This window comes from Lygodium microphyllum, chromosome 24 (genome assembly GCF_053477565.2).
Source record: "Lygodium microphyllum isolate KBCC chromosome 24, Lygodium_microphyllum_v1.1.10, whole genome shotgun sequence".
NCBI lineage: Eukaryota > Viridiplantae > Streptophyta > Polypodiopsida > Schizaeales > Lygodiaceae > Lygodium > Lygodium microphyllum.
The window spans coordinates 4,334,801-4,478,979 of NC_141158.1; the positions used below are offsets into that span (position 1 = coordinate 4,334,801).

Genomic DNA, 144,179 nt, shown 5'->3' on the forward strand with positions numbered 1-144,179 from the left:
ATTGCCTATGTTCATGTGCCAGATGAGTTGAGATCCAAGTTGGATCCAAAAGCTGAGAAGTGCATCTTTATTGGTTACTCTTTACAGCAGAAAGGGTATAGATGCTATAACCCTTCTACTCGTAAGTTTACAGTGAGCAGAGATGTTGTTTTTGATGAGATGAGTAGCTGGTATAAACCAGTAAATGTGATTGATAATGTAGATGTAATATTTCCGCACACTGCGTACCGTAAATATTGACTTCCCGCACGTCGTGTAAATCTCGTGCAAAGATTATCACTAGTGCCAGCAGCTAATCTATAACCACACGCGGGAAATGGAGACACTCCACCTTAGGAAAATAAGGCCGGGGATTCAAACCTGCATAGCCGCGGGAAAACAGCCTCTTGGGAAGAGGTCAAGAGGATAAGGTAATTGCAAATTTTTTTATTATCTTCCCCAGCCGATGTGTGGCTAGGGGAAAGGGATGGGCCAGTATGGGCAGCATGAGGAGGTGGGAGGAGAGAGCCATGCAAAAGGCCACGTGGGGAGGTCCCCTCTCCCCCCTTGGACTATAAGAACCCCCTCTTGGGGGGGGGGGGGGGGTGAAAAGGAGGAGATGGCGGCAGAAGGCTGTCGTGTGAGGGAGGTGCCGGACGTGAAGGTGCCGGACGTGCTGGAGGTGCTGGAAGAAGCTGCCGTCGCCGTGCTGGAGGAGGTCGCCAGGCGGTCGTATGAGGGAGGTGGTCGTGTGAAGGAAGGGAAGGCGGCAGAAGGCTGTCGTGTGGAAGGTGGCCGTGGAGAAGGGGTCGCCGTGCAGAGGAAAGCCACCGTGCAATCCGCCCAATCCGCCATAGCCGTCGTGAAGCCACCCGGCCACTTCAATCCACCGCTGGATCACGAACCCTCCCCTCTCCCGACGTGGACGTGCTGCCAGAAGCTCTTAGAAGCTTCTCTAGGAAGCTTCTAAGGGGGCTTCTCAAAGCCCCCTTCCCGTGGAGTTCCTTTATAAGCCCATTTTTACCCCGGGATTCAATTCCCCTTTCCCATTGCATTCCCACACAGCCCATATTAGCCCGGTGTAAGTCCCCCCTTCTCGTGGATTCCCAACACAAGTCCCTTCCCACCGATCACCCATAAGCCTTCTAGACTCGGATTTAAAGCCCCGTCCCACTAGATCCTCCAAAAGCCCAATTTTTCCCCTCGGGTTTCGAAGAGGAAGCCTATAAGGCCTTCCCACCAATCACCCATAAGGCCGGTCCTAGGATTTTAGGGAAGGAGAAGAAGAACCCTAAAGCCTCCATTCTTGCAAGGTCCATTTCCACAAACCAAGCTCCAACCCCGCAAGGCCTTCCATAAGGCCAAATTCCGCAAGCTGGTATTCCCAAGGATCCACAATTCGAAAGGGATCTCCTGCGTACCAGGGAGAAAAGAACAAGATCTTGAGGCTGCGTACCAGGGCGAGCAAATTCACCGATTGCGTAAGGGAAAAGGCAACCTAGAAGTCCGTAATTATGTCATGATGGGCCCTAAAAAGTCACAAGACGCGCCTGCGGAAGGATCTTCTCCTGGTATTTACGAGGATATTTCCCGGAGCCCACAAGTCCAGGTTTGATCTATTTGGATTCCACACAGAAGTATTGAATTAATCACGATAACTTCATGGATTAGGAAGCACTCATGCATGTCAAATGCAACTAGTCAAGTTAAATGCAATTGGAAAATGAATTGGCTATTTGAACATTTATTAGAAATAGCTTAAGATATGAAAAATTGATCATTGGTACGTTCAATGGAGTTAATGAAAAGAGCATAAGGTGTCTATGCATTTGCAGGACCTTATTAGTAAGTTTCCTTTTGTGCATTCAAAAGTGACGAGCCTAGGACAACTGTTGCCTCATTACAAGGTTGAAATTATTGAGGTACACCTTTTTACTAGGCATGGAAAGATTAATGGCATGTCCCATTTTTAGATAAATCTTCCTTGTAATGATTCATGAGGAAAAGTTAACACCCATAAGATGTCATTCGAAAAGGAATAGAAGGGCACGAAAATGATCTATGGACTTGCAAGTGGCATGATTATTTGATGTAAGTCCTAGTAGGACCTAGGAAAGTTAGTGTCCAGATTATCAGGCATTTTTACCTTACCAAGGAAAGATAGGGTTATTGTGAACCATGTGATGCGTAGAAGCAGTAAATCGCATGTTTACGCGTATTGGTGTAGTTGTAACTATTGTTCTCCATTAGATTTATTTTATTACCTTTAGAAGGTTCATCCTTGTCACAATACAAGTATATTGAGTTGTCTAAGTAACCTAAAACACAAGGGATTCATATGGGCATGGCTCAGTCGATATGATAGGTATCCCAAGTGCCAAGTGCAATAAGACTTCGACCTAGCTTTACACTTGTTACCAAGTCTAAACCCGCAAACCCAAAGATCTTACACACGTTCACGAAATGTCGAATCAATCGGATGTTCATGCATAAAATGATCTAAGGTTTTATCCTAAGGATCATTCGTTCTAATGATGAAACTCCGACGGAGTTGCAAATTTCTAAGACCATGGCCCAATATAATGAGCTGGGTAAGAAGACGCCCTAAACCCTGCTACTCGGCTAGAGGTAATTCCGTGGCCGGAGAACGCCATTCAATGAGTGGAATGATCCCGTGGAATGATGCAACACATGTGCAAAAAAAGTTGCAACATCGCATAGACTTGAGATTTGTCCACGGGAGAGTTTTGTCATTTCTTGGAAATGATGTTGGCAAGTTTATTGCGCTAAGTTAACCTACAAAAGGATGAGTAATCATCCTGTTACATCACCTTTCCTGGGAAATAGTTGCTAAGGAAAAGGAAAGTTAGGTATTTGCCTGGAAGCAATTGACCAATCAACAGATTGAAGCGACATGGTCGCTGGAATCTACCATAACAAAACCTAAAGTATTGGTAGGGTATGACCCTAACCCAAGAATGATAGGAATCTTGCCAAATTGCAATTGATTCCGGATCGAATGCGGGTTGCATTCGTAGAAAAGGAGTCACTCCTTAACAGTTTGCCAGCTAAACGACCATTGGAAATTGATTGTGCTTGTAACAGTTTGGAAAGCACTGTTTGCATTGTTTGCTCAATGAACTAAAGGACGAAAATATATCTAAATACTTCAGGTTGAAGCCTGAAGGGAGAGGCAGCTTCAGTTACCCCCGACTGCCTGCCTGACCCTAACCAAGGGGGTTGTTAGCCGCGCCGGGAACGTGGACCGAACCCGCCGCGAGAGGTCTCTCCGTTGAGTTCTACTTGGAGCAGGAGGACGCTTGGGTGCCAGAGGGGGCTCTGGCCGTAAATCCCTCGCCTTCCGGGCCCTGCACAAGAGGCTAACGTGACTCAGGATTGGATCTCGAGGCCCGCATACTAGTCTACGGGCGGAAACTTGGATTAGTGATCCCTGGTGGATTACTGGATAGCCTTCGGGCGGATTATGAATACGCCTACGGGCGGGAACTCCTTGTATTTCAAAGATAAAAGGATAAAATGATAATAAAGAAGTCGTTTGGCATTGTTTTCTTTATGTCCTGTGATAAGATTACGTGAAGGAACCAGTGCATAACAGGGTTAATCAAAGAAGCTGTTTGTATATGTCAAACTAATGTGGTAGATAATTACATAACTAAAACAAACCGAGGAAAGTGCGGAGGATGGACCATGGGTCCGTTCTATGGATGGGTGGTCCCGGTTAGCCGGGAACTTTTCTCAAAGTCTTCGACGAACAGAGGATGATCGTCATCTCCGAAACAAGTAACGAGAACGATGACTTAGAATTAACTATTACCCGATTCACGCTGTTTTAGGGGAACGGAATGGGACTATGCCTTATGGCAGAGAGGTCGAGCCTTGCATCCCTCTCGTTTCCCATTCTCCTTGAACCAAGTGCAGCGTGAATCCGCTTCGGACCTGGCGTTTCTGCGTAAAGTAGTTCGCTCGGGTCTGACGCTAGTTGTTGCTAGCTAATGACCAAACAGGAAAACCCAAATTCAGGTCGATCCTAAGTGGGAACGGCCAGGATACTTCCGCTACGTGGCAGACGCGGGAAGACCTAGATCGCAAGTCCCGTAACATTCCATGGGAGTGCCGAGCGGAGCTTTCTAGACATTCTTCCCGATGGACTGCTAAGACGTGTCCGGGATGATTCTAGTGGACACGTTACAGTTGGTATCAGAGCGAACCAACAAAGGATTTGTTTTTAGGAAATTTTAATAAGAAGAAGTAAAGCAAATGTTGTGTCCCAAACATTTCCTTACTTTGATTACTGTCTTCCAGAATTATGAAGCATGGAACAGGTTCTTAGTGTTCCGAGTCATGTTTATGACCGCGATGCATTCCACAAATTATCGACAAAGGGTTGAGATGATGAACATCTTAGACCGCATTTACAATCCATCGCCTGTGTACGTGGAATGGAGATGGATGGGTGTTTTAGGGATCTATTACATAACTGCCTATCAACCTACGTACCTTCAAATTAACTTGAAGAGAATCAAGTGGATGGAGGATTTGAAGATCGTAAAGCTGTTCATCTTTGTTGAGGCTCACGCAAACGCGACTCTACAGGTTGGAGGTTGAAGGGTTAACCAGAATAAGTATGTGTACGGAGAAGTAATTCAAAGAATCCCTGCCGACCGAATCAAGGTTTTGGGACGTCATGAGAAGAATGGATATCAAAGGAAAAGATACCCTAATCTTCCAATGAACTACCGATTCCTGAAGATCGATGACCCCAATCCGTACTACTACTCAGTTCCTGTAGCTGAATGCAACAACATCTTATTCTCCTCGAATTAATGTATTAACTTGTTCCATCGGCCCAAGAAATAATTATACCATGAAAGGGCTATGCTGATATGAATGGAATAAAACTTTTTCCCGATTGTCTTGACTGTGAATATTGATAAAAGTAGTAAAGTGAATTGGTCACTTGGCTGAAGGAATACGTGGACGTAGTTCTGAAGAGTTAACAAAAACGCCCACTTCAAAGAGAAGTAGATCATGAGATCAAGCCAGTAATAGGAGCTGTGCCAATTGTGAAGAGAACCTATAGAATGTCTATATCGGAAGCAATTGAGTTGAAGGAACAACTCAAGCAACTACTAGATTAGGGCTACATCCGTCCTAACAGTTCACCATGGGAAGCACCAGTACTGTTCCAGAAAAGAAAGATGGAACACTTCACCATGTATTGATTACAGTGGGGTGAATCAATCAACAGTCAAGAACAAGTATCCTATCCCTAGAATAGATGAGCTTCTTGACTGCCTTCAAGGTGCAAAGATCTTCTCCAAAATTGATCTCAGGTCAGGCTACTATCAAAACAGGATCAAGGATGAGGATGTTCCAAAAACGGCCTTTAATACAAGATATGGGCACTTTGAATTCTTGGTTATGTCATTCGGGCTTACAAATGCACCTGCCACCTTCAATAGATTAATGCAGGATATTTTTAGACCATATCTTGATGACTTCGTGCTTGTCTTCTTCGATGACATTTTAGTCTATTCTAAACAGGAAGAAGATCATGAACCTCAACTACGGATTGTGTTGGAGACAATGAGGTCTCATAAGCTGTATGCAAAAATGAAGAAGTGTGCATTCTTCAAACGTCAGATTGAATATCTAGGATTCATAGTATCATCAGAAGGAAAATCAGTAGACCCAGCCAAAGTCAGAGATGTGCTTGAATGGCCAATACCAGTATCTGTCAAAAAGATACGTAGTTTTCTTGGCTTGACAGGATGGTATAGGATCTTTATCAAGAACTATGCCTCGATTGCAGCACCTTTGACAAAATTATTGAGGAAGCAAACGCCCATTGCATGGTCAACTGCCGAACAAAACAGCTTCGACCAATTGAAGCAATGTTTGGTATCAGCACCTATTCTGAAACTTCCTGATCTCAATAAGGAGTTCGAGGTTGTAACTGATGCCAGCATTCTTGCCTTGGGGTGTGTTCTTATGCAGGAAGGTCATCCAGTAGCATATTCTTCAAGGAAATTGAAGAGTCACGAAAAGAATTATGCCACTCATGATCTGGAGTTATTAGCTGTCATCCATGCTCTAAAGCTTTGGAGACACTACCTGTTGGGTAACAAGTTTACTCTAGTACAGATCATAAGAGTCTCAAATGGATTTTTACCCAGAACGAGCTCAACATGAGGCAACGTCGACGGATTGAAGTATTAGAGGAATATGATTTTGAAATCAAGTACCGACCTGGAAAGAAGAATGTAGTTGTTGATGCACTCATTCGCAAGGCATTCCTTAATTCATTAATCTTGCAAAATCTATCAATAGCTAGATCTCTAGCTACAGAGGTGTCCATGCCAAACGACCTAATACTTGAGCTAGCTAGAGAGGAAGGATGCCATGATCTAGCCTATCAAAGGATGCTAAGGGAAGTCTCTATCAAGGACCAGGAACAAAAGTTAGAGGCTAAGTATCGTGAATTCTCTGTCAGTTGTGGACTTGTCTACTATAGGACGAGAGTATGTATACGAGCAAGCCAGTTATTTAAATAGAAGATATTGTGCGAAGCTCATGATTTCACTTTCTCGGGACATCAAAGCTGCGAAGGATAGACAGAAGGCATACACGGATTTGAAGTGTCAAGATAGAATATTTGAGGAAGGAGGCATGGTCTTCATTCATGTATGCCCAAAGAAGAGTTCTCTATCCTTAGGAGATTGCAGGAAGCTAAGTCCAAGGTATTGTGGACGATACAAGATCCTCAAGTGCTTAAGACCTAATGTTTATAGACTGCAATTCCCTGAGAACCTAAAGGTTCATAATGTATTCCATAACAGTCTATTGAAGAATGAAGTATGTACCTAGCCCAAATCATGTACTTGATGACCAACAAATTGTAATGCCTAGTCAAGGAGTCCTTGAACTAAGGCCGGACAAGATTTTAGATGCTAGGGTGAGACAACTAAGATCCAGAACCTTGAGAGAATGCCTCGTCCAGTGGAAAGATTATCCCGAAGAGGATGCTACCTGGATGGATGAAAGCTCTCTCAGTCTTCAATATCCCCAGTTTTTCTCGAGATGAGGACATCTCGATTCTTCTAAGGGGGAGAGAATGTAATATTTCCGCACACTGCGTACCGTAAATATTGACTTCCCGCACGTCGTGTAAATCTCGTGCAAAGATTATCACTAGTGCCAGCAGCTAATCTATAACCACACGCGGGAAATGGAGACACTCCACCTTAGGAAAATAAGGCCGGGGATTCAAACCTGCATAGCCGCGGGAAAACAGCCTCTTGGGAAGAGGTCAAGAGGATAAGGTAATTGCAAATTTTTTTATTATCTTCCCCAGCCGATGTGTGGCTGGGGGAAAGGGATGGGCCAGTATGGGCAGCATGAGGAGGTGGGAGGAGAGAGCCATGCAAAAGGCCACGTGGGGAGGTCCCCTCTCCCCCCTTGGACTATAAGAACCCCCTCTTGGGGGGGGGGTGAAAAGGAGGAGATGGCGGCAGAAGGCTGTCGTGTGAGGGAGGTGCCGGACGTGAAGGTGCCGGACGTGCTGGAGGTGCTGGAAGAAGCCGTCGTCGCCGTGTTGGAGGAGGTCGCCAGGCGGTCGTATGAGGGAGGTGGTCGTGTGAAGGAAGGGAAGGCGGCAGAAGGCTGTCGTGTGGAAGGTGGCCGTGGAGAAGGGGTCGCCGTGCAGAGGAAAGCCGCCGTGCAATCCGCCCAGTCTGCCATAGCCGTCGTGAAGCCGCCCGGCCACTTCAGTCCACCGCTGGATCACGAACCCTCCCCTCTCCCGACGTGGACGTGCTGCCAGAAGCTCTTAGAAGCTTCTCTAGGAAGCTTCTAAGGGGGCTTCTCAAAGCCCCCTTCCCGTGGAGTTCCTTTATAAGCCCATTTTTACCCCGGGATTCAATTCCCCTTTCCCATTGCATTCCCACACAGCCCATATTAGCCCGGTGTAAGTCCCCCCTTCTCGTGGATTCCCAACACAAGTCCCTTCCCACCGATCACCCATAAGCCTTCTAGACTCGGATTTAAAGCCCCGTCCCACTAGATCCTCCAAAAGCCCAATTTTTCCCCTCGGGTTTCGAAGAGGAAGCCTATAAGGCCTTCCCACCAATCACCCATAAGGCCGGTCCTAGGATTTTAGGGAAGGAGAAGAAGAACCCTAAAGCCTCCATTCTTGCAAGGTCCATTTCCACAAACCAAGCTCCAACCCCGCAAGGCCTTCCATAAGGCCAAATTCCGCAAGCTGGTATTCCCAAGGATCCACAATTCGAAAGGGATCTCTTGCGTACCAGGGAGAAAAGAACAAGATCTTGAGGCTGCGTACCAGGGCGAGCAAATTCACCGATTGCGTAAGGGAAAAGGCAACCTGGAAGTCCGTAATTATGTCATGATGGGCCCTAAAAAGTCACAAGACGCGCCTGCGGAAGGATCTTCTCCTGGTATTTACGAGGATATTTCCCGGAGCCCACAAGTCCAGGTTTGATCTATTTGGATTCCACACAGAAGTATTGAATTAATCACGATAAGTTCATGGATTAGGAAGCACTCATGCATGTCAAATGCAACTAGTCAAGTTAAATGCAATTGGAAAATGAATTGGCTATTTGAACATTTATTAGAAATAGCTTAAGATATGAAAAATTGATCATTGGTACGTTCAATGGAGTTAATGAAAAGAGCATAAGGTGTCTATGCATTTGCAGGACCTTATTAGTAAGTTTCCTTTTGTGCATTCAAAAGTGACGAGCCTAGGACAACTGTTGCCTCATTACAAGGTTGAAATTATTGAGGTACACCTTTTTACTAGGCATGGAAAGATTAATGGCATGTCCCATTTTTAGATAAATCTTCCTTGTAATGATTCATGAGGAAAAGTTAACACCCATAAGATGTCATTCGAAAAGGAATAGAAGGGCACGAAAATGATCTATGGACTTGCAAGTGGCATGATTATTTGATGTAAGTCCTAGTAGGACCTAGGAAAGTTAGTGTCCAGATTATCAGGCATTTTTACCTTACCAAGGAACGATAGGGTTATTGTGAACCATGTGATGCGTAGAAGCAGTAAATCGCATGTTTATGCGTATTGGTGTAGTTGTAACTATTGTTCTCCATTAGATTTAGTTTATTACCTTTAGAAGGTTCATCCTTGTCACAATACAAGTATATTGAGTTGTCTAAGTAACCTAAAACACAAGGGATTCATATGGGCATGGCTCAGTCGATATGATAGGTATCCCAAGTGCCAAGTGCAATAAGACTTCGACCTAGCTTTACACTTGTTACCAAGTCTAAACCCGCAAACCCAAAGATCTTACACACGTTCACGAAATGTCGAATCAATCGGATGTTCATGCATAAAATGATCTAAGGTTTTATCCTAAGGATCATTCGTTCTAATGATGAAACTCCGACGGAGTTGCAAATTTCTAAGACCATGGCCCAATATAATGAGCTGGGTAAGAAGACGCCCTAAACCCTGCTACTCGGCTAGAGGTAATTCCGTGGCCGGAGAACGCCATTCAATGAGTGGAATGATCCCGTGGAATGATGCAACACATGTGCAAAAAAAGTTGCAACATCGCATAGACTTGAGATTTGTCCACGGGAGAGTTTTGTCATTTCTTGGAAATGATGTTGGCAAGTTTATTGCGCTAAGTTAACCTACAAAAGGATGAGTAATCATCCTGTTACATCACCTTTCCTGGGAAATAGTTGCTAAGGAAAAGGAAAGTTAGGTATTTGCCTGGAAGCAATTGACCAATCAACAGATTGAAGCGACATGGTCGCTGGAATCTACCATAACAAAACCTAAAGTATTGGTAGGGTATGACCCTAACCCAAGAATGATAGGAATCTTGCCAAATTGCAATTGATTCCGGATCGAATGCGGGTTGCATTCGGAGAAAAGGAGTCACTCCTTAACAGTTTGCCAGCTAAACGACCATTGGAAATTGATTGTACTTGTAACAGTTTGGAAAGCACTGTTTGCATTGTTTGCTCAATGAACTAAAGGACGAAAATATATCTAAATACTTCAGGTTGAAGCCTGAAGGGAGAGGCAGCTTCAGTTACCCCCGACTGCCTGCCTGACCCTAACCAAGGGGGTTGTTAGCCGCGCCGGGAACGTGGACCGAACCCGCCGCGAGAGGTCTCTCCGTTGAGTTCTACTTGGAGCAGGAGGACGCTTGGGTGCCAGAGGGGGCTCTGGCCGTAAATCCCTCGCCTTCCGGGCCCTGCACAAGAGGCTAACGTGACTCAGGATTGGATCTCGAGGCCCGCATACTAGTCTACGGGCGGAAACTTGGATTAGTGATCCCTGGTGGATTACTGGATAGCCTTCGGGCGGATTATGAATACGCCTACGGGCGGGAACTCCTTGTATTTCAAAGATAAAAGGATAAAATGATAATAAAGAAGTCGTTTGGCATTGTTTTCTTTATGTCCTGTGATAAGATTACGTGAAGGAACCAGTGCATAACAGGGTTAATCAAAGAAGCTGTTTGTATATGTCAAACTAATGTGGTAGATAATTACATAACTAAAACAAACCGAGGAAAGTGCGGAGGATGGACCATGGGTCCGTTCTATGGATGGGTGGTCCCGGTTAGCCGGGAACTTTTCTCAAAGTCTTCGACGAACAGAGGATGATCGTCATCTCCGAAACAAGTAACGAGAACGATGACTTAGAATTAACTATTACCCGATTCACGCTGTTTTAGGGGAACGGAATGGGACTATGCCTTATGGCAGAGAGGTCGAGCCTTGCATCCCTCTCGTTTCCCATTCTCCTTGAACCAAGTGCAGCGTGAATCCGCTTCGGACCTGGCGTTTCTGCGTAAAGTAGTTCGCTCGGGTCTGACGCTAGTTGTTGCTAGCTAATGACCAAACAGGAAAACCCAAATTCAGGTCGATCCTAAGTGGGAACGGCCAGGATACTTCCGCTACGTGGCAGACGCGGGAAGACCTAGATCGCAAGTCCCGTAACATTCCATGGGAGTGCCGAGCGGAGCTTTCTAGACATTCTTCCCGATGGACTGCTAAGACGTGTCCGGGATGATTCTAGTGGACACGTTACAGTTGGTATCAGAGCGAACCAACAAAGGATTTGTTTTTAGGAAATTTTAATAAGAAGAAGTAAAGCAAATGTTGTGTCCCAAACATTTCCTTACTTTGATTACTGTCTTCCAGAATTATGAAGCATGGAACAGGTTCTTAGTGTTCCGAGTCATGTTTATGACCGCGATGCATTCCACAAATTATCGACAAAGGGTTGAGATGATGAACATCTTAGACCGCATTTACAATCCATCGCCTGTGTACGTGGAATGGAGATGGATGGGTGTTTTAGGGATCTATTACATAACTGCCTATCAACCTACGTACCTTCAAATTAACTTGAAGAGAATCAAGTGGATGGAGGATTTGAAGATCGTAAAGCTGTTCATCTTTGTTGAGGCTCACGCAAACGCGACTCTACAGGTTGGAGGTCGAAGGGTTAACCAGAATAAGTATGTGTACGGAGAAGTAATTCAAAGAATCCCTGCCGACCGAATCAAGGTTTTGGGACGTCATGAGAAGAATGGATATCAAAGGAAAAGATACCCTAATCTTCCAATGAACTACCGATTCCTGAAGATCGATGACCCCAATCCGTACTACTACTCAGTTCCTGTAGCTGAATGCAACAACATCTTATTCTCCTCGAATTAATGTATTAACTTGTTCCATCGGCCCAAGAAATAATTATACCATGAAAGGGCTATGCTGATATGAATGGAATAAAACTTTTTCCCGATTGTCTTGACTGTGAATATTGATAAAAGTAGTAAAGTGAATTGGTCACTTGGCTGAAGGAATACGTGGACGTAGTTCTGAAGAGTTAACAAAAACGCCCACTTCAAAGAGAAGTAGATCATGAGATCAAGCCAGTAATAGGAGCTGTGCCAATTGTGAAGAGAACCTATAGAATGTCTATATCGGAAGCAATTGAGTTGAAGGAACAACTCAAGCAACTACTAGATTAGGGCTACATCCGTCCTAACAGTTCACCATGGGAAGCACCAGTACTGTTCCAGAAAAGAAAGATGGAGCACTTCACCATGTATTGATTACAGTGGGGTGAATCAATCAACAGTCAAGAACAAGTATCCTATCCCTAGAATAGATGAGCTTCTTGACTGCCTTCAAGGTGCAAAGATCTTCTCCAAAATTGATCTCAGGTCAGGCTACTATCAAAACAGGATCAAGGATGAGGATATTCCAAAAACGGCCTTTAATACAAGATATGGGCACTTTGAATTCTTGGTTATGTCATTCGGGCTTACAAATGCACCTGCCACCTTCAATAGATTAATGCAGGATATTTTTAGACCATATCTTGATGACTTCGTGCTTGTCTTCTTCGATGACATTTTAGTCTATTCTAAACAGGAAGAAGATCATGAACCTCAACTACGGATTGTGTTGGAGACAATGAGGTCTCATAAGCTGTATGCAAAAATGAAGAAGTGTGCATTCTTCAAACGTCAGATTGAATATCTAGGATTCATAGTATCATCAGAAGGAAAATCAGTAGACCCAGCCAAAGTCAGAGATGTGCTTGAATGGCCAATACCAGTATCTGTCAAAAAGATACGTAGTTTTCTTGGCTTGACAGGATGGTATAGGATCTTTATCAAGAACTATGCCTCGATTGCAGCACCTTTGACAAAATTATTGAGGAAGCAAACGCCCATTGCATGGTCAACTGCCGAACAAAACAGCTTCGACCAATTGAAGCAATGTTTGGTATCAGCACCTATTCTGAAACTTCCTGATCTCAATAAGGAGTTCGAGGTTGTAACTGATGCCAGCATTCTTGCCTTGGGGTGTGTTCTTATGCAGGAAGGTCATCAGTAGCATATTCTTCAAGGAAATTGAAGAGTCACGAAAAGAATTATGCCACTCATGATCTGGAGTTATTAGCTGTCATCCATGCTCTAAAGCTTTGGAGACACTACCTGTTGGGTAACAAGTTTACTCTAGTACAGATCATAAGAGTCTCAAATGGATTTTTACCCAGAACGAGCTCAACATGAGGCAACGTCGACGGATTGAAGTATTAGAGGAATATGATTTTGAAATCAAGTACCGACCTGGAAAGAAGAATGTAGTTGTTGATGCACTCATTCGCAAGGCATTCCTTAATTCATTAATCTTGCAAAATCTATCAATAGCTAGATCTCTAGCTACAGAGGTGTCCATGCCAAATGACCTAATACTTGAGCTAGCTAGAGAGGAAGGATGCCATGATCTAGCCTATCAAAGGATGCTAAGGGAAGTCTCTATCAAGGACCAGGAACAAAAGTTAGAGGCTAAGTATCGTGAATTCTCTGTCAGTTGTGGACTTGTCTACTATAGGACGAGAGTATGTATACGAGCAAGCCAGTTATTTAAATAGAAGATATTGTGCGAAGCTCATGATTTCACTTTCTCGGGACATCAAAGCTGCGAAGGATAGACAGAAGGCATACACGGATTTGAAGTGTCAAGATAGAATATTTGAGGAAGGAGGCATGGTCTTCATTCATGTATGCCCAAAGAAGAGTTCTCTATCCTTAGGAGATTGCAGGAAGCTAAGTCCAAGGTATTGTGGACGATACAAGATCCTCAAGTGCTTAAGACCTAATGTTTATAGACTGCAATTCCCTGAGAACCTAAAGGTTCATAATGTATTCCATAACAGTCTATTGAAGAATGAAGTATGTACCTAGCCCAAATCATGTACTTGATGACCAACAAATTGTAATGCCTAGTCAAGGAGTCCTTGAACTAAGGCCGGACAAGATTTTAGATGCTAGGGTGAGACAACTAAGATCCAGAACCTTGAGAGAATGCCTCGTCCAGTGGAAAGATTATCCCGAAGAGGATGCTACCTGGATGGATGAAAGCTCTCTCAGTCTTCAATATCCCCAGTTTTTCTCGAGATGAGGACATCTCGATTCTTCTAAGGGGGAGAGAATGTAATATTTCCGCACACTGCGTACCGTAAATATTGACTTCCCGCACGTCGTGTAAATCTCGTGCAAAGATTATCACTAGTGCCAGCAGCTAATCTATAACCACACGCGGGAAATGGAGACACTCCACCTTAGGAAAATAAGGCCGGGGATTCAAACCTGCATAGCCGCGGGAAAACAGCCTCTTGGGAAGAGGTCAAGAGGATAAGGTAATTGCAAATTTTTTTATTATCTTCCCCAGCCGATGTGTGGCTGGGGGAAAGGGATGGGCCAGTATGGGCAGCATGAGGAGGTGGGAGGAGAGAGCCATGCAAAAGGCCACGTGGGGAGGTCCCCTCTCCCCCCTTGGACTATAAGAACCCCCTCTTGGGGGGGGTGAAAAGGAGGAGATGGCGGCAGAAGGCTGTCGTGTGAGGGAGGTGCCGGACGTGCTGGAGGTGCTGGAAGAAGCCGCCGTCGCCGTGCTGGAGGAGGTCGCCAGGCGGTCGTATGAGGGAGGTGGTCGTGTGAAGGAAGGGAAGGCGGCAGAAGGCTGTCGTGTGGAAGGTGGCCGTGGAGAAGGGGTCGCCGTGCAGAGGAAAGCCGCCGTGCAATCCGCCCAGTCTGCCATAGCCGTCGTGAAGCCGCCCGGCCACTTCAGTCCACCGCTGGATCACGAACCCTCCCCTCTCCCGACGTGGACGTGCTGCCAGAAGCTCTTAGAAGCTTCTCTAGGAAGCTTCTAAGGGGGCTTCTCAAAGCCCCCTTCCCGTGGAGTTCCTTTATAAGCCCATTTTTACCCCGGGATTCAATTCCCCTTTCCCATTGCATTCCCACACAGCCCATATTAGCCCGGTGTAAGTCCCCCCTTCTCGTGGATTCCCAACACAAGTCCCTTCCCACCGATCACCCATAAGCCTTCTAGACTCGGATTTAAAGCCCCATCCCACTAGATCCTCCAAAAGCCCAATTTTTCCCCTCGGGTTTCGAAGAGGAAGCCTATAAGGCCTTCCCACCAATCACCCATAAGGCCGGTCCTAGGATTTTAGGGAAGGAGAAAAAGAACCCTAAAGCCTCCATTCTTGCAAGGTTCATTTCCACAAACCAAGCTCCAACCCCGCAAGGCCTTCCATAAGGCCAAATTCCGCAAGCTGGTATTCCCAAGGATCCACAATTCGAAAGGGATCTCTTGCGTACCAGGGAGAAAAGAACAAGATCTTGAGGCTGCGTACCAGGGCGAGCAAATTCACCGATTGCGTAAGGGAAAAGGCAACCTGGAAGTCCGTAATTATGTCATGATGGGCCCTAAAAAGTCACAAGACGCGCCTGCGGAAGGATCTTCTCCTGGTATTTACGAGGATATTTCCCGGAGCCCACAAGTCCAGGTTTGATCTATTTGGATTCCACACAGAAGTATTGAATTAATCACGATAACTTCATGGATTAGGAAGCACTCATGCATGTCAAATGCAACTAGTCAAGTTAAATGCAATTGGAAAATGAATTGGCTATTTGAACATTTATTAGAAATAGCTTAAGATATGAAAAATTGATCATTGGTACGTTCAATGGAGTTAATGAAAAGAGCATAAGGTGTCTATGCATTTGCAGGACCTTATTAGTAAGTTTCCTTTTGTGCATTCAAAAGTGACGAGCCTAGGACAACTGTTGCCTCATTACAAGGTTGAAATTATTGAGGTACACCTTTTTACTAGGCATGGAAAGATTAATGGCATGTCCCATTTTTAGATAAATCTTCCTTGTAATGATTCATGAGGAAAAGTTAACACCCATAAGATGTCATTCGAAAAGGAATAGAAGGGCACGAAAATGATCTATGGACTTGCAAGTGGCATGATTATTTGATGTAAGTCCTAGTAGGACCTAGGAAAGTTAGTGTCCAGATTATCAGGCATTTTTACCTTACCAAGGAAAGATAGGGTTATTGTGAACCATGTGATGCGTAGAAGCAGTAAATCGCATGTTTACGCGTATTGGTGTAGTTGTAACTATTGTTCTCCATTAGATTTAGTTTATTACCTTTAGAAGGTTCATCCTTGTCACAATACAAGTATATTGAGTTGTCTAAGTAACCTAAAACACAAGGGATTCATATGGGCATGGCTCAGTCGATATGATAGGTACCCCAAGTGCCAAGTGCAATAAGACTTCGACCTAGCTTTACACTTGTTACCAAGTCTAAACCCGCAAACCCAAAGATCTTACACACGTTCACGAAATGTCGAATCAATCGGATGTTCATGCATAAAATGATCTAAGGTTTTATCCTAAGGATCATTCGTTCTAATGATGAAACTCCGACGGAGTTGCAAATTTCTAAGACCATGGCCCAATATAATGAGCTGGGTAAGAAGACGCCCTAAACCCTGCTACTCGGCTAGAGGTAATTCCGTGGCCGGAGAACGCCATTCAATGAGTGGAATGATCCCGTGGAATGATGCAACACATGTGCAAAAAAAGTTGCAACATCGCATAGACTTGAGATTTGTCCACGGGAGAGTTTTGTCATTTCTTGGAAATGATGTTGGCAAGTTTATTGCGCTAAGTTAACCTACAAAAGGATGAGTAATCATCCTGTTACATCACCTTTCCTGGGAAATAGTTGCTAAGGAAAAGGAAAGTTAGGTATTTGCCTGGAAGCAATTGACCAATCAACAGATTGAAGCGACATGGTCGCTGGAATCTACCATAACAAAACCTAAAGTATTGGTAGGGTATGACCCTAACCCAAGAATGATAGGAATCTTGCCAAATTGCAATTGATTCCGGATCGAATGCGGGTTGCATTCGGAGAAAAGGAGTCACTCCTTAACAGTTTGCCAGCTAAACGACCATTGGAAATTGATTGTGCTTGTAACAGTTTGGAAAGCACTGTTTGCATTGTTTGCTCAATGAACTAAAGGACGAAAATATATCTAAATACTTCAGGTTGAAGCCTGAAGGGAGAGGCAGCTTCAGTTACCCCCGACTGCCTGCCTGACCCTAACCAAGGGGGTTGTTAGCCGCGCCGGGAACGTGGACCGAACCCGCCGCGAGAGGTCTCTCCGTTGAGTTCTACTTGGAGCAGGAGGACGCTTGGGTGCCAGAGGGGGCTCTGGCCGTAAATCTCTCGCCTTCCGGGCCCTGCACAAGAGGCTAACGTGACTCGGGATTGGATCTCGAGGCCCGCATACTAGTCTACGGGCGGAAACTTGGATTAGTGATCCCTGGTGGATTACTGGATAGCCTTCGGGCGGATTATGAATACGCCTACGGGCGGGAACTCCTTGTATTTCAAAGATAAAAGGATAAAATGATAATAAAGAAGTCGTTTGGCATTGTTTTCTTTATGTCCTGTGATAAGATTACGTGAAGGAACCAGTGCATAACAGGGTTAATCAAAGAACCTGTTTGTATATGTCAAACTAATGTGGTAGATAATTACATAACTAAAACAAACCGAGGAAAGTGCGGAGGATGGACCATGGGTCCGTTCTATGGATGGGTGGTCCCGGTTAGCCGGGAACTTTTCTCAAAGTCTTCGACGAACAGAGGATGATCGTCATCTCCGAAACAAGTAACGAGAACGATGACTTAGAATTAACTATTACCCGATTCACGCTGTTTTAGGGGAACGGAATGGGACTATGCCTTATGGCAGAGAGGTCGAGCCTTGCATCCCTCTCGTTTCCCATTCTCCTTGAACCAAGTGCAGCGTGAATCCGCTTCGGACCTGGCGTTTCTGCGTAAAGTAGTTCGCTCGGGTCTGACGCTAGTTGTTGCTAGCTAATGACCAAACAGGAAAACCCAAATTCAGGTCGATCCTAAGTGGGAACGGCCAGGATACTTCCGCTACGTGGCAGACGCGGGAAGACCTAGATCGCAAGTCCCGTAACATTCCATGGGAGTGCCGGGCGGAGCTTTCTAGACATTCTTCCCGATGGACTGCTAAGACGTGTCCGGGATGATTCTAGTGGACACGTTACAGTTGGTATCAGAGCGAACCAACAAAGGATTTGTTTTTAGGAAATTTTAATAAGAAGAAGTAAAGCAAATGTTGTGTCCCAAACATTTCCTTACTTTGATTACTGTCTTCCAGAATTATGAAGCATGGAACAGGTTCTTAGTGTTCCGAGTCATGTTTATGACCGCGATGCATTCCACAAATTATCGACAAAGGGTTGAGATGATGAACATCTTAGACCGCATTTACAATCCATCGCCTGTGTACGTGGAATGGAGATGGATGGGTGTTTTAGGGATCTATTACATAACTGCCTATCAACCTGCGTACCTTCAAATTAACTTGAAGAGAATCAAGTGGATGGAGGATTTGAAGATCGTAAAGCTGTTTATCTTTGTTGAGGCTCACGCAAACGCGACTCTACAGGTTGGAGGTCGAAGGGTTAACCAGAATAAGTATGTGTACGGAGAAGTAATTCAAAGAATCCCTGCTGACCGAATCAAGGTTTTGGGACGTCATGAGAAGAATGGATATCAAAGGAAAAGATACCCTAATCTTCCAATGAACTACCGATTCCTGAAGATCGATGACCCCAATCCGTACTACTACTCAGTTCCTGTAGCTGAATGCAACAACATCTTATTCTCCTCGAATTAATGTATTAACTTGTTCCATCGGCCCAAGAAATAATTATACCATGAAAGGGCTATGCTGATATGAATGGAATAAAACTTTTTCCCGATTGTCTTGACTGTGAATATTGATAAAAGTAGTAAAGTGAATTGGTCACTTGGCTCAAGGAATACGTGGACGTAGTTCTGAAGAGTTAACAAAAACGCCCACTTCAAAGAGAAGTAGATCATGAGATCAAGCCAGTAATAGGAGCTGTGCCAATTGTGAAGAGAACCTATAGAATGTCTATATCGGAAGCAATTGAGTTGAAGGAACAACTCAAGCAACTACTAGATTAGGGCTACATCCGTCCTAACAGTTCACCATGGGAAGCACCAGTACTGTTCCAGAAAAGAAAGATGGAACACTTCACCATGTATTGATTACAGTGGGGTGAATCAATCAACAGTCAAGAACAAGTATCCTATCCCTAGAATAGATGAGCTTCTTGACTGCCTTCAAGGTGCAAAGATCTTCTCCAAAATTGATCTTAGGTCAGGCTACTATCAAAACAGGATCAAGGATGAGGATATTCCAAAAACGGCCTTTAATACAAGATATGGGCACTTTGAATTCTTGGTTATGTCATTCGGGCTTACAAATGCACCTGCCACCTTCAATAGATTAATGCAGGATATTTTTAGACCATATCTTGATGACTTCGTGCTTGTCTTCTTCGATGACATTTTAGTCTATTCTAAACAGGAAGAAGATCATGAACCTCAACTACGGATTGTGTTGGAGACAATGAGGTCTCATAAGCTGTATGCAAAAATGAAGAAGTGTGCATTCTTCAAACGTCAGATTGAATATCTAGGATTCATAGTATCATCAGAAGGAAAATCAGTAGACCCAGCCAAAGTCAGAGATGTGCTTGAATGGCCAATACCAGTATCTGTCAAAAAGATACGTAGTTTTCTTGGCTTGACAGGATGGTATAGGATCTTTATCAAGAACTATGCCTCGATTGCAGCACCTTTGACAAAATTATTGAGGAAGCAAACGCCCATTGCATGGTCAACTGCCGAACAAAACAGCTTCGACCAATTGAAGCAATGTTTGGTATCAGCACCTATTCTGAAACTTCCTGATCTCAATAAGGAGTTCGAGGTTGTAACTGATGCCAGCATTCTTGCCTTGGGGTGTGTTCTTATGCAGGAAGGTCATCAGTAGCATATTCTTCAAGGAAATTGAAGAGTCACGAAAAGAATTATGCCACTCATGATCTGGAGTTATTAGCTGTCATCCATGCTCTAAAGCTTTGGAGACACTACCTGTTGGGTAACAAGTTTACTCTAGTACAGATCATAAGAGTCTCAAATGGATTTTTACCCAGAACGAGCTCAACATGAGGCAACGTCGACGGATTGAAGTATTAGAGGAATATGATTTTGAAATCAAGTACCGACCTGGAAAGAAGAATGTAGTTGTTGATGCACTCATTCGCAAGGCATTCCTTAATTCATTAATCTTGCAAAATCTATCAATAGCTAGATCTCTAGCTACAGAGGTGTCCATGCCAAACGACCTAATACTTGAGCTAGCTAGAGAGGAAGGATGCCATGATCTAGCCTATCAAAGGATGCTAAGGGAAGTCTCTATCAAGGACCAGGAACAAAAGTTAGAGGCTAAGTATCGTGAATTCTCTGTCAGTTGTGGACTTGTCTACTATAGGACGAGAGTATGTATACGAGCAAGCTAGTTATTTAAATAGAAGATATTGTGCGAAGCTCATGATTTCACTTTCTCGGGACATCAAAGCTGCGAAGGATAGACAGAAGGCATACACGGATTTGAAGTGTCAAGATAGAATATTTGAGGAAGGAGGCATGGTCTTCATTCATGTATGCCCAAAGAAGAGTTCTCTATCCTTAGGAGATTGCAGGAAGCTAAGTCCAAGGTATTGTGGACGATACAAGATCCTCAAGTGCTTAAGACCTAATGTTTATAGACTGCAATTCCCTGAGAACCTAAAGGTTCATAATGTATTCCATAACAGTCTATTGAAGAATGAAGTATGTACCTAGCCCAAATCATGTACTTGATGACCAACAAATTGTAATGCCTAGTCAAGGAGTCCTTGAACTAAGGCCGGACAAGATTTTAGATGCTAGGGTGAGACAACTAAGATCCAGAACCTTGAGAGAATGCCTCGTCCAGTGGAAAGATTATCCCGAAGAGGATGCTACCTGGATGGATGAAAGCTCTCTCAGTCTTCAATATCCCCAGTTTTTCTCGAGATGAGGACATCTCGATTCTTCTAAGGGGGAGAGAATGTAATATTTCCGCACACTGCGTACCGTAAATATTGACTTCCCGCACGTCGTGTAAATCTCGTGCAAAGATTATCACTAGTGCCAGCAGCTAATCTATAACCACACGCGGGAAATGGAGACACTCCACCTTAGGAAAATAAGGCCGGGGATTCAAACCTGCATAGCCGCGGGAAAACAGCCTCTTGGGAAGAGGTCAAGAGGATAAGGTAATTGCAAATTTTTTTATTATCTTCCCCAGCCGATGTGTGGCTGGGGGAAAGGGATGGGCCAGTATGGGCAGCATGAGGAGGTGGGAGGAGAGAGCCATGCAAAAGGCCACGTGGGGAGGTCCCCTCTCCCCCCTTGGACTATAAGAACCCCCTCTTGGGGGGGGGTGAAAAGGAGGAGATGGCGGCAGAAGGCTGTCGTGTGAGGGAGGTGCCGGACGTGCTGGAGGTGCTGGAAGAAGCCGCCGTCGCCGTGCTGGAGGAGGTCGCCAGGCGGTCGTATGAGGGAGGTGGTCGTGTGAAGGAAGGGAAGGCGGCAGAAGGCTGTCGTGTGGAAGGTGGCCGTGGAGAAGGGGTCGCCGTGCAGAGGAAAGCCGCCGTGCAATCCGCCCAGTCTGCCATAGCCGTCGTGAAGCCGCCCGGCCACTTCAGTCCACCGCTGGATCACGAACCCTCCCCTCTCCCGACGTGGACGTGCTGCCAGAAGCTCTTAGAAGCTTCTCTAGGAAGCTTCTAAGGGGGCTTCTCAAAGCCCCCTTCCCGTGGAGTTCCTTTATAAGCCCATTTTTACCCCGGGATTCAATTCCCCTTTCCCATTGCATTCCCACACAGCCCATATTAGCCCGGTGTAAGTCCCCCCTTCTCGTGGATTCCCAACACAAGTCCCTTCCCACCGATCACCCATAAGCCTTCTAGACTCGGATTTAAAGCCCCGTCCCACTAGATCCTCCAAAAGCCCAATTTTTCCCCTCGGGTTTCGAAGAGGAAGCCTATAAGGCCTTCCCACCAATCACCCATAAGGCCGGTCCTAGGATTTTAGGGAAGGAGAAAAAGAACCCTAAAGCCTCCATTCTTGCAAGGTTCATTTCCACAAACCAAGCTCCAACCCCGCAAGGCCTTCCATAAGGCCAAATTCCGCAAGCTGGTATTCCCAAGGATCCACAATTCGAAAGGGATCTCTTGCGTACCAGGGAGAAAAGAACAAGATCTTGAGGCTGCGTACCAGGGCGAGCAAATTCACCGATTGCGTAAGGGAAAAGGCAACCTGGAAGTCCGTAATTATGTCATGATGGGCCCTAAAAAGTCACAAGACGCGCCTGCGGAAGGATCTTCTCCTGGTATTTACGAGGATATTTCCCGGAGCCCACAAGTCCAGGTTTGATCTATTTGGATTCCACACAGAAGTATTGAATTAATCACGATAACTTCATGGATTAGGAAGCACTCATGCATGTCAAATGCAACTAGTCAAGTTAAATGCAATTGGAAAATGAATTGGCTATTTGAACATTTATTAGAAATAGCTTAAGATATGAAAAATTGATCATTGGTACGTTCAATGGAGTTAATGAAAAGAGCATAAGGTGTCTATGCATTTGCAGGACCTTATTAGTAAGTTTCCTTTTGTGCATTCAAAAGTGACGAGCCTAGGACAACTGTTGCCTCATTACAAGGTTGAAATTATTGAGGTACACCTTTTTACTAGGCATGGAAAGATTAATGGCATGTCCCATTTTTAGATAAATCTTCCTTGTAATGATTCATGAGGAAAAGTTAACACCCATAAGATGTCATTCGAAAAGGAATAGAAGGGCACGAAAATGATCTATGGACTTGCAAGTGGCATGATTATTTGATGTAAGTCCTAGTAGGACCTAGGAAAGTTAGTGTCCAGATTATCAGGCATTTTTACCTTACCAAGGAAAGATAGGGTTATTGTGAACCATGTGATGCGTAGAAGCAGTAAATCGCATGTTTACGCGTATTGGTGTAGTTGTAACTATTGTTCTCCATTAGATTTAGTTTATTACCTTTAGAAGGTTCATCCTTGTCACAATACAAGTATATTGAGTTGTCTAAGTAACCTAAAACACAAGGGATTCATATGGGCATGGCTCAGTCGATATGATAGGTACCCCAAGTGCCAAGTGCAATAAGACTTCGACCTAGCTTTACACTTGTTACCAAGTCTAAACCCGCAAACCCAAAGATCTTACACACGTTCACGAAATGTCGAATCAATCGGATGTTCATGCATAAAATGATCTAAGGTTTTATCCTAAGGATCATTCGTTCTAATGATGAAACTCCGACGGAGTTGCAAATTTCTAAGACCATGGCCCAATATAATGAGCTGGGTAAGAAGACGCCCTAAACCCTGCTACTCGGCTAGAGGTAATTCCGTGGCCGGAGAACGCCATTCAATGAGTGGAATGATCCCGTGGAATGATGCAACACATGTGCAAAAAAAGTTGCAACATCGCATAGACTTGAGATTTGTCCACGGGAGAGTTTTGTCATTTCTTGGAAATGATGTTGGCAAGTTTATTGCGCTAAGTTAACCTACAAAAGGATGAGTAATCATCCTGTTACATCACCTTTCCTGGGAAATAGTTGCTAAGGAAAAGGAAAGTTAGGTATTTGCCTGGAAGCAATTGACCAATCAATAGATTGAAGCGACATGGTCGCTGGAATCTACCATAACAAAACCTAAAGTATTGGTAGGGTATGACCCTAACCCAAGAATGATAGGAATCTTGCCAAATTGCAATTGATTCCGGATCGAATGCGGGTTGCATTCGGAGAAAAGGAGTCACTCCTTAACAGTTTGCCAGCTAAACGACCATTGGAAATTGATTGTGCTTGTAACAGTTTGGAAAGCACTGTTTGCATTGTTTGCTCAATGAACTAAAGGACGAAAATATATCTAAATACTTCAGGTTGAAGCCTGAAGGGAGAGGCAGCTTCAGTTACCCCCGACTGCCTGCCTGACCCTAACCAAGGGGGTTGTTAGCCGCGCCGGGAACGTGGACCGAACCCGCCGCGAGAGGTCTCTCCGTTGAGTTCTACTTGGAGCAGGAGGACGCTTGGGTGCCAGAGGGGGCTCTGGCCGTAAATCTCTCGCCTTCCGGGCCCTGCACAAGAGGCTAACGTGACTCGGGATTGGATCTCGAGGCCCGCATACTAGTCTACGGGCGGAAACTTGGATTAGTGATCCCTGGTGGATTACTGGATAGCCTTCGGGCGGATTATGAATACGCCTACGGGCGGGAACTCCTTGTATTTCAAAGATAAAAGGATAAAATGATAATAAAGAAGTCGTTTGGCATTGTTTTCTTTATGTCCTGTGATAAGATTACGTGAAGGAACCAGTGCATAACAGGGTTAATCAAAGAAGCTGTTTGTATATGTCAAACTAATGTGGTAGATAATTACATAACTAAAACAAACCGAGGAAAGTGCGGAGGATGGACCATGGGTCCGTTCTATGGATGGGTGGTCCCGGTTAGCCGGGAACTTTTCTCAAAGTCTTCGACGAACAGAGGATGATCGTCATCTCCGAAACAAGTAACGAGAACGATGACTTAGAATTAACTATTACCCGATTCACGCTGTTTTAGGGGAACTGAATGGGACTATGCCTTATGGCAGAGAGGTCGAGCCTTGCATCCCTCTCGTTTCCCATTCTCCTTGAACCAAGTGCAGCGTGAATCCGCTTCGGACCTGGCGTTTCTGCGTAAAGTAGTTCGCTCGGGTCTGACGCTAGTTGTTGCTAGCTAATGACCAAACAGGAAAACCCAAATTCAGGTCGATCCTAAGTGGGAACGGCCAGGATACTTCCGCTACGTGGCAGACGCGGGAAGACCTAGATCGCAAGTCCCGTAACATTCCATGGGAGTGCCGGGCGGAGCTTTCTAGACATTCTTCCCGATGGACTGCTAAGACGTGTCCGGGATGATTCTAGTGGACACGTTACAGTTGGTATCAGAGCGAACCAACAAAGGATTTGTTTTTAGGAAATTTTAATAAGAAGAAGTAAAGCAAATGTTGTGTCCCAAACATTTCCTTACTTTGATTACTGTCTTCCAGAATTATGAAGCATGGAACAGGTTCTTAGTGTTCCGAGTCATGTTTATGACCGCGATGCATTCCACAAATTATCGACAAAGGGTTGAGATGATGAACATCTTAGACCGCATTTACAATCCATCGCCTGTGTACGTGGAATGGAGATGGATGGGTGTTTTAGGGATCTATTACATAACTGCCTATCAACCTGCGTACCTTCAAATTAACTTGAAGAGAATCAAGTGGATGGAGGATTTGAAGATCGTAAAGCTGTTTATCTTTGTTGAGGCTCACGCAAACGCGACTCTACAGGTTGGAGGTCGAAGGGTTAACCAGAATAAGTATGTGTACGGAGAAGTAATTCAAAGAATCCCTGCTGACCGAATCAAGGTTTTGGGACGTCATGAGAAGAATGGATATCAAAGGAAAAGATACCCTAATCTTCCAATGAACTACCGATTCCTGAAGATCGATGACCCCAATCCGTACTACTACTCAGTTCCTGTAGCTGAATGCAACAACATCTTATTCTCCTCGAATTAATGTATTAACTTGTTCCATCGGCCCAAGAAATAATTATACCATGAAAGGGCTATGCTGATATGAATGGAATAAAACTTTTTCCCGATTGTCTTGACTGTGAATATTGATAAAAGTAGTAAAGTGAATTGGTCACTTGGCTCAAGGAATACGTGGACGTAGTTCTGAAGAGTTAACAAAAACGCCCACTTCAAAGAGAAGTAGATCATGAGATCAAGCCAGTAATAGGAGCTGTGCCAATTGTGAAGAGAACCTATAGAATGTCTATATCGGAAGCAATTGAGTTGAAGGAACAACTCAAGCAACTACTAGATTAGGGCTACATCCGTCCTAACAGTTCACCATGGGAAGCACCAGTACTGTTCCAGAAAAGAAAGATGGAACACTTCACCATGTATTGATTACAGTGGGGTGAATCAATCAACAGTCAAGAACAAGTATCCTATCCCTAGAATAGATGAGCTTCTTGACTGCCTTCAAGGTGCAAAGATCTTCTCCAAAATTGATCTTAGGTCAGGCTACTATCAAAACAGGATCAAGGATGAGGATATTCCAAAAACGGCCTTTAATACAAGATATGGGCACTTTGAATTCTTGGTTATGTCATTCGGGCTTACAAATGCACCTGCCACCTTCAATAGATTAATGCAGGATATTTTTAGACCATATCTTGATGACTTCGTGCTTGTCTTCTTCGATGACATTTTAGTCTATTCTAAACAGGAAGAAGATCATGAACCTCAACTACGGATTGTGTTGGAGACAATGAGGTCTCATAAGCTGTATGCAAAAATGAAGAAGTGTGCATTCTTCAAACGTCAGATTGAATATCTAGGATTCATAGTATCATCAGAAGGAAAATCAGTAGACCCAGCCAAAGTCAGAGATGTGCTTGAATGGCCAATACCAGTATCTGTCAAAAAGATACGTAGTTTTCTTGGCTTGACAGGATGGTATAGGATCTTTATCAAGAACTATGCCTCGATTGCAGCACCTTTGACAAAATTATTGAGGAAGCAAACGCCCATTGCATGGTCAACTGCCGAACAAAACAGCTTCGACCAATTGAAGCAATGTTTGGTATCAGCACCTATTCTGAAACTTCCTGATCTCAATAAGGAGTTCGAGGTTGTAACTGATGCCAGCATTCTTGCCTTGGGGTGTGTTCTTATGCAGGAAGGTCATCAGTAGCATATTCTTCAAGGAAATTGAAGAGTCACGAAAAGAATTATGCCACTCATGATCTGGAGTTATTAGCTGTCATCCATGCTCTAAAGCTTTGGAGACACTACCTGTTGGGTAACAAGTTTACTCTAGTACAGATCATAAGAGTCTCAAATGGATTTTTACCCAGAACGAGCTCAACATGAGGCAACGTCGACGGATTGAAGTATTAGAGGAATATGATTTTGAAATCAAGTACCGACCTGGAAAGAAGAATGTAGTTGTTGATGCACTCATTCGCAAGGCATTCCTTAATTCATTAATCTTGCAAAATCTATCAATAGCTAGATCTCTAGCTACAGAGGTGTCCATGCCAAACGACCTAATACTTGAGCTAGCTAGAGAGGAAGGATGCCATGATCTAGCCTATCAAAGGATGCTAAGGGAAGTCTCTATCAAGGACCAGGAACAAAAGTTAGAGGCTAAGTATCGTGAATTCTCTGTCAGTTGTGGACTTGTCTACTATAGGACGAGAGTATGTATACGAGCAAGCTAGTTATTTAAATAGAAGATATTGTGCGAAGCTCATGATTTCACTTTCTCGGGACATCAAAGCTGCGAAGGATAGACAGAAGGCATACACGGATTTGAAGTGTCAAGATAGAATATTTGAGGAAGGAGGCATGGTCTTCATTCATGTATGCCCAAAGAAGAGTTCTCTATCCTTAGGAGATTGCAGGAAGCTAAGTCCAAGGTATTGTGGACGATACAAGATCCTCAAGTGCTTAAGACCTAATGTTTATAGACTGCAATTCCCTGAGAACCTAAAGGTTCATAATGTATTCCATAACAGTCTATTGAAGAATGAAGTATGTACCTAGCCCAAATCATGTACTTGATGACCAACAAATTGTAATGCCTAGTCAAGGAGTCCTTGAACTAAGGCCGGACAAGATTTTAGATGCTAGGGTGAGACAACTAAGATCCAGAACCTTGAGAGAATGCCTCGTCCAGTGGAAAGATTATCCCGAAGAGGATGCTACCTGGATGGATGAAAGCTCTCTCAGTCTTCAATATCCCCAGTTTTTCTCGAGATGAGGACATCTCGATTCTTCTAAGGGGGAGAGAATGTAATATTTCCGCACACTGCGTACCGTAAATATTGACTTCCCGCACGTCGTGTAAATCTCGTGCAAAGATTATCACTAGTGCCAGCAGCTAATCTATAACCACACGCGGGAAATGGAGACACTCCACCTTAGGAAAATAAGGCCGGGGATTCAAACCTGCATAGCCGCGGGAAAACAGCCTCTTGGGAAGAGGTCAAGAGGATAAGGTAATTGCAAATTTTTTTATTATCTTCCCCAGCCGATGTGTGGCTGGGGGAAAGGGATGGGCCAGTATGGGCAGCATGAGGAGGTGGGAGGAGAGAGCCATGCAAAAGGCCACGTGGGGAGGTCCCCTCTCCCCCCTTGGACTATAAGAACCCCCTCTTGGGGGGGGTGAAAAGGAGGAGATGGCGGCAGAAGGCTGTCGTGTGAGGGAGGTGCCGGACGTGCTGGAGGTGCTGGAAGAAGCCGCCGTCGCCGTGCTGGAGGAGGTCGCCAGGCGGTCGTATGAGGGAGGTGGTCGTGTGAAGGAAGGGAAGGCGGCAGAAGGCTGTCGTGTGGAAGGTGGCCGTGGAGAAGGGGTCGCCGTGCAGAGGAAAGCCGCCGTGCAATCCGCCCAGTCTGCCATAGCCGTCGTGAAGCCGCCCGGCCACTTCAGTCCACCGCTGGATCACGAACCCTCCCCTCTCCCGACGTGGACGTGCTGCCAGAAGCTCTTAGAAGCTTCTCTAGGAAGCTTCTAAGGGGGCTTCTCAAAGCCCCCTTCCCGTGGAGTTCCTTTATAAGCCCATTTTTACCCCGGGATTCAATTCCCCTTTCCCATTGCATTCCCACACAGCCCATATTAGCCCGGTGTAAGTCCCCCCTTCTCGTGGATTCCCAACACAAGTCCCTTCCCACCGATCACCCATAAGCCTTCTAGACTCGGATTTAAAGCCCCGTCCCACTAGATCCTCCAAAAGCCCAATTTTTCCCCTCGGGTTTCGAAGAGGAAGCCTATAAGGCCTTCCCACCAATCACCCATAAGGCCGGTCCTAGGATTTTAGGGAAGGAGAAAAAGAACCCTAAAGCCTCCATTCTTGCAAGGTTCATTTCCACAAACCAAGCTCCAACCCCGCAAGGCCTTCCATAAGGCCAAATTCCGCAAGCTGGTATTCCCAAGGATCCACAATTCGAAAGGGATCTCTTGCGTACCAGGGAGAAAAGAACAAGATCTTGAGGCTGCGTACCAGGGCGAGCAAATTCACCGATTGCGTAAGGGAAAAGGCAACCTGGAAGTCCGTAATTATGTCATGATGGGCCCTAAAAAGTCACAAGACGCGCCTGCGGAAGGATCTTCTCCTGGTATTTACGAGGATATTTCCCGGAGCCCACAAGTCCAGGTTTGATCTATTTGGATTCCACACAGAAGTATTGAATTAATCACGATAACTTCATGGATTAGGAAGCACTCATGCATGTCAAATGCAACTAGTCAAGTTAAATGCAATTGGAAAATGAATTGGCTATTTGAACATTTATTAGAAATAGCTTAAGATATGAAAAATTGATCATTGGTACGTTCAATGGAGTTAATGAAAAGAGCATAAGGTGTCTATGCATTTGCAGGACCTTATTAGTAAGTTTCCTTTTGTGCATTCAAAAGTGACGAGCCTAGGACAACTGTTGCCTCATTACAAGGTTGAAATTATTGAGGTACACCTTTTTACTAGGCATGGAAAGATTAATGGCATGTCCCATTTTTAGATAAATCTTCCTTGTAATGATTCATGAGGAAAAGTTAACACCCATAAGATGTCATTCGAAAAGGAATAGAAGGGCACGAAAATGATCTATGGACTTGCAAGTGGCATGATTATTTGATGTAAGTCCTAGTAGGACCTAGGAAAGTTAGTGTCCAGATTATCAGGCATTTTTACCTTACCAAGGAAAGATAGGGTTATTGTGAACCATGTGATGCGTAGAAGCAGTAAATCGCATGTTTACGCGTATTGGTGTAGTTGTAACTATTGTTCTCCATTAGATTTAGTTTATTACCTTTAGAAGGTTCATCCTTGTCACAATACAAGTATATTGAGTTGTCTAAGTAACCTAAAACACAAGGGATTCATATGGGCATGGCTCAGTCGATATGATAGGTACCCCAAGTGCCAAGTGCAATAAGACTTCGACCTAGCTTTACACTTGTTACCAAGTCTAAACCCGCAAACCCAAAGATCTTACACACGTTCACGAAATGTCGAATCAATCGGATGTTCATGCATAAAATGATCTAAGGTTTTATCCTAAGGATCATTCGTTCTAATGATGAAACTCCGACGGAGTTGCAAATTTCTAAGACCATGGCCCAATATAATGAGCTGGGTAAGAAGACGCCCTAAACCCTGCTACTCGGCTAGAGGTAATTCCGTGGCCGGAGAACGCCATTCAATGAGTGGAATGATCCCGTGGAATGATGCAACACATGTGCAAAAAAAGTTGCAACATCGCATAGACTTGAGATTTGTCCACGGGAGAGTTTTGTCATTTCTTGGAAATGATGTTGGCAAGTTTATTGCGCTAAGTTAACCTACAAAAGGATGAGTAATCATCCTGTTACATCACCTTTCCTGGGAAATAGTTGCTAAGGAAAAGGAAAGTTAGGTATTTGCCTGGAAGCAATTGACCAATCAACAGATTGAAGCGACATGGTCGCTGGAATCTACCATAACAAAACCTAAAGTATTGGTAGGGTATGACCCTAACCCAAGAATGATAGGAATCTTGCCAAATTGCAATTGATTCCGGATCGAATGCGGGTTGCATTCGGAGAAAAGGAGTCACTCCTTAACAGTTTGCCAGCTAAACGACCATTGGAAATTGATTGTGCTTGTAACAGTTTGGAAAGCACTGTTTGCATTGTTTGCTCAATGAACTAAAGGACGAAAATATATCTAAATACTTCAGGTTGAAGCCTGAAGGGAGAGGCAGCTTCAGTTACCCCCGACTGCCTGCCTGACCCTAACCAAGGGGGTTGTTAGCCGCGCCGGGAACGTGGACCGAACCCGCCGCGAGAGGTCTCTCCGTTGAGTTCTACTTGGAGCAGGAGGATGCTTGGGTGCCAGAGGGGGCTCTGGCCGTAAATCTCTCGCCTTCCGGGCCCTGCACAAGAGGCTAACGTGACTCGGGATTGGATCTCGAGGCCCGCATACTAGTCTACGGGCGGAAACTTGGATTAGTGATCCCTGGTGGATTACTGGATAGCCTTCGGGCGGATTATGAATACGCCTACGGGCGGGAACTCCTTGTATTTCAAAGATAAAAGGATAAAATGATAATAAAGAAGTCGTTTGGCATTGTTTTCTTTATGTCCTGTGATAAGATTACGTGAAGGAACCAGTGCATAACAGGGTTAATCAAAGAAGCTGTTTGTATATGTCAAACTAATGTGGTAGATAATTACATAACTAAAACAAACCGAGGAAAGTGCGGAGGATGGACCATGGGTCCGTTCTATGGATGGGTGGTCCCGGTTAGCTGGGAACTTTTCTCAAAGTCTTCGACGAACAGAGGATGATCGTCATCTCCGAAACAAGTAACGAGAACGATGACTTAGAATTAACTATTACCCGATTCACGCTGTTTTAGGGGAACGGAATGGGACTATGCCTTATGGCAGAGAGGTCGAGCCTTGCATCCCTCTCGTTTCCCATTCTCCTTGAACCAAGTGCAGCGTGAATCCGCTTCGGACCTGGCGTTTCTGCGTAAAGTAGTTCGCTCGGGTCTGACGCTAGTTGTTGCTAGCTAATGACCAAACAGGAAAACCCAAATTCAGGTCGATCCTAAGTGGGAACGGCCAGGATACTTCCGCTACGTGGCAGACGCGGGAAGACCTAGATCGCAAGTCCCGTAACATTCCATGGGAGTGCCGGGCGGAGCTTTCTAGACATTCTTCCCGATGGACTGCTAAGACGTGTTCGGGATGATTCCAGTGGACACGTTACAGTAGATGCACAAAATGGTAATGCTGCACAGAATTCACAGCAGTAGTCACAAGATATTAGTGGACCTGGAGGGTCCTCTAGCAGTGGTTCACATTCTTCACCATGGATAGGCAGATTGAGATCAGGAGAATCTTCTCAAAGCAATGCAGATAGTGGTATGCAGGTATCACGAAAAGGAAAAGAGAAGGTAGATCAGCCCATGTTTGATGTGAATGCAGGCCACTCTTATGTGGATGGTGAATCCAGTGGCTCAGAACAGAGCATTGATGATGAGTTGGGTATTCCTTCTATTGTTACACATGGAGTAAGGAAGACCAGGGATGTTTTGACATCATCTGGAAGTGAACCTACTTTGCGCAGGTCTACCAAAGTTAGGTATCCTATGGATAGGCTGAAATATGATGGATTTACAGCCATTCACTATGTATATATAGTCAAAGTGATACATGAACCAGAACCCACTTCTTTTGAGCAAGCCATGGGAAAAGAAAAATGGGAGAAAACCATGGATGAAGAAATGGATGCCTTGGAAGCAAATGCTACATGGGAGTTGGTATCTTTGCCTAAAGATAAGAATGCAATTGGCTGTAAGTGGGTTTATAAGGTGAAGCACAACACAGATGGTTTTGTGAACAGATACAAGGCAAGATTAGTAGTCAAGGGCTATGCACAAACATATGGCATTGACTTTGAAGAAACATTCAGTCCAGTTGCAAGGATGGCAACCGTAAGAGCAGTCATTGCTATGGCTGCATCAAAGGGATGGTCTTTACATCAGATGGATGTAAAGAATGCCTTCTTGCATGGTGATTTGCAAGAAGAGGTCTATATGGAGCAGCCACCAGGTTATGTGCATGCTGTTCATCTTGAGTTTGTTTGCAGGTTGAAGAAAGCCTCGTATGGCTTGAAGCAAGCACCTAGAGCATGGTCTGACAAGATAGGACAGTATCTTGTCACTATTGGCTTTCAGATTTCCAAGGCAGATTTCTCACTTTATGTGAGAAAAACAGAGAAAGGTATTATGCTGCTTGTCATTTATGTTGATGATTTGATTATCACAGGTGATAGTGATGAAGATATCCTTCATGTGAAAATGCTATTGAAGCAAAAGTTTGAGATGAAGGATTTGGGAGAGCTGCATTATTTCTTGGGCATTGAGGTGATTAGATCACCAAGTGGGATATGGCTCTTGCAAAGGCCGTATGGATTGGACATGCTGTCCAAATATGGAATGACAGGCTGTAAGCCTATTTTAGTTCCTTTGGAGCAGAATGTGAAGTTGAGCGCAGATGCAGGTGAGCTTCTCGAAGACCATACTATGTACAGATGCAGGTAAGTCAGTTTATGCAGGCTCCAAGGAAACCGCATTTGGATGCGGCTAGACGCATACTCAGGTATGTGAAGTCCACATTGTAGTATGGACTACTTTATGAGACTGGGGTTCAGATATAGTTGCATGGATACACTGATGCTGATTGGGCTGGTAGTATTTCTGATAGACGATCTACCAGTGGATATGTGTTCTCTTTTGGGAGTGCTGCAGTCACTTGGAGCAACAAGAAATAGCCTACAGTCTCCTTGTCGAGCACAGAGACTGAGTACCGGGGTGCAGCAACAATGGCTACATGTGAGGTAGCTTGGTTGCATAAGGTACTTTATGATATGCATCAGCCTACAAATGGGCCAGTTGTCATTTATTGTGACAACATGAGTAGTATACACTTGGAAAATAACCCAGTCTATCATGCTAAAACAAAGCACATTGAGGTGCAGTATCACTATGTGCGGGAGAGGGTTTTACTAGGTCTTATTGATCTAGTTTATGTTAGCACAGAGGATTAGGTAGCTGACATATTCACGAAGGCATTGGGCGTAAAGAAGCTGCGCAAGTTCAGAGACCTACTTGGTGTGCAGGAATTGGGATTGAGCTCGAGGGGGAGTGTTGAGATATCGAGCTCCACTCGTGATATGCCAGGGTGACCGTTGTGCATTTATGTCACCTTGGCATATCACGAGTGGAGCTATCCTTATCTACTCTAGTTCTTGGCTTAGTTAGTATGCCACCTTAGTTAGTTGAGTTTGGTTTGAGACCCATATATAGGGTTCTTCTATTTCTATATACTAGACTTCTTTTTGGCGTACACAACTAAGAAAAGGAAAACTGTTTTCAGCCTCCACCCTTGTGTGTATTCCCCCATTGTGCAAGCAAGAAAGCTACAAGTGAGACTCCTTCCTTCTCTCCCACAATCTTGAAACTACACCCGCAAACCAAGCCATACTCTCCAAACTTAAGCTTACAGGCGATGCGAGACTTTGGTGGAAACAATGGTGTAGAGACCAAGCAATCTCAAAGGGGATAGTCACTTGGGATAAGCTTAAGGAAGCTGTGCAAGGGAGGTATCTGCCACCTGCCTACCACACACAAAAGATGAATGAACTCTATGACTTGAAGCAGCTAGGATTATCCCTTGAAGCATATTATTCGAAGTTCTTTTCACTCCTAAAGTATGCACCCCCAATGGATATGACACAACAGGTGTCAAAATTCTGTGTTGGGTTGAATCCACCCATAAACACTCGATTGGAATCAATGCGCCCAACGGACCTACAAGACGCACTCATTCGAGCTGCTCCAATAATACAAGAGGTGCAGACCAAACCAAGGTACAACAAGATTTGGCCTTACAAAGATCAGAATAAGGGTATGTCTAAGGCTCAGACCAAGAGAGCGCAGGGTCAGAATCAGGGCCAAAGAAAGAACGCTAGGGCCAATGCTGTCAACAACTTTGTTCCAACACAAAGCAATGATCACAACCCACGTTGCTTCCATTGCAACGAGCCCAAACACTTCAAGAGGGAGTGTCCCAAGCTTGGAAGAGGACATCTCCAGGGGCAATTCCAATGTCCAAATAGAGCCGCTCATGGCCAAGGAACCACCGTTATTGCTAGAGGGAGAACCTCCAGTGTTTCCAACAAGGAGTTGGACAATGAAGAAGATCCATCCATGGATGCTGACATTAAGAGGGCAATGGTTTACACCACTCTTCACAAGAAGGGTCCAAATCACTGTGAAATACACGGGATCTAGAGCATGGCAGATGCGGAAACTATGGAGGTTGAAAGAGGAAAAAGAAACTCATGAAGACATTGACCCTGACTAGGAAAAATTGTTACACAAGTGAATTAGGTTCCAAGATTGAGACTTGGACTCATAAACACAATCTTGTGTATTGACAGTGACATGATACTTTACTGGAAAGAAATAGTACTATCATTGCATTAGAAAAATAGTGCAAGTATAATGCTTTATAGAAATTGAGTGGTGGTACTTTCTCGTACTGTGCATATGGGATTCTAGTCCTGAGCCCTCATTGCTTCTCACAAAGGGACTAAAGTAGGTGTGGTTGCAAATATCTCAACACCCCTCCTCAAACACAACCAAAAGTACAAAGTGTGTAGAGGCTTTAGTGAAAGCAACACCTGCAAAGTGTGGGCACACCATAAACATGGCAAAAACACCAAAGGCTGTCACAGAAAAGGCTAGTGGGTACCACAAACATGATGGACATCTAGAGGCTGTAGCAGGGACCTCACAAAGTGTACAGAGGTTGTAGTACAAGGATAACTGAGGAGTTTACAAGTTTATGTCTGAGGCATTAGGGCTAGGAAATACAAAACTAAAAAAGTCTCTGAATAGAAGGACTAATGAGGTTTTTCCTTCTCCTGGTGGTCTTCTTCTTCTTATTCTTCTTCCTTTGCTCTATTTTCTTCTTCTTCTTTGACTGCAACTAGATAGGCCTTTTGGAACCTCTTTCTAGGATGGCAGAACTTCTCGGTGTGTCCAATCCTTTTGCAGAAGTCACAAAAGAGCTAATCCTTCTTGCCTTTGTACTTGTTTCCAACATATAATGCATGCTCATCTCTAGAGGTACTTGGTTCTTCCTTAGTTTTTAGCTTCTTTTCCTCCTCTAATAGTGATGCCTGGATATCAACAAGTTTAGGATTTGGCATGTTGATTAAAGAAGTTGATACATTATTATATTCAGGAGGCAAACTCTTAAGTAGAACACCAATGCAAACATCTTCTTCCATTTTAATGTTGATTCCTACAAGTTGGGTTAGAAGTCCTTCCATGTAATTTAGATGAGGAAGAAGATGACTTTCTTATGGCTGAAAATAATGTTCAAGAGTGAATTTAGCAATGCAAGGTGTTGCTACATCATTAACAGAAGCTTGGACAACAAAGAGAAGACACTTTAGATGTTTTGCATCTTGTGTAGAAGTGTTTCTGGAAGACAAATATGCAGGAGAGTGGCTAAGAATTGGTCAATATCTCAATACATTAACAAAGAGAGATGAATGGTCAGATGAGGAGTTTAAGAAGATCAAGAGGAAAGCCCCTAGTCTACTCAAAATAGGAAAAAGATCATGAACCCCAGCTTCGCATTGTTCTTGAAACAATGAGAGCACACAGGATTTATGCCAAGAAGAAGAAGTGTGCATTTTTCAAGCGACGGGTTGAATATCTAGGATTCATTGTATCAACAGAAGGAATTTCAGTAGATCCAGCTAAGGTCAGAGACATTCTCGAATGGCCAACACCAACTTCTGTCAAAGAAATACGTAGTTTTCTTGGGTTGACAGGTTGATACAAAATTTTCATCAAAGATTATGCTTTGATTGTAGCACCTCTGACTGATCTACTAAAGAAGCAGGTAGAAATTGTATGGTCACCTACTGAATAGACCAGCTTTGACAAACTAAAGCAAAGCTTAGTATCAACACCCATCCTGAAACTTCCTGATCTTAGTAAGGAGTTTGAAGTGGTAACTGATGCTAGCGCACTTGCTTTAGGATGTGTTCTTATACAAGAAGGTCATCCCGTAGCATATTCGTCAAGAAAATTGAAGAGCCATCTAAGGAATTATGCTACCCATGACCTAGAGCTGCTGCTGTCATCCATGCTCTCAAACTTTGGAGACATTACTTGCTAGGCAATAAATTTTCCTTAATAACGGACCACAAGAGTCTTAAATGGATCTTCACCCAGAATGAGCTTAATATGAGGCAACGTCGATGGATCGAAATACTGGAAGAATATGATTTTGAAATCAAATATAGGCCTAGAAAAGAGAATGTAGTTGCTGATACACTCAGTTGCGCAAGGCATTTCTAAATTCTCTCATTTTGCAAGATCCATCAACAGCAAGGTCTCTAGCCACAAAGGTATCAATGCCAAACAACCCGATTCTTGAGCTAGCAAAAGAAGAGGCATATCATGACCCAATCTATCAGAAAATGCTAAGGGAGATACCCATCAAGGATCAAGACCCGAAGCTAAAGACAAAGTATCAAGAATTCTTTGTCATCAGTAGTGGGCTTGTCTACTTTAGGACAAGATTATGTATCCCTGCAAACCAAACTCTCAATTAGAAGATATTGTGAGAAGCCCATGACTCCCCTTTCTCAGGAAATCCTGGTTATGCCAAGACCCTTAATGCGGTCAGAAAGAGCTATTATTGGGAAAGGCCCAAGGGAGACGTACTCAAATATGCCACGGAATGTTTGTCTTGTCAACGCATTAAGGCAGAATATGTTAAAATGCTTGGGAAATTGCAGCCACTTGACATTTCCCAAATGAAATGGAAATTCATTATTATGGACTTCATTGTTGGCTTACCCCAAGTTCAGGGAGGATATAACTCTATTATGGTTGTAGCAGATATGCTCACCCAGGTCGCACATCTCATCCCTGTCAAGATGAACCATAAAGCTTCAGATATCGCAAGATTATTCATCAAGGAAATATTCAAACTTCATGGGTTACTTAGAAGAAACATTAGTGATCGTGATTCTCTTTTCACATCACACTTCTGGAGGGCTATCTTTGAGGCTATTAGAACTCAACTCTATTTTAGTATAGCTTACCATCCCCAAACTGAGGTCAAACAGAATGAGTCAACCAAGTCATTGAAGATATGCTTAGGGAATACTACTGTCATGAACCCAAAAAGTGGATTCAATACTTACCACTGGTTGAGTTTGCCTACAATGCTTCTTACAAACAAAGTATTCAGATGACCCCTTTCCAAGTATTGTATGGGCATGATTGTTGTATCCCTTTGAACTTCTCAGATCCAGCTTTGAGGGTAGAAGCTTTTAGGCAGATGCTGGAGGACATGGATGATCAAATCAAATCAATAAGACAGGACATTCAAGCTGCGAAGGATAGACAGAAGGCCTACACTGACATGAAATGGAAAGACTGATCCTTCATCGAAGGTGATATGGTCTTCATCCGTGTACACCCTAAAAAGAGTTCACTATCCTTGGGAGAGTACAAGAAGCTAAGTCTGAGGTATTGTGGACCTTATAAGATCACCAAGTACCTAGGGCCTAATGCTTACACACTACAGCTGCCCACAACTCTAAAGATTCATAATGTATTCCATGTTAGCCTATTGAAAAAGTATTTATCTAATCCAAATCATGTACTTGATTATCAGAAAATTGTAATGCCTAGCCAAGGAGTCCTTGAGCTACGACTTGATAGAATCCTAGATATTAGGGAGAGGCATTTGAGATCAAGGACCTTGAGAGAATACCTCATCCAGTTGAAGGATTATCCAAAAGAGGATTCCACCTGGATGGACTAAAATACTCTCAACCAACAATACCCCTAGGTCTTCTTGAGATGAGGACATCTCGATTCCTCTAAGGGGGAGAGGATGTATTATCCCCCGTGCCCCCCATGCCTCCCCCTTAAAATTTTTTAATTTTAATACAATTTTTTTTTACTCTCTCCCTCTTCCGACTGCATGGCGGGGAGAGAGAGAGAGGGAGTAAGGAGTGAGAAGGGGGGCATGCAGCCCCCCTAGGTGGAGGATGGCAGCCGTTAACGGCCATCTCCCCTCCCCTCGTGGAGCCCCCTCCTACCATATAAGGAATCCCTCCCCTCCCCCCTGGTGGTCGTTGGCAAGAGCAGCCCCCTCCCACGTCAGTCCGCAGCGCCTCCCCTCCCTCATGAATAGCACCCCCCCTCGTCGTCTGCAGTGCAGCCCCCCCATCATCATCACGAGAGAGAGAGAGAGAGAGAGAGAGAGAGAGAGAGAGAGAGAGAGAGAGAGAGAGAGAGAGAGAGAGAGAGAGAGAGAGAGAGAGAGAGAGAGAGAGAGAGAGAGAGAGAAGAAGAAGAAGAAGAAGAAGAAGAAGAAGAAGAAGAAGAAGAAGAAGAAGAAGAAGAAGAAGAAGAAGAAGGGAAAGAGAGAAGGAGAAGAAGAGAGAAGAAGAAGAAGAAAAGAAGAAGAAGAGGGAGAGAGGGAAGGAGAAGAAGAGAAGAAGAAGAAGAAGAAGAAGAAGGGAGAGAGAGAAGGAGAAGAAGACAAGAATAAGAGAGAGAGAGAGAGAGGAGAAGAAGAGAAGAAGAAGAAAAAGAAGAAGACGAAGAAGAGAGAAGGAGAAGAAGAGAAGAAGAAGAAGAGAGAGAGAGAGGAGAAGAAGAGAAGAAGAAGAAGGAGAAGAAGAGAAGAAGAAGAAGAAGAAGAAGAAGAAGAGGAAGAAGAAGAGAGAAGGAGAAGAAGAGAAGAAGAGAGAAGAAGAGAGAAGAAGAAGAAGAGAGAAGAAGAAGAAGAGAGCGGAGAAGAAGAAGAAGAAGAAGAAGAAGAAGAAGAAGAAGAAGAAGAAGAAGAAGAAGAAGAAGAAGAAGAAGAGGAGGAAGAAGAAAAAGAAGAAGAAGAAGAAGACGGAGAGAGAGAGGAGAAGAAGAGAAGAAGAAGAAGAAGCATTTCTGAAAAATACACTCCCCTTCATTATCTTTTCTCCACTCAAGGAGAGGCGGCGAGAATCTTGCATAGGAGAGTGGGAGAACTCTATCACTCATACACGCGTCTTCGAGCATGGATCTAAAGCGTAGTTCCACAAAGATGGCTGAAAACCCTGCAAGTGTGGACGGAGGTTCGAAACAAGGTGGCACCGCAACCGCGAATGGTTTATCAAGCATCAATACCACTGGAATCACATCATCACTCCAAACCCAGGTTGCTCTATAATTAAATCATAGGTTATAATTATCACGGTGAAAAATCGTATTCACATGCATCACATTGATTGTGTGTTTGATAATTTCCTAGGTATAAACTTAGTTGTGATGGATGTAACAAGCAAGATAATTTCCATTGTAAGATGTCATCATAATAGGTGGAATTGATTAGAAATTGCATCGTAAATTACCAAAAATTCTTGCATAAAGTGCATTGCTCCTTACACAAGTTCTTGCTTAAAACGCATTTCAGAGGACATTGAAAGAAACAAAGTGCATCTCCATATCGCAAGATGGATTCTAAGGTACATGTAATAATTTGCTGAAAAGATTAAAGTGCAGCTAGGCTCATACAATGATCACATAAAGTTAGATCATTCAAGAAGGTCATACATCGTGTAAATAATTACATAGAGGATAATGTTAAGATTGCATAGAAAGTACATTTGCATGTGTGGCATAAAATAATGCATGGATTATATCAAAATTGTAAGCATTGAAATGAAGGCATGGCATTACGCTACGTGCATTAGTTGTTGGGAAAATTCAACGTTGTTGTAATCTACCAAATGGGACTGAGATCCATGAGTCCCATGTCAAAGTCTTTGGTGACTTCAAGTGGGACAGGTAAAAGCTTAGTACTTGTGAGCATTATTAAGAGGGATTAAGAAGATTATACTTAAGTCAGAGTAGGAACTGTTCTAAACAGAACCATCTTGAACGACCATTGTCACGGGGATAGACAATCTTGATCAATTAAGATCAAAGATAAAGGTACATAGGTACTACAAGGAATCTAGGAGATAACTAGCAAGTTGACCAATTGAGGACGACGGGGTTGTCCATGGGCTATCTTACAAGGAGACCTAAGGTAAGGATAATTAGGGTCGATAGGGTACAAACCCTAACCCAAAGAAAAAGGGGAAACAAGTAACCTAGCTTGCTAAGCCCTTGGAATCTCGCCAAGTTGCGAATGATCCAAGATCGATTGCTCGGAGCATTCGGGAAGAAGGAATCACACCATAGTAGTTGGTCATACAAACGACCTCTGAGATGATCGTGATTGTACACTTAGGTACATTGTTTGAACTTATTTGCTTAAGGAACTAACTCAAGGCAAAACACTTAATGCTTCAAGTTAAAAGCCTGGAGGGAGAGGTTGGTTTAGTTACCTCCAATTGTATGCCTGGCCCTATCCAAGGGGGTTGTTAGCCGCGCCGGGTATATGGACCGAACCTACCATGAGAGGTCTCTCCGTGGGTACTATTTGGAGCAGGAGGACACTTGGGTGGCAGGGGAGGCTCCAGCTGTAAATTCCTTGCCTTCGGATCCAGCACAAGAGGCCGACGTGACTCGAGATGGGATCTCGAGGCTCGTGTACTAGTCTACAGGCGAAACTTGGAGCAGCAATCCTGATGATTCCTGGGATAGCCTTCGGGCATAATACTTGATGTATTCCGGGACTATGATAAATAAAGATCAGATATTTGAAAAAGGAACTTGCTTGACATTGTTTTTGTGTCAGTGTGCCTAGGTTACGTGAAGAAACATGTGTTTAAATTGATTAATTAAGGAAGCTGCTTTTGCATGTCAAACATAATATGCTAGGTAATTAGATAACTAAGCAAACCAAGGAAAGTGCAGTAGACGTGACTTGGGTCCGTCCTACGGAAGGGTGGTCCCGGTTAGCTAGGAACTTTTCTCAAAAGACATGATAATGAGACTATGAAGACCTAGCGTCAGTAGAGTTAGAATCGTGATTTATGTTGTTTTAGGGGAACGGAATGGGACTATGGCTTATGGGCAGAGAGGTTGAGCTTCGCATCTCTCTCATTTCCCATTCTCCATGAACCAAGTGCAGCATAAATCCGCTTTGACTCTATTGTTCCTACGCAAAGTGGATCATCGACGCTAGCTACTTCCCAGAGAGTTTGCTGATAGGAACCCTGACTTCAGGTCGATCCTAAGTGGGAACGGCCGGATACTTCCGCTAGTGGCAGACTCGGGGCGACCTAGATCGCAAACCCTGTGACATTCCTTGCCAGTGCCAGGTGGTGCTTTCTAGACTCTCTTCCCAATGGGCTGCTAAGACGTGTCCCACAGGTGGACGAGCGGACACGTTATACTCACATTAAACGACCACCCTCAACTCATGTACCCACCATGCATGAAGTTAGTGTATCTCCCTTCAGGACCAGTGACAACCAGAAGCCACTCCCCCCTAGCCATTTAAAGAAGAGCTAGCATAACCATTCAATCTACAAAATGGCAAAAGAATTTGCCCAACAAACCAAGCAAACTCCAACCTAATGCTTCCTATAGCTAGACTTCACCTTTGACACCTTTATGAAGCTTCTTGCCATGATAGATTTAGGTCGCGGGCCGATGATGACAAATAGTTTTGATACAAGTGAATAAGAGCGTGATAACGGTTCAAGAGGAGGATAAAAAGATGTGATGAACAAGACAAATATAAGTAGCCTTTGTAGAGAAAAGGAACAAGCCTTCATAAACTCTTGGAATACGTTGCACTTAAAGGTCCTTTGGAACTAATGCTTCTCAATGAAAGCACTGCCACTCATCAGCAACTCCCATTTGAAGTAACAATTGTCAGGGTATCAACTTCAAATGTCTCTTCCACGCCGCAAACAGCATGCTTGCGGATGAACAAATGGACTAGCATGGCAAATGCTGACACACTGTAGGAACTCTGACACACTCTCCAGGTTACTAGTCCTTCATATGTTGCTCTCTTGACAAGCCGTTAACTGCATATAATCATGTATCTCTAGTCTCCGTTATGATAGTTTGTCCTTTTCTTTACAGTGCTGCAGTCGACATCTCGCTTCTCCTTCCATCTAAGTCAAAACAAGAAAGGCAAAACTTTGGAGTGGTGACTTGTGTTACAAGGAGTCATTAAGTTAATAAGGAAGATAAGAGTCCCTTACACTTGTGATGTTACTTCTAGCTTACTCTAAAGTCCATTCATGTTGGAGAAGATTCCTTAGTTATTCATGTTTGAGGTGTTCTCTTATGTTAGCATGAATTGAATCATGAGAAGGAAGCTATGCAGTTAATTGGATTGTATTGCTATATTAGGATCTTTGCTAGATAATTTGATGAGAGTTTTGATAGAGTCAAAGTCTCCTTGAAGGAAAATTCTTGGGAGAGAAATTGAGTTAAAGACTAATTTCCTAAAGTATGCATATGAGTATGAGTTACTTGATTGTAGGATCTAACATGGCTTATATTTGAGATTCTCTCTAGTTTTTCCATTGGTACTAGCTCCTGCCTTCCTTTACCCTCTTCATGAGATTCTCATCTTTTCGACCATTTCATGCACAATGCTTCGACATCTTTAGTAAACCCGATGTGAAACGGTCATAGTGTGAAGATTTAAGTATGATAGGTTTTATGGATGCACCTATGCTTTCTTTACAAGATGCACAACAGGTCTTGGATTATAGTTTACAGATGGTTGAGATTAGGTATGGCAATCTACACTTTGCTAGGATCCTTTTGGATTCATGCAAGAGGTTTGCTGCATTGTATAAGCAACAAGTGGTTAATAGGAAGAGGATGCTAGAAGGTTAGAGGAGGCACATGATATTGCTCAACATTACACTACTTGCTATTGAGGCTAAGATTAGCTATACTAATTTGGTATATAGTTAGTTATAGTGATAGTGGAGGACACTTCGGTAAGTATTGATGCTTTAATAGTGGAATGCTTCTATGTTCAAAGGAAGGGTGGACAACATTAGGATTTTGGGTTATGTAGATTGTAATCAAGTCCGAGCATCATTGCCACAGGGTAGAGTGAAATCATAATTAGAGGCAATAGAGGTGGACACTGACATCCTACTCTATAGTTACTATCAAGTTAGTGTCAAGAGTATTGAAGCTAACATAATAAAAAAAACAATGGAGACAAAGATGAAGTATGCAACAAAAACTCCCAAGTATATATTAATATATGAAGTCAACACAACAATCTCAACATGGATAGAAGTGATAATGATTGGATACATAAAGAAGATCACTGAAGGAATGACATCATCCTATAGACTTAGTGAGAAATAGTAATAGAAAAGAAGATGGAAATACTACTACCAGTACTGGTGTCTTAGGACATACGAAGAAAAACAACTCTGCTACTATTGTAGCACTTAGAATGCCAGGATTGGTCAAAAGGCCCAATAGGCACATGGTGAATACATAGACGAGCCTAGAGAGATAAATGAACTATCAAACCAATGGTCTAATCTCTAGTGTGGGTGGGTCTCTCCTTTATATACCCTACTATTAGTTGTGATATTATCTCCACCCCTTATAGAAATTACATGACACAATGGATAGAATCTAAGCAAGGAGTAGAGAACAAACATCAAATATGAGAAGAATAGAAACTACTTTAATCTCAAAAAAACTGATACAAAGATGGCTTTGTCTACCTATGCACTTCCACTATGAAACTTAGATAGTGATCTAGATAGATAATAGGCGAAAAGCTTAAGAGTATCTAGAAGAAAATTGATTGGGTGAAAGATAGATTGACGATGGCTTTAGAGAGATCTTCCTTTTATAGGATGGGAAGGTAGTCTAATTGGTGTGTCTGACCGTATTATGAACCTTCCCTAGTCATCTAGGGAATATTTCCTTTGCCGTCAGGTTGGGGATGTTGCCCCTAGATCCCCATTAGGGGGGCAGTTGGCCCCCCTGAGACCCTTAGACACTAGGGGCCACTTTTGCGGCCCTCAAATCCCAAAATAGGGATCCCTAATAACTTCCACACCCCACAACTCGATATATTGTGTCTTGAGTTGCTACAAATGGTAAAACTACTCCATCTAACCCAAAGGATAGGTCCACAAAGGTCAACTTTTTACCATTCGATCACATAGACCTCATATGACATACATATCAGGACCCAACCAATCCTTGCTCATATATGGATTCTCCTCATAGTGGAGGACATAAAACTTAGAGCACCATGGATCATTAGTGGCACCTTACACAGGTAGGGCATTGATCATATTTAACACTCCCCCTCAATATCCACCCATAGGTGAACTGCATCCTCGGTCCAATGTCACGGTCCAATGTCAAGTCTCTGAAGATGAATTCAAAGGAGATCCTTTGTAAGAGTTTTGGTGAAGATATCTGCTCCATTCTCCTCCTTTGGATAGTAATAGCTCTACTATCCTATCCTCAATCAAGTCATGCACATAGTGATACTAGATCTCAATGTGTTTGATACATACATGAAAAACTCAATTTTTATCAATGGCAATGTAGCTTTGATTGTCACATCTTAGCATCCTTGGATCTTCATCCTATATTTCTATGTGCCATAAGATCCTTCTTAACCATGTTGCTTCACATGCAACAAAGCAAGGTGCCTTGTACTTTGCCTTAGTAGAAGACAATGCCAGAATTGGCTATTTCTTATTGATCCACGATAAGATTCTTGAATCTAAAGAGAAACAATATCTAGAAACAAAATTCCTAGAATCACAGTCACCTACCCAATCTGAGTGATAGTTCTCCATAAGAGCACTTTTGGAATTGCACATGATACCATAGTTAAGAGTTCCCTTCAAGTATATGAGCACCTGCATTCTAGCTTTCTAATGACTTTCTCGTGGCTTGTTTGAGAACCTGCTTAAAACACCAACAACAAAATTGATATATGGCTTGATGTTACATAAGTAGATGAGGCTTCTAACTAACCTCATGTACCTCCCAATGTCTGCTAGTGCTAATGTATTCTCAATGGATAACTTCACATTGATGTCCATAGGTGTAGCTATCTCCTTACACATGGTCATTCCAAAACCCCAAATAATAGTGCAACAAACCCAAGTCTATCATTTCAAACTTAGAGCTCAAAGCCCTTTGAGTCTAATGGATCATATCTTCACAGTCACCTATAATAAAAAGGTCATCCACATATAATCACTACAGACTTTTTAGCATCCCTGTAAACATACAAGTTAGCATTTGAGGCATATCTTTTGAAATTCAAGCCTAAAAAGAATTTAACTATCCCTGTAAACATACAAGTTAGCATTTGAGGCATATCTTTTGAAATTCAAGCCTAAAAAGAATTTAACTATCTGTTGGTAGCATGCTCTAGGGGATTGTTAATGCCTTCTTTAGCTTACAAACTTTATTCTTAGAATGGGGGGCCTCAAACCATAGTGGCTGAGCCACATATTCTTCCTCCTTGAGGTCTCCATTCAAGAATTTTGTTTTAACATCCATTTGGTAAATTGGCCACTTCTTATGTGAGCGGCCACTACAAGTACAGTGTGAATAGTGGTCATTCTAGCAATTGGAGTAAATTATTCTTGAAAATCAAATCCTTTAACCTGTGAAAATACATGTGTAACTAATCTAGATTTGTACTTTTCTAAGTTGCCATTAGCATTATACTTTACCTTTCAAACCCACTTGGTGCCAATAATCTTCCTTTCTTCTAGCCGATCCACTAGCTTTCAAGTATCATTCTTTATTATGCTGTCATACTCAGGTTGCATAGCTACTCTCCATGCAGGGTCGGTGAATGCTTTTTCTGAGTCTGCTAGCTCTTTTACTTCTCTCATAATCTTAGTCATCAAGGCTATATTGACTATGTGAGCAGAAGTATTTCTTTGCTCCCTTATTCTCATAGACTATGGTCTAATTTTCATTTTCCTAAACTATGGCATGTATAGGATTACTGCAATCATAGAGTTGATTCACTTATTGTGACAATGGCTTTTCCATTGGCTTGATTGCAGGTTGGTGAACTTTTCCCTTATAATCTAAACATGATGCTTCCTCCTCCTTGAGGATAAGGACAACTCTTAGGATAGGTTCATAGTGGACTACTTCTTCACTAAATAATAAAGTGAAAGAACTTAAATTCTCCTCCTCCATTGTGTGTGGTTACTCCTCAAACACAACATCATCAGAACTTGCTATGATATTCTTTGCCTCTTGGTCATATAATTTGTAAGCCTTTTTCTCATCACTATAATCCAAGAAGACACATTTTGTGCTTTTTGGATTTAACACATTTTGTGCTTTTTGGATTTAACTTATTTCTCTTATCCTTTGGAATATGTGCATAGCATTCATATCCAAAAGTTCTAAAATAGATTCGGTATTCAAAAACACCATTTTGGTGAGGTGTATGAGCCATTGTCAATTGACCCTTAAACTCCTTTGAGTTGAACTCACCACCACCATCTATTCTAAACTTCTTTGCACTTTGCCTTGTTTCATTCTCAACAAGTTATAGCCATTCTTTAAACTTACCAAAAGCTTAAGCCTTATAATGAAGGAAGTACAACACATCTTTCTATTGTAATTGCCGACAATTAACATAAAATAAGAAGATCCTCTCAAGGCTTGTGTAGGTATTTTACCGCACAAGTTAGCATGCACCAATGCTAAAGGAGCCTTTGCTTTATTCTTGCTTTCTTGTGATATGTCTTTCTCTATTGCTTGCCCATCATACAAACGTCACATACTTCCTTCATTTTGTTGAGAATAGTAAACAATGATGGCCCATAGAGGCTAAATGTATGCCCTAAAGAGGCTAGAAGATAGACAAATGATGTATGCTCTAGGAAGAGATATTCAAAATCCCATATGCATAGTGAGGTACAATAGTCTTCTTCTCTTCAAGATCTGAATTTTGTGACTCCAATGCCGAGCTCATAGGCTGAGGGCTTCATTGCTTCATGGATCTAATATCATGTCAAAGTCTTAGAGGGAGAGGGAAAGACATAGACAATGAGAGAAACCCACACAGAGAGAGTAGAGTACTCTCATGTTCTTCACCTTCATTATTCAGAACCTATAGACTAAGGTCTAGTCACACACTACATAATATCTAGGTCACTAACTGACTATGTCACTAACTACTGTTGAGTCTCCATCTCATTTATTACAACACACATGGCAAATGATGATAGCTAAGACTATAGCTGTCAAGATAGAGTCAGTGATGGTGATCATGAACTTGAATCTCAACAAGTTAGTAGAGCTCTTGGAAGGTTAAGCTAGCTGAGTTTAGATGGGCTTGTTGCTCCTCCACTCCCAAGTTGGTGCTAGACTTGGGTGGATTGGCATGGAGCCCATGCTGCAATGCTCTTCTTGCCAGTTCTAATTTTCTTTTTACTTCCTCAAGTATATCCTCTTCTCTTGACTTCCTAGCATTCAACATTGTGCTTTGAAAAGATTTTTTTGCTCCAGATGCATGTCTCCATAGCTACGACTTTGCTGTCTACCATGATGCGTTTACTCTCTGAATGGGCCAGCCTATAAGTATATCTTTGATTCTGCCCTCATTCTTGGCTGCCCATTCCTCTGCTTTCTCTTTCATTTGCGCTAGCTCTTGTTTTTGGTACTGGGCTAGAGTAGTGATTACATGTTCTTGTTCCTTTCATAATGCATACATTTGTTGTTGCTTCTAGTTTCTACGTGCTCTACTTGATCCTTTAGTATAGCCTATTTGTGAAGAGTTTCTTGAAGTTGGTTGTGTAGTCTCCTCATCTCTTTGAGTCTTTACCACATGAAACTCTTTCATGGCCTCCTCTCTTTCCCTCTTCAACTCCTCATTTTCCAGCTCTAGGCACCTATTTTCTCTGTAGTTGAAGGTGCACATGTTTTTTAGGGCTATACTATTGTCTCTTTCTTCATTGTGTAGGTCCTTTAAGCTCTTTTCTCCTTGCCTTGCCTTTAAGGCCTCTTTTAGTGCAATCATCTCCCTGTTCAAGATGGTCATTACCCTTGTTCTTTCTACCTTGTAGATTGCAAAGGCATTTTTTTTTCTTCTAGCTCTACAAGCACATACTTTTTTCTCCTCAGTCATCTTTTTAAGTTGGCTCTTAATTTCTTTCACTAACTCATCGTATTCTTAAGTGTTGCACATGGCTAAAGGCACCAAAGTAGTTGACACTTCCTAAAGTGAATTGATTGCAATGGAGTGTGGAGCTTCAATGGATGTAATGATGTAGGGAGAGAGACATAGACACAATTTGTGGGTGCAAAAAAAAAAGATAGTATCACTCAAGTTTTTCCAGATAGGTATATCAATAAAGGTACAACCCTGAAGGGTGCCCAGACATAGTGGCCCGTTATTCCCAACAACCTTCCCCCTAAAGGCAATGTGCTCAAAGGTAGAGGAAAAGAATTAGCTAAGTTTAAGTATGTACAAAGATGAAAACCTATACCTATCCAATCCCCATCATCTTCCACCAATGGGCAAATTGCTCTTCTGGAAGACCCTTCGTGAGAAGGTCTGCGGGGTTATCATCAATATGCACCTTAACTAGCTCAATGATCTTGCTATCAAGTACTTCCATGATGAAATGATACTTCACTTTTATGTGCTTTGTATTTGCATGAAAGATAGGATTCTATGCTAACATGATAGCACTTTATCAGAGTGGAGGATAGGAACCTCTATAATACCAAGCTTTCCAACCAGAACTGAAAGCCATAAGGCCTCTTTGCATGTCTCAGTGGTAGCCACATACTTTGCCTTTGTAGTAGACAAAGCAACACACTTTTGCAGCTTAGATATCCAAGAGACTGATACCCCCGTGAAGATAAATACATACCCTGAAGTAGACTTCCTACAATCTGAATGTCCAACATAGTCTGCATCTGTAAAACCAATGACAGATTCCTTCTGCTTTCCAAAGCAGATGCATAAATCATTTGTGCCCTTGAGGTATCTCATGATACCTTTCACTTCTTTCCAATGCTTCTTGCTAGGATTTTCCATGTACCTGTTAACCACTCCCACTACAAAAGCAATGTCAGGTAGTGCAGCAATCATAGCATACATCAAGCTACCAATAGTAGTTGAAGCATACAGAATCTTGGCCATTTTAGCCTTCTCATCATCAGATATAGGGCTTTCCTCTGCATTGAGTTTCACATATGGAGGCAATGGAATCCCAATTGCTTTCCCCCCTCCTTGTTGAAACGCTATAAAACCTTGGATACATAATCCTGTTGGGACATATAGAGAAGCCCTTTTGGTCTATCCCTAAATATCCACATCCTAAGAATATGATTTGCATCACCAAGATCCTTCATGTCAAAGCTGCCATGTAGATTTTGTTTTAGAGAGTCCAAGGCATGAACATCCCTGCCTGCAATCAGCATGTCATCTACATATAAGACCAAGATAATCAGGCTGCCATCTACTGCCTTCTTGGTGTATAAGCAGTGATCTAGTTCACTCTGTGAAAGCCCTAAGATTGCATGAATGTATCAAACTTGTGATACCATTCTTGAGGTGCCTATTTCAACCTATACAAACTCCTCTTGAGTTTACATATTATCTTTTCTTTTCCATTTGCTACAAAAACCTTAGGCTACTACATATATATGTCCTCATGCAGATCGCCATGTAAGAAAGCCATCTTTACATCCATCTATATGAGTTCCATATCTTCAGTTGCAACCAAGCCCAAGATGGTTTCCAAAGTAATCCTGACTACATGAGAGAAGATTTCATCAAAATTAATCCCATATTCCTACTTATACCCCTTTGCAACTAGCCATGCTTTGTACTTTGGTGAGGAACGTACACAACGAGGTCAAGTTTTATAGATTTAGATGTCACAGAGCCAATCGTCTAGTCAAAATCCAATTTCAAGTCCATTTTCCCCTCCAAACAGGTCAAAAACCCTCATGGAGTAGTGTGAAAGTGGTTTTTTCAAAGTGGACATTTAGTAAATGACATGAAATGAAACATAAATGAAAAAAAACATGCAAATTCTTACTTGATAGGAGGAGGGAGTGCAAAAATTACACGACGCAGTGAATAGAATCTAAGAAAGAGATAGTAGATAAGAGGAGAATATATAAATTCATAAGCTTCAAACAACTGATACAAAAATGGCTTTGTCCACTTGTGCGTTTCCATTGTGAAGCTTAGATGGTGATCTAGATAGAAGATAGATGAAGAGCTTAAGGCTAGCTGGAACAACTCTCACTGGGTGAAATATAGATTAGGGATGGCTGTCAAGGGGTTTAGCTTTTATAGCCTGCGAAGGCGGTTAGGTCAGCTTGATTGACCTACCATATGAGCCTCCACTAGTCGGCCAAGGAATATTCCAGGGAATATATCCTTTACTGTCGGGCTGGGGACGTTGCTACCCTTGGGACCGCCCAACCAAGGGTTTCTTTCGAGGCTCTCGGACCCCAAAATAGGGGCCCCTTTTAACTCCCTTACCCTACAACTCGATGCAATGCGCCTCGAGTTGCTACCAAGTTAACTACTGCATCTAACCCAAAGATTAGACCCACAATGGTCACCTTTTTGCCATCCAGTCACATAGACCTCATCTGATATACAAGTCAGGACTCAACCAATATCCAGGCTCACATATGGCTTCTCCTCATAATGGGGGCCTTACAACTTTGAGGACCATGGATCATTGGTGGCACCTTATGAGGATGGGGCATTGAGAATATCTAACACCCCCCCTCAATGTCCACGTGCAAGTGAACTATATGCTCATGAGTCTTTGAAGATGAACTTGAAGCATATCCTTCGTAAGTGCTTTGGTGAAGATATTTTCTTCATTCTCCTCTGTAGGATAGTATACCAGTTTCACTATCCCATCCTTAATCAAATCATACACATAGTGATACTAGATCTCTATATGTTTGGTGCACACATGAAACACTGGATTTTTGGCAATGGCGATGCAACTTTGATTGTCACATCTCAGCGTAGTTGATTCTTCATCCTGCACTCCCATATGCTATAGGATCCTTCTCAACCATACTGCTTTACATGTAGCAAAACAAGCTGCCTTGTACTTTGCTTCAGTAGAAGACAATGCCACTCCTGGTTGCTTCTTACTAATCCAAGAGAACATTCTTGAACCCAAAGAGAAACAATAACCAGAAACCGACTTCTTGGAATCACTATCTCTTGCCCAATCTGAGTCACAGTTCCCCACAAGAGAAGTTCTGGAACTATATGTGATACCATAGTCAAGAGTTTCCTTCAAGTATTTGAGCACCCACATCCCATATTTCCAATGACTCTCATCAAGTTTGTTTGAGAACCTGCTCAAAACACCAACAGCAAAATTCATATCTGGTCTGGTGTTACACAAGTAGATCAGAAACCTTCTATACCTCCCAATGTCTACTAGTGCTGATGTATCCTCAACGGATAACTTTGCATTCACCTCCATAGGTGTAGCTATCTCCTTGAACTCGGTCATGCCAAATGCCTTCAAGATCTCCCATGCATACTTCTTCTGAGAGATAAAGATCTTTCCTGGCTCTTGCCAGATTTCAATCCCCAAAAAATAGTGCAGCAAGCCCAAGTTTGTCATTTCAAACTCAAAAATCAAAGCCTTTTGAGTTTGGTTGATCATATCTTCATAGTCACATGTAAAAAGAAGATTGTCTTCATATAGGACAACTACTACAGACTTTTCACCATCCTTGTAAACATACAAGTTAGCATATGAGGCACATCTTTTGAAGTTTAAGCTTAAAAAGAACTTATCTATCCACTAGCACCATGCTTTGGGGGCTTGTTTCAGCCCATACAATGCCTTCTTTAGCTTACACACTTTGTTCTCAAAATGGGGGGCCTTAAACCATGGTGGCTAAGCCACATACATCTCCTCCTTGAGGTCACCATTTAAGAATGCTGACTTAACATCCATTTGGTAAACTGGCCACTGCTTGTGGGTAGCCACTGCAAGTAATGTGCGAATAGTGGTCATTCTAGCAGTTGGGGCAAACAACTCTTGAAAATCAAACCCTTCAACCTGTGAAAATCCCTGGGCAACCAGTCTGGCTTTGTACTTTTCTAAGGTACCATCAACCTTGTACTTTACCTTCTAGATCCACTTGGTACGCCAATCCATTGGCTCCTAAGTGTCATTCTTCATTATGCTATCATATTCGGCTTGCATAGCTACCTTCCGTGCTAGATCTGCAAGTGCTTCTTCTAAGTTAGTTGGCTTCTTTACTTCTCTCATAATCTCAGCCATCAAGGCCATATTGACTGTGTGAGTAGAAAGGCCACATTGTGCATTGCAGGGTTTCAAGAGAGCAGGAGAGAGGAAGAAAGCTTTGTTGAGTGGATCTGCTTCGATCTTGCCATCCGAGAGATATTTGCCCAGCCCAAGTAATTCTACACCTTCCCCTACATGAGTAGGTTGGATCTGGAGTTGCTTGACCAGTGGGAAGGCCTCCAACGCTCGGCGCGGCGAATTTGGTGAAGTCCGGTGAAAAAAAACGTGCTGTGCTCGGTGTGTCCAAGTGACGATGATTCTGGGCCGAGTTCCAAAATCGGCCCTCGGACCGCTTGGCCATTCGGCCCTTGGCCCACTACCACTCGAACCACTTGACTTGGCCCATTGGACTCGGACACCCACCGCTCAGCCCGTCTGAATTGATCATTCGGACCAACTGTGAAATTCGGCCTAGGCCCACTTGACTCGGCCCACCTGATTCGGCCCACCTGATTCGGCCCACCTGACTCGGCCCTCGGCCCACTCGGCCCTTGGACAACCAGACTTGGATTGGCCGAATTTGACATTCGGACTAGTTACATTCAGCCTTTCTACTCGGCCCTCGGATGGGCCGAATCGGGCACTCGGCCCCTGCAATTCGGACTTGTTGGGCCGAATTTAGATTTTTTCAAATTTTAACCTCAAGACGCTGAAACTGACTGAGAGACCATATAGAGAGGAAACCATATCATAGATCGATCCACTGGGCTGAAACTTAGAGCAAGTAGTTCAAAATTTGTCTATAAATGGTCTTTCAAATCACGTATGGCATTTACTGTAACGGCCCTACGGGCCAGGGGGACTGCCCCCCCGGACCCCCACAGAGGGGGCTCCCTCCACACCTCCCCCGAGTAGGTTGGAGAGAAAACGTGCGCCGTGACAGGTGCTCCAAAACAGACCCTAGTGTAGTAATGGCTCTACATGAGCATGGATTCTCACTTGCAAAAGAGCAACCAAAAGCCCGTACCCGAACAGAGACAAACAAAGACCCTAGAACCTCAATGGGTCCATCTAGCCAACAAGGGAAAAAATGCCACACTGCAAAAACACATACGTGTTGCATTGGGACTACATCTAGTCAAAGCGGAAAGCAACAACATCAAGCTAGAATAGTGAGAATGACTAGATATGACAGTCATGACGATAGATGCTCCTTGAATAGCACTGCACTGATGATCCAAGACACCAGTGGAGAATCCACATCTGGTCATTTAGTTGGGGACTCAACGGCATTTGTCAGAAAGCTTAAATTTACAAGCCAAGACACGGAAGATGAAGACATAGTACTACCTACTTATCTTATGGTCAAACTCACCGCGAAAAGAGAGCATACTATCAATGCTCTGATTGATGAAGGAGGAGATTTTAATGTCTTGACCTATGAAGCATGAACCCTACTAGGCCAACCAGAGCTCACACCGACTAATGCAACTCTTAGCCCTTACGGGGGACACCCACAAGCACTCATAGGGAAGTGCAAAATCTTTGCGATAATTAAGACTGAAAGCTTGCCTATCCTATTTCATGTTCCTCCAAATAGTGCTAATTGCGAGAAGGGAACCCTCCTTGGAAGACCCTTCAAGAGGGCGACCAAGTGTGAGGCCGACTATGTAGCATAGAGGATACACCTGACACTACCGGGAGTGAGGTTAGTCACAACCTTTAGCAAAGGTCGCCTCATCGAACCTTGAGGGAAAGGCAAGGAAGGTGCTAACATAACAATCAAGCCGACTAATGAGAGCAAGGACTTGTTGCAAGAGTTGATACAAGCACAGGTCGAGCAACGAGAACTAGTGAGTGAGGCCATGCCTAAAACAAGAAGGTCAAGGGACAATGCCAAGGATCAGGCTTTGGACTTACAAATATCGTAGAAGACCCCAAAACCAAAAGAAGCCCAAGCCTTATAGACGAAGGCATCGATGGAGAGTCAGCACAACACCGCGATGGATATCCAAAGCGTTGCTACGTGCTCAAGGGTATTACGCAGGTAACCGATGGATTTGGGTGCCAAAACCCCCCTGCTAAACCTCCTTTGTCGATTGAAGGCCAGATCATATCAAGAGCAAAGAAGCATAGGAGGAGATCTAAACGAAAACCCAAGTCCCGAGTCAAAAATAGTGGAGTGATCGAGCCCCTCACAATCGAAATCAAGAAACCAAACGGGACCACTCAAAGGGTAGATCCTCAACCTAGTGTGCTTGACAAGCAGATATCAGATGTAATCCTTGAGGATATGCAAAAGCCATTAGTGCCCAAAAATCCTTTGATTTCCCAAGAGGATAACATGCATCATAGGCACAACATTGCTCATAGCAAGGTTAAATGCTCAACAAAGCAAATAGAAAAATCATCTTATAGCCACGAGCAAATCTCCCAGCCAGTGTCAAAGCCACTTAGGAGTCTCAAGTCTCCCACACCCTCTTCCTCTAAATGGACACAGAAAGCACAACACTCGTCAAGTGCGGCTACTCAATCCCAATATCTACCTACATTTGAGCTTCCAAATATCCAAGAGGCAGGACATGATACTATCCTTAGCTCTCAACCTAAGGATATGCCTGTGCAATCCACCGTGGCTAGCTCAACTGATGCTCGATCTACACATGTGAATGCTCTAAGGGCAACAAAAGACACGACCACTTCCAATCGACCTAAGAACTTAACACTGCAATCTACTAACAGTAGCCAGTCCACTGAAATAGCTGCTACTACTTCCAATTAGGGATTACAGCAGTCACAACCCCTAGTCATGAGAACGCCCCTTGCGGAACATATCCTTAGCAGTTCACCTGTGGAGGAGGTGCCACAACCAGCATCCTTGACAACTCCAGCACTTCTAAAGTGCTTAAAGCCTAGGCTAGTGGAGTTAAAAAGAAGGGAATTGGCTGAAGAGCTAGACTTTCCAAAAAGGGATGCAGTTGTACCCTCACAACCTAGAGAGGCTATTCGGTAGGCCACGGCTATGTCCCATGAGGACACACTAGAGAAAGAGAATACTGAGGCCCAACCAAGCACATCAACGGTTGACATAGTCCAGGATCCTGATTCATTGAGAGATGCACCTTCACTGACCAAGAAAAACAGGAGAAAACAACAAAAACAACAGCAGTTACAGGTGGTTGTGGACCCCAAGAACATTGACGCCAAGAGCGATGGAGATCTGAGGAATAAAACATCAAGTCCATCCACCAATGACCCCATTGATGCCTCTCCTAATAGCAGTGAAATCTCAGACACATCCGTGTGCTCTAAAAAATCAAAGTAGCAATTACTATCAATGGTTGCTTTCAACACTCAATCCACCGACAATAGAACTCGCATTGACCAATCAAGAGTGGATACAACGCTGTCACAAGAGGGTGACAAATTTATACCAGTCACATCCAAGGAGAACCATGACACAATAACAAAGCCTTAGGAGAAACATGGAAACCCCGAGAGCATAAGCAATCCTAGCGTTGACCAATCCTGTTCATCTAGGTCTGAGTCCCCAGCTATGCTAAAGCCTAGGCAAACTCCTAGAACCTTGCATGAGATAGCAACCGAGCAATCCCTCGTTGAACATAGAAGTGTCACAAAATGCTTAACTGAGTTGGATGCTAAGCTCAAGCTGTTCGCACGTGTCTACGTCCTTGCGGACATGGGTACATTCCCTAAGGAGCAGCTTTGAGAATACTTGTCATTTTCCCTATCCTGGGAAAAGCAATAACATCTTAATGAGCACTATGACAGGCTCCTGCATGAATGCATGCAACTCACCTCTGACGAGAAAGCCGACGAACTACGCTTAACTGTAACATTCAATGATGTGCTCTGCCAACCAAATCTCTTAGAGATAGAGCAACTAAAGCAATAATCAGAGGGTCAAGTCAATTCGAAAAATTTTGGTTTGAAAACCGTGTTGCAATGGCCAAACTAGGAGCCTAGATCATGACAGTTTCAGAGGAGCGATTGGCCAAATGGTGGTCTCAAAGAGACCCAACCTATGTGGCACCAACTTCCCTTCGAGTGCTGACTGCCATTCAGGGTATGGACTTAGCTAGAACTAGCCAAGAGAACTCTTTGGCTGATTAGGTTCTCACTGAGGAGGAGCTACATGTTGCAAGTAGACTCGGGCAAGGTACCATGATACTTGACGTTGCAAAATACCTGATGTTATTAAGAAGGCTACCACGAGTACTGGATACATGTGCTACACTCCAGTACAATCCTGAGTTCTACAATTGGTTTTTATCCTTGTGAAGTGACATGGATTCGTAAATATGTATATAAATAAACAATGACTTTTGTGACCATGTATAGATAAGATCAACACACACAAGCAATGATAGTCAAGCATAGGGAGAAGAGTTGAGTTTGACAGGTTGAGCTCCTCAAGTCCTGCTCTCACCACACATTTAGAAGTCATGTGACCATTCTTGCCTCTAGGAGGAGGGAATGAAACCCTCATTATCACCATACGAAGCTCTAACCAACATCTTTGTGATTGTGTAGAAGGGGCACCGTCCCTTTCTATACACCTTTCCCCTCTTTTGGTCTATCCTTCCAGGGATGTGCCCTACTCCACTCCATGACAACCACTCCACGCAACTTAGCATAAGCCAAGATCTGCTAATGGCTGGAGGCAAAATGAATATCATCATGGGGGCCATCCTTCTACAACAAACATTGCAGGTCTCACCTCTCCTCTCCTCATCATATGCGCTTGATAATCCACTGTATAATTCCTTCCATGCGAATAGTTTTATCCTGCCTCAAGGCCTAATCCTTGATTCACATTTTGCAGGTCCCCCTACGGTAGCCGACATGGAGCACCCAGTGCAGCTGGCTTGCAAGGATGCTATCCGCCGTCGAAGGGAGCATGCAACACAAGATCCTCCACCAGGATGCTACGTACCTGCCCTTAAAAGGTACGCAAAGAAACAAGGCCCTAAACGACACCGCCTAGGACGTAGGCCAAAAACCCCCCAAGCCAAGAGGATGAGAGCTCAAGGGAGCACACAGGGCATGGCAACACTGATCGTGCGGGTCCCCAACAGACGCTCGGGCATCAAGTGCTTGAAAGAGGAGAGGGCAGCTCAAGACAAGCAGGAATTTGATGCATTGTTCAAAAGTATTTTGGAAACAGTTGCGGCCAAGGACTACACCATTTAGGTCCCGGATGACATCTTCCCTGCCCAACCTCACAGGAGCCCCTCACCATCAGAGCCTCAATCGCCCGACCACTCTACCTCGTGCAAATAGAGTAGCCCCTATGATATGTAAGTAGTTTAACAAAGGCCATCCTACCATAACTTTTTGTCATAAAATGGTTAAAGAGGCAAGCTCCCCACCTGTATACACTTTTCTTACCTATTGCTAATATATGCTACGTCTTTAACAAGCACCAGAATATGCATCGCAATCAGCATCATAGGATTTTGATAAAGTAATATTTTGACATGATTGTATTTGTTCATTGTACTTGATTCATGCGACTGGCATATACTCTCATGAAGTGACAAGTGGATGCAGGACGACGCAAGTCTTCGTGCGAACTGTTCAATGCCCAAGTCACCGCAAGACCACCAGCCTCACAAAGAGCTATGACAAAGCCACGCTGCTGAAAGAAAAAATCACCCTTGCGAGTGCCCACGTCGCATGGCCCAAAGCATGATCTTAACCACTTCCTCTTTCTGGGTTACACTCTATGCCGAGCACTCACGGCAAATGTTACCCCAATTGTACCAACATCGCATGTTCTAGAGAGATTTGCAATATCTCAAGTGTATCTCCCCATCTCAACGATTGCTTCTCTAACAATGAGGCTAGGGCACAATCATCACTGTAATATCCATTTCCTGAGAAGCTTGACATTTTCCAACCCATTGAAAGGCTGATAGCCTCAACATATTGCAATGGTTGTACTTAGGCAAGTCCAAAAAAAAAAAGAGAAAGAAAGAAAGAAAAAAGAACAAGAAAAGGAAACGAAAAAGGAAAAAAAAACGAAAACATATGAAGCACTCACGATCACCGCACAGCACCTAGGGGTCCTCAAATTAGGTACGTCCAGTGACCTTGGTCGACTGGCTCTGTCACCAGTCCCCTAGCCCTTTAGCATCACCCACAATTGTTCAGGGCACATCAAGGGTAGGACATACCTAGGGAGCTTGTCTCGCCTATGGTTAGACCTGTCACCCTGACCCATTCGCACGATTCCCTCTTGCACTCTGCCTTAATACCATTGCAATCAATCGTGGTAAGCACTGTACGAATGGCCATGAAAAGTACACCGTCCTCATCAAGCAGGATATATGTATTGACGAGGCATGACCCGGTTGATTATGGGGACTTCTATTAGAATATGCTCTATATGGTAAGCGATGGTTAGTATGGGTGATGCAAAGAGTAGTTGAGACTCATTTTCCGTGCCTCTTGCTAACTATGCAGGAGGTATGGGTCACAATTTAATGCATTTAGTTTAGGGCTTGGAGCAAAAATTTCTCCTTGGGATGGATCTTCTCATTGTCTATCAGTGTTAGTCCAAGGAGGGTTTTCTATGAGTTACATTGCTATATTTCTTTTGGCCAAGAGGGCTGTTTTAGATGCAGAATGTTATATCTCTTTAGGCCAAGAGAGCCAGTGTGTTTTTTGTGAAATGTTATATCTCTTTAGGCCAAGAGAGCCAGTGTGTTTGTTGTGAAATGTTATATCTCGCTAGGCCAAGAGGGCCCTATGATTGTTTAGTACGGGTGCTTTAAATTGGTTTCTATTTTTAGTGTTGTACTAAATAGATTCGATGGAGTGCTTGGAGAGAGCCTTTGTTGTGTGGGAGCTTTTGGTCGCCAATCTAGGTGGTGTCATTGCCTTTTTGAGCTTTTTTCCTTAAGTTGCTTATATATATCTGTTAACCTAGCACAAGAAGAAAGTGGAAAAAAGTGGAAAAAGTACAAGTCTAGACCTAGAAGAGGTGGCCCATGAGAAAATTAGACACAACGAAAGAGGAAAGAAGGAGAACGATGAAAAGCGCAAGTGAAATCTCAAAAATCAAGTCAAAGGCAAAAACACATTTTAAATACAAGGCGCCCCTAAAACTATTGTAAAAGAGCACCAGGCTCCCTCCTGTGTAAATTGTAATGGTAGATGGGAGGTAGGAAGGAAGCTAGAAAGATAGGAGAACAATGGACAAAAGGGCCTAGACTATGGTCGGCCATGTAAAAAGGGGATGATCGCCCAAGGAAAAGAGGGCATGTATATAGGCCAAAAAGTTAATGGAAACTCTCATTCTTGGTGTGTGGCAAAAAGCTTCTTCTTCTTCTTCTCTTCTTCTAGCCTAATTGTGTGTGCTTGAGTGAGGGAGTGTGAGAGAGTGAGGGATTGAGTGTGTGAGAGTGAGGGATCGAGGAGAAGAAGCTCCCCATCTCCCCTCTTTATCTTCTTCTCTTCTCTTCTCTTCTATTCACTTTTCTCATGCGACTATGGAGGATGGAGCTTGATGGAGAGGGATTGAGGTTGTGCGAGCTTGTATCGAGGATCATGGAACTACCATTGTGCATGGGAGAGGAGGGTGCTCGATCCTGCATCAAGGTAAGCTCACTACACCCCATAGATAGGGAGAGTGCATCGGCTATGTGAGAGGTAGCCATGGCTTCTTGGCTTGAAACACTTGACCAATAAACGGTCCGTAGGTCTCTGGGATTGAGCGATAGAGCTCCCTTCATTTTGGTTATGTTGCCAGGACCAACAGATGCAAGCTTTAAGCGCCGTGAGCTTAGAATCAAGCATGGAAATAGGGTTTCATCCTCAAACCGATGCTTGAGGTAGATAGGAGATTTAGGAGTATTAATCTTCAAAACAAGTAAGTATTTTGGGTTTCCGATGTGTAGATGAGTAGGCTGATTCAGCCCAAGCATTGTCTTGTGATTTTTATTTGCATTAAGGTAGGATAGGACCAAAAGATTGTGAGAAAACCGTAGGGCTTTGTTACTGTAAACAGGGCACAACCAACAGAAAAAGATCTAGAAAAAGATGGGCTTCCAGGCCTAATAACTAAGGAGGGTGAGTTGGGAGGTAAGGACTTGAGTAAGGCAGGACCCTAAAATCCCAAGGATAGGGGAAAGAGCTCATTTCTGCACACTGAGAGTGAAAGAGAGAGATCTTGAGAGAGAGAGAGAGTTGCAAGGAGTTTTTCGGCCATCCCAAGTGGATACAAACTTTCCTTGCTGTGTGTTTGCTTGATTTGGAAAGTCTTATAGGTAGCCGCAACCATTGTGTGGAGAAATCGGCCAAAACACATCGCAATGTGCCATCGGGTTCGTAGTCGAACCATTGTTTCTTGGTCCACAACTCCTAGACCCCGTGTCCAATCGGACACCCACCTCTAACGAACCACTCATCCAGTCGGCTAATTGCCAGTCACGGACCAATCAGAACAATGAACAATCGAACCACATGAAAAATTAGACCAAACTTTGAGTCGGGCCAGCCCAGTCAGCAGTTCAGACCATCCGATCGGACGCTCCAGTCGGTGGACTATTTGACTCCCATAGTTGGACCACCCAAAATCGAGCAGTCCGATTTTGGGAATCGAACCAGTTAGGTAGAAGGAAAAAAACTAGGAATAGGACCACCTCCCTAGGTTGGGACCAATTGGGACACATTCTCAAACATCCTTAGATGCTCAATCCGGCTCACCAAAGCCAAAAACTAGAGAAGACCACAACTATGCAGTTTAGAAGCGACCTCTAGCAGCTTGAGACCAAGAGACCAACCTGACTTAGAGCCAAAAACCGACCTTTATATGGTGACCCAACCTTGATAGAGTGTAGAGAGAGCAACATAGACCCTATATAATCCTTAGGAGTGACCAGAGACTGTGCACTTAGAGCCATACTAGGTCGTAGACAAGCCAAGGGGATAGCCATACCTGTATGATTGTATTGTTTTGCTTGTGCACCCCACAATGATTTCTTCCACACAAGTGCACCAAAAGAATGAAAATCATGATTTTGCACCGTGCATAACAGAGCACCCAGCACTGAGTGTACATAAATTGAGGAATGTTTTCAATAAGAAGAAATACAATCAAAAATAATAACTCAAAGGAACCCACCAATAGGAGGAGACCCATAACATAGTTGGGTGTGCTAGAGCCCCATCGATAGGACCTTTGGAGATGGCAACATGATTGAAAGGATAGCAAGATTGGTAGGACATTGTACACCATCTTAGATATGGTAGAGGAGCAAACTTTTCCCAACTAAAAGATATCTTCATTAAGAGATTCTTTGAAGCAGGATACTTTGATAACCTCATGGTCCAAAAAAGGGACAAGGAGGATATAAGAAATTACATTACTTAGGCGCGCAACCTCTTCAAGAGAATCCCTTCAAATGAATGACCCAATGAAAGAGTTGTCTCCACCGTGTTTATAAACGGAATCCACAATGAGGAGTTGTACAAGGATTTAGCGAGTAACTCTAGCTTGTAGTGAGATGTGTTAGCTAGTGTATTTGACAAAGTAATTCGGGTGGATGATCAATTGAGAGTGAGAAGCTCTCAAAGTTTGAACTGCAACAACTCTAATCAAAGGACCTCAAAGAGGACCATAATCTCGAGCGAGGGATCAACCCCTAGCATACAGGACAAGGGGAAGAGTGTAGATCAAGACCAAGAGCTAGGCGAGGTGAGAATGGAGCTAGCACAGCTATAGGAATTGGTGAGAAAACCAATGTGACCACACATCCAATGTGTGCATTGTGGCGGCAACCACCTCCCAGTCGAGTGCTAGGATCCTAGATCTAGGCCTTGCACGAATTGTGGTAGGTTTGGTGACGATGCCATGTACTATAGGTTGCCTAGGAGATTCCCCTATTTCCAACAGTACAATTTGCCATACCTAGGGAACAAACTGCCAAATTTATTTGGAAAAGGAGCCAAGCTGGTGCTCCCAGCACGAAACGATGCAAAATCAGCCATCCCTAGAATGGAGATAAACCTGATGGGCATACCTAGGCCACCATGACACCCTACCTAACCCATCCACCAAGTGATGCTCCCATGTGCTATGGGACACATTGCTAGATGGTTTCTTCTTCTTCTAGAATTTGATTTGTCTATGGTGGTACGCAAGGGCAAGCATCACTACATGGCTGATCACATGTCCCAAATAACCATAGAAGAAGCCGTTGGACAAGGCACAGCTGATGATATCGTCTTTTCAGCTTGTCTAGCGAGAAAGACTTGTTTAGAGCTTATTTAATGCTGTACTAGGTAGATGACATAGTCCATGTGCTAGAGCATGGTCTACCCAAGAGACCTATCGAGAAAGCTAGGCTTAGGAGAATTATTCTAAAAATCCAACCTTACATGTTGATAGCCGGCCAACTTTATAAGTTAGGGCAAGACAGATTGCTATGGCAATGCATGTGCAAGCACGAGATGCATGATGTGTTGAGCAAAGCGCATGGTGGGATTGCTCGAGGGCACTTCAGCAAGGATACAATAGCCCGCAAGGTGCTATAATCTCAGTTGTGGTGGACCACCCTATTCCATGATGTTGCTAAGTTCGTAAAGCATTGCGATGAATGCTAAAGGACTAAAGTTCCTGCACCAAAGGATAAGATGGAGTTGACCCCTATCATTGCATGACAACTCTTTGAGAAATGGGGAATCGCCTTCATTGGACCCATCAATCCTAGAACACTATACTCATAGGCTCGATACATCATTGTAGTAACTAACTATCTTACAAAATGGATTGAGGCACAAGCCACCAAGAAGAATGACTCTAGGACCACATCAAAGTTCTTGTGGGAGCATGTTATCTCATGATTTTGGTTGCCCTATTGAATTAGTAAGCGAGCAAGGCACTCACTTTATCAATGAGGTGATTGGCCACCTACTTTCAACCTTCTTAGTCATCCATAGGAAATCCTCACCCTACTACCCTCAAGCTAATGGCCAAGAAAAATCCACAAAAACAAGATCTCAGTCAATGTCCTTACGAAGGTAGTCTCTACCTCGCGAAGTGATTGGGACAACAAACTTATGGCACCATTATGGGCTTATCGAACAGCCTATAAAATAGCTATGGGATAGACGCCCTTTAGGCTGACCTACGGGACTGAGGCAAATTTTCCATTAGAATTCTTTGTCCCTAGGTTGAGGATAATAGTACAGGAGAGATGGGAAGGCAAGGAAGATTGGACCCCGAAGCTTGGACATCGACTCTTAGATCCCTAGGATATAGGGATATCAACATAAAAAAGAAGATGAATGGAAATAAAAAGAAGCATGTGGTTGGACCCTGTGAAGTATTTGATGGAATGGATCCAGCCTTGGGAAGGGTTCTTTGATGAGTCACCATTAGGGGGGGATAGAAAGGAAGACTATGATGACCAGGACAACTATGACGACCATGACGACCATGACGACTATGATGACCTTAAGATATATGAGGGGACTATCTATACTAAGAAAAATCAAACGGCATATAACAATCTCGACAGGGACAGAAGTGATAATGACTAGATACATAGAGAAGATTACAGAAGAAACAACATCATCCTATAGACTCAGTGACAAACAATAATACGAAAGGAGATGGCAGTACTACTACTAATACTTGTGTCTTAGGGCATACAAAGGAGAACAACTTTGCTCTTGTCATAGCACTCAAGGTGCTAGTCAAAGGATTGGTCGAAAGACCCAATAAGCACATGGCAAATACACAGACAAACTTAGAAAGACAAATGAATAGTCGAATCAATGGTCTAACACCTAGGTGGGTGGATCTCTCCTTTATATTACATGTTGTTAGCTGTGATATTCTCTCTACCCATGTGCCATGCTGAGTATTGCACGTGTTTGCTCATTAATGCACTACTCACCGCCTACTTTAATTTCTTCTCATTGCTACCACCCGTAACGTGAATGTGGTGAAGGAGATGAAAACATGCTACTAAGCATGCTTTTTGGACTACCTTTATGGGCCTAAGGCTGATGTTGCATGGGAGGAAAGCAAGAGAGCCATACACTCGTAAAAAAGGAAAACGCTAAGGTGAGAAAGGCTAATCTTAGAAGGCACAGAGAGCTCTATGGGGTGATCAAAGAATAGACTGGGCAGTAGAAACATGGGGAAATCCTTCCCATTGTGGAGAAACTAGCAAGATGAAATAAAGGGAAAAACATAGGAAGTCAGCCGAGAGGAATCGCAGGATCAGCACTTGCATGGGTCTCTTCATTGTTGCTGTACAACAGCATTCATCATCTTCATCTTCATTGTTCTTTACTCCTCGCTACAAGTGCAGGGGTTGCATGATCACAGGGAAAAAGGAAGACTATAATGACCATTCACCGGTGATTAAAAGTGACTCAGGTTGACCGTTCTTGACACGATAGCACCACGAGATACATCATCACATGAAGCTTTAACTCCTTCGTAGCATTGACAAAGCTTCCGATCCACTGACAAGGCTCCTGATCTTCAAGAGGCACCAGGCCATTGAACAGCAAGTTTTGCATCGACAAGCTTGAGAGCAATCGTCAAGAGCATTTAAAGATGTAGCTTTGACTTGTTTGTGCAAAGACCACCCATTACCTAGTAAGGAAATACATCACATCAAAGTTTTGAATGTCGTTTGGATAGATGGAGAGGGACTAAATTATGCCTTTATAGTTTTGACACAAGTGAATAAGAGAGTGATGACCGTTCAAGAGGAGGATAAAAAGAGGTGATGAACAAGATGAATATAAGTAGCCTTTGTAGAGTAAAGGAACAAGCATTCACACAACTCCTGGAATATGTTGCACTTAAAGGTGCCTTACAACTAATGCTTCCTGATGAAAGCACTAGCACTCATTAGCATCTCCCATTTGAAGTAACCATTGTCAGGGTATCGGCTTGAAATGTCTCTTCCACACTACAAATAGCATGCTTGCAAATGAACAAATGAACAAGGATGGCAAATACTAACACGGTACAAGGACTCTTGCACACTCTCTAGGTTACCAATCCTTCATATGTTTCTCACTTGACAAGCTATTGACTGCATACAATCATGTATCTCCAATCTCAGTTATGACAGTTTGCCATCTTCTTTCCAGTGTTGCAACTGACGTCTCACTTCTCCTTCCCTCTACATCAAAACCTCTATGTGCAAGAGTCATGCCTAAATCCCATCCTCAACATAGGTAGAGAATCAAATCACCATAACCATATGCTTTGAATTCCCCTGAGACCCTTTTTATGATTCATGACTGCGATAAGGCTAGCCAGATTTCTTTATTACATCAAGTAGATATTATTGAGATCATGCTAGGGAGATTTTTATTACTATAGTTCTAATTGTGAAGTTCATATAATTTTATAGGTTGGAGGCTCATCAAATATTCTTAGGATTTTTTATTTTTGGGAAAATTTTGGAAAATCCACTTTACAATAATTATTGCAACAAGAGCATCCTCAAATGGCAATACCCTCCAACTCCGTCCTTTGAGCAAATCCCTTGGTAACAACACATCTTGCCTTATGCTTGTCCAAGGTGCCATTAGCCATGTATTTGGCCTTATAGACCCACTTCATACCAATCACTTTCTACTTGACTAGATGCAATGCCAACTCCCAAGTCTCATTTACACTCAATAGAATGGAGTTCATCCCATATAGCATGACACCAAACATCCTATGCCAAACCCTTCTCAATGGTAGTAGGCTCTCTATCCTCTAACATCCAAGTCATGAAAATTTAATTCACACAAAGTGAACACGCCTACTTCCTTATTGTAGCACGATTTCTCTCAAGCTTGACGTAGAACTTGCTATTTAATAGCTTGGTGCCTCTTGAAGATCAGGAACCTTGTTAGTGGATTGGAAGCTTTGTCAATGGTGTGAAGGAGTTAGAGCTTTATGTGATGATGCATCTTGTGGTGCTATCATGTCAATAAAGGTCAACCCAAGTCACTTTTGCTTGTTAGTGAATTGTCATTGTAGTCTTTCTTCTTCCCTATAATCATGTAACCCCCTGGAAATTGGAGAGAATGAAGGTGATGAATGTTGTCATATAGCAACAATGAAGACACATAGGTAAGTGCTAATCATACAATTCCTCTCAACTAACTTTCTATGTTTTTCCTTTTATTTCATCTAGCCAGTTTCTCCATAGTGGGAAGGATTCCCCCATCTTTCTGCTGGCAATTCAGAACTCAAATCATAGACCCTGTAGAGCTCTCTCCACCTTCTAATATTAGCTATTTTCACCTTAGCTTTTTCCTTTTTTAATCAGCTACTATTTCTCTCTTACTTTCCTCCGATGCAATGTCAACCTTAGGCCCATAAAGGTGGTGCAAAAATGCATGCTTGCTAGCGTGTTTTCATCTCCTTCACCACATCCACATAACCCAAAATTCTAAGGTTATCCACCCTTCATTTGAACATATATTAAGGATGTATAGGAAATTGTCAAAGTGGAAGAACGATTGATGGCTAAAACACAAGGCCTTGGATCTCTGATTATGGCAGTAAAAGCTATCAAATTACTAGCATGAGAAAGATAAGACTACAAATCTCAACAAAAGTGGAGAAGAAACCTTGTGGATAATAATATGGAGGCTTGGGATTTTATAGTGTATTATCCCCTTGAGAGAGGAGATTGCACCTATATGCCCTACCCACAAAGGTATGGAGTCGATTACAATCCTCAAAAACATGGGCAATATGACCTTCCCCTTATCTTCAACGCCAATGTCCTCAAGGAAGAAGGTAACCTCAAGTTCTAAAAAGAGACTTTGTGTCCTCCTTTAAATAGCTCATGTCAAATTTCTCAAACTACCTTGATCCACCTTTTGTTACAACATGCAACTATTTAAGACTTCTCCTCGCACAAAAGCAAGTATGCACATGCTCTTCTTTGATATACGTATAGGAATATATAGATATCCCATGAAAAATTTACTTTTTAAGCAAAAATGTTGCTAACTTACTATCTCAATTTGCTAGAAGACATGCATACAATCAGATTCACTAGTTATAGTCACTCTTTCCTCCCAACAATACCACTAGCAGTAAGATTGGCCCTCAAAAGTTACATGATGAGCAAAGTCTACATGGAAAAATCTTTGAAGCCACTCCCTTTAACAACATAAAAGAGAGGAGAAAAAAGGAAAAAAAAAATAATAGTATAAATTTTATGTAGAACATGTACACCCATAACGTCATGTAATCATAAGTTCAGGGAATGAAAATAATAGAAAGGTTTGTCTATACTAGTATTTTATTGGTATGCATATGAACACTAATTGCTTGTCTTCATGGGATGTTCAATCACTTTGGCAATATGTCAAAGAGTTTTCATAGGGTTTTCTAGTAGTAAAACCAAACTCTAAAATAGTTTAAAAATCCACCTTTAAGTTCTAGTGACTTAATGAGAACTTTGATGAATCTAAATACATGTGAGGACGTATCCTAAGTGGTATAAGTTTTCCATGCCAAAAAATATCAAAAAGTGACATGTTTTCAAAAAAGTAAGTTTACAACTATTCTAGGAGGATTTTTGTAATTCTTCTCATGTTAGCTTATCAATCACTTCCATTCTTCAATGATGCCATGAATCACATGGTTTTCGTAATTATTCTCAAGTTATCTTATCAATTAGTTCTATTTATTTGGTTTTGAGTACTTTGATGATGCATCAATCACGTGGTGGGAGGACTTACTTGAGCTATTGCACCACAAACACATACAAGAGGAAGCTCACTCAAGAACATAAGAAGAAATATGGAGGCAAAAAAAAAAGCTTCTTCTTCTTTCATACACTTGTCAATGTACACAAAGTATAGATAAGATACAATCTAAAGGAAAGTGGCCTACTAAGTCAACAATGTATGGCGTACTTTACTAATCGACTAGTGCCATAACTGTGCCAATTGTAGATAGATACCTCAATAGCAAGAAAGTACCTCAACTCACCCAAATCCTTCATCTCAAACTTCTTCTTCAAAAGGTCATTCACTTTAGCAATCCCTCTATCACTATCAACCGTAATAGTTAAGTCATCCACATAGATGACTATGATGACCAAACCTACATCTCCCTTTCTCTCATAAAGAGATGACTATGATGACCAAACCTGCATCTCCCTTTCTCTCATAAAGTGAGTGATCAACATCACAAAAATAAAAGTCAATGTTAACAAGATACTCTCCAATCTTGTTAGACCATGCTCTAGGTGATTGCTTTAGCCCATACATCACCTTTTTTAACCTATATACATATGTGGGATGCTCTAAATCCTCATAACCTGTTGGCTGCTCCATATACTCCTCTTTAATTCACCATGCAAGAAGGCATTCTTTACATCCCAACTCCAACATTTGGCTATGGTCAAAGCAATCACACATCTAACAATTGCCATCCTAGCAAACTATACTGAATGTCTCTTTATATGTTTGAGCATAGCCTTTTGCAACTAGCCTAGCCTTATACATACTAACAAAACCATCTATATTATGTTTAATTTTTTAAACCCGCTTACAACCAATAGCTTTCTTGCACTTAGGCAATGGTACTAGATCCCATGTATTGTTGGCCTCCTCTAATGTAGCCATCTCCTCATCCATTGCCACATCCCAATGAGCATGACCAACAGCATCCTCAAAACAAGTGGGCTCGACATCCTAGATCACCTTTACTATATAAGCATAATGGTGAGCTACATAACCTTCAAAACCAATTCTTTTGATAGGGTATCTAACCCCGTTAGACCTGTGTACCATTGGATCACTTAGTGGAACCTCTGCATTACCATGTGCTCTCTATACACCTAGTGTCCTGATGACTAAATGAATACCAAGCTCATCATCCAAACTCTCTGAACCATTAGAGTCTCCATCAAACCCCAAATGACTAGCAGATGTATCATTACCATTTCACACTTTCTTCTTTTCTTTGTCTTTACTTGCAACACTAATAGATACATTGAAGATGTGCGACTAAACCTTAGTCTCCCAAAACAAGGGCTATAGATGTAGTACTAAATGATGTGTATGGTCCAGTAAGGCTCTGTGACTCTTTCTTTTCTTTATGCACATAACTATCATGATTATTATCTTCATCATTCAATCCATCCCCATTTGATGCATACCAACTACTCATCTCATAAAAAATAACATGCATCAAATGGCATACTCTACCCCTCCATTTAACCTCAAGCACTTAACTTTCAAACCTATTTATGTTTCAGTAGCAACCTTGAAAGTTTTGAAGTAGTCAAACACATCACTCTTTTTTTTCATTAGATACACCCATAACTTTATTGAATAATGATCAATAAACGTGACAAAATATAGTTGCTGCCACCAAGAGATATGTTTTGTGCAAACCCCCAAACATCTATATGCACAACATCAAGTATATTCCTACTTACATCTTTATAAGGCAAAAAAGGTTGGTTTTTTTACTTACCAAATTGATATGCTTCATTCACTTTATGACATTTGCAACTCTAAAAGTAGGCAATCTTGTAACCAACCCTTTTGATTACATTAATTTCAACCTTTACACATTTTCATGTCCAATACGTCTGTGCCATATTTTAATGTTTGTAACCACTCCTTTGCCTTTATCATTCATAGTAAGGAGTTCAATATCTAAAGTAAATATGCAACCAACTCTACTTTCTTTTATGACCAACCTACACTTATCATTAAAATCTTTCACAAAATAGCTTTTTTGCATTAAATCAAACTTGCAGCCTTTACTCTACCATCTAACCAACAAACACTAAATTATTTGTGATGGATGGAATATGTAATACATTTAATAGAACCAACATGTAAGAACATGGAACTTTTTTCAATGTGTGAAATTAGGTGGCATGGATCATCACCCGTATACACATAACTTGGATTTTGTAAATCCAAGTTATATGTAAAATTAGGTGGCATGGATCATCACACGTATACACATAACCTGGAAAATTTTCAATGTGTGAAATTAGGTGGCATGGATCATCACCCATATACACTTAACTTGGATTTTGTGAATCACGTAACTCTCCAAACCATTTAGCATGGTTGGTCATATGATTAGATGCACTTGAATCAACATACCACACATCATTATGTGTCACTTTTTCTACAATAACATTCATCATATGCTGCATTACAAACAAAGGCTCGTTTTTATCTTCATTTTGTTATAAAGATTATGCATAGATTCCTTGTTGCAATTTATCACTATGGACATTATCCTTCTTAGTATAACATTGGGCTATGATATGATTTGTTTTGGCACAGTAATGACAAAAAATACTAGAGTTGCTAGAACCTCTATTCTACCATCCATCTCTTCCTCTAGAGCTCCCCTTTTCTCTAAAGTTGCCATGGCCTTTTGAAACCTGTATATCACCAAACTATTGATTTACTTTGTTTTGTTGGTTATCACCAACACACCCCATACCATGACCTCTCGAAGAGGACCTGCCATGTCCCCTTCCTGAACTAGAGTAGAATGCTTGGATATGTTCACCACTTTTTTTTGATGAATCGTGCTACATCTTGATCTCTTCACTGATCAAGAGAGAGACCAACTCATCAAAATCCGAAAATGGCTTCCGTATATACACAAAAGTAACAAATGATTTTTTATCCTTTTCATTATGGTACTAAATCGTCATCATCAGGCATTGTATCAATCATTGCCAAAGCATATACCATGCTCCTTGCCTTCAAAGCATACTCTTTAACATACATTTTTCCTTTCTTCAAAGTATTCAACTCTTGCTTAAGCTAAATCTTCCCTACCTTTGTATCACATAAAATATATTTTCAAATTTTTCCATGTTGTAAATAAACTTTCTACATTTTTTATATGTCCCAACATAGTATTATCAATGACTATAGATAGCTAATATATCACATTTTTGTGATTTGCATTCCATTCTTCCCATGCCTTTAATTTTTCTATAGTAACAAGTTGACTCAACTCTCGCTTCTTTTCTTCACCTAAAACGAAGTCAAAGATGCATTTTTTCAATAAGGGAGTTTGTCACGTGAAATTTCTAGGACGACGGATAGTTATTCTTATCCAACTTCTCAATGATAGAGTTTTCACTATTCTCTACCATTATTATAAATTTGATACAAGATAGTAAGAAAGTCTTCTACAACCTTTCACAGCAAGAGCACAACAACATAACAGGAAATCCTTTTCATTAATTGCTTAATAATACATGTAACCTCCAACTTGTTTGCAAATAAAACTTCTGTTTGCTTCCTGATAAATATCTTAAAACTTATAGATTTAAAAATCTGTAACATGTGCATCCACTTTTGGTCGACACAACCAAAATTGCATAATACCTTGAAATAACAATTTGCGATTTTTGCTCTGCCCTACTTTCGATGCCTCCACATGCACTATACAAGAGAAAGAGTGAAACAATGGGAGAGTTTCTTACCTATTGCTTGCTTTCTCGAATCCTTGCTTCTGCTTCTTGAATTTAGCCTCCAAAACCGGTCTCTATCAAAGTGGTGCAACCCTAATACCATGTCACAAATCACATGGTGGGAGAACTTGCTTGAGTGGCTATGCTAAACACATTATATACACAAGAGGAGGCTCACTCAAGAACACAAGAAGAGAGATGAAAATCAAAACATTTTCTTGCTAATTTCTTAATCTTATTTCATACATTTTTCAATGTACACAAAGTATAAATAAGATACAACATTAAAAAAAGTGGTCTACTAAGTCAACAATGCATAAGTACTATAGTAATCAACTGGTGCTATAACTATGCCATCTGTAGATAGGTATAACAAACCAAATATAATAAGTAATAAGTTAATGGCCATATAAGATTCATAATGCCTAGTGATGTGGTAAGTGTAGGTGTGTGAACCCATCTAACCAAGCCATCCATTATGAATACCTGCACACGTTGTCGAAGGGTTTGTGAAAGCAATGTCGCAACCACAGAGGTTATTGGTCCAAGATAGAAGATCAATCAAACAAGATCAAGATTCAATTTGTGAATGCAATGTCAGAAAATGACCCTATAATCAATTTGTTCAAGCCTTTAGTCTCTTGAATGTGGCAAACAGACTTGTTGGCCTAGTTCTTCGGAAAGGAAAAAGCTTGATAAGTCATAGAGAACTTCCAAAATGTCTTCACGAGTCATTTTCCCCTCTCCATCTGCATCATAGACTTTAAACAAATGGACTTCACTTTCTTTTCGAAGGTTTGCTTTAACACTGAAAAACTGAGAGAAGGGTCACAAAATCCTTGAAATTCAAGCCAACCAACACCTTTATCATTTTCTGTAGTAACATAACAATAAACTCTGGAACTGATAGTAGCTTCTTAGCAGAGAAGAAGTCTTTCCCATTACATCATTGAAAACTGAGAGAAAGGCAAAATCTTCCATAGAGGAAGACAATTTCCTACTATGAAACTGTTATAAGAGTCTGCAGTGTTCTTGAACATCTTCAATGTCATATTGTGTGAGCATAGAGGAAGCATTTCCATCAATTCTATCTATATATGTTCAGCTTTCAACCAGAGTCAAGTTAGTCTTCCAGATTTTTCCTGCACACAGTTTTATTTACTGTAGCACCACAACGTATTCTTTCCCTATTGTAATGTGCAACATTCGTCCATGAAGAATAATTGGATCATAAAGCCACCATATTATGCTAGGGGTGCACTGTGTTGTGATACAACTCCCATCATGCCAAGACATGAAGTAAGTGGGCTCCATATCTCTTGCTATCCAGTGTGGCATATATGTTATTATGCCCAAAAGCATTGCTTTCATTCATGGCATAGAAACTAGCTGGAGCAACTGCACCTTCTTCCCTTCTTACCAACTGTACTTGCCCCTGTCCTTGCATGTAATGCTGCTGGGCACCTGTCAGTGACAATCCATCACTATGCTGAAGGCCTAATGTCAGAGATACCCCACTATTAGCTGTATAGCTTCCAGCAAAGTTGTATTTATTATGTCTGCCGCGAGGCTATGGATCTCCTTTGCTTGCAGAATCAGCAGGTTGAAAGTCGGGAGACAGTGCTGTGTTGCGACTACGTGAGGTGAAAAGTTTCGAAAGAGGAGAGGAAAGAGTGAAATGGGCAGAGACAGGATTGATTAGGAACGAATCCTCAAGAAGCATCGTCCCTTCAGGATCCAGCTCCCATAGACCTTGGAGGCCAGCTCCAAAGTAACTGATGCGGTGCCAGCTGCTGCTACTCCCGCGATAGCTAAGGATGCAGCAGAAACGGCCAGCCTTGGCAGTCCAAAGCCTCGAAGGGCGTTGTCTCACAGGTCATAGGTTGCGTCGTGCGCTGCTTCCCGAATCACGGCCCCTGCCTCGCGTAGCACCCTGCTCGCCGCTCCGAAGAACTTGTCCATGACCTGCTGTCACTGCTCTCCACCCACGCCAACCCATTCATTCATTCCTTCATTCTCCCAGACCAGACGACGATCCCCTTTCTTCGATGATGGAGCCAGAGCTTACATTAGCCAGGATTGCAGAAATTCAGTGCGCCTCAGAGAAAGCTTCCCCTCCTTCTAGGACCGTATCGAGATGGATTGATGCAACCAATCGGACATAGTTTATGCTGAGATCCTGCAGGTGGAGACATCGCTGATCACAGTAAGGTTCAGGCGCAGTGGTGTGAACATGTCACATTTGGGAAAAAAAAATCGCCCTGCACAGGAATCTCCCTGCAGAGAAATCAGATGGCTCTTCGAGAGGCTGCAGCAGAATTCTTCAAAGTTCCTCTACAGAGGAATCCGATGGCCCTGTACAATGCACTCTGCGAAGCATTCAAATTGGATCCTTCAAAATCACTGCAACTTTGAAAGCACCTCTGCAGAAAAATCAATGGCTCCTCAGAAACTACGACTTAGAAATAGAATGGCTCCTCGAGGCACTGCAAAAAGACTCCTCAATCCGAAGCTGCAGAGCAATCAAAGGGCTCCTCGACCTTCTTTTCCCCAAATCAGCCATGATCTTCCTTTTCGTCTTCAACATCATGATTCCTCCCCAAAATTGCCAAGCTCCCTTTTTCTGCGTGTCCACTCTTTTCTGCTTTTTCTCTATTTCCCTCCTTTTACGATTCAAAAATCTCTTTAATTTTCTAGAAAAGCTTTCTTTTTTTTCCCCAGGAAAGCGGGCAATTTTAGCATTAACCACACCTTTTAATATCAACCATGCCTGCAAATCACTTCATTGTCAATATAGTTAAAGATATTTTCCCATGGCCCTCACGACAATTAGGCGACCTTAGCAAAGCTTACACGTGTATTTCCATAATCGAAAACCGTGTGGTAAACGCCCATGAAAACATCACCAAGAATCCATAGAGGCCCTGATGGAACATCCAGACCCATAAACCCACTAACACATTGCATTTCATTACCCTCTCCAACTTTCAAGATATACTACTCAAGCGTAAGATCAAAATGTTTCCCTCCTATCATAAAAGTCATTGTGGGCATGGAAGAAACTTGGACACACTCCACAACACTTTCTCCATTCAGATTCGGAAGGCATTCGCACATCTTGCTAAGATACGCTTTGATAAGCTCTCCAGACTCATCAGTGATCAGTTGGTTCTATGCCCATACTACTGCCATTTCACACATAGTACATCCAGTTGTAGATGTTGGAAACATCCTCACAAAGCCCATAATCGACATTTCTTGAAATAAGTGTAGCCCATGAGATTGCATCTCGAGTTTCCAATCTATCAAAAACCTTATTCTTCTCCATCTTTAGCATAGAATGAAAGAGCAAACATAACAACTAAGTATGTACAAAGTATCAAATCCCATGCACAACTTTTGGGTGGTTTCACACCTCGAATGCGCAGCAATACGACATCCACCCCCTCTAATCCTGCGCATCCTCCGGATGGGCCAACTACCCATGATCATTATCATCAAGATCCACAAATAAATCAATCTCTTCGTTATGCATTTCCGGTAGATCAACAAGATATCCAGCCATATCATCTGTCTCTTCCATTGGAGTTTCTTGTCGTTGCTTTTCTCTTGAAAATTCTTCCAATGCATAATCCTCATCATTTCTTTTCTTGAAAATCTTGATTCTTTTTCCAGCAATAGGCACTCTAAGCACTGTTCCATCCAATTCTGTCAGCTCATATGTTGCATTATCAAAGACATGTCTGACTATGTATGGCCCAAACCATATTTTCACCATCTTCCAAAAAATCTGCAATAACTTCCTCATTTTCCGCATGGTTCTAGTGTGGCTCTCATCCCAAAATAGTTTCTGCCCCTTTCGAAACAGCTCATATAAACAATTTGCTATGTGTGCAAAATGGGGTGTCCAAATCATGTAAAACACACAAGCTCCAATGAATCTCTGTATCTCTGAAGTGGTAGAACAATACTCCATAATCTTGCCTATAAAATCCATCTTCTTATCCACAGTCTTGTATTTCGTGTCAACCCTGGCTTCATTATGTTCTTCTGCATTACATAAACCTTGCTGTAAATCAGCAATTCTGCACTCCAATGGCTGAATATTCTCAGCCCTCTGCTCTATGGACTGCATAGAAACAGCCCCAAACTCTGAATGCTGAAATATTTCAGCAGTAAACTCTGTTGGCTGAAAATTTTCAGCCCTCTGTCTCTCTGAAAGCTGATCATAACCAGCTGGAAACTCTGTTTGCTGAATTTCTTCAGCACTCAACACTCTTTGCTGAGTTACCTCAGCCTCTGACTCAATCTGTGACACAAAATCTGCAATTTCATGAAACATGTCGAGGGATTGCACTAATACATTACCATGACAATTCAGCATATCATTTTTCAGCATATCTCCCATCTCTGTCATCGTATCTGCACAAATCACACTGTCATACATACCATCTATGTGCTCATCATCCTCCAAAATTCCTGCATTTTTCAAATTTTTATCCTTCCTACATATATACTGCCTGGCAGCTCTAGACAATCTAGAAGTCTTCTGATAGCTCATTGAACTGTTTGCTGAAATCCCAACATAACCGGAGGAGAAAACACTGCTGCCAGGAGGCGAGAACTCCAATCTCCTCTCCTCTGTACCACCGTCGTCTCGCGAAACGGCGGTACCTAATGAAAACCTGAATCCCTCACAGTGGGCAAGGGTGCATCTCTGAGAGTATCCCTGTTTCTAACATGGTTCACACATACAGTCATAAACTGAACTGCTCTCATACCATCCTTACTGCGAATCCGTGCATAAGCAGATCCATCATCCATGACCTTTGTTTCCATGCGCATCTCTGTAATGAATGGCTGTCCAAGAATTATGGGATACGAGCATGAATCCTGCACAAAGAAATGAAAATCCTCCTCTACATCACCAATAGAAACCCTGACACTAGGGCAAGCAGCATATAAATCACCTGCAGTGTTATTGGCGGCTCTCATACGCCACCCATGCTCTACATCCATAGGCCATCTCTTACTCTCATAAACTCCACGAACAATGAGATTAATCTCTGAACCATGATCAACCAATGCAACATAAGGCACCTGTTTTTCTCCAACCTTTACCATCGTCTCTGTAGTTGCTCTAGCCCAATGGCTCCGCGAAAAGTGACTACGCGGTATCAAAACAGGCTCATCAATTTCAGCATAATGCATAGGCTGAACCCTCTTCTCTACCTGCGGCAAAACAGAAGCATTATCAACCATAACCTCATCATCATCATCATCCAACTCTCCAATCAAAACTCCCTGTGCATCAGTGGTTGACAATGCATGTCTTTTCCTCTTCAGGACCTCTTGAAACTGATCCTGAAACTCTCTTTTTGAGATGCCCAAAATCTCAGAAATAGTAAAAGTCACCTCACTGCCAAGTATCTTATCATTAAAGATTTTCTTCATATCTGTAGATGTCTCAATATCGGACATCAATCTGAATCCTGGCTGCTTTCTCTCTCTAGGCTCTTGCCTCTTTTCCCTCTTTTGAGCATCCTCCATCTGTCGATCTGGCCCTGGTCGTGAAGACGGTCCTGCAGTAGGTGGAGTAACAAACTCACCCCCTCTAGTCTTCTTAGCTGCACTTGGATTGTCTTCATCCCTCTTACTCTTCTCCTCAACAAATACATCTGCACCATGAGATTTAGCCAAATAAGCATAAATAGAATACATGTCAACAGGCGAGTCCCATCCTGTCTCTGATCTGATGCTAGAGCCTGCGCTAGTCAAAACAGTTTGCTGAATTTTCCCCTTGTTTGCAGTCTCCATAGCATAAGTCCATAGTGCGGACTGAGTCTCCGATCCCTTCTCAATCTGTACTCCATATGCAGAAGCATCACCTCTAGCCGTCACATAAGAAGTACGCGCAGCCATGTCCTCCACTAACTTCTTCATTCCACCTTTACCAAAGTTGGTAGCAAGTGGAGCTCCTGTCTCAGTCAACCAAATCTTACCATCTTGCCCCCAATATACCAAATTCTGCCTCCTTGCATCCTGGAAAGAGTCACAATCCCTGCAATGCTGATGCTCCGTACTATCACACCAAATACATCTCCGATCTCTCCTAGGAGCACTAGGAGCACTCCTAGGTGCAGTAGGAGCACTAGAAGAAGTAGTAGGCATCGTCGAAGTAAACTGCTCCTTCAACTTACCCACCAACTCCGCTTTGACAGACTCAAGTGTCAAATCTGTGATTCCTTTGATTATATCATCAATAGAGGTAGGCATCGATGGAGCGGATGGTTTTGGAGCAGAAGGTGTAGGCATCGGTCGTGGAACAGGAGGAATATGTGGAGTAGAAACAGTAGGCACTGGCATAGGCCAAGAAACTGGCTGAGGAGGAGAAGAAATAACAGGGATAGAAGTAGGCATAGGAGCAGATGGTGGTGTAGGTGTCATGGAACCATTCTGTAGGCGAGTCTTCCATATCCTCCTCTTGGTCAAAGTCGAGACTGCATCCTGAGCATCCTGCCAATCAGTTTTAAGACCCATAGGCTTTGTGCGATCTTCAAGAAGCTCACCCAATTCTTCTTGAAGAGCAGGATCTGCAGCTTGCAAGAAAAGCTCAACTTTTTCAACATCCAATGCTCTTTGTTCAATGACATCAAGCTGACTATACCTCTCTTCGAATTCTCGAATTAACTCCGAAGCAGCAAGACCTTTGTTTGGCATGTAGACCCACTCTCGGAATGACCGCCGAGTAGCCATACCAAAGTCCTCAAGGAAGCATTCTTCTTTTAGTGCCTTCTTAAAATATTGCCAATGTGTATTTTGAATAAATAAATCAGTTACCTTTGTCCTCAAAGCAGGTGTGACAAGACGAAGGAAGTACTTACTCATAAGTCCAGCAGGAACTCCAAAAAACCCCATCTTGATCTCATATATCTTCAAATATGCTGAAACATTACGCCCGTCAAATAGCTTCTTCTCACTCTCAACTGCTTCAATAGCCTTAGTCGCGCTGTTTGCATTCTCCTGCTCCGAATAGAGTTGCCTTTGCTGAGACAACTGCTGTTGATGCAATTGTTGTTGCTGCTGCATATACATTTGTGTTTGCTGATTTTGGAGCTGCATATACATGGACATATTCTGCAAAATCTGTTTTAGATCCTCCGTTGAAGTACTTGATGCAGCAGTCATTGATGGAGCTGAAGTAGAGGCAGCTGGAGTTGTAGAGGAAGCTGAAATAGAGGCTGAAGTGTCTCCCATCCTGAAATTTCTGCGACGCTTTCACGTCGGGTTCACCAAAGATGTCGAAGGGTTTGTGAAAGCAATGTCGCAACCACAGAGGTTATTGGTCCAAGATAGAAGATCAATCAAACAAGATCAAGATTCAATTTGTGAATGCAATGTCAGAAAATGACCCTATAATCAATTTGTTCAAGCCTTTAGTCTCTTGAATGTGGCAAACAGACTTGTTGGCCTAGTTCTTCGGAAAGGAAAAAGCTTGATAAGTCATAGAGAACTTCCAAAATGTCTTCACGAGTCATTTTCCCCTCTCCATCTGCATCATAGACTTTAAACAAATGGACTTCACTTTCTTTTCGAAGGTTTGCTTTAACACTGAAAAACTGAGAGAAGGGTCACAAAATCCTTGAAATTCAAGCCAACCAACACCTTTATCATTTTCTGTAGTAACATAACAATAAACTCTGGAACTGATAGTAGCTTCTTAGCAGAGAAGAAGTCTTTCCCATTACATCATTGAAAACTGAGAGAAAGGCAAAATCTTCCATAGAGGAAGACAATTTCCTACTATGAAACTGTTATAAGAGTCTGCAGTGTTCTTGAACATCTTCAATGTCATATTGTGTGAGCATAGAGGAAGCATTTCCATCAATTCTATCTATATATGTTCAGCTTTCAACCAGAGTCAAGTTAGTCTTCCAGATTTTTCCTGCACACAGTTTTATTTACTGTAGCACCACAACGTATTCTTTCCCTATTGTAATGTGCAACATTCGTCCATGAAGAATAATTGGATCATAAAGCCACCATATTATGCTAGGGGTGCACTGTGTTGTGATACAACTCCCATCATGCCAAGACATGAAGTAAGTGGGCTCCATATCTCTTGCTATCCAGTGTGGCATATATGTTATTATGCCCAAAAGCATTGCTTTCATTCATGGCATAGAAACTAGCTGGAGCAACTGCACCTTCTTCCCTTCTTACCAACTGTACTTGCCCCTGTCCTTGCATGTAATGCTGCTGGGCACCTGTCAGTGACAATCCATCACTATGCTGAAGGCCTAATGTCAGAGATACCCCACTATTAGCTGTATAGCTTCCAGCAAAGTTGTATTTATTATGTCTGCCGCGAGGCTATGGATCTCCTTTGCTTGCAGAATCAGCAGGTTGAAAGTCGGGAGACAGTGCTGTGTTGCGACTACGTGAGGTGAAAAGTTTCGAAAGAGGAGAGGAAAGAGTGAAATGGGCAGAGACAGGATTGATTAGGAACGAATCCTCAAGAAGCATCGTCCCTTCAGGATCCAGCTCCCATAGACCTTGGAGGCCAGCTCCAAAGTAACTGATGCGGTGCCAGCTGCTGCTACTCCCGCGATAGCTAAGGATGCAGCAGAAACGGCCAGCCTTGGCAGTCCAAAGCCTCGAAGGGCGTTGTCTCACAGGTCATAGGCTGCGTCGTGCGCTGCTTCCCGAATCACGGCCCCTGCCTCGCGTAGCACCCTGCTCGCCGCTCCGAAGAACTTGTCCATGACCTGCTGTCACTGCTCTCCACCCACGCCAACCCATTCATTCATTCCTTCATTCTCCCAGACCAGACGACGATCCCCTTTCTTCGATGATGGAGCCAGAGCTTACATTAGCCAGGATTGCAGAAATTCAGTGCGCCTCAGAGAAAGCTTCCCCTCCTTCTAGGACCGTATCGAGATGGATTGATGCAACCAATCGGACATAGTTTATGCTGAGATCCTGCAGGTGGAGACATCGCTGATCACAGTAAGGTTCAGGCGCAGTGGTGTGAACATGTCACATTTGGGAAAAAAAAATCGCCCTGCACAGGAATCTCCCTGCAGAGAAATCAGATGGCTCTTCGAGAGGCTGCAGCAGAATTCTTCAAAGTTCCTCTACAGAGGAATCCGATGGCCCTGTACAATGCACTCTGCGAAGCATTCAAATTGGATCCTTCAAAATCACTGCAACTTTGAAAGCACCTCTGCAGAAAAATCAATGGCTCCTCAGAAACTGCGACTTAGAAATAGAATGGCTCCTCGAGGCACTGCAAAAAGACTCCTCAATCCGAAGCTGCAGAGCAATCAAAGGGCTCCTCGACCTTCTTTTCCCCAAATCAGCCATGATCTTCCTTTTCGTCTTCAACATCATGATTCCTCCCCAAAATTGCCAAGCTCCCTTTTTCTGCGTGTCCACTCTTTTCTGCTTTTTCTCTATTTCCCTCCTTTTACGATTCAAAAAGCTCTTTCTTTTTCTAGAAAAGCTTTCTTTTTTTTCCCCAGGAAAGCGGGCAATTTTAGCATTAACCACACCTTTTAATATCAACCATGCCTGCAAATCACTTCATTGTCAATATAGTTAAAGATATTTTCCCATGGCCCTCACGACAATTAGGCGACCTTAGCAAAGCTTACACGTGTATTTCCATAATCGAAAACCGTGTGGTAAACGCCCATGAAAACATCACCAAGAATCCATAGAGGCCCTGATGGAACATCCAGACCCATAAACCCACTAACACATTGCATTTCATTACCCTCTCCAACTTTCAAGATATACTACTCAAGCGTAAGATCAAAATGTTTCCCTCCTATCATAAAAGTCATTGTGGGCATGGAAGAAACTTGGACACACTCCACAACACTTTCTCCATTCAGATTCGGAAGGCATTCGCACATCTTGCTAAGATACGCTTTGATAAGCTCTCCAGACTCATCAGTGATCAGTTGGTTCTATGCCCATACTACTGCCATTTCACACATAGTACATCCAGTTGTAGATGTTGGAAACATCCTCACAAAGCCCATAATCGACATTTCTTGAAATAAGTGTAGCCCATGAGATTGCATCTCGAGTTTCCAATCTATCAAAAACCTTATTCTTCTCCATCTTTAGCATAGAATGAAAGAGCAAACATAACAACTAAGTATGTACAAAGTATCAAATCCCATGCACAACTTTTGGGTGGTTTCACACCTCGAATGCGCAGCAATACGACATCGTTGAGCTTGTTGTCTCAAACAGATGACCCTATTTGAGTTCATATGACAAAGTTATGGCAAAAATAAGTTGCAACCAGGAAAGGGCCTATACAAAAAAGAAACTTAGGGAAAGCACTAAAGGAAGACATGAGAATACTAATTGATACATGTGGATGTATGCATGAAGAGAGACTGAATTGAGTATTCTAAGACTATTGCAAACTAATCTGTGTACAGATTAGAGGCTATCTATTTATGTTTGTTTGACACAAAGTTCTACCTTGATTCAAGTGCATTCTATTACTCCTAAAAGTCTTGATTAGAGGAATATTATGGATAGATTTGAGGTTTACCCACTATTATATAGAGTATTTTGATATATGCAGGTTGTTTTTGGATCCGAGACTATTTTGTGCATGTTTGGGCCTATTTTTGGAACATAGTTACATTGTTTTTACTTACACTCTTATATAGCAATCAATGAATCTTTTGGACTAGAATAACATGGATTTTTCCAAGTCATAGCCTCATAACTATTGGTTTTTCTCTGAGCCATATCCCCAAAACTATTCAATTTCCTTTGAGCCATAACCTCAAAAACTATTGGCTAGAAGTGGATGTATATAATGTATAAGATTTGAGCCCAAGCTCTATCACGATAAATATAATCTACAATCACAATATGTGTATTTATTGTGTTTCAGTTTATTCTTTCCTTGATCTTCTTTAAAAAAATTATTGTCTCTCTTTTGTAATCCCTTCTTGCAAGAACCCTAGTGGTTTTAAGCTAGACGCAACTAATCCCTCAACATCTTTGGTGAACCCAATGTGAATGGCCTATAGAAAACTTTTTCATGACGTGAGATGCTACAAGTCCTTCAAATGATGTAAGGAAATCATTATAAACCTTCACTTTGTATTTGCAGTAGTAGCAATAGTAGCTGTTGTTACAATCAGAAAGCTAATTTAGATCATTTGATAGTCAAAATATTTCCAACTATCTAAAGGTTTATGTAGAGAATATGGATTTCAATGGGATATATCCACTCAGAATGAGTCAATATTTAGTGGGGTTTACAGTTCTTGAGCTAAAGTTGCACATAAATCAAATTTGTGCAAAACATGTAGGATGGTATGCATTCAAGAAATCTCTAAAGAAAGATTTCTTTATTGACGTCACAAGTTTGGTGACTAGAGGACTTAAATGGAGTGGGTTATAAAGTTCAATAAAGGTCTTGCTACTCTATAGAGCTTCCATGCGAGTTTGAGCATAGATTTGACCAGTTGGATATTGCTTATCAGCATGCTTTGAAATTTGAGATATATGCCATAGATTGTGCTTTGCAATTGAGCTTGAAAGAGCTTTTTGAATATGAAACTACTAAGTAAGGTTTTAAAAAAGAGTAGAAAATATCAAGGATATTGTGTCTCTGCTTGTCAAGAGACAAAGAAAATTGGCCAAGATGCATATTGGGCCTATGCCTTCAACAACTAGTAAGATCACAAAGCATCCAAGAAAGTAGCCTATTTCTATATCTACTCCAATAAAAGATGATGTAATGGATGAACTGGTTAAGAACATGCATGATTTTCAACTAAAGTTTACAAGGATAGAAGAAAAGGGATGATCTACTACACCAAGAGCCCTGATTCCAAAAGGGTTTGTATGATGATGTATCTAGTATGATAGCATTGAGCACGAGTATAGGGATTGTGAAATGTACATGGAAATGTTGGAAAAGAATTTGATTTCTTCAAGGATGGGAAGGTTCATCTTCGAGAGACAAGTTTATCACTCGATTAAAAGTTTGAAAGGAGTGGAATGTAGAAGTTGATTATTGACATGGCTATACAAAATGCTTATCTTTAAAGAAAGATGATATCTAAGTAAAGTCCTAGATGTATTGCTATGTTTGTTGAGATGGCAATCTCAACGTGTGCAAACACTGATGATGGATGTGTCCTCATGTCTACACTTAGCACATTGGTGGTCATTATGATCCTCACATGGCCATTAACTTATTACTTATATTTGGTTAATTACATTTATCTACTACTGGTATAGTTATAGCACCATTAGTTATGCACTATTTAACAAAGTAGGCCACTTTTCTTTATGTTTTATCTTATCTATACTTTGTGTACATTGCATTGTGTGAAGAAGAACAAAGAAAAACCAACAAGAAAAAATCTTGGCCTCCATCTCTCTTCTTGTGTTCTTGAGTTAGCTTTCTTTTGTATGTATTTTGGTATTTGGTGCAATAGCTTAAGCAAGTCCCCCTACCACACAATTCATGACATTGTATCAGAGCGGCGCCATTGAGAGAGGTTGGTTCCTGAAGGCTAAAGTGAAGGAGAATGAGAAAGGATTCAAGCAAGCAAGCAATCAGTAGGAACCTTTCCCATCCTCACTCTCTTTTCCTTGGATAAATCCTGTGAAAGTACCGGAAGTAGAGTTGAGTAAAAATCTCATATTACTATGAGATTTAGTGTGCAAGCAAAACAATTTATGGTGCTTTGTTTTTGTTCATCTGAGATCATTTCAAGCCCTTTTTTAGCTCCATAGGATTACGAACAATAATTTTAAGCTATACTATAGTTTCAATTGTATTGGCCATTCTCAAAAGTTTACATATTATATATTTCAAATATTTAAGATTTGAAGTATTTTTCAAGAAGCAAGCAGAAGGTTTATATGCAAATAGGTTGCAAATTATATGTATTATTGAGCGGTTAGTAAAAAAGGTTTATTAATGTGTTGTTGTGTACATCCTAAGAAAGGTTGCAAAAGACTTTCTTACTATCTAGTACTCACTTTTGTCATAATGATTGAGAAAAATGGAAATCCTATCATCAAGAAGCTAAATAAGAACAATTACCCATCATGAAAGTTCTATGTGACGAACTTTCTTATTGAAAAAGTTCTCTATGAGTTCATTTTAGGTGAAGAAAAGAAACCAAAGCTAAGCATTCTTGTGATTGCAAAAAAATTAAAGATGTGGAAAGAATGAGATTCAAATGACAAAAAAGTAATGTATTGGCTGTCGGTTTGTAATCATTGATAATACTATATTGAGATATATTAGAAATGCAAAAACTACACATATAGCATGGACAATCTTCAAGAATATATTTTCAATAGATACAAAGGCACAAAAGATTCAACTTAAGCAAGAGTTAAATACCTTGTAAAAAGGGAGGAGGTCTATAAATGAGTATATTTTGAATGTAAGAAGCATTGTAGATGCCTTAATAACTATTGATAAAATGCTTGATGATGATGGTCTCATTTACTTTGGGTGGCCTTAACAATGAGAAAGCTTGGAAATCTTTTGTTATCTCTATGTATGTACGAAAGCCATTTCTAGATTTTGATGAGTTGATCTCTCTCATAATCATTGAAGAGATCAATATGCAGGGTGAATTATCTGAAAGAAGTGGTGAACAAGCCCAAGCATTTTACTCAAGTTCAAGAACGGGACATGGTAAATCCTCTTCACAAGAGGTCATGGTATGAATCATGCTGGTGGTAACCAACAAAACATATTAAATCAATAGTTTGGTAACATGCAAATTTTAAGAGATTGTGGTAATTCTAGAGGCAAGGAGAGATCTGGAAAAAGAGGTGGTTGTAACCAACAAAATAGATTAAATCAACAGTTTGGTGACATGCAGAACTTGAGAGATTGTAATAATTCTAGAGGCAAGGAGAGATTTGGAAAAAGAGGTGGATGGTAGAATAAACATTCTAATAGTTATAGTATTGTGTACTATAACTATGGAAGAATAGGTCATATTACAGTCCATTGTTCTTATAAGAAGGATGATATTCACAATGGCAAGTTGTGGTAAGGAAATTATGCATCATCTTCAAGATACAATAATGATAAAAACGAGTGTTCGTTTGTTATGTAGCATATAATGAATGTTGTTACAAGAAAAGGGACATGTGATGATGTATGATATATTGATTCTAGTACATCTAATCATATGGCCAACCATATGGAATTATTTGGAGAGATGCAAGATTTACAAAGTCTAGGTTATGAAGAGATCAGTGATTATTTATGTCATTTGATTTCACATATTGAAAAAGTTCATTTATCCTTACATGATGGCCAGATAAAGTGTCTGTCATATATTTTCTTAATGAAAGTGAGATTATTAAGGGAAAAAACTTGAACGTGTGAGTATAACACTTATGAATTGAGCATTGAATCCCAACATCGATGAAAACCATCCTTTATACTTCAATGTACAATCAGAGAATGAAATATGGTGGCTTGCAGCATTTGAAGTACCAAAGGAGGACCATGAAGTACTTAAGGATTTTTAAACCTCACTAAGATACCCAGTGTTATTCAACATCAAAATAATGGAGAAATTTTACACATTGAGGGGTTTGGGGACTATCAAGTTGAATGGCAACTTGCATGTAATTTAAAAACATTGAAGTGGTTGTTTGGTTTATCAAATGCAGTGAATGCAAAATTTTCGTGCATATACTACATGCAAACTAGGAAGAAAGGGAAAGATGGAAAGAAAGAATGGCTTGCCAAGGCTGCAGACAACAAGGTGCTCCAACACGTGATAAAAAAGTCATGAGAAATGGAATGCTAGTTCCAGTGGATCAAAACTGGTGCCCTACTTTGAAAGTATCACTAACAAGAGTTCGCTTTTGCACATTACATTGTTTGGTTAGAATAATTGAGAAGCTAGTGTATGAATATATATGCTTTGCATACAAGACGTAGCCCATGACAGAAGTTGACGCTACATGAAAGAAGGTAGAACAAGTCCTCTCTGAAGTTGGATTGCATGGGGGTCAAGTAGAAATAAAAAAGGACAAGAAAAAATCGAGCAAGAGTGGAAATAAAAAAGGACAAGAAAAAATCGAGCAAGAGTGGAAATATTTCCACTCTTGCTCCACTTGCTACCAACTTTGGTAAAGGTGGAATGAAGAAGTTAGTGGAGGACATGGCTGCGCGTACTTCTTATGTGACGGCTAGAGGTGATGCTTCTGCATATGGAGTACAGATTGAGAAGGGATCGGAGACTCAGTCCGCACTATGGACTTATGCTATGGAGACTGCAAACAAGGGGAAAATTCAGCAAACTGTTTTGACTAGCGCAGGCTCTAGCATCAGATCAGAGACAGGATGGGACTCGCCTGTTGACAGGTATTCTATTTATGCTTATTTGGCTAAATCTCATGGTGCAGATGTATTTGTTGAGGAGAAGCGTAAGAGGGATGAAGACAATCCAAGTGCAGCTAAGAAGACTAGAGGGGGTGAGTTTGTTACTCCACCTACTGCAGGACCGTCTTCACGACCAGGGCCAGATCGACAGATGGAGGATGCTCAAAAGAGGGAAAAGAGGCAAGAGCCTAGAGAGAGAAAGCAGCCAGGATTCAGATTGATGTTCGATATTGAGACATCTACAGATATGAAGAAAATCTTTAATGATAAGATACTTGGCAGTGAGGTGACTTTTACTATTTCCGAGATTTTGGGCATCTCAAAAAGAGAGTTTCAGGATCAGTTTCAGGAGGTCCTGAAGAGGAAAAGACATGCATTGTCAACCACTGATGCACAGGGAGTTTTGATTGGAGAGTTGGATGATGATGATGATGAGGTTATGGTTGATAATGCTTCTGTTTTGCCGCAGGTAGAGAAGAGGGTTCAGCCTATGCATTATGCTGAAATTGATGAGCCTGTTTTGATACCGCGTAGTCACTTTTCGCGGAGCCATTGGGCTAGAGCAACTACAGAGACGATGGTAAAGGTTGGAGAAAAACAGGTGCCTTATGTTGCATTGGTTGATCATGGTTCAGAGATTAATCTCATTGTTCGTGGAGTTTATGAGAGTAACAGATGGCCTATGGATGTAGAGCATGGGTGGCGTATGAGAGCCGCCAATAACACTGCAGGTGATTTATATGCTGCTTGCCCTAGTGTCAGGGTTTCTATTGGTGATGTAGAGGAGGATTTTCATTTCTTTGTGCAGGATTCATGCTCGTTTCCCATAATTCTTGGACAGCCATTCATTACAGAGATGCGCATGGAAACAAAGGTCATGGATGATGGATCTGCTTATGCACGGATTCGCAGTAAGGATGGTATGAGAGCAGTTCAGTTTATGACTGTATGTGTGAACCATGTTAGAAACAGGGATACTCTCAGAGATGCACCCTTGCCCACTGTGAGGGATTCGGGTTTTCATTAGGTACTGCCGTTTTGCGAGACGACGGTGGTACAGAGGAGAGGAGATTGGAGTTCTCGCCTCCTGGCAGCAGTGTTTTCTCCTCCGGTTATGTTGGGATTTCAGCAAACAGTTCAATGAGCTATCAGAAGACTTCTAGATTGTCTAGAGCTGCCAGGCAGTATATATGTAGGAAGGAGAAAAATTTGAAAAATGCAGGAATTTTGGAGGATGATGAGCACATAGATGGTATGTATGACAGTGTGATTTGTGCAGATACGATGACAGAGATGGGAGATATGCTGAAAACTGATATGCTGAATTGTCATGGTAATGTATTAGTGCAATCCCTGGACATGTTTCATGAAATTGCAGATTTTGTGTCACAGATTGAGTCAGAGGCTGAGGTAACTCAGCAAAGAGTGTTGAGTGCTGAAGAAATTCAGCAAACAGAGTTTCCAGCTGGTTATGATCAGCTTTCAGAGAGACAAAGGGCTGAAAATTTTCAGCCAACAGAGTTTACTGCTGAAATATTTCAGCATTCAGAGTTTGGGGCTGTTTCTATGCAGTCCATAGAGCAGAGGGCTGAGAATATTCAGCCATTGGAGTGCAGAATTGCTGATTTACAGCAAGGTTTATGTAATGCAGAAGAACATAATGAAGCCAGGGTTGACACGAAATACAAGACTGCGGATAAGAAGATGGATTTTATAGGCAAGATTATGGAGTATTGTTCTACCACTTCAGAGATACAGAGATTCATTGGAGCTTGTGTGTTTTACATGATTTGGACACCCCATTTTGCACACATAGCAAATTGTTTATATGAGCTGTTTCGAAAGGGGCAGAAACTATTTTGGGATGAGAGCCACACTAGAACCATGCGGAAAATGAGGAAGTTATTGCAGATTTTTTGGAAGATGGTGAAAAGATGGTTTGGGCCATACATAGTCAGACATGTCTTTGATAATGCAACATATGAGCTGACTGAATTGGATGGAACAGTGCTTAGAGTGCCTATTGCTAGAAAAAGAATCAAGATTTTCAAGAAAAGAAATGATGAGGATTATGCATTCGAAGAATTTTCAAGAGAAAAGCAACGACAAGAAACTCCAATGGAAGAGACAGATGATATGGCTGGATATCTTGTTGATCTACCGGAAATGCATAACGAAGTGATTGATTTATTTGTGGATCTTGATGATAATGATCATGGGTAGTTGGCCCATCCGGAGGAAGCGCAGGATTAGGCTAGGAAGTTTATATCTCCACCTCAAGATGAGGAAGGCAACATACTTGTAAAACAATCAGAGAAGTATGAAGCATGGAAAAAGTTGCACCTTGTTGTTTCCGATTGGAGCAATGGGGGATGAATGAGGATTGCAAAGGCACAAGTGTGGATACACCTAGATAGATTAGTAGCTCTCTTACAAAAGTTGAGGTTTAGGGATGCTGATGCCAATACATTTAAAGAGACAATTGCTAAATTTCATAAGTCCATGGTGGAGGCATGGACTACAAACAGCATGACACACTACATGGTGAGTATTGTCACCATTACAAAAAAATATCATCATTTTGAATTAGCTTGTATTTCTAATCTCTCCTCTTGTGCAGCATATACTTGAAGCACATGGTCCATACTTTGTGAATCAAGGAAGTTTGGCAGCATGGTCAACTCAAGGCATGGAATGGTCTCACTGGCAAGCTCGCTGTGCTTTTCAAAAGGCAACTGATCATGGAGGTGGCATCAATGATTCCAATTCTATAAGGCAATTATTACAATGGTGGTATAGGAGATTAGAGATACGATACGAGGAAAAAGAAAAGAAGTCCAAAACCTCTCAAGCAAAATTTATAAGTAGAGCTACATATAAAGTGAGAAAAGTAAGATATGAAAATAGCACAGCTAGACAACGCCACGCAGAATGGTTGGCAGCCCAAGAGAGAGATGGCAAGAAATGGAGACCTAGATAAAGATAATACTTTTGATGCATTTAGAGTCTACAAGAGAGCACAAGTACTAAGGATATGACACATCAATACTCCTATCTTTAATATGAGATGTCTTGCAAAATTTGTTTAAAATTTCGAAGGTTTGTCACTATGTTTTTCAAAGTCGATTTCAAACTATGTTTTTTAATGATGAAAAGTTGATTTCAAAATCCTAAGACAAAGATATGAAAATTCCAAACCTTGGAGCATTCACTGGCCTAGAGAGAGAGAGGGGCATGAGGAGGGTAGTAGGAGATAGAGAGAGGTAGGGATGGGATGGAGAAATGAAATGAAATGATAATTTTAAGGTTCATTTGCACCACAATAATTTTAAAAGTTTCATATTTAAGTCAAGTCTCTCCTTTCATTTGTTCCCATTAATCTTCACTCTACCCTCCACCTTTCTATCCTTCATCATCACAACCATGGCACGTTCGAAGCTTCCTATCAAGAAGGTGCCTACAAGAGCAAGAGCTTAGCATTCTTCTGAATCTGGTGAATGTCCTGTGAGTAACAAAGCACCCTGGTGGGGCTGACAATGGTGGCCCTACTGTAGTTAATAATGGTGGCTCTACTGTGACAAAAAATGGTGGCCCTAATATGGTCAATAATGATGATTCGCCATTGTCCAGAAATGGTGGTCCACATGCTCTAGTTGCTCCACCTCCCACTACTGGTCCAGCTAGTAATACACATCCTCCAACACATAAGAAGCAAAGATGGAGACCAGGCACATCTGCGCTACATAAGATAAGGAAAATCTAGAAGAGTGCCAACTTGATTATTCCTAAGGCACCATTCTCTAGGTTGGTGCGAGAAATACTGCAAGATCTGCAATTAGGGCATCATCACAAGTTCTTTTCAAGGGACCAAGCAAGGAATGTGGAGCGATGATCAAGCCAAGTATTACTTGCTCTCCAAAAAGCAACTAAAAGTTACTTGATTGATCTAATGAGTGATTGTCAACTTTTAGCCATTCATGCCCGACATATCACTATTAAGCCCATAGATATGGTTCTTATTCGTAGGATGCACAACAAGAAGGATGCATTTAATCTTAATGTCAACAATATGCTTTGAGAAGCTATCTTGTAATTGGATCTATGTTTTTAGCTTAGGTTTGGTTGTATATTGTAAGGAGCTTAGTTTTGAGTTATCTTTCTAGTGGACCTTCAAGTATTTGATAGTAGTGGCCTACAAAATGGAGCTAAATTTTTCCTAGCTCTAGTTGTACTTGGTGTGATGCACTATCTATCATGTATTTCATGGTTCCGTAATGCCAAATCCAATATGTGATATTCTATTTTGACCATGATTTACATTGTGCGTATTTTCAAGTTTCTAATTTTGAAAGTAGTTTTGTTGAGGATAAATTCAATGCACAATCACACACACATCAGTGATAAGTTGTACATGGGCCGATGCACTATATCTTTACTGTATTTAGTGGTTTGGCAACACTATATATAATATGTGATATTCCATTTGATCCATGACTTATTTTTTGTGAATTTTTAAGTTTTGAACGTTTCACGTAGTTTGGTTGACAACACATTTAGTATGTAGTTGCGCACACTCGGTGGTGAGTTTTTCTATATTAGTGAAGTATAATCTAGTTAATGCATTTTCAAAAAATGATTGAACGGTCAATTTTATAAATCAAAATTTGGTGAAACTTCACCCACATGCCGAGAATCATAAAAACTCATGGATATTAAAAATTTGGTCCCATCAGAAGCCTCTGGGACACATGTTTGGAGGCTCGCATTTGGGGCCCTGAATCCCTAGGCCCCAGATACGAGCCTCTCTAGACAGGTGTCCCAAAGGCTTCTGATGAGGCCAAATTTTTCGTAGTTGATGTGTCCTAGAGGAGTCCACAGGTAAAGTTTCACATCAATCAAATCATTGGTCATATTTATCCAAAGCCTGGATACATTAAATCAAGTTTTAGGATTTTTAAAAATTTAAGCTATAAGTTCAATGTTTCACCTCATTTTACACATTTCACTTTTGAGTTTTCTCTCCTAGAAGACATGGCACACACCAAGCAAGTGCTCGGAGACACCCTCCCTAGAAATCCCATGCACATGCCACCTCCCCCAACTCCACCACCACCATGCCAGCATCGCAAGCGTCAATGGAGGCCATGCACATTGGCTCTTTGTGAGATCCGCCATTTACCAAAAGACCATGCACCTTCTGATACCAAAGACTCCATTCCAAAAGCTAGTGCGGGAGATTGTGGGCGGCATACTGATCAAGAACAGCATGAGGCACTTCCTACATGGATCATGCTTGCAACAACCCGATCACTAGATTATCCAAGCCCTCCTTGCACTACAGGAAGCTGCCAAATATTGGATCATCGACTTGTTCAAAGACTCGGTCTATGCAGGAATGCCTGCAAGGAGAGTCACCGTTAGATAGTGAGGTTCTTCCAACGATGAAAGGATAGTCCTTGTGGAGATCAACAACGATAGGGATGTACTACTAAAACATATACGGAATGTAGCTTCCAAAGAGATTTTGTAAAACCTTGGTTGTAATGGATCCCATGTAAAATATTATGAATATGAATACAAATTTTTTCACTTGTTATTTGTTTTATTTATGTATTTGAGTTATCATTACATGCGTTCAAACAAATACATGTTACGCACGAAATCGATAAAGCACTATGTGTTAAATTTAGGGTACGAATCGTGTTGCATATAAATCCGACAAATAAATGTAACATTCAAGTTAAAAACAATAATAAACGACATGTATGACAAACTACATTACACGCAAATCCAACAAACATCGATTTTCATTACTTCAAGAGAAGATTACAAAGTGCATTACATTGGTGATGAGATATCATTTGGCTATAAGTACATCTACTCTCTCCTAGGCTTCTTTGAGCTACACTCCCCATGGTCAATGATCATAGGCAACAACACATTTTGCCTTAGTAGTTCCTGCCTAACGACATTGGGGTCTTGAACATCGACAAACATGCCACAGGCCACCATGAAAAAAAGTGGCCCAAGCCTAGTACTAGAGAATAAGTAGAGGAGCTTTGAACGTTGAAGCAACACTACTTTCTCCAAGATGGAGTTCGTCGGGATGGTCTTGAAGGCCCAGTCTTCGTTAGTGCCCTCAACTTCGAGAAGCTCTCTCAGCTAACGCCGAAGAGCATCTCTTATGAAATACAATAATGTCGCTCACAAGCTGGCTGATATACTCCTTCAATGCCGATTCCTACACCCTTCCATGGCTACTAGATTGGCCAACTCATCTAGATGGAAATTCATCTATATAGACAATGTCTTGCATCACACGAGTTCAGTGTCAGACTCACTATGCATGGAGTGTGCTAAAGAGATATACATCGGATTTTTGTGCAAATTTACTAGTGGGACCTCACCATGTCTTTGAATCTCACCATCTGATTTGGAGACATACGCATGAAGATATCCTGCAACTCCTCATCTCTCATCCCTCGACTCATCCTGATGATCTAAGTATCCACAAAGGTCACCTGCATAGACAAAAAATGATGTTAGCATAATCAATTTAAATCATACAAAGCACGGTAATATAAATCTTAAAAAAATGATCTTACTTAAAATGAATATCTTGTGTACCCTTATAAGCAATTAGTCAACGAATTAAGTGGATGCTCCAAGTATGAAGTATCCTATGGTCCCATGTCAATCTCCTAACACAACTCGGCATAAACTGGAAGGTTGATAGACATGTCGCCACAAAAGTATGAGTCCACCTCGTTCTCAAAGAATTCTTGGACTCCTATATTTCCATCATTGTTACTTGATGCTGGCTCCTCTACATACTCCAAGCTTTCGGTGGCCTCCACCCCTTGCAATATCGACCCCTCTATTTGCATATTGTCCGCATCTATGCTCAGAACATCGCTTTGATCATATATTCTCGCACTTCGGGGAGTTGAAGGTATAACATACCACCATCGAGGTTGTCCGGGGTTTGGATAGAAGATTACCTATTCACAAACACATACAAGAGAGATTTAACTATTGTGATATGTACTATGTCGTAATACAATTAACAAATAAATGAGTACATGCACCTATTCACAATGGGCTAGCAACACAAAGGTGTCACACAAATCCATCCATTTTTTTTCGGAATCTATTTCGAGAAATCCAGATGGACCTCGTCAAGCTGTTGCTCTAGCTCCTTCAAGTACCACTTTGAACCACTGCACATCGAATAGTATCATGGAGAAGCTACGATAATCCACTATAATAATACTTTGCAAGCTCCCAAAATACTCCATCTCATCTATAACTGTGTTTAGATCCATTGCTCGTCATCGGTTCTCTTGCTCCGAACCTTGCCATGATACCACAGTCTGCTGTGGAGCGCATTTTATCAATACGCTCCACGTGAAAATGTCATCCATGCGACCATGCTACACTATATATTTTGTATTGTACATTGAAACACTCAATTAGTTGTCGCATATAAAATCTAGATACGACAAACCCTAAACACGTCATCACCTTTGGACTACATCCCCTCGAGAATTCCCACTCCTTGGTTGAGACCTCCGTCCCTTCACGAGACGCTACGATCAAAGCTCCATGCAACCATTGCATTGACATAAACCGTGGCATCTCCTCCATGCCCTCGAGATATCGAATCAGTCGATGGTGCATACTACGTCGAAATTCAAATCGCGGTTCCTCTCGATCTCGCCTAGCTTAATGGTACCTAGCAAGCCACGTCTCCATAGAGGTATGGTGAAACATACAAAAGCGATTCACTTTCTCCTCCATTGTAGTATCCATTCTTTTTTCTACCCCATTTCCAATCACCACATCTCTGATCAGTCTATCATCATCCTTCATCGACCATAGCATACTGTTGTCTGGATCCACCGTTGGTAGCCATTGTGAAATATGCACTAGCACCTTAGACACCAACCAACCTTTAGCCATGCTACCTTTTGGCCAAGCTCGTTGTCGCACAAAGCCTTTCAGGGTTTTCATGAAGCACTCGAAGAACATCCATCGCGTATGGACAAGTCCAGACCGCTTCATCTACAAGATGCACAAGAAGGTGGATTTGTATTGTAAGCATACTGGTAGGCAAGTATTTCTCAAAGAGACAGAGCGTCTCCACTACTCCCCACCTCGCGAATTCCATAGAGGAAATCTTAATCTCCTTCTGTGAGATCCATTGCACTAAAGTTGACAACTTGTAAATGACCCTGCATATTTCTAGAGTAAGGCATCTTGCGATGGCGATCGGTAGTACAAACTACCACAAATGAGAAAGCATTATGAACAATGACTGCACTCCAAATAGAAAAATGTGCACGCCAATTACAATCCATTAGTAGTACAAACCTGACATATCTTATGCCAATCATGAGATTTTAACCCTGATAATTGGTCATCTTTAGAAAATGTAGACCTGAGAGAACACATCATATCCATCGAAGTGTGGATAGACTTGACTATTTGCTTCACAATGCGCTCTAATTATTTAGTGGACAAAACCCAAGGAGCGCGAGGTAGCTGCACGCGACCATCAGCACTCGACTGCGGCCAAAGCACCCCCATCTTGCCTACCTCCTTCAAATCCATTCGTACCCCTATAATGTCTCTCTTTCTTGTGATGTGGTCCCATAGCAAGCTGTCCATGTTCTTGAAAATATGCATGGGATCCAACAAGTGGTTGATCTGTAAGTGGGTCCAATATGGCAACTCGTAAAAAACTGAGAACCGTCGCATTCTGTTTGGATGTAACTCTGCATGGACCATTTTCAGCTCGTACCAGCTTGCGGCATTCATACATGTTGGAGGTCATCCAAGAAAACCTTCCCTAAGTTCATGAACCTCTGGCAAGAAAGTGGTGTGTCCTTGATATACCATCTTCTTCATGGTTCGTGACCTTTGAGAGTCTAGCTGTGGCCCGCACAATGGACATGCATGATAACCTGAGGTAACCAGACCTGTCCCAACACCTCTATCTAGTGAATACAAACTTGAACGAGCTATGATAGATATTACCAACGAGAATGGAAGCCTATTTACCTGAGCACTCTCCGAATCCCGGAAAGTCATGCATCGTCCATATAAGAATGGCTCAAATACTGGCGAACTGTCAACTATCGCGCTTGCTCATATCTTGCAGGTGACCCCCTCCTCCCACAAATCTTAAGCTCATCGACTAATGGACGAATATACACGTCCATATTTTTGACTTTGTAGTGGCCGGGTACGAGTAAGCTAAGGATAAGATGTCCTTTCTTCGTAGAAAGCCATGGAGGGATATTGTAGTTAACAAGGACTATAGGCCACACACTGTAAGAAGTGGAGCACAAACCGAATGGGTTCACGCCATCCATTGCAAGACCGAGCTGAAGATTCCTTGGCTCTCAGGCAAAGCCTGGGAAGGTAGAGTCAATGTGGCTCCATGTGCATGAATCCACTGATATTCGTTGAACTCCATTTGTGGACCTATTCTGCGCATGCCATGCTGTCAAGCTCGCCATGCCGGACGTACGAAACATTTGGTTTATGCAGGGGATAAGTGAAAAGTGTTTGAGAACTTTTTGAGGGATGGTTTGCCCTTACAAGTTCTGTCGATACCTATGAGAACCACACTTTGGACATGTCTCCATAGTCTCGTATTCTCCTCAAAATAGTATGCAATCGTTGATACATGCATGGATGTTGTTGTAGTCCATGCCAAGATTTCGTAAAACATGTCGTGCATCATCACGAGACTTAGGCATGGTATTTGTAAGTAGTAATACATGATACTTCAATAACCTTAAAAAAATCATAAAACACCTTGAAAAAGTACAAATGTTTTTAATGATAGTATCGAAAAGAAATCAACGAAGCGTACGTACAAGGTACCTGATCAACTCGGTCACACTCGCATCTCTCCACTCGTATTTTTCTTGCACACTTAGGAGTGCAAGAAGTGTCTTCAGGCGAGATACTCGACACCCATCATATAATGGTATGGATGCTTCCTCTCTAAGCAGATCAGAAGTCTCGATATCCATGGGAATCAATGCATCAATCGTTGCCTCCATTTCACGCTCCAAGATTGTAGGTAAGTCTCGAAGGCTGTCTGCCTCCTCTAGTATTGACAGTATAGATTGGGCAATACCTTCCAAGTGGTGGATTGACTCAGGCACTCCATCCATTGCACACCTACAAACTCTTCTAATTGGCCGCAAAGGGTGCACTCCTCCTTGGGATGAGACATCACCTCTCTGGATAGAAAATTTGCCAACCACACCCAATCTTTTTGTATATGGTATTCAATTAGCTTACAAGTACAATGCATAATTGATATTAACTTTTTTTACCGTTTGCTAAAAATCCAAGATCGCCTGATCAATGATCTCAAATTGAATCTCACCGAAGCGTCGTACGTGTTCTATAAACAATCGACATTTTCGTCTAATTGCCAGCTTACATTAAGAGCAAGGACATGGGACACATTGATTAAGATACACCTCGCGATCTTGAAAATCAAGACCTTCATCATTTTCCATTTTGTCTACGTTACGACAAACAATTTGTTTTTGTTATCATTCTTTTTTTCTTTCTTAAATTATTTGAGAATGGATTTTTTCTCTTGTAACTCAGCAAAAATTAACGTATGTAAAGTCTCCACCCACCCACCCACAAATTAACGTATGTCGGAGTGTTTCCCATCTCGTGATGTTGCACCAGACCTCACCGAACCTTGCCACCACTCTCTTTTTGATTTTTATCCATTCATTATCTCATCTCCTTCCATCTCTCTCTCTCTCTTTCTCTTTCTTTATTATGCTATATGTTTATTCCCTCTCTTGTTCCTTCTTCCTTTTTCTCTTCCTCCCCCTCTCTCATTTTCTTTAACAAAACATATCTCTCTCTCTACTACTACTACTACTACTACTGCTACAACAATAATTACTACTACTACTACTACTACTACTACTACTACTACTACTACTACTACTACTACTACTACTACTACTACTACTACTACTACTACTACTACTACTACTACTACTACTACTACTACTACTACTACTACTACTACTACTACTACTACTACTACTACTACTACTACTACTACTACTACTACTACTACTACTACTACTACTACTACTACTACTACTACTACTACTACAAACAAGAAAACCACTACTATTACTACAACCACGGCTATGATGACTTTGACCATGACCATGACTACGACTATGACCACGACTACAACCATGACCATGACCACAACCACGACCATGACCACGACTACCACTACCACTACCACTATAATAAACAAGAAAAGAAGAAAAAACTACTACTACTACCACTACTACAACAACAACAACAACAAATAAGAAAACTAGACAACAATAAATAAGAAAATTAAAAAAAACTATTACTACTACTACAACAAACAAGAAAACCACTACTACTACTACAACCACGACTACAACGACTACGACTACGACCACGACCACAACTATGACTACGACCATGACCACGACCACGACCATTATAATAAACAAGAAAATAAGAAAAAAAAACAACAACAACAACTACTACTACTACTACAATAACAATAAATAAGAAAAGAAGAAAAAACTACTACTACTACTACTACTACTATAAAAAACAAGAAAACTAAACAACAATAAACAAGAAAAGAAAAAAAACTACTACTACTACAACAATAACAAACAAGAAAACAACAACCTCTCCCTCCTTCTCTCTCTCCCTCCCTCTCCCTCTCCCTCTCTTTCTCTCTTTTCCTATTATATTTAATGTTTTTTCCCTCTCTCTCTCGTTCCTTCTTTCCTTTTCTCTCTTCCTCTCCCTCTCTCGTTTCCTCTCCCTCCCTCACCCTCTCCCTCTCTTTCTCTACTTCCCTATTATGTTTAATGTTTCCCTCTCTTTCCTCTCCCTCCCTCTCCCTCTCCCTCTCCCTCTCCCTCTCTCATTTTCTCTCTCTCCCTCTCCCTCTCCCTCTCTTTCTCTTTCCCTATCATGTTTAATGTTTCCCTCTCTTCCTCTCCCTCCCTCTCCCTCTTCCTCTCCCTCTCTTTCTCTCTTTCCCTATTATGTTTAATATTTCCCTCTCTTCTCTACCTCTCCGTCTCTCTCCCTCTCCCTCCCTCTCCCTCTCCCTCTCTTTCTTTCTCATTTCCTCTCTCTCTCTCTCAATATACATGAATTTTAACAAAAACAAGTAAAAGAGAAAGAGAAAACATAAAAACAAAGCAAGAAGGAACAATGCACTCACCGTACAGGCTCGAAGATGGATTCGGTGGCTCCTCTTCGCCCTCCGTACACTTCCTCCTCTTCTTTGCGTACGGCGGCGGCAGCGGTGAGAAGCTTTTCTTCTCCCTCTTTCTCTCTTTCTCTCCCTCTCCCTCTCAAATGCAAGATGTTCTCTCTCCCTTTCGCTCTCTCTTTCGTGTATGCGCGTAATATAACATGCTCAGGTTTCGGCCCGCGTTTTTTTCGTCTGAGCACAGTTGCTATTAGCATCGCAAATAGCGACGCCGCTATTTTGCGTTGGAAACTGCCATCGCTATACCTCCATATCCTTCTAGTGTTTGTACCTTGTCCATAGGACCCTTGTGCACAAAAACTATAATATCTCCTAGACTATAGCTCCCATTAGGGAGATCTTTGGTTCCAATAGAAGGGGATGATTCTAGCTTTGAGATGAGCTATAGAAATCTTCCCCTATAGCAATATATAATTTTTTGCAATTGACTTACTGTGGTAGTCTTGAAACTCCTACACCCTATCTAGTGATGCCTATCTTAGACCAAAATTACATTTTTTGGCCTATTTATGGGGGTGAAATTCCTACGAGACCCACTGTGTGACATACATATCACTACAAGCATGCCTATATGGTCTAAATTTTCTTGCAATTCACCATGAAACCCTTGCAAAATCTTGAGATGCCATACATCCAACCCTTTGCCAATATATTTTTCTGTAAAACCAATTGCCACTATCAATCTCTTCAAATGGTGTAAAGGGGACATAAATGAGTGAATGAAGATGTGCCTACACCTATAAATAGGTTTAGGCTCTGAGACTTATGGGGTATGCAAAGTTCCTCCTGACGTTGGGTTGTGCACCCCTTAAGGGTCAATACTGGCAAGGGAGGGTGACCTCACTCTTCTCTTGCCACTTCGCCTGGAATTAGCCTTTTTCCTCAACTTGAATAAACATGGAAAAGGCATAATAATTCTAATCAAGGAACATGCAATGCAAGACTAATGAAACAAGAGCTTTTTCTTTCAATGAGATGTGATAACAACATGGAAAATGGGCTAAGAAATGGATTACCTTAGTAGTTCACTAACTCATTGGCGCCATGCATATCCTTGTTACAACTTTTTTGGGTATTAAATTATAGGAAACACAACAATCCAAGGTTGATCAAGTCAATGTTAGTCTTGAAATAAAGAGATCGATAAATGCTTATGAGATATCAAATAAGACCTAGACCTTGCAGTATGCAAGGTTGATTCAATGTCTCTATTGACAAATGGGTATGACTAAGCAAATAGGTTTGAAGAGATTACAAAGGAAAAGAATATACTCAACTAGTACCCCTTACAACTTGTTCAAGTCCGGTGTGGCCTCAATGAAGTAAATTTTCAAGCCGTATTACCAAATGATGACTCCCAAATTGCTTAAGGGCTTAATATGCAATCCCAAGCCTTAAATCTTGATAGCATCCTTGCTACGAAACACACTCACTTCATGAATAATTTTCAACTTCCATACCCATGAGCTTCAAATTAAGAGAGCATTGCTTCTATTCCATTTTAAAAAGTATCTTATCCATGGCTCCTTTTTTAATTCAGTATTTTCCTTGAATACACTTGTGATAGTAGTCCTATATGTAGCTAGCCTTTGATCTAATTAGGTCATTTGGCCACCTTTTGAAGCTCCCAACTCATCCCATTATTAACTATTCTAGTGAGATACTTGAGCTAAGGAGGCCATTAATTCCATTGAGCAGGATCTTACATTAGCAAGGTTGGATGAGTACTACACTCAATTGTCTAGAATGTTGGGTATCCTGAAGCTCCTGACAATAGCTACAACCTTGCTATAGTTTAAGTTTTCTTTACCCTAGTACAAGCCTAGATTGGTGTAGTAGCCCTAAGGAGTGCCAACATGTTGCTGTAGTAGTTGCAAGTTATGGGAGCCTAGGTACATCTTTAGTTGGTTTTAACTCATACTATAATGCACTTGGTGAAGGCTAGCATACATGATTTGCCCATACATAGCATATGCATACTGTCCCATATATAGCCTATGCATATTGTCCCTTTTGCATATGCAAGTTTGTACCATTAGTCTCAGTTTGCTACTATCCCAACCATTCACCCATTGCTTCAATAGCAGGTCCTTTAAGTAAATAGGATAATCTCATCAGTCTCCAGAGATTTGAAATGTAGGCAATAGTATCTATGCATTGCCACTACTGTTAGCCATGGTCATGGTAGTCTGATGGAAGATTGAGTTTTAGTAATCATAGATCTTCCTCACAATTAACCATGTTGTAGGTGCCAACAACGACACTTATTCATGCAAAGTGCAAGGACAATGTCATCTAGCTCATATGTTGGCCATCAATTTAGTGATTCCAATCAAGAAAGAAGAACAACTGAGGGCTTGGGACGTACATGGCAAGGTGATTCTCAAATGCTAGGTAATGTTTCTAAGCGAGTCGTCCTAGTCATGAGTATATTTTCAAGTCAGGCATGGAATGAAACTCTCAACAGCACTTGGAGGACCTTAAAACAAGTTGGTTCCTCAATAGATCTAGGTTCAAGTAGGCTTGTACAAATGCAAAGATTTCTATAGCATCTCACTAGCTCACATGAGTCTAGTGAGGCTAGTTGAGCTAGTGGCCTTTTGTGGACAAGATTGGAGAAGGCAATTCTGCTCCAGTAAGGGCAATAACTAAGAATATTTTTTGTGCCTTCAGATTTTTTAGGAAGGATTTGAATGCTTGCATATTTATTGTTGCTGACTTTGGACGATACAGTCAGAAGATCACTTGTCTTGGAAAAGATATTGTTGCTCCCCACACACATGTAGTGGAAACATATAAAATGATAATTTAATAGATCCTTTTGAAGCCAAAAGGATCCTTTTGAAGCCAAAACCACATTATTTTTTAACAAGGGAAGGATATGGTGCAAATATGATGGTGTGGTGTGGATAAAATTGGCTAAGTTGCTTCAATATCACCCATTACTAATCTATGAAGAAAGCTCTTCCACTGGTAAAGGAGTTCAACTAGCCATAAGTGGGATGTGCTCATCACATTTTTGCATTCATCCTATAGGGGATACACCTTCTTTGCAAACTTTTGATGCTATAGTTAGTCTTTGTGTCCTTGGTATGATTAGTGACAAGATTGAGTTGAGTTATCAAGACTTTAGCTTGTTTTTCTCTAACAAAGAAGCATTAGCACCAAGCCTTATGATTAGCATTCTAGAATAGATGGCTACAAACATGGAACAAGTTGAGACTTGTTGCTCACCACTTTTAATATGAACACCCTACAAAGAAGGATGATATTATGAACATCATATGAAACCAAACTCAATGCAAGTTTCCATCCATTAATTTGTCCATTCATAGATGGAAGAGATTGAAAATCCCTGATTGGTGCCACTGGCCTTCATAATCAAAATGATGGACTTGAGCTAACATTGCCAAGAGATCCACATAAGTGTGCTATGATGAACATGGTTAGGAAAGTTCTACTAGACATTTCAGAGTATTTGGCAGTTAAGGACCTTGTTAACACAATTTTTGTCACAACAACTATGAACAACCTTTCTTTTGTGACAAAAAGGACCTCCTAATAACAATTGAAGTGAATGAAATGAAGTTGGGTTCATGTAGTTCTTGTCCAATTTAAGAGCTCAAAAAGTCATTTTAAGCATGACTGGGCTTGACATGGAATTGAACAGAAGCTTGAGATCCTAGTCTCTGATGTAATGCATACAAATATGGAAGCATGGCCATGTCCTTAGGGGGGTGCTGTAATTTCAGCTCTTGAACTTTTTGACAGCAAGGTATCATGAATTTCTTCTAAAATCTTGGTCAATAATGCTTCCATTCATGGGGATTCTAGTTATTCAACCTCCCGAAGTGAAAATAAGCTCAAACAACTCATTCTTGGCCAACATTGAAGATTCAAGCTTGGATTTTGGACATTTTCCTCCTTTGAATACAAGACAACGAGGATTCTTCAAGAATTGCATCAAATTCTTGATTTTTCTTTAGCACATAAGGCTTCTTCTATGGATATGAATGCTATTTCAACAAACATTGTAGACATTTAATCAAGGTTCAACCCTTCCTTAGTGCAATTGGCCAATCTTGATTACCTTCAACAAGGGCAATCCATGGAGAAGTGATGGATCAAGTGGGGAATTGATTGATTGGAGATTTATCAACTCTCTTCAGCAACCAAAAAAGGTACCATTGAATCTCATACTCTTAAATCTCTCTTCTATCCACTTAGCCTATTCTACTACTAAAAGAGGGATTAAGAGTAGTCCATGATTAAATGTCACCTTGGGTAGGGTATAGAACCGATCTAAGAATGCTTGAGATTATGATTTTAATTTCCCTATCCTAACCATGAAATTCTTGGGCTCATTGATTCTATTCATTGGTTAATTGTTGTCATTATATGCCTAAATCTGACCCTTGTTATTTGCTAATCATGGATGTGCCATAAGAGAAAAGTATGCAAGTTGGTAAGTGGAAAAACTTTGTAATGCAGTGAGTCACTGCAAAATGGTAAATCCCTATCATTTTCATTTTATTTCAATCCATTTTTCCTATTTTCACATGCATTTCATTAAAAGGATCAAAAACTTATTTTTGTCAATGCACATCAACTATTTGATTAGTTTAGTATGCAATTTTCATGTCATGATTCTTAGGAGAAAAAGTAGATGCCCCATGAGATGTGGGACAAGAGAGAGGTGACCCTCCCTCACATTGTCAAGTGCTTTCATGTAAAGTAAAAACCCCCTAGAAAAACATTAGGTAGTTTGGATTTTTGTAGCTTTAGTCATTTGTGTGTTTGTTTGTTTTTTTGTTTTGTAGCTCGATTTTTTGTATTTGTCTAACTCAAGAATTATTTTTGCCATTTTGTTTAGATTTTTTATTAGCTTGGAAACTTGATAGCCTTGGTCTAGATTGGATTTTTTGGATAAATTGGAGTTAGAGTTTGTAGGTAGCTACTGAACATTTTGAAACATGTATATTTTCTTGGTGATACTCTTGCACATCATAGGGATTATGGGTTCACGAGCACTTCACATTTCACTTATCAAATACACTACACTTGGGGGTCGTCTCTATTGAGATTTGCAATCACATCCATGCTGCCTCTTTGTAAGAGCAAATGTTGGTGGACTGAGGACATGCAGGCTGCAGGAATCCCATAGGCATAGAGAGAAAGACTGGTACCTACCCATTTCTATATAACATTGTACTTGGTTGTCACTTTCATATAAGATGAATGCAATTTCATTGTCATTCTGCTTTTCAGCTTAGTGTACTTGTTGCTTGGTTTGTGTCCTTTAGTCGAGTCACTTTGTCTCTGTCATGTCTAAGTACATATGAGTTTTTCGGTCTATATTTATGAGCCTCCATAGCTGCCATGCTCTAGATCCCATGTTTTCACATGGTATCAAAGCGTAGTTGAGCATGGCTTAGCATGTTTCAAGTCCTCTCTTTGCTCTCTCAGCTCTCCTCCATCATTGCCCAGCTCAAGGCTAACTAATGACCTCAGTTCTTAACTTTATCTTCACTAATCTACCATGGCAACCATAGCCACACAATACCTACCTCTGATGGAGCTCTCAAATCTCTTGATATAGGCCTTAACTTCACACATTTTCTTCTAAGGGATTGTTCTACACTTCAGGGCGCTTCATCCTAGCACCTAAATTGTCAAAGTTGCTGCTCGCTAGCTTTGCATTATCAAGATTCGTGGTCATTGCCTGTTTTCAAGTCCACCTGGTCATACAATCCGTGTTCATTGTGTATGATGTACATCATCTTGTGAGTATAGGGCTTCTTTAGCCCTTTGTATAGGCCTATTCCCCACCCAAGATTAGCCAGAATGCTTACATGTACGCATTGTTGTCGGCATTTTTATCAGATGGGTATGAAACCCTAACACAGTCCTCCATAGACAAGAGTACTCAAGCTTTTTCCTCTTCTTCATTTTCTCTCTCCTACCACTTGGATTAAGACATTGTCACTTTGGTTTGCTGGGCCACTAAAGACTCCAGCAAGATCTATCCTCAAACCAATGAGGAGGGAAGATTTTGGATATTTTTCTTGCAAATATTTTGAAGCATAGCCCTTCTCAAGCTTCTTTTTCACCTTGTCACTCGAGTCTACTACCAAACTAGACAAGCATCAAATCAAGGAGGGGATTTGGAAGATTTCGAGCAAATTTTTGAAGGTCTTGAAGGCCTCAAGTCCAACAAAACAAGCAACACTCAGTTTGTCTCATAACTAGTATCTCTTGATATTACTCATCTAGTGTCTCTTGTGCACACTCAAGATCAACCTTTGAGCTAAAAACTAAGAATTCTTGGAGCTGGTTTGTTGTTGCCTTTGCAACTCCAACATGGGAAAAGACTCTCCAACCATCAGGTTCAAAAGGGTTGGGTTTCACACCTGGCAGACTCGCATCAAGCTTATCCTAATGAAGAAGGGTCTCTGGGCCATCACAAGTGGCAAAGAAAAGAAGCCTCGTGATGTGGACCTGGTAGTCACTTGGCAAAATAATGATGACAAGGCTCAGGCCATTATCAAACTGGAGCTAAATGACAGCTATATCCACCATGTGGATAACTGTGATACTTCACATGATACATGCAAGACACTTGACACTTTGTTTGGTGTACAGTCTAAGTCATCAAAGTATGGTCTCTTGATTGATTTTTCAGGCTTGACATGAAGTCCAGCACATCATTTGCCACATATCTAAATTACATGGAAGGACTTCTAGCGTAGCTTATATGAATCAACATTAAAATGGAAGAAGATGTTTGCATTGGTGTTCTGCTTAAAAGTTTGCCTCCTGAATATAATAATGTATCAACAACCTTAATCAATATGCCAAACCCTAAGCTTGTTGATATCCAGGCATCACTGTTAGAGAAGGAAAAGAAGCTAAAAACTAAGGAAAAACTAAGCACATCTAGAGATGAACAAGCATTATATGTTGGTAACAAGTACAAAGGCAAGAAGGGCCAGCTTTTATGTGATTTTTGCAAAAGAACCAAACACACCAAGAAGTTATGCCACCACGCTAGAAAGAGGTCCCAAAAGGCCTATCTTGCTGCAGTGAAAGAAGAAGAAGATCACCAAGAGAAGGACAAGCATCATCGATCCTTCTATACCTACTTTGATAGATTGTTTTAGTCTTGTAATGTCTAAAGCCCAAATGCCTTTATAATAAGCTTGTAAACTTCTCATGTAGCCTTATACTACATCCTCTATACACTTTGTGAGGCCCTTGTTACAGCCTCTAGATGTCCACGTCCATGTTTGTGGTACCCACACTTAGCCTTTTCTGTGACAGCCTCTGGTGTTTTGCCATGTTTATGGTGTGCCCACACTTTACAAGTGTTTCTTTCACTAAAGCCTCTACACACTTTGTATGTTTGGTTGTGATTGAGGAGGGGTGTTGAGATTTGCAATCACATCCATGCTGCCTCTTTGTAAGAGCAGATGGGCTGAGGACATGCAGGCTATAGGAATCCCATAGGCATAGAGAGAACTCTATATAACATTGTACTTGGTTGTCGCTTTCATATGAGATGAATGCAATGTCACTATCATTCTGCTTTTTAGTTTAGTGTAGTTGTTGCTTGGTTTGTGTCCTTCAGTCAAGTCACTTTGTCTCATTCACTTTGGTCTATGTCTACGAGCCTCCATAGCTGCATGCTCTAGATCCCGTGTTTTCACAGTCTCCCGATTTTATCAATTACTTCCATGCCATGGGTTGGTTGATGCACATTTTGCACTATTGTTGAGCACTACCACGGCATGATGCCCACTGATTTACTATAGCTATATGTAGTAAATCTTAGATGCACACACACTTGAGAGAGCACCTTCATTGTGCATGCACAATTCTTTGCCTGCACGAGAGTTGGGATTCTCATCACCAAATTAGGAATCGCTGGATGACTAGCAAAGGAGGTTGGGTGAGTTTGAGGGTCGAAGGATGCCTTGAGTTGTGAGATGAGTTGTTTTCTTGGTCAACATCTTAAGAACCATTAGTTTCTTGAGAGACTGTGAGAATTTGGGAGGGTGGAGCAGAGTACAATGTTTGTCTTGCTCAGTCATGGGAGGTGAGATTAAGGATCGTAAAGTAATTAAGGAACTACGTTTGCATCTTGCATGACGCATGGGCACATGAAGATAGGCTAGGTACTATTTTTTAGTGCATCCATCTTCTCATGTGAAGCATTGCATGTATGATTGCATAGCATGGATGCGACTTTGCATTCCTTCTCGAAATCATATTTGATTAAGCATGGAATTCAATATCAAATAATGTTTTCATATGGAAACACATTGCATGTTTACAAGGTTTGGGGCAATTGGCTAATGTAGTCAAGGTCAAAAATGGGTCTCAAGGGAAGAAGTATTGTCATTAAGGAAAGCTTTGGAAGTTCCAAATGTTACAAAGGATGGAATTACTAAAGCAAAAATCATTGCATTCAAAGATAAATTGAAAAATGTTGGAGCAAGTCTTGTAAAGGAAATTGCTAATGCTACAAATGAAGTTGTTGTGAATGGAACCACTTGTGCTACAGTTCTTACAAGAGCCATGTTTACTGAAGGTTGCAAATTTATAGTATCTGGGATGAATGTAATGGAACTAAGCTAGGGAATAAACATGGTAGTAGAAGATGTTGTAAAACATTTGAAAGCTAAGCTAAGGTTACTAGCATATCAAGTGATTGCTCTGGTGGCTATAAATTTAGAAAATGATGATAGAGAAATTGGTTATTTTATTGCAAGAGCCATGAAAAAAGTGGGCAAGGATGATGTGATCACTGTTGCAGATGGTAAAACCTTGGTAAAAGAATTGGAGGTTGTCAAAGGTATGAAGCCTAATAATTGTGGTTTTATATTTCCCTACTTTGGTACCAATGTGAAGATAAAAAATGTGAATTTGAGAATCGATTGATATATGACAAAAAATATCTTCTTTATGAACCCCTTGATACCTATTTGGAGCATGTCATGAAGGACCATAGACCTCTTCAAATAGTATGATGCCAGGAGGCATATTCCATGGTGGATTCCGTGACTATATTTATTTCCCGGGGCTCATACACAAGGTGGATTCCTTGTGCAAGAAGTTGACAGGGACATCTGTCCTTTTTGGGTGTTAGATTAATTTAATGTGCACATGGGTGATTCCATAGCGAGTGATTCCGTAAGATACATATTAAATTAATAGACATTTACGAGTTTAGAGTACGCACTTGAATTAAATTAAGGTCAGGATAGAGTTCCAACCTATTTAATTATTTTGTAGCTGAAGACTACCATGTATTCACTTTTGTTGGGTTTTATTTTATTATTTTCTAACAATTGTGAATGCTTCAGTTGATGTGTAGAGCAGGCGGCTATGGCGTTGGGTAGCACCGGGCGATGACGTGAATCCAAATGCCTAGAAGAATTTTTATTTTTGATGAATGTGCATCTTATCACTAAAGGCGTGGCGCCAATATTTATTTAAGTGCGCTTATTTATTAAAACACTTGACAAAACATTTGCAAAGGCGCTCGATTAAATATTTCATTATTTGATATTTGTATTTGGGCATAGCACGATTTTTGGATGCCCAAACGCCTTACTCTATAATTGGGCAAATGCAAACGCAAAAGCAAAAGTATGCTATATGTAAAGTGGGCTATTTGTTAGCTTAAAGATAAATAAATCTATACATACATGCCTTGTGAAGCACTCACACAAGGCATGGGGGGAGATTGCACCCAATTGGTCTTTTTGTCTCATGTCGTGCAAATTTCCTTTTGCTTTTTACTTGAAATTATGAAGGTTTGTAGAGTTCTTTGTTCTTGGACCTTCTTGCATTCACTACGCACGCATATAACATCCGATATGCGCACCAGTGGTATCAGAGCGATGTTGAGATCAAGAGCTTCCAATCGCTTGCCATCTCATGTGAAGGCAAATCTTCTGGAACGAACAGGCTCTACAGGTTGTCTTGCGATGAACTGATAATACACGCATGATCCTAGCGGTGAAGAACCCCCTGTTGTACCCTCTAATCATGAAGGACCTCTCACAGCAGGCGAAGGACCACTTGGAAAGTCTCCTCTTCAAGTCGTTTTATCACAGAGAAAGTAGTTGATGCTAATGAGAATTACTAAGCTTAATGTTGAAGCTTAGAGAGCTTAAGCTTAAAAACTTCTTATATTAGGACTTCAACATGTACTCGTTGAAGTTGACACGATAAAAAACGTGCCATCGTTCTGCATTGATTAAACGAATTACTTAAGCTTTTTTTTAAAGATTTAAGTTACTAAGCTTAATCTAAAGTTTAAATTTTCAATTATCAATCTCTTACATAGCAAGCGTTCATACTATGATACTCCCAAACCGATTTTGAAGCTTCAGTAAGTCCCTGTTTCCACCTACAACTTGCTTGAACGAATTTATAACAAGTAGGTTGTTACACGCAGTCTATGCGAAGGACTATTATGCTTGGAAGAAGACCATTTTCAATTGACGTACCCGAGAAAGGCAAGATCATAAAAGCAAAAGCCTTTTTTTTATAAAAGAAAGTCTTATAAACCCAAATTTGTGCAGGATATCAGATCATAATATGGACAATTTTATGGGCAAAGGCGATTTTCCAGAGCCAGCTATGGAGCAAAAATTGGATCTAATCATGATGCAGCTCCAAGAAGAGCGAAGGGAACGTCAAAACTTGCAAGCACAACTGGCTACACTTCAACAATCCACTATCGATCAAGACGGAGCACAACCTGAAGATATCATTTGATGTACTATTGATGGGACACTCGACGCACATGCTCTTAGGAAAGAGGCCAAGATAAATAAAAGAAATTTTAAATTTCTCACTTTTAATGGGCAACGTGATGGCAAAATTGTTCTTGCTGTCATTAGTCAGTTTGACGACTATTTTCATGAAGATCAATATGCTGAAAAAGATAAACTTAAATGCGTCACTAACTATCTAGCAGACAGAGCATCATTATGGTGGATTGTTGTCCGCAAGAGTGTTGATTTTTCCTCTACTTGGGAAGCCTTTCAAAAGAAAATTTTGCACAACTTCCTTCCACCTCAATTCCATGAGAGAGTCATTAACCAATGGGATCTCCTACAACAAAGAGATCATGAATCCATCCTGCAATACACTGAGCGTTTCTGAAGTGCCTTACTTCAACTTTGACTACTTGAAGATGTTCCTGGAGGTGACCCACAAGCACAAGTATATGTCCGCCGGTTTTCTTGGTCACTTATATACGGAAGTGAATATGTTTAAGCCAAAGAATTTGGAGAATGCGATTTCTTTAACGCATGATGCGAATGATAAAATTCGTGGACAAGAAAAGTGACCGCAACAATTTTTGGTTAATGGTAACTTTGGTACAAAGCAATTCAATTCTAACTTTCAAATATTCAATCAAAATCACTTTGCTCCTTCTTCTTTTCGTAAACCCTGGATGCAACCTCCTACTTTACCATCAAATACAAATTCAAACCCTAAGCCTTCCCTCCAACCAAATCCCAATATACCCAAACTTACAGCCCTTACTAATAATGTCTCCAAAGCAAAGCTTATGGTTTGCTACAAGTGTCATCAGCGTGGACACTTAGCAGTGAACTGTCAATCCAAGAAGCAAGTTGTTCAAATCAATCACTTGGGAGAAACTAATAACGAGGACCATGAAGATACGCAGACTTCACTAAAGATGATGATGATATCGACGATGCTTCAGATACTTTACCAAGTATGCCAAATCTTCATGTGTTATTAATAGTGAAATGTTTTGTGCATGGTTAAGAAAAGATTGTTTTGCATGATGATGGAAGTACGCTTGATTTTATTTTCACAAATTTGGTAAAAGAAATGAATTTATCTATTGTTCCAACTCATTATCGCATAAAAGCTATATTCTTAGGCACTAGAAACAATGGTACACAAGAAGTGTATAATTTAGAGATTAAAATCAGTGATTATGTTAAGCAAAGAAATTTCTTGGTTATGCCTTTGCAAGCTAGTGATATTATTTTAGAAATGCCTTGGCATCACAAATATAACCTTGACATAGATTATTCCACATATTCCATGAAAATTCATTTTAACAGAACCCAAATCACATTACATGGATTGCATACCTCTGATAATTTTCTGTTGCTTAGTTACACACAGGCTAAATGTGCATTGAGAAAAGGTAGTAAATCATATTTAATATGGGTGAATGAAAATCAGATGCATCCTAGGCATGCACAATTTCTTTTACAATTTAAAGATTTTTTTTTTGCTAATTTACCACCTCGTTTACTAGCTACACGTCCTGATTGAAGACCATAAAATAGATTTAATCCCAGGTTCTCAACCACCATGTAAAGCACCTTATAGACAATCAGATTGAACAAAAAGACATCCAAGCACAAGTTGAAGAATTGTTGAACCAAGGACTCATTAGACCCAATAGTTCTCCTTTTGGTGCACTTGTTGAAAAATAATACCTATAGGATGTGCATTGACTAACATGCCCTAAACAAAATCACTGTTAAGAATAGATATCCAATCCCTAGGGTAGACAACCTCATGGATAAACTACAAGGGGCCACTATTTTTAACAAGATAGATCTCAAATCTAGATATCATCAAGTACACCTGGATACACCTACCATTTTTAAGACTACATTTAGAACTCAGTTTGGTCATTATGAATTTATTGTTATGCCTTTCGGTTTGACCAATGCACCAGCTACATTCAGTCGTATGATAAATCGTATATTTTTGAAGTATCAGAATTGTATGATTGTTTTCTTTGATGATATTTTGGTTTCAATAAGGATGAGAATGAGCATTGTGAACATCTATCTTTATTTTTTTAATTGTTGAAAGAGAATCAATTATATGCTAACCCTGACAAGAGTGAATTTTTTGAAACCCAAATTGAATACTTAGGTCACATTTTTTCTTCTTATGGTATTCGTGTTGATCTTAAAAAGATAGAGGCAATTTTGAATTGGCCAATCGCTAAAAATGTGCATGAGTTACGTTCTTTCTTAGGCCTTACAAGCTTTTATAGAAAATTTGTGAGAAAATTTTCATCGCTTGCATTGCCTTTGACGAAATTGTTAAAGAAAGGTGTTGTGTATCAATGGTCTGACAACCAGCAAAAGTCTTTTGATTTGTTAAAACACGCTTTAACACATGCACCTATCTTGCAATTAGTTGATTTTAATCGACCATCCTTTCTAGTAGTCACTGATACTAGTGGATCAGGAATAGGAGCTGTCCTCATGCAATACTCACATCACATAGCCTATTCTAGTTGCAAACTTAAACCTTATGAGTTGAAGTATTCCACCTATGATAAAGAATTGTTAGCTGTAGTTCAAGCCTTACATCTATGGAAACACTATATAATGGGATCCGAATTCATGATTAAAATTGACCAGCAAAGTATCAAACATCTCCTTAGTCAGCCACAAATTTCTGACTGTCATATTAAATGGGCTACTTTCATTCAAAGTTTTCATCCACTTATCCAATATCAGCCAGGAAGAGAAAATGTTGTTGTCGATGCATTGAGTAGAAGACCATGTATCCATAATATTTCCATTCTATCTTTTGATTCCCTTACTCCTATGAAGGATACCTATGACCATGACCCCAATTTTCAAGCTGATTGGAACAAATTAGTTGCTAACAACTGGATTCCAATTGATTCTTTCTCTTACTCTCATGGATTTATGTTTTATGAGAAAAGATTGTGTGTCATTATTCAATTTAGATCATTTGTATTGCAAAAAGTTCATGATCCTCTATATCAAGGTCATAGAGGTATTATTTTCACTTTAAGAACATTAGTTGAAGATTTTTACTAGCTGCAAATGGAATCTGATATTACTAAATTTGTTTCTAAGTGTTTAATTTGCCAAAAAGTCAAGCAACATCATGGTAAGTAATAAGGTTTGTTAATGCCTTTACCAATTCTTGGCCATCAATGGAAACATATTTCAATGGATTTTATAACTAGTTTGCCTAATACACAAGCTAATCATGGTATGATTTGGACTATAGTAGATCGATTTAGTAAACAAGCATCTTTTCTACCATGCAAGAAAACATTAACTGCATCTCAAGCTATGCAATTGCTCTTGAAGACTGTTTTCACTAATCATGGTTTGCCAAAAGTTATTATTTCTGATCATGATTCTAGATTTTGTAATAGTTTTTGGACTAATTTGGGTACTAAGATTGATTTCTCATTTGCATTCCATCGTGAAACCAATGGGCAAACAGAAGCTACTAATAGTACCATTCTAGATATTTTGCATGCATACACAATTTCATAACCACAAATATGGGACAAACAATTGTATCTACTTCAATTTGCATACAATAATACACCACACACATCTACGCATAAAGCACCTTTTGAAATCATTTATGGACATAGATTGCCTACACATGTTACATCATTGTCGAATAAAGTTAAAGCTGCTGATGATATTACCAATAGGCATGCTACTATTTTTTCTCAAGTTAAAGACATGATTGCGAAAGCCTAGCAATCATACACTAAACAAGCTAAAAAGAAAAGACAAGCCATAAGTTTCAATGTTGGTGATTATGTTTGGTTACGCATTGAAAAGAGAATATTGAAAAGTGTTGAGAAACACCCTGTTGTTAAATTAGCACCTAGGTTTAATGGACCTTTCAAAATAATTCACAAGATCAATGACAATGCATTTAAATTAGAATTGCCCAAACATTGGAAGATCCACAATACTTTTCATATCAGTTTGTTACGACCTTTTAGAGGCCAATTACCTATCCACCCTGTCTATGAAAACCCTCCTTTGTTAGAAGAAAAAATTGAAATCCTTGAACCTGAAACTATTCTAAACACTGACTTTATGACCACTAGAATTGGTCGTAAATATTCTAGATATTTGGTTAAGTTTAAAAATCATCATATCGAAGAGGCCCAATGGATGCACGCCTGCAACCTAAGTGCTTACCCCTCACTACTCGCTCCATATTGAGCTAATAGTAATTGAGGACAATTGCTATCCCACCCCAAGGAAATAATGCCAGGAGGCATATTCCATGGTGGATTCTGTGATTATATTTATTTACCGGGGCTCATACACAAGGTGGATTCCTTGTGCGAGAAGTTGATGGGGACGCCTGTCCTTTTCCACTGTCAGATTAATTTAATGTACACGTGGGTGATTCTATAGTGGGTGATTCCATAAAATACATATTAAATTAATAGACGTTTATAAGTTTAGAGTGTGCACTCAAATTAAATTAAGGCCAGGACGGAGTTTCAACCTATTTAATTATTTTATAGCTAAAGACTGCTAGGTATTCACTTTTATTGGGTTTTATTTTATTATTTTCTAATAATTGTGAATGCTTCAGTTGATGTGTAGAGTAGGCGGTGATGGCGTTGGGTAGCACCGAGCGATTACGTGAATCCAAATGCCTAGAAAAATTACTATTTTTGATGGGCGCGCACCTTATCACTAAAGGCATGGCGCCAATATTTATTTAAATGCACTTATTAATTAAAGTGCTTGATAAAATATTTATTATATTATTTGTATGTGCAAAGGAACTGGTTAAATATTTCATTATTTGATATTTGTACTTGGGCACATCCCAACTTTTGGATAACCAAACACCTTACTCTATAATTGGGCAAAGGCAAACACAAAAGCAAAAGTATACTATATGTAAAGTGAGCTATTTTTTAGCTTAAAGATAAATAAATCTATAAATACATGCCTTGTGAAGAACTCGCACAAGGCATGGGGGGAGATTGCACCCAATTGGTCTTTTTGTCTCACGTCATACAATTTTCCTTTTGCTTTTTACTTGAAATTATGAAGGTTTGTAGAGTTCTTTGTTCTTAGGGACCTTTCGACATTCACTACGCACGCATACAACATAGTAACTGCGGATGTGGAAGATGATGTATTGGTAATGTTTATTAAAAATAGATTTCGTGTAGGCTTGTGCCATCAAGTTGTAGGTTTCAAGGAGAACAAAAACTTTTGTCTTTGAGATTTTTTTTCATCCTTATAGGATAGCCACGCTGAAGGTGGATATAGAGCAGAGACCACATAAAGTAAGCTTTTGTGTAGACAAAGAACATACAAGAGAAGTGATTGCGGTGCCAACTATAGCGAAGATAAAAAAACATAACTATGTTCTTCGATCTGCTGAGGGTCAAAAAATTGGGACTTGCATGCAATCATCCAACGAATTACTGACTCAACCTTCAAACTCTAAATTTTAATATTTTAGTTGTTGGGTGAGGGTCAAAATTGATTTGATCATTATAAGAAAACTATTAGATTGAGAAATCCTCATGTTCCTATGGAATATGAAGCTACCAAATAGGTATTTCTTGATAGATTTAAAGAAATCAAAACTTCCTAGGACCTTTGGTGAAAAATAGAAACTTGTCAAAAAAAAAAGACCAGACCATAGAATTTTTTACCCTAGAATACACTTGACTGTAGGACTGTTGGAACACATCCCTAGGTCCAGGAGAGAGAGTGCCTAAAATGCTAAAAATAAAATATTTTATGAAAATTTTACAAGGAACAAAATTAGAAATAAAGAAACCAAGCACTTTTGAAGAAGTAGTGATGATTGCCAAAGAAAAAGAAATAAAAAATAAAAAATAAAAAAGAGAGAACCATATAGAATATCAAACATAAAATTAATAGAAACCAAAATTGGCAAGGGGACAGACAAAATTATCAAATTTTAGCAAGACAAAATGCCCAATTAGCTTCGGAGGTTGAGGATCAATTGTCAAGACAAATGCAAAACATGAGGGTAGGAGCTTTGAGAGGTAGGCCTTTAGGAAGAAGTAATGGGGGACTAATGGGACAAACTAATCAAGAAAATATGAGAGGAGAAAGAGGAGAAAATAGAAAATGATATTTTTGAAGACCAATGGTGACTTGTTATGCATATGGGGAGAAGAAAAGGAAAATGAGGAATTACAGAAGGTAAAGAAGGAGTCAAAACAGGAGGCTGAGGAGAGAAAAAATAAGGAAAAGGAAGAAAAAGACAAAAATGAGGAAGAACACCAAAAAACAGAAGCGGAAAGGAAAATAAAAGCCGTTGAGGAAGAAGAGGAACTAAGAAGAAAGGAGGAAGAAGACCTGGATGAGGCTACACGCCGATCTATCGAACAACAAAGCAGGGCAGATGAATTGGGAAATTTGAGCCCGCAAAGAGAAGAAGGGCCTGGTTCTAGCACACAGGCGCCGGAAATTGTGCCGCCCGCTGTCATTGAGGGCAAGGGCAAAGCCCCAATTCACCCGATTCCTCCTCTCATGGTAAAGAATGACTAAAACTTGTTGAGAATGAAACATGGCAAAGTGTGAGAACAGATGGTGGTGGTGAGCTCAACTCAAAATAGTTTGATGACTTTTGCAAGAGCACAGGGATTAAACATCAATTGATGATGCCTCATATAGCTCAAAGAATGGTGTTGTTGAATGCCAAAATAGCACCATTGAGGAAATGGCAACGACAAGGGATTGTCTAGCCACTTTTGGGCAAAAGGTACAAATATTGCAGTCTACATTCTTAATCAGAGTTATACATTGGCTCTTAAGGGACCCATGAGACCTATTCTGGTAAGAAACCATCTCTCTCACATTTTAGAACTTTTGTATGTGAATGTTATTCACATGTTCCAAGAATAAGAGAGAAAAGTTAAATCCAAAAAGCATAAAATGTATCTTCTTGGGTTATAGTGATGAGAAAAAGGCTTATAAATTGTATGACCAAGAGGCAAAGAAGATCATATAGAGAGTTGTGATGTGGTTTTCATGGAGTAGCCACATACAGTGGAGGAAGAGAATATAAGTTCTTTCCCTTTATCATCCAACAAAGAAGTAGTCCACTATGAACCTATCCCAAGGGCTATCTCTACTCTCAAGGAGGAGGAAGCATCATCTTCATATGATGAGGACAAAGTTCACTAACCTGCAATCACACCATCAAAAAATCCATTTTCACAATGGGTGAAGCAGCTCTATGATCATAGTAATCATATGCCAACTACAGTTGAGGAACAACTGATGGACCAAGGAGGTCTATGAGAATAGAGGAGCAAAGAAAGGCTTTTGCTCACATAGTCAATATGGCCTTGATAGATGAGATTATGAGAGAAATAAAGGAGCCAACAGGATTGGAAGAAGCACTTGCGGATCCAACATAAAGAGTAGCTATGCAAGCTGAGTATGATAATATCATGAAGAATGACACTTTGAAGCTAGTAGATCAACCAAAAAAGAGGAAGATTATTGGCACCAAGTGGGTCTAGAAGGTAAAGTACAAAGTTGATGGCAGCTTAGAAAAGTAGTTTGACACGCCAATCGACTTATATTTTGCCTAAAATTATTGTCCTATCCATTTAGGGGTCGTAGCGTCCAGGCATTGTAGGACTACTCAAATGTTATTTTTAATGTCATTTTTTTATCATTTTGGGCTAAAAATAAGCTTGTTGGCATGTGGAACTACAAATTTTTTATCGATGAAATTTTAAAAATCTCTTTGTACTTCATTTCTTGTGTGATGCATGCTAACTTATCATTTGACAAAGCATAAAGATTAACTAGACCATTGGCTTGATAATCAATATCTTGTTCTACTTAATTGTCGAGTTCTCAACTAACATTTCAAATTTAATCATTACACTGTCATACACAAATACAATATGAGAATTTGAGACATAATAAAAAGCAAAGGTTTTTTATTACATGTCAAAGTTCATAAAGTACATTGCATTATAGTATGTTATAAAAATTGTAGACCCTTGGCAACTTTAATATCTCTCCGCTCTTATCTATCTACCTAACTCCATGTCTCTCTATATGATGGTCACCCACTTGGCATGAATTGTGCAGAGATATGCGTCCTTAAAAAGGGCAACAAGGTATGCTTCTGCAACTTGGTGGATAACCTCCACTGCAATCCCTTGCATGTGGAATGATTTCCTTCACTAAGCATGCCAAGGGCACTTTTCTAATCAGTAGGTCCATGCTCTTTTGGTAATTGTGGATCTCCTTAAGAGCCACTAAGTAATATTTCTTCCTCCACTTTAGCCTTTTCCTTAGGACTTTGCCTTGGGACTCCTCTTCTTGCAGGGCCAACTCATGGTTGCCTTCCTTATACTTGTTGGGCTTGGGGTTGGGGTTGCTTGGCAAGGGCTGGTTTCGGAAGCAAGAAGGAGGGGTATCAGAGGAGAAGGAGGAAGCTGTTTGGCTTGCTTTGTCATTTGATGGGATCCTTTCCATTGTTGAGTGTCCCTCGGTTGCATCTCCACTAGTCTTTGGCCATTCTAAGTTGTCATAGGGCTTATTGATGTTGTCGTCAATGTTGCTCTCATCATCATTGTTTTCACCTCCATGACAACTATTCTTAAAATATGCACCATGAGGCTAGTAATGAGACTTTTCCATACATTGGGTGCTCATCTTATAGTTCTCATCCAAAATGGAAGAGGAAAAATCATGTGCTTTATTCTGCTATGAGCCAATGTAGTTGCTATTATACCGTATATGGCCTCATAGCCTTGTTGACTAACCCCAGCTATATCACATGCTATTGGGACTTCTTCTATTGATAAACTATTAAGAACATCTATAAGAACCTAATTCAAAGCAGTAAGCCAAAGGGCTTGATGTCGAGGGTCTCTCAAAATTCCAATCAAACGCTTACGTTTTAAGAATGCCTTTAGAAGCTCCATTTGCTAACTCTCACCTTGACCTCTAGTAACATTGAAATTTTTTCTAATAAAATATAGACATTTTTAGGGAATAAAGTAGATTTATATTTTTCTTCAATCAATAGAAATGACAAACCGTAATGCTTATCCACGTCTTTTTCACACTCCACCATTCAAGGATAGTGATAGCATTGGAAGTAATTAACATTTTCTTTCCTTATAACCCATGGGAGTTTGCTTACAAATTTGCAAGTTTTCTTATGTAATGTTCTTATCCTTATCCATTTACTCCAAAAGTGATTTTAATGAAGCATTCTCCTCCTCCAAGGTTGAATTTCTTTGTGTGTCCATTGCCATGTCTTGCCCCTTGTCTTTATATTGCTTCAATTCTTATTTAAGCTTCTGCACTTTGGTTTTTTGATATTGTAGGGCTTTTTGCAACACATTTAAAGAACCTAGGGATTGTTACAAAGATTGATGATTGCTATATAACATTTATTGATAATATTGATGCATATGAATATTTCCATCTAAGTGTTTGCAATAATCTAGTAGACCATTTTCACCATCCTTGACAAATGTAATTAATGAAGACGTGGAATTGAAAGGTGGATTTAGCTTAGTGCTAAATCATTAGGATATAAGGAACTATCCACCCAAATATCAATATTTTTCTTTCCCTCTAAATGATATTGGGAAGCAGTTGCTACATCTAGCCCACGCCGCTTGCTATGAGGGGACTTTGCAATAGCATACTCTTCATCTGCATAAACATGCAAATCCACTTTTCTCTTATAATTGCTTATGTCCCTAAGTGGTTCCATTAGAGTTAGAGAGAAAATGGAGTAGATTGAGTTTTCATGGGATAATACTGATTTGGAATGGCTAGAGGGCAAAAGAGAACATGAAAAATTCTTTAATGTATATATAATATGGTTAGATACCACTAGAGATGGAAAAGACCATGTTTTGAGAAGGGAGGGAAAAAGTCACTTTTGGGGTTAAAATTAGTCAACTCTACTTATGTGGCAATTAGGAGGAGTAGTGGAACACAAGTAGATATGTAACTACCTCTGGAAGGTCCTAGATATCACATATGTGGGTATTAAAAAATATGAGCTGATTTTGAGGGCCTTCAATATGCAAAAAAGTGTATGGAAAATGAGTATTTCAACTTGCAATATTATTGGGTTCCTTTTGAGAAAAAGAAATCTATTTTTTGAGAAAATATTAAAAAGTCATCTTTTGAGGCAAAACTAAATCCAAGTTGCTGATGCGGCACTTTTGGAAGAGTGGTGGTCCATTATTAGAGGATGAGCTGATGTAGAGAGTCTTTAATGCAAAAAAGTATATATCAAATGAATGTTTCAACTTGCAATATGATTGGATACCTTTTAATTAAAACACCTTTTTTTGTTAGGTTTTACAAAAAAATCATTTTTCAAGGCAAAAATAAATCCAAGTTGCTGATGTGGTGTTTTTGGAAGAGTGGTGGTCCTAACTTGAAGGATGAAAAGGGCTAGTTACTATGGTAAAAAGAAAGGGAAACCCCCTCCTTTCTAGGTAGGGTCCACCACAAAAAGTGTGTGGAGCCTAGGAATATAGGGGGACTCGAGGACAAAAATGCATGCAATGATGACCATTGAAGAGGGACTAATCAAAGATTAAGGATTTTTAATCAATTTCTTATGAGACCCTTTTTGAGTCCATATTCCCCCGAATGCTTTCTGTTGTGCACTCTCACACCACCTTCACAGAAGGCAACTTGATGGAACCAACTATATCTTATGGAAGTTTAAGATCATTGAAACTTGGACTCGTGAGCTTCTAGATATCCTTTTGGGAATTAATATTAAGCCACTTGTAATATGAATCCAATAGATTTTGGCAATTAGATTATATATGATCCTTGTGCCTAGAAATGGAAACTATACATGCACTCTATGAGATTGTTACTAATATATTTGGTTCTATTCTCACTATGATTTGACGCATGTCCAAGGCTAGCAAAGGTTGGGAATATGAAGAATCTTGTATGAGATGAATTCTATGACAAGTACTATGTCTCAATCATGATAGTAGATACACAGATCGAAACCCCTCCTCTCATTTTTGAAGAACTCACTGCCATGAGGAGAAATAGATAAAGAGCCATGATGGAAGAAATAATAGGGATGTGCAATTGCACTACAATGTACCTTAAGGTGAGAAAAGGAAGGATGCTCAAAGGATGGAAAGAAGGGGTTAAAAAGAAAAATGCCACTACTATGAAACAAGTGGTGAGATATTGAAAGAATGTAGAAAGTGGGAGAGTGATGAGAAGAATGTCACTACAACGACTTCTTCCAAAGCTAAAGACTCTCTCAAGATTATTGAATCTAAGTTGGAGATATTATTAGCAATTGAGTTTTTCTAGTCCTCAACTAAAACTGGTAAATAAATATTGGGTTCTAGATACTAGATCTCCCACCACATGGCCAAAACTGGTAAATAAATATTGGGTTCTAGATACTAGATCTCCCACCATATCGATAATCCCTTGTCAGACATTATTTTTTGACTATCATCAAGCACATGGGTCCATTTTTGAAACATAATCTTTAAGAAGACTAACATGAAATACATCATTCTCAAGTATGGTCGGAGTTGTAACTTGTAAGTAGGCTTCCCTAAACACTTAATGATCTTATAGAGACCTCAATATCTTGGGCTTAGCTTCTTAAATTTTCCTAATGGTAGAAAACTCTTCTTAGATTGAACCTTTAAGAAGACCATATCTCCTTTCTTGAATATTGGCTCTTTGGAGATAATATATATATATATATATGTATGTATGTATGTATGTATGTATGTACGTATGTATGTATGTATTTTGGAGATCTTGGGTGGCTTTGATATCATGAGAGATCTCCCTCACTTATTCTTGCACCTCTTCCAACATTTTCTTGGATGATTATACTTTAAGAATAGGATTTGAGAGGTTAAGAGAAGATAGGTAATCTTAGCAAGAGTACTTAGAAATGATTCATTCCAATGCTCTATTGATAGGAGGTACTATATGCAAAATCCACAAAGGGTAGATAGTCACTTGATTAAGCATTTCTAATTTCCCATTAGTTTGGGGGTGATATACCATGCTGAAGCAAAGTTGGATTCTATTTGCTTGGATAAGACCTGTCTAAAACCTGGAAAAAGAAAGTGTCTTTGTCACTCACTATGTTCTTTGGTAAACTGTTAACTCTTAATATCTCCTTCAAAAATAATACAGCAATATTTAAGGACTTGAAGGTAGACTTTACTAGGAAGATATGGGAAACTTCAATAATGTCTACTATGAAAAATAAAGTAGAGACATATCTCCATTTAACTATTGGATTCTATACCACTCCATCCATCCTCTTGAGGATGCAAATCCATAGTGGACAACTTTATGTAAAAGGCCAGCTTTTGTTGTTGATAGTGCACAAATAAACAATGATCTCATGGGATGTAATCCATAAACTACTCAAAATAAGCCCACAAAAAGTCCATTCTAGATTGAAGCTTTTCCACCTTAGCTTGGAACAAAGGACACAAGGTTGGATTATGTTGGAGAGCAACCAAGTCCATAGTTGATAAAGAAGGTACTAACGGTACATTAGCACTTGGAGGAATGGAGCATAGCTAGGCTAATTACTCTTTTAACTCCTCAATCTTAGTATTTTGATGCTCAACTATACAATTTGCTAAGTGTAACTCCACTATGTGGGCAGCAATTAAAGCTTTAAGCTCTTGGGTTTCCTTAAAAAGACAATTTTTATCCTCATTAATAGTAGCTACTTGTGCCTTTTCTTCAGTCAATTGGGCTTACAAAGAGGATATTTCTAGCTTCTCGGCTTCTAGCAATTCAGCTTGTGACTCCATTTGTTTGAAGAGATCAAAAAGAGTGCCCTTAGATGAGACAAGCTTAGTATTAGTCTTATGTAACTCCTCCTTGGATTATTGCAGCTCCTTATAAAAAGAAGAGTACAACTACTGAACACAAGTTGTATAACTGATATGTCTATGGAACTCTGAATGTCCTTACACAGGAAAGGAATGGCGTCTCTCCTGCCACTAGGCAATGCAAAGAAGAAATTTGTATGTCTAAATTACCATCTCTATGTGCCCAAATAAATGTATAACTATAAGGCAAGCAGAAAGGGTACTACTTGATGTAGCAAGGATTGATACAAGAGAAATTGAGGCAATAATTATTTCAGCTCTACACTTTAAGCACTTCCTCTGAATTGGATAAGACTTGTCTAGAACCTGGAAAAAGAAAGTGTCTTTGTCACTCACTATGCTCTTTGGTAAACCGTCAACTCTTAAGATCTCCTTCAGAAATAATACATCAATATTTGAGGATTTGAAGGTAGACTTTACTAGGAAGATATGGGAAACTTCAATAATGTCTACTATGAAAAATACAGTAGAGACATATCTCCATTTAACTATAAAAAGTCCTACTACAAGTTCATTGCTAATCAAACTCAAGGGGGTCACTCATGAACATATGTGTGTATCACATGGGTTCAAAAGAAGGGATTTTTAAAATAATACTTTAATGCATTTTTTTACATCTAGAAGGGTGCCATATAAATAGTTTATTTATAGATTGAATAGAAAAGGGTTGTATTTTGTTACGTTTCAAAATTTTTTTACAGATAAGGATATTTATAAATAGGCCTTGAACGCACATGATATAGATTATAATATATGCATAGTGAACTCCCCAAGTAATCAACTCCCATTTCTTTTTAGGGATATTAAGAGAATTTCATTTTCCTAACAACTTGACTCTCTTAGCTTTAAAAATTTGGCAACGTAATGTTGGATTTAGGGTTGTGGGAATGCAAGTACACAGCTTGGAGAGGAAGAAGCTTGAGAGAGCACAACTCAATTTTTTCTTAATAAATAGAAGAGATGAGAAATTTCCAAAAAATAGCCCTAAGAGGGTCAATATATAAGAGGAGATGATGCATTTAACATTTGTACTATCTATTAAATAGTATGAAGAATATATTGATGATAATTGGCAAGGTGAAGAGAAATGGCACTAACATGTACAAAATTTAAATGTTGATTGACTTTTCCATTATCACCCTCAAAATAATATATAGAATCTACATAGAGTTTTCTATTGTCTCCCTCAACATGGCACTATCAATGGCCTTTGTCTTGCAAAAGTAATAGTGGCCTCTTTAGACCCTTGAGAGAGAGAGAGAGAGAGAGAGAGAGAGAGAGAGAGAGAGAGAGAGAGAGAGAGAGAGAGAGAGAGAGAGAGAGAGAGAGAGAGAGAGAGAGAGAGAATCCTAGAAGTGTGTCAAAATTGAGCACACGAGATAGAAGTTAATAGAGGGGACCATGGTACTATATATAGATACACTATGTGAAGTGCAACACCCCTGCTCAAATGAGGGTCTCTAACTATGGATGAAAAACCTATGGGATATATACCTACCTTTTATACTAGTATTTCAAATATAGGACTATAAAGTTTAAAGGAGTTGCATCACTCATGAATTTACAATAGTTTGTATGAACACATTAAAGGAGCTACATCACTCCTAGATTTAAAAATCTTGTATGAAAGTATTCATGAAAGTGGATATAAATCTCTAAGAAATGTAGATAATTGATATATCTTTGGCTTTGATTCGTCAATTATAGGCAACATAAGAAAACATTATAATGATGTTATAAAAACACAAATAGAATGTTATAAGAGGCAATTCACAATGCCCTCTATAGACAACATAAGCCGAATAATTACATACATATATATAAAATATAGATTACATAAAGATGAGTAATTGCATGCATGTAGGCATAGAATATAGCACATGACTTTTTGATCACGTGTTGGAGCACCTTGTTGTCCAGCCTTGGCAAGCTATTCTTTCTTTCCATCTTTCCCTTTCTTCCTAGTTTGCATGTAGTATATGCACGGAAATTTTACATTCACTGCATTTGATAAACCAAACAGACACTTCAATGTTTTAAATCACCTGCAAGATGCCATTAAACTTGATAGTCCCCAAACCCCTCGATGTGTAACATTGCTCCATTATTTTGTTGTTGAATAACATTGGGTATATTAGTGAGGTTTAATAAAAATTTAAGTACTTCATGGTCCTCCTTTGGTACTTCAAATGTTGTAAGCCACCATATTTCATTCTCTGATTGTACACTGAAGTATAAAGGATGGTTTTCATCGATGTTGGGATCCAATGCTCGATTCATAAGTGTTATTCTCACACGTTGAAGCTTTTGCCCCTTAATAATCTCACTCTCATCAAGTTTGAGGACAAACTTAAGCTTGCCTGTACATTCTTCCATAGACATATTGTAGAACTTGACCATAGCAATCTGAACCCTAAATATATCCAATACAAAGTTGTTGGATGCATTCAATACAAATGCAACTTATTTGGAACCATACTTTAATATGTGTGTATTTTCTAGATGCGTTGGCTCACCAATTAGTTCCAAAACTTTCTCATTTAGTTATTTTCAAGTCTTCTTCACGTGAAATGGTTTTGGCAGAGGCATTACTCGCTGAGTTTTGAAGACTTCTTAAAACCTGTATCCAATTGTTGATAGAGCATACTGTATGACTCAAAACTCATTCCCACCTTGTCACATAATCCTTGATCATCTGTAGCAATAAACAAGTTGCTCACGTCCCTATGATGTTCACTTGGGACAACATCTACAATGTCCCTAAATTTACGATTTTCCAATGCAATTTTGACTATATCCTTGCTTAGGACTTTGGCAATAGTATCATTCTCTACATGAGGGAACATATGTCTCATCCCTATGATGTTTACTTGGGACAACATCTACAATGTCCTTAAATTTACGATTTTCCAATGCAATTTTGACTATATCCTTGCTTAGGACTTTGGCAATAGTATCATTCTCTACATGAGGGAACATATGTCTCATTGTAGTAGATTGAGCATATATCCGTCTATGATATTGTACACTTCCTTTGGTTAATAGGTGAACTGATTTAACTAATTGGATGCACCGATGTGCTTCTTTGGTTTTTAAAGTGGGTCCAATCTCCAAAGTTTTTGTGAGCTTTCTCTTTATGTTTTGATTCTCCTTCTCCAAGTCCATAACTTTAGACTGTAACTCCATATTCTCCACGTGTGTAGCATGCATAGCATCTTCAATGACAGACATTGCTTGTTGCAGGCTTGGGTTCTCCCTATCCTTCTCAGTCAATAATCTATCCTTTTCCATCAGAGACTACCTATTCCCTTTTAATCTTGCCTGTATATTTGTCAAGGCTTGATGAACCCCTAGTAATCCTTGTGTGACAAGTCTGCATGTGTATCCATACAATCCTTCATTGCCTTCACAAATGAACTTTACAAATGATGTAAGCCCTTCAAATTGGGGTAGCCTTTGAATGACTGTATCGGGGTGGATAAGTTCACCCATCAATCCAAAGGTCCACATTTTTTTCCCCTGCATTTCTTTCTTGTTGCATCTGTATCTTATTGCATCATCCCTTTTCACAGTTCTTTTGAACATTAGTTCATATTCATCCTCCGATTGAAAGTGAATATCTAATCTTTTTCTTGGTACGTCCTACACCTGCATCTTGCAAAGAAAAATATATGCCAATTTTAACTGGGATTAACATTCAAATCACACAACTACACTCCTTTGATTCACTATATCTGTGTTCTTTTTTACCCAGTTGGATCTTGTCTCTTCTCTTGATTTTAGTCATGATAGATCCTAATCAACCCCTAATCTGCTTGTAATCTTAGCTTTTAATCTACCTCTAATTAGCATCAAATCTTATCTTCTATTCTATCCAAATTATTCTCTCTCTCTCTCTCTCTCTCTCTCTCTCTCTCTCTCTCAACAATAATTGATCAAAGATATTTAAACACATTTATACAGAAGCTTCGCTAGTGGAGAACAATAACATCATCTAATCTTCTGCCACCCTAATTTACTCTGTCACTCTATCACTTATTTTCTTAGTTCATCTCACATAGTCCTCTCTCTTTCCCCCCCCCTTCTCTCTCTCCCTCTCCCTCTCCCGCTCCCTCTCCCTCTCCCTCTCTCCCTCTCCCCCCTGTGTCTCTCTGTCTGTCTGTCTGTCTGTCTGTCTCTGTGTGTGTCTCTCTCTCTCTCTCTCTCTCTCTCTCTCTCTCTCTCTCTCTCTCTCTCTCTCTCTCTCTCTCTCTCTCTCTCTCTCTCTCTCTCTCTCTCTCGACACATTGGATCTCAGATCTCCAGTTTGCTCTTTCTCCACCGCCGATGTACCACATCCTGCATCCAGGAGGGATCACCTGCTATTAGCGACTTCGACGACTACTACTACATCCCAGGATAGTATATCTCCCTGCATCTGTTACATATACACATCGCACCACTTTATCACAGCCGATAGTTGTTCCCCTATCACAGCCAACATTTGTTCCCCTTTTGTAGCCATTATCTGGAGTACCAAAGCTACATACGCACATACACATATACGACACTTATCACACTCACAGCACCGTATTTTCAGTTTCCAGTTTTTAGCTTTTCATTCAGCACTTTTATTTTGGATAGCTGGACCTCATCAGTTGTATCACAGTTTGTCTCATAGGCCAGTTTTGGTCTTTAGAAGACGTTAATATAACTTTCTTTCTTGCTTTCTTTCTCTATATACATATATATGAATTGATACTTAAGGATTAAACAACAACTGTGAAGAATAACAACATCACATAGATTTGAAAAATAAAGATACCTCCATTATCACTTGATTGCTTGTAGTATAGACTGTTGAAGAGGAAGATATCTTATAGCATAGTATTGAAGAGGGAGATTGCTTGTAGTAGGATAGAGAGTGTTGTAGATAGTACTGAGTGTTGCTTCAGAAGAATCTGTATGCAAGAAACCATATTCTAGAGGGAAGGAGAAGAGTACACAAAATTTGGGACAAAACTAGAGCTTTGAGAGGGAGTAGGCATATACTTGTCCAAAAAAGATAAAAATTTACAAGGAGACTCTAGAGTCAAAAAGGTGTATATGGGTAAAAAATAATCTTAAAATATGATGTGTATGCCATTTTATATTGTTTTTTAACTTTCACCCTTTTAAGAAGCAAGAATGAGAATGATTCTAATATGTTTTCATGTTGAAAAGTCATGAGGGCATTAAAGAGTCATATATTAATGATTGGCTCTATTTTTAGAGAAAATAGAATTATATTTTTTTAGTTATGAGGATTTTGAGAAAAACTGACCTTATCCTACAGTTTGGGAATAAAATAATAGGTGAAATCTATTGAAAATACAAATACGAGATTTGATTGATTGTAGAAGATCTCTTATTATAATATTATTTTGGAATCTCTTTTTAGAGAGAGAGAGAGAGAGGTGAGAGAAACCCCTTATGGGACAAAAAAGAGAGTCCATATTTCTCCTAATGTTCACTATTTCTCTGATATGAGTTACCTTGCATATTGATCTCTTCGGTAATCATGAGAGAGCACAACTCATTAAAATCTAGAAATGGCTTCCGTACATATACAGAAGTAACAAATTATTTCCAAGCCTTCTCATTATTAAGGCCACCAAAAGTAGATGAATCAAAATCATCATTATTAGGCATTGCATCAATTGCTGCTAAAGCATGTGCACCGTGGTTGCCAATGAGAGTTGTAATTATGAGCTAGAAATGAAGTAGGAAATGAAGAATTTGCAAGAAAAATGAAACAATGCCAAAGTATTCTAAGCAAAAGAATGCGGCCAAAAACGCATTGAAAGCATTTGTTCATCAATCAAAGTTTGTTAGATGGCCCATTTAAAGGGGCGTAACTTTCATGTTACAAAGTAGCTACTTGATCCAAAAGCCAGAAAAAGCGCCAAGTCCATAGAAAATGACACAAGAACATGCCTGTGTTTTCAAATCTTGAATCTAGGGGGACAATTTTTCAATGCCTCTTCATTTTGGAAAAAATGGGTATTTGCAACAACTGATGGAATTAGCATGAATCCTCTTGGGCATGGGATACAACAATTCTTTGTTCTCCATTACTTGAAAAATCATGAGAAATGATGCATTCTTTGAAGAGATCAAAATTTAGTCTTTCTCTCTTACCATAATTGTTGTTCATGTGGACTAAGAGAATGAGGGGGAATGGGAGCAAATTAAAATGACACGATGGAAGAAATGGAGTTTAAATCTCAAAAAATTAAAAGAGTTAGTAGAACATGTTTAGATGCATGGTGGGCTATGGGACATGAGGTTTAGCCTGTGTTTACACCCAGTTGTGTGTTAAAGTGTCTATTTAGGGAGTGTTTGTATGGAAAAATATCATATGACGTAAAGAGTGGTTCATATAATGAATCAATGTGTAATGAAGGATAAAATGTCATGTTTTATATTTTAAAAATGAAGGATTTTGCATTGAAGTGTGGCATTTAGGTTTCGTTGAATATCTAAATGAATGAGAGCATGAGATAGTTTGGTTCCATCTCCTCATCACCGCACTGTGTTAAAGAAAAGCATGAAAAGAATGGCTTTACACCTCACATGGCTGATTGTTAATTAAAATTGTTTGAGCACGCTAGGGCATGACACATTGCATATGTATGAAGCACGGTATCAAAGAAGAACTCCTAGATACATAGCACTTGTTTGTCAAATTACTAACCTATGTTCAACAAAGGAGGTTGTCTTACTATAAGCTAGATCAGTTGTCTTGGGGAACACTTGTGTGAGGAAATAAATATATCTCTTGGATCGTGCAATATCAAAAGAGTGGACTATGTTTCATTGTTCTTTATGTGTTAAGACAATGCATCCCCTAAGGGCCAATCCCTAGGGTATAAGAGCGTTGTAGTAGGGGCTGCAGCATTTAGCTAGGGGGGCACCCTTTATATGTGTAAATCGAGGTGAAGTAGTCATCTATGTATGAAAAGATCATTATGCTTGGAGTCAAGGTGGGAAAAACATTGGACTATAATTTTGACGCCCATGCCTACAAAGGTAGTATTTAGATAGATCATTTTGTATTATCCAGGCGCTTTGGCCGTGAGGCTGTGTGGGATGTTTGGTGTGTGTAGGAACTCGACTGGAGCCTTAGAGCTAGTATCAAGCCCATTTTTGGTCCCGATAGGGCGGTGCATTTTTTGAGAGCCACTTTTAAGTGGTGGTTTCTAGACCTTGGCTAAAAAGGGATCTAAAAATTTATAATCTTGACCACTAGGGATATGCTAAAATATTCAAAAAAGTGGATTTTTCCATGGATTATAACGCTTTGCTTGCGCTATACTCATGGACTTAATTATTTATGTAGAGCATAAATCCTCTACGAGAGATAATTCATGTGATTTGGAAAGTAACCATTTAGTGCTTATTCCATCCTAGTATGATGGCATGGGTTGAGATTCTCTATTCGAGAAACATTGTGCACAAGCATCCATCAACCTAGAGGATATGCAACAAGTATGTTGGAACCTATGGCAATCATGGCATTGAACTAATGATCATCCTAAAGCCACAACACCATGGAAAATTGCACACACATAATGGAATTTAGATGTGGTTGAAACATCTCATGTGGTGGATCACGATGCTAAAATATTAGGCCTCATAAGGACATTGGAAGCCTTATTAGTTAATGGAAAATTGTTGCTCAAATGGCATGACCCCCAAGCTCTAAGTAATGTTGATAAATTTGCTGTAATATCTCCCCACGCCCACCCCCCCATGACAACCCCCCCTTTAAAAGAATTATTTTTAAAAAATTAGTACAAATTTTTTTACTCTCCCTCTCTCCCCACTGATAGCATGTTGGGGAGAGAGAGAGAGAGAGAGTGAGTAAAGAGAGGGGGGCATGCAGCCCTCCAGGTGGAGGGTGGCGGCCGTTAATGGCCGTCTCCCCCCCCTCATATACCACCCCTCCCCACTATAAAGGGGAGCCCCCGCCCTCGTCGTCAGGTAGCGCCCCCCTCCCTCGTGGCCTAGACAACGCCCTCTCCCCCCCTCCCCCTCTATGATCAGAAAACCCCCCCTTCCTCATGATCATTACAAGAGAGAGAGAGAGAGAGAGAGAGAGAGAGAGAGAGAGAGAGAGAGAGAGAGAGAGAGAGAGAGAGAGAGAGAGAGAGAGAGAGAGAGGAAGTTTCTAGAAGATTCTTCTTTCCCCCCTCTTAAAGGGAGGTCACACACCCCTCTATCATTTTTGAAAATACACCCCCCCTTCATTATCTTTTCTCCACTCAAGGAGAGGCTGCAAGAATTTACTTATAGTGCATAGGAGAGTACAAGAATTCTATCACTCGTACACGCGTCTTCGAGTATAGCCCCGAAGCGTAGTTCCACAATGATGGCCAGAAACCCTGCAAGTGTGAATGGTGTCTCGAATCAAGATGGCACCGCAATCGCGAACGGTTCATCAGGCATCAATACCATTGGAATCAAGACATCACTCCAAACCCAGGTTGCTCTATTATTAAATCATAGATTATAATTATCATGGTGAAAATCATATTCACATGCATCACATTAATTGCATGTTTGATAATTTCTTAGGTATGAATTCAGTTGTGATGTTTGCAACAAACAAGATAAATTTCATTGTAAGATGAAATCATAATAGGTGAAATTGATTAGGTAATTGCATTGTAAACTACCCAAAAAAATTATTGCATGAATTTTTGCATAAAGTTCATTGCTCCTTGCACAAGTTCCTGCAAAATACATTTCAGAGGACATCAAAAGAAGCAAAGTGCATCTCCATATCGCAAGATGGATTCTAAGGTACATGTAATAAACTACAGGAAAGATTAAAGTGTAGCTAGACTCATACAATAATCACAAAGTTATAAATATCAGATTATTTAAGAAGGTTATAGATCGTGTAAATAATTACATAGAGGATAATATTAAGATTGCATGCATAGAAAATACATTCGCATGTGTGGCATAAAATATCGTATGGATTATATCAAAATTGTAAGCATTGAAATGAAGGCATGGCATTACGTTGCGTGCATTAAAATTTTTGGGAAAATTCAACGTTGTTTGTAATTTACCAAATGGGACTAAGATCCATGAGTCCCATGGAAAATTCCTTGGTGACTTCAAGAGGGATAGGTAAAAGCTTAGTGCATGTGAGCATTATTAAGAGGGCTTCAAGAAGATTATACTTAAGACGGAGTAGGAACTATTCTAAACAGAACCATCTTGACCAACCATGGTCAAGGGGATAGACAATCTTGATCAATTAAGATCAAAGATAAAGGTATATATGTACTACAAGGGATCTAGGAGATAACTAGCAAATTGACCAACCGAGGACGACAGGGTTGTCCATGATCTATTCTACAAGGAGACCTAAGGTAAGGATAATTATGTTTAGTAGGGTACAAACCCTAACCCAAAGAAAAAGGGGAAATAAGCAACCTAGCTTGCCAAGCCCCTGGAATCTCGCCAAGTCATGAACGATCCAGGACCGAATGCTGGGAGAATTCGGGAAGAAGGAATCACACCTTAGCAGTTGGTTGTACAAACGACCTCTGAAATGATCGTGATTGTACACTTAGGTACATTGTTTGAACTTCCTTGCTCAAGGAACTAATTCAAGGCAAAAAAATTAATGCTTCAGGTTAAAAGCCTGGAGGGAGAGGCACGTTCAGTTACCTCCTGCCTGCCTGGCCCTATCCAAGGGGGTTGTTAGCCGCGCCGGATATATGGACCGAACCCGCTGCGAGAGGTCTCTCCATGGGTGCTGCTTGGAGTGGGAGGACGCTTGGGTGCCAGGGGAGACTCTGGCTGTAAATTTCTTGCCTTTGGATCCCGCACAAGAGGCCGACGTAACTCGAGATGGGATCTCAAGCATGATACTTGATGTATTCCGAGACTATGATAAATAAAGATCAGATATTTGAAAAAGGAACTTGCTTGACATTGTTTTGTGTCAGTGCCTAAGTTATGTGAAGGAACCTGTGTTTAAATTGACTAATTAAGAAAGCTGATTTTGCATGTCAAACATAATGTGGTAGGTAATTAGATAACTAAGCAACCCGATGAAAGTGCAGTGGACGTGACTTGGGTCAGTCCTATGGAAGGGTGGTCCCGATTAGCTGGGAACTTTTCTCAAAAGACGTGATAATGGAACTATGAAGACCTAGCATCAGTAGAGTTAGAATCCCGATTTATGCTGTTTTAGGAGAGCGGAATGGGACTATGCCTTATGGGTAGAGAGGTTGAGCTTCACATCTCTCTCATTTCCCATTCTCCATGAACCAAGTGCACCATAAATTTGCTTCGACTCTGTTGTTCCTACCCAAAGTGGGTCATCTAGAGCTCGACGCTAGCTACTTCCTAGAGACTTTGCGGATAGGAAAGAAACCCTGACTTCAAGTCGGTCGTAAGTGGGAACGACCCAATACTTCTGCTCGGGGCAGACTCAGGAAGACCTAGATCGCAAACCCTGTGACATTCCTTGCGAGTGCCAGGTGGCACTTTCTAGACTCTCTTCCCGATGGACTGCTAAGGCATGTCCCACAAGTGGACAAGCGAACACGTTACAGTTGGTATCAGAGCGAACCAACGAGATCTAAAGATTGTAAGGGAACTTAATGGAGAAAAATAAAGGGAATAACGGGATACAGAGGGGAAGGTGAGTAGAATAGAGCAGTGTTTTTCTGTTGAAAACATTTATTTACTCACTTATGGATGTTGGGTTGCAGAGTCACGAAGCATGGAGCAAGTTCTTGGTGTTCCAGGTCATGTTCATGACTGCAATGCATGCTTCGAATTATCATGAGAGGCTTGGCATGATGAATATTCTGGACCGCATCTATAACCCTTCTCCCCTGTATGAGGAGTGGAGATGGACGAGAGACTCAGGAATATACTACATAGCAACCCACCAACTCGCGTACCTTCAAACCACCTTGAAGAGAATCGAGTGGATGGAGGATTTAAAGATCTTGAAGTTGTTCATCTTTGTCGAAGCTCGTGTAAACACAACTTTGCACATTAGGGATTGGCAAGTCAAGCAGAATAAGTATGTATATGAAGAAGTGACCCGGGTGATCTCTACTGACAGAATCAAGGTGTTAGGGCACTATGAGAAGAACGGGTATCAAAGAAAGGGATACCCCAAGCTTCCTATGACTTACCGTTTCCTGAAAATCCATGACCCCACTCCATATTATTATTTCGTCCCTGTAGCCAATTGTAACACAATTCTATTTTCCCCAAACTGATATATCAATCAACCTGTCCTACTTATCCAAAATAAATGTACTCAAGGGGTTATGGCTTCATGAATAAATAAGACTTTTCACAATTATCTATCTTGATCATAAATGTTAACTGAGGTGTTAAGTGATTAAATCACTTAGCTAAAAAGCTGTGCTAGTCATATTAACATAATATGGGAATGTATGATAAGATGTTAACATAAAGAATCTTATTGTTCAGACGCAACCCCAAGTGCAGGTTCCAAATTCGACTCTTGCACTAAGTCCAGCTGTGGTTCAAGAGAAGAAATTCCTTCTCAAACAAATTAAGCCACCTGAGTTTGACGGCAAGGGAAGGACTATTCAAGCCAATGCCGAGATCTGGATTGAGTCCATGGAGGACTATTTTGAGGCAACGGTGTTGGAGGGGTTTTGTCGAAAGGTCGAATCCACCAGGGATCAAAAGTAGAAGGAAGTAGAGACAGGAGATAGAAGAGAAGATAGAGAATACCCAAGTGGTAAAAATGACAAAAAAAAATCACAATGAATTGAATCAATATGTATTGAAAGAATTTGGAATCTTTGCACTACTCAGAAGCAATCTCCAGGCATTAGTTCTCCTAGAGCTCCTTTGTAGACCAAAAACGTGGATCAGAAAAATCATCTCTTTCTCTGCTACCCAGAACCCGAATCTGATGGCTCCGTTAGCTTCGAAAAGGGGGTAAAACTGCAGGACAACTGCTCACAAATCTCCTAGATCACTCCTTTTTCTTTCAAATCAATCCGCAATTTTCGGCTTGTTTACAACGATCGCGACGCACACGATTTTATTAATCGGTCTTTTTTATAAAAAATCTCCTAACTGGTTGAAAAAGCAACTTGCTTTTTGCATGCCATCCTAATTTAGAAGCTTTTTTAACTTTTTTGGATTTTTACAATGAATAATATCAAATATAGGATAAAATTATCAAAAAATCTAGTATTTTTGGATAATCCATGCAACTCACACTAGTACTAATGGCTCAGATCACATTGACTCTCTAGATCAATAGAGAAGTCAGATGATGATGCATTCCATACTTTTTCACACACTGTCCTCATAACATCATGACATCCACCCCCTCTGAACCTGCACATCCTCTGGTATGTGCCAAAATCCTAGTTGTCACTGGATTCTGAGTCCTCCTCATCCTCTGCAACCATATCCTTTACTTCTTCATCTTCCATATCTTCCTAGGTAGCCCCTGTATCATGGCCACTATTTTCTTCCAATTCTGGCAAATCATAGGCAGTAGATTCCCACCTTTTGAATAATTTGATTCTTTTCCCTACTACCAAAAGTTTTATGGCTATCCCATCCAGCTCATTTAATGCATAAGTAGCATTATCAAACACCTGTCTTACCACATAGGGTCCAAACCATATTTTGGAAACTTTACGCATGGCACTATGTTGGTTATCTAAACTACTATCATAAACCAATACCCAATCCCCATCTTGTATGGTTCTTGGTCTCAGTCTATGTCTTTTGTCAAACCGTTTCTTGTTCTGTATCCTTGCTACCCTTAACTTTGTAGTTGCTGCCTCTATGTCTTCTGAATTTCTTCCCAACTGTCTAATGCGTAAGTCCAACAACTCCTCTCGATTCAACTCCTCTTCCCTAGGTAACACACTCCATGTGACTTTCATCTCTTCTATCGGCATGATAGGTTTTTGACCATACATTAATTCTGCAAGCATATATCATGTAACAACACTATGAGTTGTTCTGTCAGCCCACAAAGCATAAGGGAGAAATTGTGGCCACTCTTTTATTTTCTCTCCACATGCTTTTGCAAATGCCTTCACAATAGGTGGATGTCCTCTTTCACTTTTTCCATTTCCTTTAGGGTTATAGGTAAGCAAGCTTTATCCCCAACTGTGCAAAGAAATCATGAGCTTCATCTGCATCCAACTCACCCCTATCTGCTGTAATTTTTCCCACATAGCCATATCAACAAAAGATCTCTTCTAGGAGAAAAGTACATACAGCATTTGTCGTCTTAGTACGTAGAGCTCTCCCTTCCACTTGATTAGTCAAGTCTTCACGAGCAAGCACAAGATACCTCATTTTCCAAAGACCTGTAGGCATTGTGACCAAATTCACCACCCACTTAAAATGAAGAGACAATGGATATATGGGTTGCAATCCATCTCGATGTCTCACAGTGGAATACATTTGACATGTCGTACATGTTTCCACAAAGTGAGCAACATCCTTATACATACTCTACCACCAATATCTTTCTTTGATCTTTGTAAAAGTACCCCAAACACCTCTATGGCTAGCCCATAAGCTTTCATGAAATTCTTGCATAACAGTTACTTGTGAAGCTCTATCACCCAAAACTCGCAATGGCATACCCTGTTTCTTTTTAGCATGTTTCCATAAGTATCCATCTTTTAAGAAAAATCCATAGGCTTTCCTCTTGATCTTCTTAAACTCCTCATCTAACCATTCATCTCTCTTTGTTAATGTACTGAGATATTGACCAATTCTTAGCCATTCTCCTGCATATTTGTCTTCTAGAAACACTTCTACACAAGATGCAAAACATCTAAAGTGTATTCTCTTTGTTGTCCAAGCTTCTGTTAATGCTGTAGCAACACCTTGCATTGCTAAATTCACTCTTGCAACATCATTTTCAGCCATAAGAAAGTCATCTTCTTCCTCCTCATCTATCATCCCATCTTCATTCTCCTAGCATGCTCGAGATAACATGTCTGCCAGTGGGTTATCTCTTCCTGCAATATGTTGAAATTTAGGGTTCAAAGATTTTATGTATGCAATCTACCAGAGCATAGAAATGTTTGGGGTAGCACAACTAGTAATCATATCCAATACCGGCAAACAATCAGTCTCAATGACTACATGAGCACCCATAAAATACTCCTTATCACATTTAAGGGCTCTCACAACTCCCATGATTCTCTTTTTACCTGTGGATATCTTCTCTGCCGTTCACTCAATACTTTTGCATTAAAGCGTATTGCATATCTTTTCCCTTCCTCATCATCTTGCCCAATTGCCCATCCAATCCCGATTGGGCTTGTATCAACAGTAATAATGATAGGCCTTTCTCAATGTAGGAGCAGATTTTAAGAGTTGCTTTAATTTCTTCATTGCTTTCTAATGCTTCCTTTCCTAATGAAAATTTTGACCTTTCCTTAGAAGCTGATAAAGAACATCAACTACATGTGCAAAGTGAGGAATCCATATCAAATAGAACACACATGTACCCAAGAATCTATGCACCTCTGATACATTCGTGCATACATCTTGCATTCTATCAATCCCATCTATTTTTTCTGGTGATGGCCTTCGCCCATATGGCCCACACATATGTTGAGAAATCGAGCTCCACTCGTGATATGCTAAGGTGACCGTTGTGCATTTATGTCACCGACTTGTCAGTTGCAGATGCGGTTGGTACACCGCCCATGAATAATAGCTAGATGACAGCTATCCTTATCTACTCTAGTTCGTGGCTCAGTTAGTATGCCACCTTAGTTAGTTGAGTTTGGTTTGAGACCCATATATAGGGTTCTTCTATTTCTATATACTAGAGTTCTTTTTGGCTTACACAACTAAGAAGAGGAAAACTGTTTTCAGCCTCCACCTCTGTGTGTATTCCCCCATTGTGCAAGCAAGAAAGCTACAAGTGAGACTCCTTCCTTCTCTCCCACAATCTTGACATGGTATCAGAGCCTTATTTGTGGTAAGGAGCTCAAGAAAGCAAGCCAAGTTCGCGGTGTTCTGGTAAGAGGACCGGTGTTGCTTTCATTTTTCTATTTTGGGAGCAAGTCTCTGTAGGTAGCACAGCCGGAAAGTGCAAGAGTGCATTGTCTCAGATTGAGATGCCCTTCGCGGTGTAGCAAGAGGGCAATATATGCTGTGGAAATGGGCTTTAGCCCTCGGTTGCTCTGTTTTTTTGATTTCAGGCCATTTCGGGGCCTATTTTGGAGGCGGAAGTTTTCTGCATGCACTCAGGAAAAGGCCCTGTTTAATGCTGTGCAACCACTGTTCTACAAGTCGGTCAAAAGTTACCACAGAAATTGCATCGTATGCTTGTGTGTAGAGACATTGGGAGTTACAAAATCATCCTTGGTTCCTGCTTATGCAAAATCGTCACTAGGAAGTGACTGTGTGGTCAAATACCACTTTCGCAAGTTTTGCAGATTTGCTCTTGTGAGGGTGAAGCTGTGTTTTTTGCAGTGACAGAATTTTTTGCAGTGTTCTGTAATGGCGTCCGATTCTCTTTCACAGATTGTAACTGAAAAGCTTGACAAGAACAACTTCCAAGCATGGAAGTTTAGAATGACGAATTTCCTTATGGGAAAAGGATATTGGGAATTTGTTGCAGGAAATGAAGAAGAACCAGTTCTTCCTGATGTTCCCAATCAACAGCAAATGCAGGCATTTAAAGCATGGCATGAGAGAGCCAGGAAAGTTATGTACTGGCTGTCTATCAGCATTTCAGACTGTATGATTGTGCATATTCAGGATGCAAGTACGCCAAAGGAGGCATGGGATACTTGATCAAAAATGTATAGCACAAATATGCAAGCCAGGAAAATGCAGCTCAAGCAAGAGTTGCACAATGTGCAAAGAGAAAATATGAGCATCAATGACTACCACATGAAGGTGAAGAAGATTGCAGATGCACTTGCTTCCATTGGGTCGCCAGTGGAAGATGATGATTTAGTTTCTGTGACCTTGAATGGTCTAGGAAAGGATTATGCACAGTTTCAAACATCCATTTCCGTCTGTGAAAGATTTCCTGATTTTGAGGAGTTGATTGCTCTTCTAATTTCTGAGGAGCAGAGAAATGATGGTGCATCTTCTTCAGGAGGAACTTCAAAAGAAGCTGTCTTCTACTCAAATGCTGGAAGAGGTAGAGGCAGAGGTAGAGGAGGCCGATCTGGAGGTCGTGGTAGAAATCAGAATATGCAGCAAACTCAAGAAAACCAGTCCTATGGAGGAGGACGTGGTAACTCTAGAGGCAGGGGGAGCCAAAGAGGTCGTGGTGGATGGCAAAGAGGCCAAAATGCAAACAGTAATATTGAATGCTACTACTGTGGTAAAATGGGTCATATGGCTAAAGACTGCTATAAAAAGCAGAATGACATCATGAATGGAAAATTGCAACAAGGGAATTATGCATCTTCTAGTAGACAGGGTGATGACAGAAATGAGCATTTGTTTGTGGTGTAGCACATGAACAATTCTGTGACAAGTGCAGAAGAAAGCAACGATGTATGGTATGTTGACTCAGGTGCATCCAACCACATGACAGGTCATGCAGAATGGATGGAGGATGCAAGAAAAATGGAAAAACTAGGATTTCTGGAGACTGGTGATGATACTGCACATCCTATTATGCAGATTGGAAAAATTCCTTTGTCTATGCAGGATGGGAAAAAGAAATACCTGTCCAATGTATTTTATGTCCCGAATATCACCAAGAATCTGGTTTCTGTTGGTCAAATGGTTGAGCAGGGCTTGTAGGTCATATTTAATCCTCATGGATGCTTTGTTGAGGATATGAAAAATAAAGGTCACTTGATAGCAAATGGAAAGAAGAAGGGCAGAAAATGTTTATGTTGGATGCAGACATAACTGAATTGAGTACAACAATGTTTGCACATGGGACCGGCGTAGTTGCAGATATTGATATCTGGCATAAACGCATTGGTCATGTTAATGTACAACAACTTAAATCAATGCAGGCCCAAAATATTGTTGTAGGATTGCCTAAATTCAAGGTTGCAGAAATGCATAAGGTATGTGAAGCCTGTCAGTTTGGAAAACAGGCAAGGAAACCATTTCCTAGACATGTTCAAGAGAGTAAGAAGCCATTGGAATTAATCCACTCTGATGTGTGGACTACTAAAGCTGCATCTCTTGGAGGCTGTCATTATTTTGTCACTTTTATTGATGACTATAGCAGAAAAGTTTGGGTGTATTTTATGAGAAAGAAAAGTGAAGTTTTTGGGCATTTCAAAACTCTTAAAGCTATGGTTGAAAAAGAAACAGACCTACAAATAAAATGCCTAAGGTCAAATGGAGGGGGAGAGTACCTCTCAAATGAGTTTGCAAGGTTCCTGCAAGAGCATGGCATAAAGCAACAATATTCATGCAGTCATACCCCACAACAAAATGGAATTGCAGAAAGGAAAAACAGGCATATTGGAGAGGTATCTCGTGCCATGCTCAATGAAAAAGACCTACCAAATTTTTATTGGGCTGAGGCAGTTGCTACAGCAGTCTACATAATGAACAGGACTCCCACTACAGCAATACATGGGATGACTCCAGAGGAGAGGTATACTGGTAGGAAACCACATATTTCTCATTTGAAAATTTTTGGTTGCATTGCCTATGTTCATGTGCCAGATGAGTTGAGATCCAAGTTGGATCCAAAAGCTGAGAAGTGCATCTTTATTGGTTACTCTCTGCAGGCAGAAAGGGTATAGATGCTATAACCCTTCTACTTGTAAGTTTACAGTGAGCAGAGATGTTGTTTTTGATTAGATGAGTAGCTGGTATAAACCAGTAAATGTGATTGATGATATAGATGCACAAAATGGTAATGCTGCACAGAATTCACAGCAAGAGTCACAAAATATTAGTGGACCTGGAGCGTCCTCTAGCAGTGGTTCACATTCTTCACCATGGATAAGTAGATTGAGATTAGGAGAATCTTCTCAAAACAATGCAGATAGTGGTATGCAGGTTTCACGAAAAGGAAAAGAGAAGGTAGATCAGCCCATGTTTGATGTGAATGTAGGTCAGTCTTATGTGGATGGTGAATCCAGTGGCTCAGAACAGAGCATTGATGATGAGTTGGGTATTCTTTCTATTGTTACACCTAGAGTAAAGAAGACCAGGGATGTTTTGAGAGCACCTGGGAGTGAACCTACTTTGCGCAGGTCTACTAGAGCTAGGTATCCTGTGGATAGGCTGAAATATGATGGATTTACAGCCATTCACTATGCCTATATGGTCAAAGTGATACAGGAACCAGAACCCACTTCTTTTGAGCAAGCCATGGGAAAAGAAAAATGGGAGAAAGCCATGGATGAAGAAATGGATGCCTTGGAAGCAAATGCTACATGGGAATTGGTACCTTTGCCTAAAGATAAAAATGCAATTGGCTGTAAGTGGGTTTATAAGGTGAAGCACAATGCAGATGGTTCTGTGAACAGATACAAGGCAAGATTAGTAGTCAAGGGGTATGCACAAACATATGGCATTGATTATGAAGAAACATTCAGTCCGGTTGCAAGGATGGCAACCGTAAGAGCAATCATTGCTATGGCTGCATCAAAGGAATGGTCTTTACATCAGATGGATGTAAAGAATGCCTTCTTGCATGGTGATTTGCAAGAAGAGGTCTATATGGAGCAGCCACTAGGTTATGTGCATGCTGTTCATCATGAGTTTGTTTGCAGGTTGAAGAAAGCCTTGTATGGCTTGAAGCAAGCACCTAGAGCATGGTCTGACAAGATAGGATAGTATCTTGTGACTATTGGCTTTCAGATTTCCAAGGCAGATTTCTCGCTTTATGTGAGAAAAATAGAGAAAGGTATTATGCTGCTTGTCATTTATGTTGATGATTTGATTATCACAGGTGATAGTGATGAAGATATCCTTCATGTGAAAATGCTATTGAAGAAAAAGTTTGAGATGAAGGATTTGGGAGAGCTGCGTTATTTCTTGGGCATTAAGGTGATTAGATCACCAAGTGGGATACAACTCTTGCAGAGACAGTATGGATTGGACATGCTGTCCAAATATGGGATGACACGCTGTAAGCCTATTTCAGTTTCTTTGGAGCAGAATGTGAAGCTGAGCGCAGATGCAGGTGAGCTTCTGGAAGACCTATGTATAGATGCATAGTAGGAAGTTTGATTTATATGACTATTACCAGGCCAGATTTGAGCTATGTTGTTGGATTGGTAAGTCAGTTTATGCAGGCTCCAAGGAAACCGCATTTGGATGTGGCTAGACGCATACTCAGATATGTGAAGTCCACATTGCAGTATGGACTATGTTATGAGACTGGGGTTCAGATACAGTTGCATGGATACACTGATGCTGATTAGGCTGGTAGTATTTCTGATAGATGATCTACCAGTGGATATGTGTTCTCTTTTGGTAGTGCTGCAGTCACTTGGAGCAGCAAGAAACAACCTACAATTGCCTTGTCGAGCACAAAGGCTGAGTACAAGGGTGCAACAATGGCTGCATGTGAGGTAGCTTGGTTGCATAAGCTACTTTATGATATGCATCAGCCTACAAATGGGCCAGTTGTCATTTATTGTGACAACATGAGTAGTATACACTTGGAAAATAACCCAGTCTATCATGCTAGAACAAAGCACATTGAGGTGCATTATCACTATGTGCGGGAGAGGGTTTTACTAGGTCTTATTGATCTAGTTTATGTCAGCACAGAGGGTCACGTAGTTGACATATTCACGAAGGCATTGGGTGCAAAGAAGCTGCGCAAGTTCAGAGACCTGCTTGGTGTGTAGGAATTGGGATTGAGATCGAGGGGGAGTGTTGAGATATCGAGCTCCACTCGTGATATGCCAGGGCGACCGTTATGCATTTATGTCACCGACTTGTCAGTTGCAAATGCGGTTGGTACACCGCCCTGTTGAGATATTGAGCTCCACTCGTGATATGCCAGGGTGACCGTTGTGCATTTATTTCACCGACTTGTCAGTTGCAGATGCGGTTGGTACATCGCCCATGAATAATAGCTAGATGACAGCTATCCTTATCTACTCTAGTTCGTGGCTCAGTTAGTATGCCACCTTAGTTAGTTGTCTTTGGTTTGAGACCCATATATAGGGTTCTTCTATTTCTTTGTATTAGAGTTCTTTTGGCTTACACAACTAAGAAGAGGAAAACTGTTTTTCAGCCTCCACCCTTGTGTGTATTCCCCCATTGTGCAAGCAAGAAAGCTACAAGTGAGACTCCTTTCTTCTCTCCCACAATCTTGACATGGTATCAGAGCCTTGTTCGTGGTAAGGAGCTCAAGAAAGCAAGCCAAGCTCGCAGTGTTCTGGTAAGAGAAGCAGTGTTGCTT

The 144,179-nt window shown here is 40.9% G+C and overlaps 1 pseudogene; it reads left to right on the top strand.

Moving 5' to 3' along the window:
* The first annotated feature begins 598 nt into the window (after positions 1-598).
* LOC148014807 (putative arabinosyltransferase ARAD1) lies at positions 599-103,419 on the top strand (annotated as a pseudogene).
* Positions 103,420-144,179: the final 40,760 nt, after the last annotated feature.